This window comes from Centruroides vittatus, unplaced genomic scaffold (assembly GCF_030686945.1).
Source record: "Centruroides vittatus isolate TY-2023 unplaced genomic scaffold, ASM3068694v2 contig_1381, whole genome shotgun sequence".
Classification (NCBI taxonomy): Eukaryota; Metazoa; Arthropoda; class Arachnida; order Scorpiones; family Buthidae; genus Centruroides; species Centruroides vittatus.
In genome coordinates, this window is record NW_027120867.1 from 11,606 (window position 1) to 133,710 (window position 122,105).

At 30.5% G+C, this 122,105-nt stretch overlaps 2 protein-coding genes and 1 long non-coding RNA gene across 3 annotated transcripts; 1 reads left to right on the forward strand and 2 right to left on the reverse strand.

Moving 5' to 3' along the window:
• Positions 1-12,282: 12,282 nt before the first annotated feature.
• Positions 12,283-33,685, forward strand: LOC136990900 (microtubule-associated proteins 1A/1B light chain 3B-like). Its single transcript, XM_067289350.1, has 4 exons — positions 12,283-12,428; positions 22,683-22,738; positions 33,198-33,304; positions 33,403-33,685. The coding sequence occupies exons 1-4, from the start codon at positions 12,389-12,391 to the stop codon at positions 33,560-33,562; spliced, it is 363 nt and encodes a 120-aa protein (XP_067145451.1). The 5' UTR covers positions 12,283-12,388; the 3' UTR covers positions 33,563-33,685.
• A 1,020-nt stretch (positions 33,686-34,705) lies between these two features.
• Positions 34,706-88,568, reverse strand: LOC136990899 (pikachurin-like). The gene is given in 15 exon segments (XM_067289349.1): positions 34,706-36,331; positions 36,404-36,507; positions 36,756-36,986; positions 38,385-38,463; positions 38,791-38,971; positions 39,531-39,655; positions 39,658-39,758; positions 40,978-41,215; positions 42,800-42,925; positions 44,246-44,435; positions 47,878-48,022; positions 50,218-50,419; positions 50,506-50,871; positions 65,932-66,048; positions 88,252-88,568. Coding segments are annotated over 15 exon segments (2,505 nt in total). The 5' UTR covers positions 88,403-88,568; the 3' UTR covers positions 34,706-36,182.
• Positions 88,569-115,627: 27,059 nt separating this feature from the next.
• Positions 115,628-116,113, reverse strand: LOC136990951 (uncharacterized). The gene is made up of 2 exons (XR_010883128.1): positions 115,885-116,113; positions 115,628-115,812 (listed from the first exon to the last, which is right to left on the reverse strand). It is a non-coding gene; the product is annotated as an uncharacterized lncRNA (long non-coding RNA).
• Positions 116,114-122,105: the final 5,992 nt, after the last annotated feature.

Consider the following 122,105-nt stretch of genomic DNA (forward strand, 5'->3'; position numbering starts at 1 on the left):
TTTTTTCCACAACAGCATTCTGCATTTTTTGCTATTTCGGACCTCGTCTGGGTCCTTACAAACTGCATTATGTATCTTTTACAAATTTCTATACTACGTGTGAAAAAAACGATAAAATTGCTATTGTATATTCGAATAATTCAGTGGCGGAAGGAGTGTCGAAACCGAGTCAATTTCCAATCAGCCAGATTATATAGGCATTGGCACACGCGGTTTACAGAGCACCAACGTCACCCGGTTTAGGTGGTAGAAGCAACACACGCATAAAGCATCTAATTTTATATCCCGGACCGGTTGTGGGCTGTTAGCCGCCCGCCTGCTAGATGTTCGGCCGCCTTCGCCCGATTATGCGAATCACGAGCAGACTAGATCAACGGCGGGCAACCCCCGGCCCGCGGGCCAGCTACGGCTCGCGAAAAGTTTCTATCCGGCCCGCGAGATCTTTAATAGATTATTAAATTGCAAAAATAACTAATTAATAGTTATTTTTCCAATTCTTTGTAATTTTCGAAAACGATAAGAGAAATAAATGTAGTAATTAACTTTTTATTTATTTATTTCGTATTTGCAGACTAAAAAAATTACGAGTCACAAGAAAGCGTCAATTAACTACTACGGCCCGCGGAAATAACGTAAAATTTATTCTGGTCCATGTTATAAAAAAGGTTGCTCACCCTAGACTAGATTTATAACTTAACCCAACCGATAGGAATTTACTGGTATGTTTTTATGATTTTATGATAGTTCTGTATAGTTGACGGGAGTTTTAAAAAAATCCATTAAAATATTTGATATATTTATTCCGCGTTTATTCCGCTCTCCCATTTTATATTACTTACGGATTTCGATGTTAAACCGGTGATATTACGATTTAGTACAGTGTTTCCCAACGTGGGGCCCACGCCCCACAAGGGGGCAATTTGATTGTTAAGGGGGGCAATTTGAAACTCATTCAGAGTTTAAGTTAACCGTATAGCTGCTGTATGCCATATTTATTGTAAATATTGATTTAAGTTAGTTTTAATTTTCTTTGTTTCCCTTTCTTTCTAGAACTTTCCTTTATAACTCTTTTCCCTTGGGGTGGGATTAACAATTCTGGGAACCACTGAGAACAAAGGGAAAACAAGGCCCTGAGGCCGGTGAAAGAGGAGAAAGAACATTCTTTGCCCATACCTCGAGGTGGGCAGACGTGAGTTGTGGTGTTCCAGGTCGCGTTTGGCAATGACTGGAAAGTGCAAGAGACTTTGATGAAGGAATTGGGTTTTATCGTGGTTACAATAAAACAGTGTGACAATTAAGTGCAAGAAAAAACTTCAACAAACACGGCAACGAGAGACCTTCCAAAAGAGTTCAACATATATGTTGGGAGGCATAAGAATTTTAGAAAGGCTTAGGTGGGGCATAGCACAAAAAAGGTTGGGAAACACTGATTTAGTACGTCCCATCTGTAAGGGGATGCAGAAAAAACGTGTACAATTCTAGTACAGTGTTAAAAAATTAATTGTTACTTTGGCAGCATCATTTACGACCAAATTTAATGAACGAGACGTACAAGGTACAGAAAAAGCTCTAGAATTTATTTTCCTTAAATTTACGATTTATGTATCGGTTGTGATAAAAATTTCTTTCCACTTCTTTCCCGAGACTACAGATATTCGAGTACAAAGTAACCGGTTTTGACTTATTTCTACTTAAGAAGTAATTAAATAATTAAGCGATTAGGGAATTAGAAACATAAATAAAACCCCGATGAAAGAGCCGAAATTTTACTTAAACAGAAGCTTAACCGAACCGATCTCTTGCCGAGTACAGTGGGGTCTGTTCTCTTCGTAATATTAGATGTAATAAAGACAGAAATTTTTCCAGTTCAACGAGAGTGACCGAAAAGTTGTAAATTTTGGAAATTTCCGTGAACACTCGGTCCTAAAACGAATTAGTTAGAAAACGAACGACAAACAATCTGTTAAGTTTAACATATTTAGAGTTTTACAGCTACGGTGAGAAACGTTTAAAATTTACAACAACCCCGTCGCGTCCTTCGAGATATACTAGTGATGCGACAAAAGAGGCATTCGACATCGACCGGTATCGGCACCCTCGGGATTTGGCACGCACACACCTACCTGGACCGTCTCCGATTCCATTCATTAGCCACTCGTAGAGAGCTATTTCACTAAGTGGATTGTTTTAAGATTTAAAAAGTAAAGAATATTTTGTTATTTTTATGTACGTTTCTTCACAAAGTTATATTTGATTATTAGTTTCTTTAAAAGTATATTCGTACAATTGAAGAATTTTTTGTACTAGGCATGTATATTCGTCACACATTTTGTTTTACCGAGTAAGTTTTTCTGATAATTTTAATTTTAGCCCTTGTATCGTGGCTAGTGATTAAAAAATTTACTTTAAACAAGTTTTGGCTGAAGACCGTATAATGAAAAAAAAAACATTATTAAAAGAGAAAGACCGATGCCTAAATTAAATATAAATTCCTCGACAAATATAAATTCTTACAGAAACACAGCTTCCCTATCGTCAAATGTCACGGCACGCCACTGCTACATAAAGTGGCTGAGACTACGGTTACAATGCTCTTGGTAGCAACGATAGGTGCTATCGGTTGGAATATTCTAGCTCCTTGCCTTTACGCAACACAAATGCCACGTACCCTTGACTAAAAAGAAAATGGCGGACGCGTATTCAATTTTCCTCAAACACCGCGTCGCATCTTGCTTTAAATTTGATACAGTGTAAGAATACATATTGCCGTCTGCATACTACATTTACTGCAAATTCTCTCTGGATCTATTATTAGTCTACTGTTATACGTCAAAATATAATTTTCACCGCATCTCGGTTGCAGAATGGATCGTTTTATGTGATAATTTATGTCCACGAAGAAATAATCCTCACATATAAAAGTCGTTTTAAAAATACGATATAATTGAAAACACTTGTTTTTTTTCCAACAAAGACCACAATCTTTTTGTACGCTGTGTTCACAACACACTTAGAATTAATGTTTGATACGTTCGATAAAATGAGGATCTCGAGCAATGAAAGAAATGCGTATAATAAAACACAATGATTAAAATTTAAGAAAATTCTAGCTTTATATTTTGGAACTTTCTGGATATTTTCTTTAATATTTTCCATTTGCAGTCGGTTGAATCTATAAATGCAAAACTTGCATCCAACAGAAGTTTTCAATAAGAGAACAAACGTTTTTTAAACTTTCTTTTTACGTGCCGAGATACAATTAGAAATTAATCTAAAATTACGCAACTTTCGATAAATATCAAATCTTTAAACACTTAGTCTAATATGAAATGTAATAAGTTCTATTAAATATAAAAATTTATGTACAATCAAGAAAATTTCCATGTACAAATTTAATTGTTGAAGTAATTATAATTCAAATCTAAACACATATCGACTGCAATGTGTGTTTTTTGATTAAAGTTCAACATTTAGTGCATTCACCAATATCCGTTATTTCGTAGTAAAACATTATACCAGTAGAACATCGGTCGAAATACAGTCGTATAGGCCTATTATAAGTTGCAATCGACCAGTTATAGTCGTTTAAACACAGTTTTTAATTAAACACGAGAACACTGCTTAATGTTTCGTTGTCACTTTGCCACAGTACACGTCCCAGTCGTTGTTCTATACACTTTAATAGAAATGGAAGAACCAATCTCGAATGCTGTCCAACTATCCGTCAGTAAATTGTGATGGAAAGACAAACCCAGTTGATTAAGTCATAGCCGGGTGAATGGTCAATTCCTGGTGAAAATGTCATATTCGGATCAAAAGTCACTTCCGGGTGGCTGTGTTACATTCGGTGGAAAGTCGAAATCCGTGCAAGAGAGTCTCGGCAGATAAACGATTTATGTTTTCCAGCAACAAAACAACTTTTTCCACTAAGGCCTTTTAAGCTCGACGGATTCCTCCATGATTTGTTCGGACTCCTTTCTGTCCTCTCTCAACAACAACAGAATTTTATTTTTGCGTAGCGGTTTAATTTAATGTTAAAAAAAATTAGGATTTTAGGGTGAATTTCGTGACCTCTATCTGTAAAGAGTGGGATTTCGACAGATCATTGCACGAGCCTTTTACTCGTCCTCACAGACACTGGCTGATATAATCAATTCGCATAAAGTTATGCTCGAACACTATCTTAAAATAAGGATATGGTACGAAAAAAGAGAAAACGGAGTTGGATTTAGACAGAACGACGGTAGAATCTTGCAATACAAAATTACAGTTTACATTTTTTTTACAGTTCTTAAAACTTTATACAAAAAAACATGTTATAAAATTAATATTTGTTTTAAATCAATTTATGTTCCCTGTTTGATGTTTTATTTGAAAGATTCTTAAGAATATAACGTGGGTCATAATGAGAATTCTGCTGACAATCTCTGTAACAGTAGCAACAGCTGAAAGAAATTTTAGCAGATTAAAACTTATCAAAACGTATTTGTGATGGACAATGGAGAGTGGGAGATTAAATTCCTTAGCTTTGTTATCTATTGGAAATGCTGTTGCTCAGGAAATAGACACGAGGGAAAAAATAAAAGCTTTTGCAGACTTAAAATCAATTAAAAAATATATCTAAATTATACCTGATTAAGTTCAAATTACAGTTTAAAATCAATAATTTTTGTTTGTTAAGTTATGGCAACGCAACACTTGGCGATCTGCTTAAGGGGGATGCCTTCCGGGAGGTATTTTTAAGGGAAACTGGTCTCTATTTAGGCATTACAGACGTGGAGAAAACCCGAAAAACTCCACGTGGCCAGCCCGTTCAAGCGTTGCGCAAACCCACGACCAAACTCTCACGGCCGATTGCAGAGAGAGAGTTTACGTTAAAGGACGTTTTACAACAGAACGGCCTCCAGACATCGGATGGCTGAATCGCGGCTGAATCGATGGCTGAATCGCGATTCAGCCATCGATGGCTGAATCGCGTTGCAAAGACGACAATCGTCTATTTCTGAACGCCCTTTAAATAAACTTTTGGTAAATTTTGTTATTTTTGCTCTAAGCAATAAATTAATGAATAATTTTGTCGATTCGTACCGTTTACAACATTTATCAAAGGAACGATATCCATTTTTATCTAAACTTTTCCACCAACAAAACTACGACTCGAATTAAAAAGCCCTCTAAACCTGCTGTTGAGTGAGTCTAGAAAGTAGGTCACATAACTTGTTTCTAATCGTTGTCTACATTGTGGCAAGCAAGAAACGCCGTCTCTGCAATGAAATTTTTTTGAATCGCGGTCTACCCGATCTATAAACCGCCGTCGGCCTCAAAACGTTGTCTCTGCAATCGGCTGCCGGTAGGCCGGATGGCCGAGCGGTCAAGGTGGCAGCCTACCGCTCTGGGGACCCGCGTTCGAATCCCGACGGGTCAAAAAATCCCCAGGAATTTTTCGGGGGGTGGTCCGTCCGGATATGTCGGGCCCCGTCCCTCACCACCCGGTCGCCCCATTGTGGGCCCGGCCGAACCCATAACGGATTGCAAAAAGAGACCCTCTTAGTGCCCACAGGGCGGAAAGAGTTTTAAAAAAAAAAAATCGGCTGCCGGTGTTCAGGGTACGAAGACCGCTTGGCCACTGGTGAGCCAATTTTTGTTTGTAAACATTTTCATGATGAAGTCCTTGAAAATTGTTAAGTTATCGGTAGTGCCGGATTTACCTTTGAAGCGATCACAAACAATTCTTCGGGGCTCGTTGCAACTGAGAGAAAAAAGAAACCGGTTTGGCATCTGATGTTCAGAAACTGGTTTTGTAAAGCGAAATTTTTCGGCATAACGGCAAATTCTAAATCATACTTAAAACGCATTCCAATAGGTATTTAATTTTTATGCAAAGTTATCTGGTTTGGTTCAAAGTTTGGTTATTATGCACAGTTTCTGTGCAGCGCTTAGTCTACACCAAGGGTCGCCAAACTTTTTTGATCGTCGACCCTTTACAAGTTTTCGAAACCTCACATCGACCCCATCAAAAATTTTGTGTTACAAGCAAAAAAAGCACTTACTATTTTAATTCATTTTTTCAATTTTGCATTTCTTTCATTTATTGTATATTTGTTAATAATAATTCTTGTAACTGACAATCAGTGAGACGGATAAGCTTGATCTTTAGCTTAAACTTGATAATCGATCCCCAATAGACCAGGGGTCGACACTTTGGCGACCCCTGGTCTACACGTTTTGCTACTCGTTATAAACTACTCGCAAAAATACTTATTATAAATTACAGTAGAATTTCACAAATTCGGCACTTCGCTTTTCTGGCACTTCCACTAATCCGGCACCAAGACATGTTAGACTACGAGGCTTAGCAGGTGACCATTTTCTTAGTGTTATGAAATGCTTGGGGAAGAAGCCATGCTTTTGCAATGATTACGAGAGGAAATGCAAAGTGAAACGTATATATTGAAAAATACTTTTTAAACAATAACTTTTTTGATACGAAATGGCCCACTAGTGGCCAAGCGGTTCCGTTCCCTGCACAGTGGAGTTCGTTCGTGGGTTCGCGCTTCGTCCAGATGGGCTGGTCACGTGAAGTTTTCCGGGTTTTCTTCACGTCTGTAACGCCTGAATAAGGGCCAGTTACCCTTAAAAAGATCTCCCGAAAGGCATTCCCCTAGGCAAATCTCCCAAGTGTTGCGTTGTCGTAACTTAACTAAACAGTTACGAAACATAATTGCATGCAAGAGTGCGAGGTAACATTATAAAACTGTATATCTGTAATCTATTACTGTACAGTATATTTATAGGTTTAATAATACAGGTTATATAGATTAAGTTTTTAATAAACGTTAAAGTACAACTGCGTGTATTAAGTTTCGTTTATTTGTTTACAGCAAGGCCACACGAGGGGTTGCCTCCCGGGAGGAATTTGTATGGAAAAATGGCTCCTATTTAAATGTTACTAACGTGAAGAAAACCCGGAAACTCCATGTGGCTAGCTCGAACCCACTGCTACTAGTATTCGGAGGTTTTATCCACTCAGTCAATGGCATGCATTAAGTATACTACATGTTTTATTCACCTACCTTCATACATTCCGGTAATCCGACACTAGTTGGGTTTTAATAGTTGCCAAATTAGTGAGATTCTATTATATTTAAATCAATTATAGTTATATATTGAGAAATAAGGTATTTGTTGTATTTCAAAAAGTTTTATAATATTATACAACTTTTTAACGCTGTTTTGTTTCTTTAAACATGCTGGAGACATCGAAAATGTAAATGGCCGCGCATCTCTCGACACGACTACCAATGGCAGAATGGTAAGCCATCGATCACTGATAGAAGGCTGGCCTCATAGAGATTTCTGGGTTTTATTAAAGTTTCTAACGTCTAAATTGGAAACATCCGGTTTCCCTTAGAAAGTCCTCATGGGAGGCACCCCCTTAGGGACCGTCTATTTACGGATATATTTCATGGGAGGGAATCGCAAAAAGTGCATACAATACACCATTGTACACGAAGAGGTCGAAGTATTGTCTACGTAAACGTTTTCTAGTGGTATTAGTGGCTTACAAATTTGTTCTTATAAACCCAAGTACAAATTGTGTGAATAAACTATCAGTATATATATGATATACATGCAAATATTTTTGTCATTTCTTCAATGTTACTTTTTTCTGACTAGTGGGCATTAAGAGGGCCTTTTTTTGGCAAGTCCATTATGAGTTCGGTAAAATTCACAATAGAGCTGCCGTGTGATGGACGGGACTCGACATATTCGGATAGACCACCCCCGAAAAACTCCTGGGGCTTTTCGACTCTCCCGGATCCTAACCCGAGTGCCCCAGAATGGTAAGATGCCACCTTGACATGATTTGCATTTTTTGTTTTCGAATTTAATTTTGCAAGTTAAAATAAAAGGATACGAACTTCCTTCTTTTGAAACTTGCTTATTCCAAGGTAATACAGGTTTCTATCAAGGACACAATTCTTGATATTTTTAAAAATATAAACATTAAATATCGACTAATAGGTAACCTTATATGATCTATGAAACTTAATACGATTCACGATGTGTCATTCATTTACATATTTTAAGAATATCATCTGTTTTCAATGACAAATATAACTGAATTGAATACTGTAATTACCATCTTTTTATTTTCAAAAATTTTAGCTATTTTATTTACTTTTTATGCAAATTTATATCAGTTTAATGTAATTATATTTGACTGAAATCATATTTTTTTTCTTTACTAAACGGTAAAATTTAAGGAATTTTTTAAAAATTTCTTTTTATGAATTAATGTAAAACCTTCTAGTTAATTAAAAAAATCACTTTTAGATTAATAAAAATGTTTTTTATTTTCTTATTTTTAATTGTGTTATACTTATTTAATAACACTAAGAAGTGGGAGAACTCTACTAGTCTGTACCGGATACATCGGGTCCCGTCCTTCACCACTGTGATGGCTCCGTAGGCTTGAAAAAGCCCTTTTAATGCCCACAGTCCAGAAAGAGTGAAGAAAACAGTACATTAATATTTATATATTTATAAACGTTCTTGAAAATACATATAAATTAATGTATCTTACTCGTTTATTTATTTTAACCTGCTTTGTATTGTGTCCTCAAACCTTGCAATTCAAATTTCATCTACTTCTAATTAAGAACACGCGACATTGTATTTTGATGTTTTAAGAGTGGCCCTGTTTCCACTATTGTCTCCATTACAAAGCCCGATAAACACCATATAAATGTATGTATAAAAGCATTGTAGTCATGTATATAGTGGTTTGCTGAAATCTCCGCCATCACTCACATTCGAACGTGTTTTTTAATTTATAACACTACGGTTTGATACCTCTTCAATCCAATTCTGTGGGTGCATGTGTTGGTGTCTATTTAGTTTAATATCTCAGGATAGAGTAAAGATTAAAGAACGAAAATTGTTATGGTAACTGGTATATAACGGGCATTGATGCTACTAAATTTTACTTGTGTAAGTTCAAGGGGTGGAAAGATAGATGGTGGTCACCTATCATATCTCGCGTGAGGTTGGGCTTAATGAAGATTTTACTTGTTGTTAGCATTTACAGTGTTTTACAAAACTCACCTCTACTCAAAATTAATCTTTTTGCCATTTTATAATAAGTAATAATATTAAAATAAAAATCTTGTAACACATGGCGCCGCAGAAAATTTTAACTTTTGCCGAGAAAGTTATGCAACTCGTTGCTAGATTTTTATAAATGGATATACCTTATCGTGCGTGCTCTAATAATGGGACTAATATATAATTAAAACAATGATTAATTATTTAAATCGAATGATGAAATTGTTACATTTAATAGTGATTTCGTCTTATTGGGAATAAAAATACGTGAATTAACTGATGAAAGAGAGACCACGAGATTGCATTTATTGCGTCATAGCTGAGAGATCTGCATTAGTACAATCAGTTTTTTCAGATGTTTGAGTTGTGCCAATTATATTTTTGGTCCATTGAAAAGGGATTGACTATACTGCAAGCATTCATTAACTTTTTTAACGTATTATACAGGTTTATGGTCTGTCTCAAGTTTAGCTTGTAGTTTGCGTGTTGAGTTTACGAGTTAAATGTCATGGTTCGTAAACCAGTATAACTGCGTTTCTGTCGTAGGTTCAAAGTACCATTACCAGTATTGTTCACTTGCTCGGAAGATTTTTATCTTAAAGGAATTTTATAAGCAAAAAAAAAAAAAAAAATTATAAATGATAATGAGTATAATTTTCGTTTATTTCAAGTCTGATCTCAATCGAAGTATGACATGTAATAGTTAATAGATTAAAAGTAATTGCAAAATGTAGTTACGTGATGGCTAATTGACTAATAATATGTTAAAATATAAAAAATGGGCTATTATTTGATAAATACTCAATATTTTTAAATAAAACTTTTAAAGGGTCACACAAGCGATCGGCTCTCAAAGCAATTACTAAAACACATGCAGACTACTTCTAGATTGTTTTTGTAGCTTGGGTGTCGCTATTATCTCTCGTAAATCTAAGAGACAAAATGCCGATTGCGTGAGTCCAAAACGATCCAACGAATTTATTCAAAATTGAAAAGGTCCATAGTACTCATCATGGACACTAAATATGTTAAATTTCATCCAAATGGGTTCATTGCTTTTTGAGATATTAAGAGTCAAAGTTGGTACTTTAAAACATTAGGTGTATGGCTTAGGAAAATAAAAGTCCATAACATCGTTTTCGATATAAAGAGGTAAAGTGATAGTGTCCGTACTCTCTGATTCTTCTGAGCGCGAGTCACGAAATTTAGGCGTAGTGGTCGAAAAACAAAAACAGTATTTCTTGTGCCTAACAAATAATAGGCACGAAAAACGAACAAAACACAAAAAACAAAGCAACCGATGGCGCTTGCTTTCTTCTTAGATCGTCTATCCGTACCCGACAGTGCAAGGATCGTCTTTCCCATGATCAGTTACGAGGATAGCCTCTTTTGTGGCAGCAAGTGAAAAGTTCAGTTGTCCAGGTCCGTCGAGTACAAGAATCGCCTCTTCTGTGCCTAACAAGTGCAGGGATTCTTTTTTTTCCGGTTCCGCCTGAATTCTATCGCGAATGTTGCGCGATGTCCTAGTAAATAAATCAATATTTATCGGACTGCAGCACTGTTTGTCTCATATTATTCATAATGGCCTATAACATATACAAGCAAGAATCCCGTTTTCTATCTTTTCTCATACTATCTCTTTATTTTACGATAGTGTTCGAGCATATCCTAACTCTATGTGAATTGATTATAGCTCGTGTTGTCTGTGAGGACGAGTAAAAGGCTCGAGACAAACTCGTGCAATGATCAGTCAAAATCATTCGTTTAAAAAATACAAAGGCACGGAAATCACGAAATTTTCCACAAGTAATATTTGTAAAGATAATTTTTAATTTGTACTTTATAACAGTCCACACTTTTTTATTCACAACAAATAAGGTGCTAGAGATAGGCCTATTATTCTTATTACAACTTTTAGCATGCCCAAAAATTTTGGTCAGAATTCGCCCTTGTTAACACAGTCTTTTATTAAACACGAGAACACAGCTTAATGTTTCGTTGTCACTTTGGCCACGATAAACGTCACTGTCGTTGTTCTATGCACTTAAACGAAGCGGAAGAACCAATCTCGAATGCTGTCCAAGTATCCGTCCGTAAATTGGGATGGAAAGACTAGTGCAGTCGATTAAGTCGTAGCCGAGTGAAAGGTCAATTCCGGGTGAAAGTGTCATACTCGGGTAAAAGGTCACTTCCGGATGGCTGTGTCACATTTGGTGGAAAGTCGAAATCCGCGTAAGAAGGCCTCGGCAGATAAAGGGTTTATGTTTTTCAGTAGCAAAACAACCTTTTACATCAAGGCCTTTTACACTCGACGGATTCTTTCACCACTTCTTTAGACTCTTTTCTGTCCAGTTCAGTCTCACGTGTCTCCATCGTCCATTCCGCAACTTACGGGTACCACCGCTCCAAATAACGGACAAGAGACGAGGCGTTGTCGTCCTCAGTTATCACACGGATCGTTGCACGAGTTCGTCTCCAGCCTTTTACTCATCCTGACAAAGATATTGGGTTTTCTGGCATTTATGGCGTTATTATCAGCTTTGTGGTGGCTTACGTGTAATTTTTTTAAAATAAATTATTAAGTGAAAATAAGCAAAAATGTTGGGAAAATTACAGCTACTTGATAACTACAAAGCAGACAAATCCCTATCGATTTTTATTATCTCTATATTAATTTTTATTAGTACAGGGCAAGCCATACTACTTTGAAATGGAGAGCATATATTTTAAAAATTCAAAATTGCAGCCCGGCAAGCGCCACGGTGCGGAAGAAATTGACGTTAATGCTAAATCGGGTCTACTTTTCTTAATTTGCTTTCTACCGAAAACTTGTAAAAGCAAATTTTACGTTCAATAAAATAATCTCCCCGTTTATATTTTCACTGGTGAACAGAGCAATATCGATCGACTGTTTAATATAAAATTTAAAAGACATTCGTTCCATCCATAGCCATATTGTTTACATTTCACTAGCGCCACCACAAAACGCGATGACAGTCGAAGGAGAGAATATAGTATATATAAATAAATAAATTATTTAAGATTAAAAATAATTTATAATATTTATAATATATATGTATTATTTATTTTATAAATAAAATTACTAATTATAATCAAAAGTAAACACTTTAAAAACATTTTTTAATTTCATAAAAAAATATAAATGTTGTAGATGTCGCTCCCATGATATCCAATGACGACGTTTGTTTGGCTCAGCTGTTATCTTCATTGCAAATAACGCCATTCGTGTGTTTATTTTGTTTGAGATTTAATTAAAAAAATGTCGCAGCAAAGATCCTTTAAAGAAAGACGAACTTTTGGTAAGTTTACGTATGATTATGTTTACGAAATTCGAACGAAATTAACTTAAGAACAAAGCTGGATTTTAAAAATCAAATTCTTTTGTGTCGTCTTACGTATTAAACGAAAGAAAATAAAAATAAAAAAAATAAAGTTCACGCTTAAGAATCGAAGTATTTATTTACTTTTAAAAGTCAATTAAATGAATATTTTATTAATTTAATTATAATTAACTAATTACATTATATCGAATCTATAAATACGCAATACAAAAATGGCATCACGTCATTGTTTTTTCAATGTTTACTTCAATAAAATAATGCAAATTATGTATTTTACATCGACCATTTCTTCTGTTAATGTACCATGAAATAAGTCCCTGTACACAACATTTGACAAAAGATTTTAACAATAACCAGGTTACAAATCCTTTGTTTTCAAACAGTTCAAATCTAACATGTTGAACTTCTTTTCTGTTATATTTCATAATATTTTTCTTCTGTTAACAATGATTAAAATATTCTGTTATTGTAAGGTTTATAAATCTTTTTAGATGAATTTTGTATGGTTGGGATGGATGTTTATCTATAAACATCCTTTCCAGCTAATCATCCAATTAATCTCCATATGAACCCAAACCAAAGAAAGAATTCATCCAAGTGATAACTGTATTCAATTTATACCGTAGGGTGATCGGACGTTCCCGTTTTTAATATTTGATTGTAGAATCGATCTCGGACTAGAGGAATTTTATTAACGCGTCAATATAATATCACCAATTTGTAGATTGATAAATAAATAAATTTTAAAAAATAACTCTGTTTTAGACTATTTTTGCCGATTCTGAAATGTTTCCCTCGATCGGATTGTAAAGGTTATGGTCGGCCTACCGTACTACTACTACTACTACTTTTCTGCCTTTGTCCCTTTGCAGGGGTAGGCCTCCTGGATCTTGCGTTGCCACTTTCCTCTATCCAAAGCGTCCCCTTTCTCCGATAATGGTTTCGAAAACGGCTGAAAAAGTTTGATTTTCACAATAAGTGTTGTCGGTAAAGGTTAGGGGATAAAATGTGTGTTTGTTATTATGAATAACCAGTTAAGAGTACGTTGTTTTTTTTCAAAAATATCTATTGTTATGTTAATTATAAAATATCTTTTGTTAAGTTTTTGTTTTTAGAATTCTTTTCCAATAATTAACATAGGTGAAATAACTTCAGACAAATTAAAATACACAAAACTAGTTTTTGTGTATTTTAATTTGTTAACAATTGAATAATTTTTAATGTTTATAAATATTTATATATATATATTAGGTTATATCTTTAGATTTTAAGTTGTTTAGATTATTTCAAAATTCTTTATCATTATCTACAAGAATAAAAACAAGTAAATATAAATTGTATGTCATATCTATTAGTATTTAAAAAACTTTTGATACTGATATTTAAACCTGATTATTTATCTCATCAAACACATCATATATTGAGAAATCTGCCTCCATATTAATTTCTCATTTAATAGTTTAATGTAATTTATTCTAGCTTAAAACAACTTTATATGAAACTAGGATATCTTTACTCACTTGTTGAAAAATTTCATGACTATTCACTAATTCCCAGTGCTGCCTTTCTATTTTTTGTTTTTCCTTTCTTTTCTTTTAGATGGGAAAATGTTCACAATGACTGAGCTTAAAGTATTTTATATATATATCGGATATATGTATCCAGTGGTGATATTCAGCAGGTTCGCACAGGTTCGGCCGAACCCGTTGGTAAAATTTTCAGTTTTCCGAATTTTGTTAAACACACGTAACATTTCTCAGTGGTTTTGTTTCTTTTAAAAAATATATTAAAATATACGTATTATACTCTGTAACACTACTAAACTAGAGCTTATACCCCGTTCGCACCGAGCATTTCAATCTAGATTGTGAGCAAGGTCGGGGACTATGCCTTGGTGCCATCTCTCCCAACCGAAATGAGGTTTAATCACGATTGATTCAAGAGAGTTCTTGAAACTAGATCCATTCATAAGAGAGATCCCACAATCTCACGCGTGTGAGATAATACAAGATGGCTGTGGAACACGTGTCGGGCTATGGACAGCGAAATAAAAAGGATATTGTATTTCAAGAGATGATGACATCTGTCTATTATCAGCAGGGCCATTCAGGGTGAAAAATTTCTCTGCGTAAAAAGAAAAAAAAAAAAGGTTGACAGCACTAATATACTATTGTTACCTGGGTTCGCCCAGGGCACCTTACGTTCCAAATATGCCACTGATTATTAGATATTTCGCAAGAAAAGGCATTGTATTTATTTCTAGCCAAAACTTCCATTTTGTTTGTTGGTGATTGTTAGGGAAAAATTTTCTGCTAGCAAACCCTTTGTTAAATATTTCAAATATCACCACTGTATGTATTGTTGGAACTAACTTCAAGTGAATGTGAATGGATTGAAATTGAAAGTAGATCTTAATAGATAATTCTCTCAGTTTTATCAAAACTTTTGGACTCTAGGTGTTATAGGATATTTGTTAATGAATCTGTTAACTATATAATATTTTTTTAAATATTAGATTTTAACACCTCACTTATCTAGTCATTATTATTATTTTTTAAGTTTTAATCTAAATAATTTTATCATTTATTAAAGCCCATTTAATATTTTAGTATTTGTCAGATGTTCAATTGCAAAATAATCCATATATCAGTTAGAATTGAAAATTTTTGTTATCTTTTTATTGAATTGAAACCAATTTCCAGCACAAAATTATGAGAAAGTGCATGTTTTCTATCATGTTAAACAGGCATCTTCAGGCCAACTGACCTTTGCAGCTGTTAACACAAGGGGATTGCTGTCCCCATGTTAAGAGGGGTGATGTGAGGGAGAGGATTATTAAGATTAAAGATCAGATTGACTTCCACATCAGAAGGAATCTACATCTCAAATGTTTGCCTTATTTATTAAGTATTTCAATTTTGTGTTGTTGTTTATTAAATTGATCATTATATCGCTTTTTCTTTTTTGTTTGTGGACACTAAGAGGACTTTTTCATTATAGTCTTTGTGAGTTCAATCAGATCCATAATGGGAGTGGCAAGTGGTGAGAGATGGGGTTCAACATATCTGGAATATACTACCCAGAAAAGATTTGTGGGATTGCTTGTCCAGATTAAATTCAGAGTTTTCCAGAGCAGTAGACTGATTCCTTAACTGCCTCAGCCTGCTAGTTATTACTATCTTGCATTGTAATATAATATATGTTTTGGATGATTTGGTAAATGATTATAGGAATATATATTTTTCAGGAAGCACTGAATAATAATTGTTTTCTTATGAAGGATGCCATATATTTTAATGAATATTTTCTTAATGTAAACATTATTAATCTTAACAAGTATTCATTAACTAACTGTTAAATTTGTCATTATTTTATTGATATATTAGACCAGGGTCACCAAACTTATTTCATAGTGGGTCACATGAAAAAGAGAATGACAAGCACAGACAAATAACCATTTTGTTCAATACAGTAAGTACACTGAATACAAAAAATAAAGACAACCGATATATTTATTTATCAATACACAAACACGTTGGCTGCAGCAAGCTCATAATGGCTTTTCTTAGAAACTTCATTGCAGGTACTTATACAAAATGCGCTCCGACATCCAAAGTTGCTGAATTTTTTATTTTACCGATTTTCCTAAAAATTATATTACTCTCTGATGCAAAAATCAGATTAGACTAATTTTGTCATTTTTACTTATACTTATTTTAATTTTTTCTACAAAGTAAGTTTATCTACAAACTATGACATTTTTATATAAATGATTATATTTTAGCTCATTTGTGGCAGTGTGGCAGCGGGCTGGATGAGATGACCTGGTGGGCCATAGTTTGGTGACTCCTGTATTATACAATAATGTAATAATGCTCATACATAATCTAAAATTTATTTAGTTTTTACTTATATATATTTTTTATCCTTGCTCTTGCATCACTTGTTTCCTGATCTCAGGATTTAGCCCTTTCATGAAACATTTCTTTATTGAGTTGTCTCTAAGAATTTCTAAATTAGGGTTACTGGTTATGGCTCTAGATAGTAATGACTTGACCCTAATGACATATTCAAAAACCCTTTTGCCATGCTTTTGGGCTACCTTAAGGACTAAACTAAAGATGTCCTGTTCACATTTGTTGCGGCTGAAGCTTTTTATGAGAGCTTCCTTCAACTTGCTATAACTATTAACGCCCTGTTCCTTTAAGTCAAAGAAAACCGATAACGGCTCACCTTTTAATCTTGCCTGGATCACCATTATCTTCAATGATAGTAACATTATTAATAATGTTACTATCTTCACCGGTTCTTCCCAATTTGCCGAGCTTTCCACATTCTCCACTGTCTTGAAAAAATGGCTGATATCCAGCATGTCCCTAGAAATATTTGGAAAACAAGATCATCCCCATGAACCCCGTCACAATTGGACATTATTGGCTTCCGTTAACCCAGATTGCTGAGAACTGCAGGTGACTTGTTCTTCCATCATAATGACTTCAATTCGGACAGTCAATCGACACAGCTAACCAACATGTGCACACCTTAACCTATCAAATTTACAATGGAAATACAGCACCAATAATAATCCAATATTGATTCTTTTACAAAATAAAATCACCCTTGCCTTGAATGATCCTGTCGTGGACACCAACGTAGTGTCGAAGATCAAATTAAATGTTCCCAATGTTGTGTTAAGGCAAGAGTGTAAAGGATCTTACAAATAAGCACACTTCAAAATCTTGTCAATATCTGTATTATCTTTTATAATAATTAAGACCATTGATACACAATATCTACGCTTGTAACAACTACAATTAACCCGTCTCGCGACATGAAATATGCCAATGTGGCTTTATAACATGTATATAACCGACAATTATATCAGACTAAAACTACAAATCTAACATGTTATAAAGCCTCATTGGCATATATGTATACACAAGTACGTACATATTACATAAATTACACAATACTCATATGCGGGCGATCATTAAGTATACCACAAGGTCATTCCCACACTGGCCTTCCTTTCCAAACCATGTGTAGTTTGTAGAAACAAGAAAGGAATTATCTTTACTTTCGTCGCGGTGAACTAATAGTTACTATACATTAATCTTAACAATAACCATTCCTTGGTAAGGGAACTTAGACGAAAATCTGATCTTCCGTGCAGATGCAACTGGATTCCTTTTTTTTTTTAATTTGTTGTCTCCTTCTTAACGATGAGTGACAGTGTTCACCTCTTACTTGGAAGTCCAACAATTCTCCTATCCAGGTGGTGATCCGGCCAACAGAAAAAAAAAGTTCTCCCGTAGTACTGTGCAATGCATCAATGTTTTTGGTTGTCAATGCATCAACCTTCCAATGTTTTTGAAACATTGATCCTGAATCGATGTTAGCAATATCTGAATTTTGATTCATCAATGCATGCAGTTCATTCTTCGTTCCACCTTGTTCAACGTGCGTTATATTCAGTATCATGGCTAGTTCAAGTGCTTGTGTGAAGCGTTTTTCTGAGGTTTGGAAATATTTTAAGAAAAACAAGGAAGGTGACAAGGCTGTGTTTGGTTTGTCTTAAATGGCTTAAAGTTATTGGCAACAACACAAATTTCATGCAACATTTGAATCGCCATGGAAAACTACTCTGACATAAAAGAAGTTGCGAGGAAATAGACAAATTGGAAGACCACCAGAATGGTGGTCTTCCAATTCCACCAATTCCAATTCCTGAAGTTGACAACCACCAGAATGGCCTAAGTAGGCCTAGCAGCGCATGTTTGTCAATGTCATCATCTACACAGTGAACAATCAACAAATGCTTTAACTGATTGTCTGATTTTACTGCTGGTAAGTGTAATTATATTACATTTAATGAGTGAATTTATCAACTCCGTGACCACTGTTCATAATTTTTAGATAATTTATAATCTAAATATATCTATATGCCTTTGCTTAGGAGGACGTAAGTAAGGCTGAAGCAGTCACGAAGACACTAACTTTATGGTTAGTAATGGGTAATCGTCCTGTAGATATTGTGAACAGAGAAGGGTTTAAGAAGTTCTTGGCAACGGTAGCACCAAGATATCAAGTTCCACATCAGACAATGATTAAAAAGCACATAGACAGTTATTGTGAAGCTGCAGTTAAATACATGTGGAATGAATTTGCCAATATAAAATTTTATGCACTGACTTGTGTTGAGTGGACAGACACCCTGAACCACCAAAGTTACATAGACACAACTGTACACTTCATCAAGGATTTCAAACATACATCATACATGCTAGGAATGACTTATTTAACTCAGTCACACACAGCTGAATACTTGTGTTCTGTGCTAAACGAGTTAATTGTTTTGTGGGAAATAGACAAATCTAATATTGTAGCTTGTGTTACAGATAATGCTGAAAATGTTAAGAAATCTATCGAGCTGTTTATTGGTGAGGAAAAGCATGTTTCTTGCTTTGTACATACATTAAATCTGATGGTGCAAGATTCCTTAAGACAAGTACAGTACCTGAACTGAAAATAATACTAGACAAGGTAAAGTCAATAATCACATTCTTTAATCAAAATAACACACAATGCAACACAGGAGCTTGAAAAGGAACAGCTAAGAACAAACTCATCACAGAATGAAAAAAGTTCTGTGACATTAAAATTAATTCAGCACATAGAGACTCAATGGAATTTGTATTTCTTGATGATTGAGAGATTTGTACTACTAAAAAATTTTGTTACACTAACATTGCAAAAGTTACATGCTCTCTGGTAGAGAATTAAGTGCTTTGAATGATGCGCTTAACGTACCAAAACCTTTTTATAAAGTAACTAATGAGATTTCAGCAGAAACTCACACTACCATCAGTAAAATTATCCCATTTTTAGGGTTAATGTTTAATGCACTTTGCAAGGTTTCTACAGAAACAAATGTGGGAAAGAAGTTACTGGAAAAATGTTTCAGTAATCTTGATTTCCGTTTTAAATCCACTGAGACGAAGTTAGTATATAGTGTTTCCACATTACTAGACCCAAGTTTTAAAAAGCTAGATTTTAAAAGTCCAGCATGTTGTGCAAATGCAATTAAACATGTAAATGCAGAACTTTGTAAATTTCCCTCTGCTGAGGCTCAAATAAGTTTTCACAACAATGCAGAAAATCAACTTGAAGATGATGACCTTTGGTCATCTAGAAAAATTGATATTAAGATAGAAAATGTTAACACAAATGCAACTTTAAATTCAAATTTTAAAACTTTTTTAGATGCTCCTATTGTGCCTCACAATAGTAATGCTTTGGATGTGTGGAAATCCATGAAATTTTTTAACTATAATTTATGTGAACTTGCCATGAAGTGGCTTTGCATTCCTGCCACTTCACTTCCAGCAGGAAGATTATTTTCCAAAGCTGGAAATACTATCAACAAAAAGCGGAGTTCTTTAAAGCCAAAGAATGTACAGAAACTTCTAGTTTTAAATTCATTATCAATTGAAGAACTGTATGCATTGGAAATGTAATTGAACTATACAAATTGAAAATAAAATTAATTTTTGTTTTTTTTAAATTGTTTGAGTTTATCTTGATTGAACATCGATGTTCCACTGGGCATCGACCAAACATCGTTGTGAAATCCAACATCAGAATTTAGCATCGATGCTTAGGAATCAAACATTGATGTTAAAATTATGGACATCACACAGCACTAGTCTCTTGTAACATGTAGCACTGTATTTTATATTGCCTGCCAACCGGGGCTACGGCTGCGTCCACGTGGTACAGAGTCGACCAATCCTCTGTCTGCTTACAAGCACCTGTCAAAAGGTGATACGGTACCACGAAACAAATAACCCTCACGATAATAATTTGAATTTGGACGCAGACAAAATGGAATGCATATATGTATATACAAAAAACATAAAAATAATAAAAGTGACTGATCACTACAGATGACACGATGGGATAGTGGGGGGTTTGGGGTAAAAGGGAATCAGCTGTAATTTGTTTGGGGTAGTGTTGCAATAGTAACTATCTGCAATGAGATTATAAATTTATTTTCTATTACAAAATAAAAGTATGCGTATTTACATATAAATGGAGTATTTTCGGGTTTCTTTCGAAAGATTGATTCTGGATTTTCCAATCACTTTCCATTCTTAATGCTTGATGTTTATTAACTAACAAATTTATCTTACTCTTAATGTAAACTGTTAATTTTTCTAAACTAAAATAAACTTTAGAAAGTATTCAAAAGAATTTGAATCCCATCACTAGTTAAACCACTTGAAAAATGTTAAGTTTTTTAGCGAAATGTGCCAAGAAAGTTGTCGCTAAATCTAAATTCTTGTAGCATTTTAGCGAAAAAACTATCGACAGCTTAAACCCTGTAATATAATAGAAGGGTTAGAAGTACAAAGTAATCTAATAATCTTAATGTATGTTCTTATTTTTTGCTTGGGCAACGTTGGACTTACCTGCTAGTTTATTTATAAATGTTAATTATATGACGAAATAACGTAAAATGATATAAAATACATTCTGCATTATTTTGTATCAATTAGGATGTTAATGTGCTGTACATCTCTACTACTATATGAAATTCAGTTGTAGTTATCTCAATGTTTTCATTATTTAAATTAAATATAATTATAATTTTCATGATATTAGATAAAAGCATTTGGAAAAATTTTTATTATATTACTAGAAAGCAGCATTTATATACTATACAGGGGTCACTCTGAAAAATTTTTAAAAATTGCTAACCATTCTTGCCAGTTTTTAATTTTTTTTTGTCACTTCAAGTTATTTATTATCACCAGTTTTACATACTGACTAATGCAGGTAGAGAGAGCTTTGTTGCTTTAGAATCTGGAAAGCAAAGTAACATGTTAAGTTGTCATTTAGTAATAGGAATCATTTTTACTTTCCCTGCTGTTATATATAACAGAGGAAAAGTATGGTGCTAGGTCAAAAAATAACTCTCCACAAATTTTTATATCTTTGGACTTGGGACCTTGAAACATTTCAAAATGCAAAAATATTCAGGGGTTTTTTCTGTATGTGTAGATGTTAGCATGTGTGGGGGGCACAATTTTGTTCACCCACTTTGAAGCTTATTAACTCCTGTGCTTTTTATTGAGAATTTCTGAAATTTTGCAGAAAGATTGGTTTATTAAGGGTATTGATGCTATTCGATTTTGGTGATTAAAGTCAAGTGGGTGGGGAGACAGAGGGGGAGTTGTGTGTCAGATCTTCAGTGGGATTGGACTTAATGAAGATATTCATTATTAGCATTCACAATTTTTTATAAAACTTGTCTCCACTTTCAAAATTGAAGTTTTTGCCATTTTATAACAATTAATAATAATAAAAAATTTTAATAAAATGTTGTAACAGATGTCATCACTTGCAGTTTTAAACGTTGCTTGATTTTTGAATAACTTTTTAATGACTAATTCTGAATCACATTTGATCATAATGCTTAAACAGTATCCCAAATGTATGTGTATGTGTCAAAATTTTTATGCTTTAGTCTATGAAAAAAAGATCAAAGTGAAAAAATGTCATTCCAAAAATTTCCCAAATTTTCTATTGGTTGATAAAAAATCACTAATATGGAAATGCTGGGTAGCATTGTATGGAAACTGCCTTTAGTTTTCAGTCACTTCTTGATTTCCTGTTCAAACTTGCTGCATAATGTTACGATGCTGTTAGGTGTGCATGGGACTCTCATCTCACTAACATGTAAGTGTACTTTTTGATTCAATTTATGCGAGATGACAAGGGTTTTTGTCACCACTTTAATAAAATTATTGTCAAGTGGAGATTATACTGCTATACAGCATGACCCTACTATGTAAATACTATCATTTTCTGTTATGTGCTACATTGATATTTTTTAAAATATATAATTGTTGTGATTATATATTTAATAAAAATGTTGAATTTAATTGAAAATGTTATGTTCTTCAAAATACGAAGTATAAATAAATAAATCCGAATTGGTCCTCTAAAAATATTAAAGTTTTTTAACTCGAATTCCTGAAAGAATTTACATTAAAAACATTGAAAAAATGGATATAATTGCAGTTTTAGTTACTTAAGTTAAAAGTTATGCTGTACTGTACATTCAATTCAATTATATAATTACATTTTATAGAATATTAAAAGACTTAAAATAATTAAATATTTTATTTTTATTTTCAAAATATTTAGCTCAGAGAAAACAAGATGTAGAACTAATAAGACAACAGCATCCAAATAAAATACCTGTAAGTAAACAGTTTAATTAAATAATAAATTATATAATTGTTTAATTAAAATTTTATATGAAAATAAAGACTTATCAAATTCTGTTGATTCAATGTGTATTTGTGTTAGTAATTAAACAAATATTAAAAATCTTTACTTAATAAACAAATCACATAATGCTCTTTATAGAAACCTGTGAATACTGATGGGACTGATTATATTGATCGAATAAAGGATAAAGGATTTCTCTCATAAAATTCAATTTCATTTTTAACTTTCAAGATCTAATTTAATAAATCTAAGTATTTTGAATGCTTTGTCTATTGAAATAACATCAAAGAAAGAATTTAGCAATTTCTAGTGTATATCGGTCTGTTTAAGATGACAGTATTTTTAATTAGAAATGATAATGAAATATGGAAAGAAATAGAAATATCAGTTTAGGTAAAAATAACAAGTTTCTAATTGGATTTTTTTTTCAATAAAATTTTAATAATTTATAATTCGTATAAAATGCTTTATTCTGAGTACAAGAATAATAATATTTAGAGTGATTTCGGACGTTAGTTAATAAAGAAGGGGTTTAGAGAATTTGTTTTTATTATATTTACACTTATAAAATTTTCGTCAAAAATTTCTATTGTCGAGAAACTTTTTTAAAATAAAATTTAATTTTATAATTTTATTAGATCCAATTTTTAAATGTTCAATTTTACATATATTTAGACCAATATTTTCAAATTACAGAAAATCTGTAGTAAGATATATTTATAAAAAAATTAGGTTAAGAATAAAATGAAAACGAACGACATTAATCTTAATAATCATAATAAAAGATTCACTTTATTATTACAATAAAATTGAAATTATAATAAATGAGTATTTTCATATTTTTCATTATTTTACTCAAAAATTATTAGAATTCTGTAATATATAGCATAAATTTTAAGATGAGATCAGCTTCCGCTAATAGTTATAATGTTTTAGCAACTTAACACTTACTATAATATCCTAAGATAACCCGAATGTTTTACGGTTAAAAAAAAATAATAAGACATTTATTTAAAAATTTTTAAAAAATCTTTAAAGTATTTTTATTACAGCTACATTAAAAAATAATTTCTGACTGAAAAAGTTTGTTAATATATAACTATATACATTTTTCGATGTCAAAGGCTTTAGTTCCGTATTTACGAATATATCTATGAATTGCTTTATTAATGGAAAATTGTTATAGGAAAAACAAATGTCAACACAATGTTAACATCTGCATAGTGCTTGAAAGAGATAATAAAAGTATGGTGTTGATAAAAAAAGTCAATGTTACGTATGAAAAACATCATTTGTATATACCAAATGATTGTATTTAAAGTAGTCCTATCCAACATTGTCTAAAGCAGAGGTCCCCAACCCTATGCCTGCAGGCACCATAGCGCCCGTCGATCGTTTTATGTGTGCCCGCCGCTGTGCGACCACGATAAAAATAAAATTATTTCAGTTTTCAGTAAAATGCTATGTAAAAGTTTTCTCATTTTTAATGATTAACCACACAAAAGTAGAAATGGCATCCAGCACAGATAAAAGCACAAAGTGAAACACGACCGATCTCTTTTTCCCCTCGCGCCAAATCTTCGCCAACCAAATTTCCCATACCTAAAATGAAATGAATCGGTCCATTTCTATGGTTGCCATGACAACGCAGACATTTGTCTAGAGCTCATCCAGCGTTGCCATATTTGGTCACTTTGCGCCAAATTTGGCTACCCTTTTTTAGTTTGGCGTAAAAAATATCATTTGGCGCATTGGCTACTTTTTGGGTTACATAAATTTGACTTGGCTACATTTTTGGCTACGTATTATTTATAAATATATTATTTGAATAAAAATCACTTTAAAATGGTATTTTGTCGTTTTTGATTAATTACAGACCCAAATAAAACAAATACCGTATTTTACAGACTATAAGACGCACTTGAATTTTGGAGGCAATTTTTCAAAGAAAAAAGTGCGTCTTATAGTCCGTAAAATACTGTATTTGTTTTATTATGTTTTTCAAATTATGCTTTTTTCAAATACATTTTTGTTTGTGTCCTTTATAATAAATGAATATATCTATATCAGGTGATGAGGGACGGAGCCCGACATATCTGCTTGGACCATCCCAAAAAATTCCTGGGGATTTTTCGACCCGATCGGATTCGATCCCGGGTCTCTCCAGAGGGGGTAGGCTGGTGGGGTAGAGATAGAAATTTTGGATCTTCAGAACAACATTATCCTAAAATCCATTGTATCAGATGAGAAATATAGTTGAAAGAAACAAATTTCCATTCTTGAAAAAAGCAGCATATAAAATAAAATAGTTTTTCGGTTCCACATACTTGTGTGAATCATTGATTTTATAATGTTCATTGTCGAAAACAAAGTACAGATCACGACTTACAGATGAACACCTTGATGACTGCTTACAAGCAGGAATAACATCATACTCTTCTAATTATGAAGCAATGGCCAATGAAATGCAATGCCAAAAATCACATTAACTTTGAGATTTATATTTTTTTATAAAGAATTTTTACACTTTGTAGATTTTGTATGCATTGTTTAGTAATTACTTGTTTTATAAAAATTATTGTTAATATTCTTGTGTATGTTAAATTACATTTTTGGAATTAGATATAATATACAGAAAACATTTATGTATTATTAACCATGTCCAATTCTAAATTCACCGTGAAAAAATAAATGGTGCCCGCCGTCCGACCGGTATTCTAAAATGTGCTCTTAGGTACAAAAAGGTTGGGGACCCCTGGTCTAAAGATTAGTTTAGTTTATAAGTTTAGTATAGTGTGATAAGTCCTCAACAGAGCCAACTTTAGTGCTCACATATTCAATTACTGTCTAAAGATATATTTAGCAGTCCAAATTCCACCAAATTTGATAAAATGACATTTCGGGACAGGACAAGCAGTCCTAAAGCACCACTGTATTAAATCTGTACAAAGTGCACAAGTGTCTTGTACAAATACAGTAAAATATTTATTTACAGCACTGGAAGTGCCAAAGTGGTAAATTTTCGTATTAATTTTTTTTACAGAATGTCTTCTGCATCTCTCGAAATATTAATTAATACCAAAACTCGCCAATTTTTTTTTTTTTTAACCAGAACTGGATTTTACCTTTTTATAATAGCGACAAAAGGAAAAGTTTAATGTTTATGTAAAATCAATGCAAAATTAATTGGTGATAATTTGTAATAATAAGATTATGGTGCAAACTGGATGTGGTTTAAATTGTTTAAATTAGATATTATTTACAAATGCATGTATATCAGAGATGATTGACAATGTGTTTAATTACATTTGGTATTCTGCCAAATTTTCTAATAATAAAGTAGTTAGAGTGCAGTTAGTTAGACTGTTTATAATAAAGTCACTATTTGTAATATAAATGTTTTAATCTTATTATAGGCAAATAAATCTTTACCACTAAGCTACCACAGTTTTTGCAGTTAAATATCTTGATTATTAATTAAATATAACAAAAATTTCAGATATTTTAAATTGATTTCTAGGACTATTTTAATGTAATTAAAAGAGACCTAAAAAGTCTGGATATTTTTAATTCTTCATAAAAAATTCAAACCGTAATTGGCTTATATATTAAAAAAATAATAAATTTTTAGCACTTTTAAAAGTTATAAACATATTTTCTTTTATATTTAAATATTTTCATTTTTGGATCAAATAAGTACTGAATTTTTTCATGTATTTAAATATCAGTAATCAATAGATTTAGATAACTGGTTAAATTTTGGATTGCAAAGAATTATTTTATTTGTAAGACAGGATCCTATTCTGAGAGAGTGAAAAGAAGCAAAAATGCACCTGAAAAGAGCTTGGTGCACAACATATTTTGTACATTAATTACGACATATGCAATGTATTAATTTTCTGTGTGGACTCTAGTAATGCCATCTGTTGTTAAATGGTATCGTTGTTCAGCTCCACGGCTAAATTTTCGTGGCACTGTGGCATTTGTCATGAGATTTGCTGTCAAAAGTTACAGTAGGTTTTGTATCACGATCAAAATATTATAAAGCAGTAGGTTAACATTAAATTCTATTTTACACTGGGCAAAACAGCCATTGAATATTTGAAGTGATAAAAACTGTGTGTAATAGTGAGATATGGATTGTAGAAATGTATTCTGGTGGTTTAAATGTTTTCATGAAAGCAGAGTTGACTCGGGTGATGACTTAGTTGATTCAGTCAAAAACCAACACTAGAGAACATCAAAATAATTATGAAATTATTTGTGCTGACTGCTAACAGCAGTGGCCAAAAGTAGAGCTACCCTTGACATATTTTTTAAAAATGTGTCATAATTAATATTGTGATAGCTGAAAAGAGCACAAAAAAAAAAAAAAGAGTCAAAATACTCAATTGAATCAAACAGATTTTATTTTAAATCTGATTTATGAAAGAAAAAACAAAGTTTTTATATTTTACACTGTGACAAAAGTAGAGCTACCAAAGGAAGTATGCAGATTTGTCCAGTATTTTTAGGACAAAGTATTAGTATTTTGTGGCATAACCGGAGCTTATGATCACTGCATCACATCTACGTTCCATTGAATCAACAAATTGTCAAACGCTGATTGGGGAATCCCGTACCATGCTTTTTGGATGGCAAACCACAATTTATCTGGATTCAAATATGAATGCTGGCATATACAGTACTCAACTTCATCTCAAAGATTCTCTACAGGGTTTAGGTCTGATGATTGGGATGTCAAGATTCACCTTTTTCTGTTGAAACCATTGCTTTACCAAATTTGCTATGTTTTGGGTCATGCTGTTGGAAGATACATCCCCTTGTCATTGAATGGCCTGCATGAGGAAGCATTTGATTCTTCAATGTAGCCTGATAAACAGTTTTAACCATCCATTATTCCATTAGTTCTATGAATTGGACCAATTCCCTTTGCAGCCACCAGCATGCTTTACTGTAGGAACTGTGTATTTTGGCTCATATCTCATGTTCTCTGGTCATGCAAACAAATCGTACTTCCTTTGGTAGCTCTACTTTTGTCACAGTGTAAAATATAAAAACTTTGTTTTTTCTTTCATAAATCAGATGTAAAATAAAATCTGTTTGATTCAATTGAGTATTTTGACTCTTTTTTTGTGTTCTTTTCAGCTATCACAATATTAATTATGTAGTAGGTGGTAAACAAAATAGAGGTCACATTTTTAAAAAAATATGTGAAGGGTAGCTCTACTTTACTAGAGATTTTTAACTGAAGATTTGAGCAAATAGGTTTGTATGGGCTTATACCTGATTTGCATTTGGAGAAGTCATACACTGTCATGACGTGATTTTGGAGCATCTGGCCAGGAATACTGATTTAGGCATTTTGGAACAATAGCTACTCCTAATGACAATATGCAGTTTTCAATGTGAACCATTCATAAACAGGGTGTTTACTGATACTTAAAATACTTAAATTCTGAAGATGATACTTAAATACTTAAAAATCTACTGAAGAGTTGAAATATTAAAAATGGATTGCGTACATGTTTTATAGTGTAATCAACAGAAAAAGTTGTTAGTGTCAGTGAGAGAGAAATTAATATACTATCAGACCTCAGAGCAAGTAGCTATTTTAATGACTAAGATCCTTTTTGAACATTTTGACTTTTCTGCCTATGAAAACCTGGAAAGAATGTCAGCTCCAACAAAACATGCCATCCAAATTTGAGAATGCCAACTTCTTACTTTATAGAGCCACTACTAGGAAGAGCTGCAGAAATTGTTTTTCCTCTTAAAAAATATTGTGACATGTTAGTAATAAACTACCATCATCAATAAACTTCAGTAATGTGAAAGTAACTTGAAGAATGAATTACTTATAGCAAACTAGTTGCAATCCATCAGCATGGAAATACAACCATTTTTAGAAATGTACCAGACAAGCAAACCATTACTTATATTTTTTTCCAAGGATCTCTTCAAGTTAGTTATTCTAGTGAAGCAATTCTTAAAAAATGTAAGTTTTTAACTGCACTTTGCTCAAAGATTATGGAGAAATGCCTATTCTCTAACAAAATTATGAAAAATACTTCCTGCTTGTCTCCTGAAGTTATGACAAGTCCTATATTATGAGTGTTACGTGTATTACACTTCAGAGGATTTTATTGCAAAAAATCAAGTTTCAGCAGTAACAACTGATCTATAAAAAAGACTATGAAGAACTTTGTGAGTCCAATGTGGTGAAGAAATTATTGACTGAATTCAATAGAAAAATGGACAGATTAGATGTCTACTCAATAATGATTCTAGAAAGAACCCAAGCAAGTTGGCTGGTGGAATTTGTCAGAAAAATGCTCTCTCATTGAAATTCTGACATGTTCATGACTCACTTGTAGTGATCAGAAAAAAAACTTACTTGTATACATTTAGCAATTGCTGAAGCAGGTTATGTTGAAAAAATATCTAACTAAAGGAATAATTCTGGCAGCTAGGAATGCATCTTTGTGACCAAAAAAAGCTCTTGTGGCATATCAGAGAAAAAAAGGATGATGAAGCTCAAGAGGAAAAAAGCAGCTGTTAGGACAGGCAGATGAAGAATTTGAAAACCATTGATAGAGGTCAAGAACTTAAGTAAAAAAATAGAAAATTATAAAAGACTCAAAATGTTACACATAACTGTGCACAATATACATGTTACATATAGAATGATTAAATTTATCTTAGATAAAAGATAATTTACATTAAACATATCTTTACAAAATAGCTGGTTTGTTTGTAATGTTTATTTTTTAAATAATGATTTAATAATGGCTTACTTATCAGTGATTCTCTGTAAGAGATAGCTAAATTCTTATTGTGCCATGCTATAAAAATATATTTTAGAAATGAAAATAAACTGATCTATACAAAGATTTACGCTGATGTACCAAAAGTCATAGAATTACAGCATGCAAATTAATTATGAAGCATTTCCCATGATATCTTTGGAATGCCCATACCTATGTTAGTTGTGAGGTGTTATCTTGTAAGTCAGGTTGAACACCAGCAAGTGTGCTAATGGTGATGTACGCATGAATTATTATAATTTGAATGGGCCAGATGGATGGAACATTCCATTTCCAAAATTGTGCAGCCATTTAACATTCCAGAATCCATGATGATGTCTACTGGGAATATGTCATGGAAGTTATTGTCTCTCATAGTGGACAGCACAATGGCCAACCACAGCTGCTTAATGATCATGATCAGCAGTATCTGGTTATAATTATCTGTGCAGACAAGTGACACTGACTGAAATCACATTCACACTCAGTGTAGGTCCCATACATGTATCCTGCAAGTCAGAGCATTCTTTAGCTTCCATGGGCTATGGGAGCAGAGGACCACTAGAGTGCTTTTGTTAACACAACAACACCAGACATAGTAGGCATTAGACATCCTCACCTGAGCTCTTGAAGTCACTGACTTGTTCCTGATAGACTGGCAACATGTGGCATGGTCGAATGAGTTATGATACCAGTTGTTTTGTGCTTATGGTAGGGTTTGTGTTGCAGACCCATTCAGCAATGGACCCTAATTGTCAACAAGGCACTGTGCAAGCTGATGGTTGTTCCATACTTGTTTGGGATGTCTTCTCATAGGTTGTGAGGGTTTACCTAAACACATGCCCACTACATTGCACCGCTTTGTGACCATTTGCAGCCCTTCGTGGATTTCATGTATCCGCATAATGATGGGATATTCCAGCAGGATAATGCACTATGCTTTTGGGCCCAAGTTACCTAGAATTGATTCTAGGAACATTCTATATTCACAAGTAAAGAGAGTTCCAATGAATGGTGTGGCCAGCACATTCTTCTAACATGAGCCTAAGCAAGCATTTATGGGACATGCTGGAGAGTGTTCTGTTCATATCCAAGATCCTGGATCTATGAATACCACAGAGTTGTGGGTAGTTATCCAGACAGCATAACTCAACAATGTTCCAGAACTCTCATCCACTTGTGGAATCAATGCCAAGTTCAGTTGCTGTACTTTGTTGGGCTAGAGGAGTCCTACATTATACTAGATACTAGTCTATGACTTTTATTATGTCCACAATGATACCTGTAGTCCTAGATTAGCTATTAGTTTAGCAGGGTAATGGTTATTATAGTATATAGCTATTTATAATTTAAAATATATTAATGTATTTTTAATTTTGTACATGAGGTGTGCCAGAAAAGTTTTTCTCATTTTACAGTATGCCAAGAGCCAAAAAAGTTTGTGGACATTAGGTTAGAGTCACAACTTTTTGTTTATCGTTAACATATGAGGTTCTGCAGCAAATTACATTCAGCAAAACATTAGTTATTATTTCAAATATTTACTTTAAAAACTAGAAATTCACTTATAAATGGAAATAGTTGGAAAAATAGCAAAATACCAATTATTTGAATTAAAATATTACAATCTGTCACTTATTTCAGGTAATATGTTGCTAACCCATAAAGTTTAAACATTAAAGTTTTAACTGTAAGGATATGTGAATCAGCTCCAATGATATCCAAATACTTCTAATAAATTATATTGAAAATGTATTTAAATTTCTATTATGCTCATTGGTGTGAAAAACAGAAATTTTAGTACATTTTTAGTATATTTTAAGTATTTATTTGGGTATCATTGGAGCATATTCACTAATCCTAACACCCTGATGATGCACCAGAGTTCTAAATCAGATTGCCAAAACTGAAAAAAGTGGGCATACAGAAGAATTGAATCAAGCCAATGCTTAGTATTTTCTTTGATTCAACAAGGAATTCTGTCTTGAGGGTCAGATAATGAAATTAGTATTTGAGTGTTTTAACATGTTTGCTGGTCAGATTCAGCTACAATACTGCAAAAAAAGCTCTTGGACAGCAATCTACAATAATGCTCCAGTATACAGATTATTCTGTTGTACAATACCTCTTATTCTTTATTTACGACATATTGATGCAAATAAATTATGACGACGGAAGCGTCATCAGTGCTTCTAAATAAATGTTAAAAAAATGTTAAACTTTTATATAGTTTTAAATCAAAAGTGCTCTTTTATTCTCTTAATTACTGTCTTTATATCATAGAGAACAGAAAATTCAAATACTTTCAAGTATTGTTTAAAAAATGTAAACATGTGAGTTTATTCTCCAAAAGTTAATAAAATATTAGAATTTTAGTTTGATTAAAACTAGTTAGCCATCACAACAATTTTCAGACATTTGGAATTATATATTTTTAAAATGTATTTTATTAAATTCTGTAATAAACAAAGATAAAAGAGATTTTTAAATTTTTGTTGTTTTAGTTAAATGTATCATGACACTGCATTCAAATATATTTTATTTTTGATAAGGTGATGCCTTAAATAGTAATTAAAAATAGAAGCACGTTCTTATTTTTTTAAAACTTCTTTTAGTTTTATGTTTATTTGAAAAGTATAGTATGATCTTGCTCCATGTGGGGATTGTGTCAGCAGGTACACTATGTAAAATTGTGCTCTGTGGAACCAACCATACGTGGAAATGGTTGAATAAGATGCTTATAGTTATGCAACTAATTCCAATTTGAAACCATTCCAAAGTGAAAAATGTTAAATGAAATGTAAACAAATTTTTAGTTTTTACTGTAATGAATAACAATTTAGTGTGATATTTCTAAATATATGGAGCAAAATTTTATTATACTGTATTGAGTACACAACTTGAGAAAAGTACAAAAGTATATATAACCCAAAGTATTCACATAATGAGATAAAATATATACAGTCAGTTGATAATTACTAAGAGTCAGATTCAGTGGCATAGGAGTGGAATAATCTAATTATTTGCATATGCAAAAACATGAATTTACATATATAGTTGAATCCCAATTATCTAAGCCCCGATTAACTAAGATTATACGTCATTCAAGGCAAATCTGTAAGTGAATAAGCTTACACTACTTTTCTTATACATAAAAGAAAACTTAAAACAGTAACATGTATTACAGAATGATTTGTTTCTTTTATCATTTAACTTCAATGTGAGAGACAAACCATTCATTAAAATGTAACTACAATAATACACATTTTTACTCTTAAACTATTGTACGTATCAGCTGTATAACAAAGAATATAAAAAATGTATGATTAAATTTACTAAGGTACAAAAAGAGAACTAAGTAATATATAAATCTTTTATATTGTAAAATGGCTACGGCTGTCCATTTTATTGCATTGTTGCCAGTGGGGGGATTGATTTTTGTGTTATGCATTTCTGAAAATTACAAAATTAATATAATTACTATTATTTCAATCATCATCAAATGACTAACATTCAGAATAATTATTTTCATTTTTTAAATTGTAAATGTATTAAAAGTATTTTTATATTTGAATGTTTTATGTAATTTTTATGAACTTTTTTTTTTTTTTTATTTATTTAGGTCATTATTGAACGATATCATGGAGAGAAACAGTTGCCACTTCTTGATAGAACAAAATTTCTTGTTCCAGATCATGTTACTGTTGGAGAATTAGTTAAAATCATTAGGTATTATATTAAAAAATATATAATTTGTATCTTACTTCCTTAGTGAAAGTTTTGACAGTTTTATTTTTTTACTATTTTTTTTTCCTTTAAATTTACAGAAGACGACTCCAGCTGCATCCAAATCAAGCTTTTTTCCTTCTTGTTAATCAGCACAGCTTGGCACCAGTATCGATGACAATGGGTGAACTTTTTGAAAGAGAACGTGATCAGGATGGCTTTCTGTATACCGTATATGCATCGCAGGAAGTTTTCGGTTGACTTTCCGAGCTCTTCGGATCTAAGAGACTCCAGGATGACTTTAGAAATATTAAATTTGTGGTTTATCTCAAGTCATCTTGTAAATTTGGACCAAAATAAAAAGTAGCTTGCATCAGTGAAGAACTGTGATGTAGATGTCCAATAATTCGAAAAGTTTTCATTTACTTTTTGTATGTAAAGGAAAGGACTTTTTGAAATATATGATTAAAAAAACAATGCTTTCATTAGGTAGGATTAAGATTTTTTACAATTTTATTTTGCAATTTATATATTATTTTATTGTTAATAATTTAATCAATAATTTTGTAATATTAATTTATATTCTAAATACTAGATATAAATTTCAGAAACAAGTAGCTACTTTTTTTTTAATAGAACAGTATCAAGAAATCAATTTTTAATATAAATGCTTCACCACAATACAAACATCTTAACAGACTTTTACTAGTGAAAATCAAGAATGTTTTTGTGTGTAGAGTTAATTAAGTTTGTACAGTATAGTGACTAATTTTGATGTCTCCCTACCCGTTTAAATATAGAAAATCATATCAGTTGTAAAATTATCATCTGCAATCATTTAACACATTGATTCTTGGTTGATTATAGTAACACACTATAAAAATAAAAAAGATTTTATAAATGCCGAGAGAATATTTTCCTTGTATTTTTATGGTTATGATAATAAAGTGCAATGTTTAGTTAAAATGTATATATAAATTAAAATCATTATACATTTAATAACTTGTGTTGAGGTTAATATAAAATGTATATATATGTGTGTATACGACATTTATCACCACGATGTTGTTCATGCTCTTCTTAACTTAATATAGTCTTTAAATTTTTAACCTAAAACATGGTAACTTTAACACACCTAATGCTCTGTTACAATTTTACTAAACTATATCAATTAAAATTACACAAATTATATTTTAAAAAAATTATAAAAAATTTGATCACTTTAATGTGTGTATATATTATATATTGTAAAATTTTTGGTTTGTCCCTTTCTAGAAATGTTTGAAAAAATTTCACTTTTGGATATTTGTTTAGATTAGAATTAAATGCTTAAATGAAAGAAAAATATGCTTTAATGCTTAAAGATGTTTGTATTATTTGAAAATAAATGATGAGAAGCAGATATCAAAATGTACAATGATTTTTATTTTCCTGATGCAACAATTCCAACAGTTATTTTCCTATGCTGCATGAACAATTTTCAATGTCTTATGCTATCACAAAGGCTGCATACATATCTGGCAATATTACTAAACTTTTATATATATATATATTTATATCACAAACTTATCGCACACTTCTTAGATTAGTAACATGTTCCTTATGATGTCATTATCACTATCACATAAACAGATAATGTGCAAATATGGGAACAGAATTATAGATTGTGCTTCCGATTCACAATACATTTTTCGCTACAAATTATACTTTGGGACAATCGTAAACAGGATTGTCATTGGAATTAATATACAACATTAGCTTTTATTGTTAGCAATTTTTTTTATTTATATAAACCTGTTTTTATTTGAATTATTTTTTTTTATTGATTTGCATATTTTTATAACAAGTTATATGTCTAAACATAAGAATTTATTATTTTTATAACATGTTTTCATATTGATTTGATTACAAATATATTCTGCATCTTGAGGGAAATTATATTTAATAAAAATAATATTGAACTATATTACAAAACTTTTTTGGTATATATTGATGATTTTTTGATTTTTATTTATTTTATTTTTTAATTATAGGAAAAATTATTATTACTTATTTATTTAGATATTTTAACTGCATAACTTTTATAATAAACAGGCAAAGTAAATCTTATTTACAAATTCAAAATTTTGGATCCTGCTTTTTTGTTTTTTATAGCGTAGCTCTTCTAAATAGTAAAGTTGAAAAAATGACATATTTATCCATTGCAAGAGGTTAATTAAAGTTTGTTGGAAAGATATCATTTATGCAAAATTCTCTTCTCTCATCATATTTTATGAAATTTCTTAAAATGACTAGTTTTATCTAATTTTAAATAAAATTTTAGTAATTATCACACACAAACGTTATGCTATCAAAAGTGTATTCAAACTCTTTTATGTTAGAAATGTGTTTATAATGAATATTGCATAAATCGTACAGAAAACTTCCGTCGACATTTATACGGGATATTGTTAGAGAATGGGGAAATGAGACATAGTACTTCTAACCTTACTTTTTTTCTGATAGAAGCATAAAAAAGGCACTAAACACAATGCACAGGAACAACAAACCAAAACGTAAGCTTATCAAATGTTTCGTAGCACGAACATACTTTGCGACACTTCGTTTAAAAACGTTTGCAGGAAGTGTTCTCCGCCATCCTCGTAACGAACGACACGACGTGTCAAGTGGAATGTTGTTCTCGGACATTCTTTCAGTGCTGACATCCGGAGAAAAAGACGGTTCGACGTTTACGTTCGCCAAGACTCTTCTGCGATAACATCAATTTCAAAAAAAGCATACATAGTAATGTGCAGTATGCAGGATGCTTCTGTCTTGGCACAGATAATTGTATTTCTGTTGTGCAAAATACAGGGTTTTTGGTTTTATTTCCTGTCTGTCTTTACAGGCATTGCTGAATGTTGATCCCACTTGTTGCATGGATGATTAAATGGACGTGATAGTCTGTGGACAGGGTAAAGTTAGCCAAACATCCAACCATTCCAATTTTATAATGATTTTGGCTCAGGTGTACAATATCCTCCATCCCTCCTAAATTAACAGACACAGTTTTAGTTTTGTATGTAAAAAATTATAAGATGTAAATTAAAAATCATAAATTACCCAAATATAAACCATTGTTGACATTAAGTTGATGTAAAGGACCAGGAGATTTTCCTATTATTGCAGGACTGTTATCAATGATTAACGAACCTTCTTGATTATGCCTAAAAAAAAAAAAAAAAAAAATACAATTATTAGAATAAAATTTAAATTGATACGTATTCTTTTAATGTAATAAATGAATTTTACGACTCATTTAAGCTTGTGGAGCATATTATGCATTATAATTTTGAGAGAATATAAAAGTTTGCCTTTTTTAAAAGCGTAAATTATGTACCAACATTCAAAACATGCAGTTTGATATAGAGTATAAGTTTAATGTATAAATGTAAATGAATAAATAAATTCAGACCTGACAGCATGTAAACTGTGCCATTTTCCATCATCCACTTTGGTGGAATTTTGCACGATGGTGACTTCTCCCGAACCCAAATTGTACTGGAAGTACAAATAACTGTCTCTTATACCCAGAGTAAGAAAATCACTGGAAGCAGTCATGTGATTTTTTCCAGCCCATAAAATGAGACCAGTCTGTGCAAAACTTCTAAATTTTAATTTGATGTCCACTTTATTACCACGAATTCTATAAAAATTGAGAATTTAATCATTATAAAATTTAATAGACACGTTACTTTTACTCATTTATTATTAATTAAATTTAATTCAATAGCTCTTAGCAATAGCATTTAGTTTTTTATTTTGTACAGACAAAAAATATTACTATAATTATATCTATGGTAAACAAGTAGATAAAATTGTCAAGGTTAATATACCGAATAGCAGAATACCGTGCTTTGAGATCAGCTGTAATAAGATGTTACTGCATAATTCAAGATGTTTTGGATATACACACACATTCTAGTCTACAGTCAAGAAAACTTGATTGATGAGTCATTCCACTTATCTATATTTATTATTCTTTTTAAAGTAATGCACTTAAGCAATGACGAAATATTTGATCTTAACGCAATTTTGAACAAAGATAAAAAAGAAGTATAATAGATCTCCACTTTTACAATGTAACTGGTTCCTGAAACTGCTGAGAGAGCAGTCAAAAAGCAAATTAATTTCCAAATGGGTTGATGTCGTAAGTTGAGACTATTTTGAAATATAGTTTGGACTATTTTATTCAGAATTTTAGTGTAGCATTATAAATTTATGATGATAAATATGGATTGCATACAGTTATAATAGACGACTTATAAGCTGGAAAAGTGGAAGTCACACAGGAGTACTCGATTAGAAGGAGCAGCATCTATTTCAAACAAGAATTGAATCTAGAGATGGAACTTTCACAATGTTATTCAGACAACCATCGACGATGTTTAAAAAGCTACGTAGCGAGATAAAGCCACAAATAGTCGATACATTTTTCTGTTGCCACAATACAGGTATACTTCACCTTTAAAGTACACCATGATGTGTGTAGGCTACATGTTACAATTTTACATAAGTGATTTAGGCATCCATGGGTACTGAGGGACAACTATATATATAAAACATTCATAATTAGTAAAAAATAAACACATTAAAATGTTTTGGCACATTAAAGTGGCATTCAACAAGAGACAACTGTCACAGTTGAGAATCTTATTTCAGATGCTAGAAAAGAATTGCAATGGCTTATATGAATACAAAGAGAAAACAGGTTATAAAAGAAGCTTTAATAATTATAATTACCTGATAGGTATTAGAATGTATGGGAAAACATTTTCTTTTGATAAGAAATGTGCAAAATAATAAAATATGTTTCAGATGAACAAATTAACAGCTGATAAATCAATGTTATGAGAGCAGCTGAATGTTTTTGGTCTAATAAATGCACTCACAGTGCATTTGTGTTAGGACCTGGACCATTCAGAATTGTTGCCATTTTTGGATTTAGGTTCATAAATACTGACAATTCTGAATAGTTTGAAATGATTGACAATGGTGAGGACAGTTCAAATTATATAAATTTATTTTTTGAAGTTAATCTCACCTCTTCATGATGCCGTCATCAATGTAATGTAGATAACTAGCTCCTGTAAACATTGGTTCTGCAATAATTTCAGTTCCTTCTATTTAAAATAAAAGATAAAAGGAAAATAAATGTAAATTTTTTATTGAAAATTTTCTAATATTTACTTCATAATCATATTTTGTTTAATGCATTTTTATCAGTTTGAAACACATATTTTTTCTGCTGTCAATTTGGTGACAGCTTATTAATATTCCATTCCTAGTTTGCTGGATAGTAGATTAAAGTCTGTTACACTAACATATGTATGAGCTATGAATGTTAATAGGATTGTCATGTAGAAGGAAATGATTAATTTTGTTTCTTCTAAAACATATAGCATAAATATTATAAAATTAATGGATTTAGTTTCAAATTATAAATGTACCTTTTTCACAATTAATTCCTGTATATCCTAGCAGACAATGACAAGTGTAAAAGTCATGTTTTGGCTCACAGCTTCCACCATTGTGACAAGGACTGTTGACGCAGGAATGTTCACAATTTCCAATATTCACACCAGAAAGAGCTTCTTCTAAAAGTTTGAGTGGTTTACTATTTATCACCAACTAGAATAAAAATACTACATTATTAAGAACTTTAATAAATAACTAAGAAAATAATCGTCTGGTATTTTTGAACTATTCCTCATTGTGCTGCAATGGCTTAATTTAGAGAATATTTATTCAATAAAAATGTTTAGGACATACATCAATGACAAGTGGTGAGAAAGCCAACTAATTGGTGCAGATGGGATCAAAATTAGCATTGCATAAACATCCAGTGTTAGATTATAAATTATACTAACGTAGTGTAAAAGTGCATTTTATCTTGTGTCAGTATGCAGCAGTTCCATTAATGAGTATAAATTAGTCATAATCATAACAGAACCTAAACTTCTACAGAAGTTTTAGGCAACCAATTTAAATATACAAAAAGAGAGAAATAAACTTATCCCGAAAAATGAGACAAACTTGCTTTTGGCTCAAATTAAACAAATTGGAAATTGTCAAAAAGATATTTTAGCTTGAATATTAGCCCTAATTTGAATACTTAATAATAATTAGTTATAGATATTATAGAAACAAACTGGTGAGTATTTATATAAATTTGAGAATAAATTCTTACTTTCTGAATGCATCCGTTAAACGAAGTAGAAATAGCAGCTTTCCGAGCAGTGTCCTGAAAATCGGGAACGCCACCCACGTAAAGATTAAGTGGTAAAGATAATTGGGTAAAAGCACCGGGAACATTCCTTCCACGTGAGCTTGTTTGTCGACTTCTAAAATTCCGTCTCGGCCTGTTCTCGATATGAAAACTGTGTGCCACTCATTCATTGAAATTGGTTCTGAACTTCTATAATAAATATTAATAAATATTAAAATTTATAAAAAAAATGCATCAAATTGTAAATTTGATAGTTTAAAACAGGTTTTGTGATTCTCCATAGTAGTAGATAGTATCTGAGACTTCTATATTATCTTGACATTATTTTATAATAATATCAATTTTTATCCCATTTCAGCAACATGCTAATGAGATAAAAAATGAGTTGCATCTCCTTGTAAATGTAATGTTAATCAGAAACTGAAAAGGCAGACTAAAAATGTTCTTCCATTATTAGAAAAAACTCAACTAAAGCCTATTCGTACTTCATGAGAATGGAAAAGAGAAGTGCCTTCTCTTTTCTATTATTCTCATAAACATTTATACTTGGAAACAATGAAAGAGAAACATACACGCATCTTTGGTACCTGCAGTTTAAAATATACCTCATAACTACAACCAAAGCATGCCCAATTCAAAAATCTTAACTGCATTTACTCTTGTTTTTTTAATTCAAGAAGAAGAGGGAATAGAAAATGTTATAACCTTATAAAAGAAATTAAGGATTGTGAAGTTGCATCCATTATATTTGAAATGATAAGAAATTTCTGTTCTAATGTAAATGACAAATTACAACTTATCAATTTTATCAGGTTCTGTTTTAAAGGAAATAAAAGACACGCTACTTTCGGTAGCCACAATTTATCAACTTTTTTTTTACCAAGCAAAAGAGCAAGGAAGTAAGATACTTTTAGTGTGCAACACTTTGCAAATTACATCTATTTCGTGTTATTCTCTTTTCCATTCTCAAAGTATGAACCTAAAATGAGAAAACTATAATTTGTTTTGGTAAAGAAACAATATTTTGCTATTTCTGTGACCGAAAAGAATTCTTTTAATGTCTTTTTAGTTCTCTTACGTAGCCCTCCGAGAAGAAAACCAATTAAAGAATTCGTTTTAATTCATTTAGTTTCGGCGCACATTTTACAGTTAATAAAATGCTCTTTTTTCATAAATATACTATACATTTCAAGCATTTTAAGTACATTTATCTTCAAAAATCCCTCTGATAATAAGTGTATGTACAGTACTTTAAATGCTTGACAATGTCTTTATTAATTCTTGAATATGTACTTTATTCTGCTTTTTTGTTTAAAAAAAATATAGTTATTTTTTATATTTTAGGATTAAAGAAAGCTTTAAAAAGATTTTATTAATATTTTTAATAATTTATATATAAAAAAATTACCTTATAATGGCAACTCCCGTACCCAAATCGAATCTCAATTCGACAAATCCGTTCACTAGATTGATCGAGATGAAATCGCCCGATCCGTCCATCTTGTATCCGTTGTAAAAGAGAACACCATTTGGAACGTACGGTTTAAATACGACGAGTACTTCAATAAACGACAAGACGGTATTTGCGAGTCCCGGATACTGAAGGTAAGACGATCCATTGAACGAAGGAATGACGACGTCGACGGCTAAAAAATTTATTAATAAAAGATATTTATTTACTTTTTATTTCTGGAATATATAAACCGATAAATGTCATATTTATACGAAATTCTCTGTCGATACTTCTAATAGTGGAAACGACATACGATAGCAAATACAGTTCTGGTTATCACTAGAACCAACAGAAACAGATTGATGAAATTTTGCTGTACTTTTATGTATTCTGATAAGAATATTCTTAACTGTTCCAAACAGATGATTATTATAAAAGAACTTTCGATAGTCTGAGGAAATTATTAATGACATTTAAAGATGTTCTGAAGATTTTCAACTTTGTTAAGATATGCAAGATTTAATTTATGACATGCACTTTTTCTTTTTGGGCAGCGTAGTTCTCAATCCCGTAAAAACTGAAAATCGAATTGCACACTTATCGGTGCTTAATCGGTATCATTTATCAGTTTCCAAATATTCTGTAATAAGTACAGATCATTTTTTACACAGAATGTAGGTGAGTATCAATAAAAGACATTGATTAAGCATGTTAACAAGTACACAACTTGATTTTCAATTTTTATGGAGATAAATAGTTACAGGCAAAAGGCTTTAAGATATGAGATGTACAGTACAGTACACTCCCACTTTCAACTTGGATTTAACAACAAGTCTTTTTAATTTATTAAATTTCCATGAAAAATAATAAATTTTTTTACTATTATACAGTATTGTATTTTTTACTTATTGAAAATACGGTATAAATGGTGATTAAATTACAGTATAAATTAAATATATATTAACTTTATCTCATGTGAAGTTGTTCTGTAATGACCTGTGACAAAGTTGTATTAAGATGTTACTAGTTTGCTAGATTATAGCTTCAAATCTTACTCTGAACACAAATCTGGCAAATACAAACATCAAACTGGAGATTGTTATTTGTGAATGTGGTCCTAAAGCTCTTGGATGTCATGCATAAAAATACAATAATCAAATAATCAAACAAACAATTTTTTTAATTCTCTCACTTCATCAAAATCATTTTAATCTACGAAAAATAATGAAAAATATTTGCACTTATCCAGAGCCGTCGAGAGGGGAGAGCCGGAAATTTTCCCCTAGTCCCGGAGAAAATTTAGGGGACTGTAGTGGGGTTCCTACTCCTATAAAATTAATGTTATTTTTACTACTAGAAAACAAAATCTTTAAGACTGCTTTTTATTAATAAAGAAACATTCTATGCAATTCATTTGTTCAAAAAAATGGACTAAAAGGCCCACTCTATCCCATGCTCCATATGAGCTATTCTTATGCCGTCGGTAAAAGAAACCTTTTGACTATCGAAAAATATTTTGTAAAAGTAAATCTAACGTTTACGGGTACGTAACGATCTGATCTGCCAGTTGATGGAAGAAAAACTTATAAAAAAATGTTCCTTGTTATTTTGGCAATTCAAAAGAAGTGGATCGTATATAATAATAATATATGAATAGAAAATAAACGATAAAGATTTTTTAAGGTTTAGGAATTATTAAATATTTTGAATGACCATTCAAGAAGTAATTCTGATTTTTAGTTTATAATTCACACTAGAAGGTAAAAATATCACTTACGTGTTTCGCATTTTTCTCCGACGAAACCGATGGGACATAAACAGATTCCGTGATCCGGACTAGCAGCAACACACTGTCCACCATTGTGACAAATAATTTGGCTACAGACATCAGCATTGCATTCCTCTGAAATACATACCATAATTGAAATTATTGAATAGTAAACTATATATACTTCAAATTTCAGGTAATTTAATTCTTTTATATTTCGAGTATTTCTTTTTTTATTAAGTTTATTTAAGGAGGAATTACTTCATGATCGTTAAAACTTTAAGTGAAAGTCAATTATTTTGAGTGTTCTAGTGAATTACAGGAAATAATGACCAATACAAAGAACAACAAATTTAACTAACTTATTATCCAAATAAGGAGCTAAGCAGAAGGCTATTGATACATTTAATTTTTGGGTTAACGTTACCTATGGTTCCAAGATGGCGGCTCGTCTCCGATTCCAGCAAGGAAACGGTGGGGACGCACGTTCTAACCTAACTTAACCTAACCTATTCTAATAATTTCATTGGTAATTTATTAGAATAGGTTAGGTTAGGTTAGAATGTGTCCCTCCACTGTTTCCTTGCTGGAATCAAGAGACGAGCCGCCATCTTGGAACCGCATTAACCAATTTTGGAACCTAATGGATTTTCATCATTGTGTCTTATTCAGATTAAAATTCAAAGTGGAAATCATTAACAATGACAGAAAAATTAAACAAGTATAAATGAACATTTTGAAGAAAGATGTCCTCAAACTTTGCTTCAATAGTCATTTCTAATTTAGCTCCTCAATTAACTTGGAATATTATAATATAAATCTATACTGTGACTAAAAAAAATTCAAATAGGTTCTGTGATTTATTTTTTTATATATTAAAAACCAGAGACATGTTAGGCATTCTGTTAATTGTATTTTATGCATTGTTTTTGAAGTTACCATTGAAAGAGGAGGGGCAACAAGTTTCATTACTCTATCACCAAGTGCTAGGTGAATTGTGGTATATAAGAAACCTGTTCTACAATAATTCATGCTTTCTCTTTGTGTAATGAGGTAAGATATACATGTATTACTTAAGTTGGTTCTTGTAATAAATTATTAAATATGAACTCTTGCATGCCATTCTTTCTCTATTCTTCATACACAAATATATAATACTGGAAATAATATACTATTCAAATTTAAGCTGTTACATATTTCAAATATGTGACAGCTTAAATGAAATAATAGGTAATAAGATATCATAAATCCTTTTTAACTGTCATCCTCTAATAAATAAGTCAACCACTACAATTTGTTATTTATCATCAATACAATGTGTAAATGATTCTATTATTAAATTTACAATGATTATTTGTAGTTATGCCGCTGCATTCAGACTCAAAGTTTCACACGAAATGCATTTTATAAATTAAAAATACAAAAAATAAAAAAAAAACTAGAAATAAAACTAACCTATATCAACTCCTTGAAGAGAATCGCCTCTTTTAACTGGTCTAAAATCATAAATATGACTATTAATTTCCAAATTTCTTATGCAGCCTATGAAATTAGACGACGTAAGCAGTCGATCTTTCACTAAAGATATATTTGGCGATCCGCCGAGATATAAATTCTGACGGAACGTTATTCTTGAAAAAAGCCCCTAAAACACGTCATTAAAAAGTTTTTAAACATCTGCACATATTCAAAAATTATTTTTTATACAATTATTATATATTTTAATTTAAAATATTAACTTAGTTATATTAAAGTAGTTACTTTTTAAAGTTAATAATTCAGTTTAAACTACTAACAATGTACTAATTCTGATAATTTGTTAAACCATAAATTTACATTTTATTTCAATTTGTTTACATATGCTTTTTAATCAGTCTGAAGATAAAATAATATAGTCACGAACTGTGTATTATTAAGATTGATTAACGAACACTTTATTGCACAAAATCAACATTCACAATGATTCATTTGCACACAACATTTATTTTCCAGATATGTACTGTATTTCCATCTGGTACGGGTCATTAGTATGTACACCATATTTAAAAACAAATAGTAATTCACAAAATATTAGCTACTTTTAACAGGGTACTGGGTTACCAGACATTCTGGATTATTGGGTGCTGGATTGACAAACTGGATACTTGTAAAATCTTATTAGTTTACCTTAACTAATTTGTGAATCTTGGATTGTACCTTAAATTATATATATTAAAGGAATTTATATAATTTGTAAGTTTATGGATTACTTTTATAATATCCATATTAAAAAATTGAGTGAACAATTGAAACAGAAAATGAAACTTACAATTTTTTAAAGAGAAGATTCTAATTATAAGTACTACTAAAACTGGATAAATTACAGTTCTTAAATAGTGTGTTGAAAGGATTCTATCTTATACTAAAAGTCTAATGGCCATTAATTATGCTGCCGGCAGATTAACACATCTAGTGATGCGTTAATATGCCGGCAGCATAATTAATGACCGTCGTACGACCTGCCGGCGACTCTCGGTACTAATTATCGGGGACTCCCGAACTCGTATACGAAATTATTTCTATTTGGGGATAACTTAAGCCTTTATAATTCTTCCACGTGCTTATTTTGCTATCAGTGGGAGGAATAATTGTGAAATATCTTCATATTAATCTATAAGGGCTTATTAACTTAAAAGATTATTTGTGAGAGGTATGCAAAAACGCAAAGAATCCTTCGCTCGTGCATATAGGACGACCTAGGTTTTTGAAGCAGTGAAAAATGAATAAAAACCTCATCTTATATGCGAGTAAATACAGTAGCTTCTTTACGAGTGCATATCGACAAATTATGATCGGCATTTTTATCAATTATCTCATAATTCAACTATTTTAAAACTAAATTATTATTTTTAGTATTATTTAACAATAAAAAGTTGTAAAAAATGACTTAAAAAAGTATATAATAAAATACTTAATCAAATATCGCATCGAAGAAAATAGTTTTTATCAAGCGACGGCATTATTGATAATTTTATAGACACGTTATCGACAAAAACAAATTAAATTAAGTGCAATTTAGCTTATTAAATTGATCTATAATTAAAAACAATAATGATATTTTATATTTGTTTCAATAAAAACTTCCATAACTCAAAACATTCAATATTCATTTTCAAAATGTAAAACACGATTCTAATAAATTCAGCATTTCTTTGAAAATTTATTCAAATCAAATAGAATTTAAATTATAAAACAGAATTGAATGTTTGAATTTACCAGAAAATTCTGCAAATGAAAGCTTTAATTTCAAAAGTGTCAATTAGAAAGCAATAAAAATTTGCGTTAATTTAATTCCAAATATAAATTAGATTTATTGTTCATTTTAAAAAATTTTACAATGTTTAATTTAGCTTTCTTAATACAATTTATCATGTCTACACGAAGAATTTTGATTATTTTTTTCTTTACTCTTTCTGCCTCGTGGGCACTACGAGGCCCTTTTTTAAGCCCGTCAAAGGTTCGGCCGGGCCGACAATGCCGGGTGGCGAGAACGAGATTCGACGTATCCGGAACAGACCGTCCTACAAAAAATTTCTGGGGTTTTTCAACTGGATTCAATTCTGTGTTCCCAGAGTGACAGCCCGATGCCTTAACCACTTTACCATTCAGCAGGCAACATTCTATTTGAACTAACTAAATAAAGAGATGAATAATATGCCAAGTGTTTTGAAAAAAGTCACTCCATTGTGTCAACATAAAACAAATGATCTTACAATTATTTTTGTGAATCTATGATAAAGACAATTTAATATAATATTAAATATATTATATTAAACAATTTTGACTTTGTAATTTACAGTTGATTATTTCATTAATAGACTTTGCATTGTGTTTAGGTTATTTAAAATGGTCAACTTCATTTTTATTATTTCTGTAAAGAGAGAAAAGCATAGTAATTGAGTATCGGCAACATTAGAATGTTGATATTCTATTAATTAGAATGTTTACAAAATTTGGCACGACTAATTGGATTTGCAATTTTTTCGGTTAATTAACTCCACGGAGTTGTGTCGTAAGCTTTATCCCGAGAACGGAATTAGATAGACGAAATCCAAGACCAGATATGGAAACTTCAGGGGCAGGAGGCCCAACTGACTATATATACGAACTTCCGGTTTGCACTAGAAATCGCGTTATTTTAATTCAAAAGTTTTCCCCCGAAAGCAGTTAATAGACGATCGGCACGACTCTATCGTAAAAGGAAAAGTATGACGTACGGGGGCGAGATACTACTAATTTGGGACGGAGAGCATATATTTTAAATAAACTAAATTAAAAATATGATTAAAATTTGCAGTCCGGCATTGTGATGATCTCGCAATAAATAATTGCTTGTTTAATTCGTTAAAAATCTACGCATTCAAACTCGTATACAAATTTTACAAGTCTATATAATTTTATACAGACTTTTTACATATTTATAATCATTTTGTACAAAATGATTATAAATCTATAACAACTCCAAACAAGTAATTAGTTACAGATTAAACATCATTTATTGTTTTATTTAATTAAGCATTTGATTGGAACATCTAACAGACATTTCAATCAAATGCTTAATTAAATAAAACAATGAATGATGTTTAATCTCTGACTATTTAATCCTTATATAATATAATTCTTGGATTAGCATGTATAAAAATTTGCAATTTATATATATGATATGATAATTTAGTTCTGTCTCCGTATTAAGAATTTTAACTATTTGATATAAACTAGAACCAGATGGCCGAGGCAGCAAAAGCGTCTGCATGCCAGTCCGAGGTATTCAGATTTGAATCCGTATCTAGCTCGCAGGTATTTTTAATGGATGATATAACCTGGTTATGTCAAGTCCCATCTCTCACCATCTATCCAGCTCTTTTGCAAGCGTAGCCAAACTTATAAAGGATAAGAAATAAATATCCTCTTAATGCTTTTTTCGATAGAGTTTAAAAAATGACTATGCCTTAATGTAATATATTCCAAATTAATTTATCGGTTATAATTATTAAATATTCATAAACAAAATGAAAATTAAGTTATTGCCATTTAAAAAGTTTTCTTACCCTTGATCGCCCCTGAATCTGCTTTCCATTATTTAACTGCATCCAAGCATCCCATCCATCTCTAAATATAGAAAGCATATTCCAAGAATGAAGTACAACTGGTTGGTCACTTTTTAAATTACCTTCACCCATACCGCAGTCAAATCTGAGTAAAATAAATTTATAGATTTAATAATTCGATTTTACTATATACCAATTAATGAAATAATCAACAGTAAATTTAATTGAACAATAGAGCAATAGAACTACATCTTTTGTAGATGATTAATATATAAAGATAGTAATTGCTATATATAATTTCTGATGTATACGATCAACTGCTTTTACTGCGTCCACAATATTTTGATTCCAATGGAATTTTGTTTTGGCAAATTGTGGCTAACACAATTAATAGAACAAAATTATACAACTTTAACCAACAATTAAGATATTAAATCTTAATCACTATCTTTAATATCTTGGTGAATGACCATCATTGCAATCTACACAATTTAGGTGACGTTTCATGAAAATCTTTAACAATATACAAACTGTTTATTGTACCAATATAATTTCACTCACTGAACATTCTATCAATGAAGCGGAACTGATGATTAAATAAATCCAGGCATGAATGAATCCAAACAAGAAAAAACATTCTATAGTTTCTGATGTACAGGTGCTTCTCTAAAGCATCTAACATCCAGTGCCGTAACTAGCCTTTTATGCGCCCGGTGCGGGCATCTGTAACTACGCCCCAAAACTCGGTCCGGGTCATTTCTGTGCCCCAAGGTCTACGCCCCGTGCCCGGGCACCGCCCTAGTTACAGCACTGCTAACATCTCAGATGCTTTAGGAAAGTGGAACATTATTTTTGAAGTCCATTAAAAGATTGATAGCGAGAGAGAATAAATAGATTTTATTTAGGTCTACAATGTTACGAACATTTTAAACATAGAAACAGGAAGTAAAACATGTAGTAAAATAACGAAAAGATTTACAATAAATTGGAAAATTCAATAGTGTACAGAAATTCACCAACAAAACTGTTCTGCTTTCAGCAGTATTAGGTTCATCAATTAGAAAAAAGTCCAGTTCTGTAGCAAATATCTCTTTCAATGGACAAGATCAAAAGTGAAGAAAGTCTCGACACGTCGATCGGAAGTAGTTCTCGAACAATTTTAACTTTGAAAATGATCATTCTGCAGATGCAACAGATACTAATACAATTACATTTTCAATAATTATCATTTTGATGATTTAAATACCGAAATATACTACCAAATTTGGGAGGTCTTTGAAAATACGAGCTTCTAGGCATAATTTTTTTTTGGCAACTGCAGGACCGGCTCTGCATTGGATGACCGATACAATGGACTTCACAATTTGAATGATTGTATTATGTTTCTCTACAAGACTCAACCCACAATGGATTAGCCCGAATGCGCGAGATAGGAATATGGCACTCCAACTTCATTTAATTGCGAACGACCGTCAGAAATCGGAATAAAATTCCTCGCCTAAATCCCCGGCGGAAGTAAGGAATACTTCATCGTGCACCATCGACTACGAAGCCATTCATTGGCCAATTAGGAACCGGAATAAAAACATTATAGACTTATATTAAAGGGATCGATGACGTTAGCTCGTCTCGTCATACACAGACAGGAAATGGCAACGTTCTTTTAGTTTTTTAATTTAAAAATGAATTTGGTTATTACTGCATTGATTTCATATTATTCTTATTAAAATGTTCAATTATGTGTACTGATTATTGGTCGATGATATACCAAAATGCATCTGATATTTTAAAAATACTGAAACATTGTACAGATATAGACAATTTTATGTTTTTCATTGAAGCAATAATATTCAAGCAATTTCATAAAAACAAATGATTTTTTTAATTAGAATGCATCAGACAGTTTAAGAACAATGAAAGTAGATCCTTAGTAGGTAGTGAGATTTCACCATCCTTCATAGAATCAATGAAGGAAGTTAAGCATGACCAAGTTATATTACTTCCATATATAACTATAGTATTTAATATAGTATTCTTCAATAATAATAAAAATATAGACTAAGCAAAATCCATGCAATTTACTTATATTGAAACTGGGCAGTGTATCCTTTATTGATTGATGATTATTAATGAAATTGACTAAGAAAAAGAAATGCAACTGTGTCTGACAATGGCTACTTTTACAAAAAAGTTTGAGAAATAGAGATCATGTGATACAATCGAACAACTTAAGACAGAGGTCCAAGTTCCTTCTGAAATGGGTCGATTTTTTTGAAAGATCAATACTTTTAGAGATTTTTTTATTGTATAATTGAACGCTAAGGATAAAAATAAACTCACCTGAATTCCACAAAACCTTTATTTAGTACAACTGCTATATAATCTCCCTGCAAATTTGATTTTTCTCCACTGTACATAAGAATACCTTCGTAACTTTCCGGACGAAACTCGATTGTAACTTGCATGGATTTATAAGCTTCCCTCAATACTGGTAAAATCAAGTAGGAGCCGTTTTTAAATCTTGGATAACGAGGTTCTAGCGCTAAAATAATAAATACATTTTATGTTATTCCCATAAATTAATATTTAAATTGCAATCTGTACCTGTGGATATCGTATTAAACTCACGTTGTTCGCAATACGTTCCACCTCTCCCCAACGGACATCTACATCTTCCGGTACCTTGAACTTCATCTTGAATGCATATACCTCCCGATTCACATAGAAGAATGTCACAAGAACGTCTCGTGCTGGGAGTAGTCACTGACAAAGTATTCATGGGTTGATAAGGGTCTTCGATTCGATGCCCATTTCTCTTTTTTCCATCCAGATGATTCACATCAAAAAATATGTGAACATCATTGCTATCATCAATGTCCTCATTTTGATATGGACGGTAATATATATCTTTTTCATCAGATAAAGGTTTTTCATTCTGTAGTTGGTCAGCACTGGATGTTGTCAATTTTCTACCTCCTCTTGAATTTCCAATTTCTACAATATATATATATATATATATATATATATTTTCTTATGCAATAATTAAATGGATAAACAAATATTCAAAGTGTAAATTACATATTCATCCAAACGGAAAACGTGTTCGGAAACCGAAACCCATGACTTCAATAGCAAAGAATTTGGATTCTGCTCTCATCTGGAGCCAAAAGCTTTCTTTTTTATCTGAGTCAATTTGAGATTTATGCACTAATTTACACTTTGATATTTATTAATCTGTAAGAAATATTTAAAATAATTACGTAGAGACAATTGAAAAACTATGAAATTTAAAGAATTTAAAGACAAAACTTAATAGTCTTTGGTTGTATATCAATAATTTTCAATGAAATCGTTGAATGATCCCGCCAGGATACAAAATTTTCATAAAATTACCAAATTTTTATCACTTGTAATCAATTCTTCTCGTTAATCATTCGATTTCCATAAAATACTACTAATTTCTTAAACTTTTTCGAGGATACAGCGCCAATTTTTACCTGGTGTCATTTTCAGAAACTGATTTACTTCTCTACCGAACTTAACCAAATTTTAAAGCATTTTCAATAAATATTTATTTAGTAAAAAAAACTGGAATTGTCAAATTTCGATAAAACGTGAATTAGAGAATTAGGTAAAGGCTCCGTAATAAATCCTAATAATTATTATAATTTATGTAAATTATTATTGAGTTTATGCTTAAGTAACTACAGTATTTACCGTAATTAACTTATTAGATTAATATACATATTTATATAGTTACTTAACTATGATATAAGACCCATATAAGCTAACAATGTCGGATACATTTACTAATGGCAGCGTAATGTCAATTTGATAAATTTTCAGCAGATTTTAATACTGTTTTAATGACTTTTCTATGTTAAAGTAGCTGAAATTTTAACATCGAAATAAGGTAACGCTATTTTTGGTTAATGTTACCTATGCTTCCAAGATGGCGGCTCGTCTCTGATTCCAGCAAATAGAAGAAGGGAAACAGTGGAGACACACGTTCTAACCTAACCTCTTCTATTACCATAATTATTACCAACAAAATTATTAGAATAGGTTAGGTTAGAACGTGCGTCCCCACTGTTTCCTTGCCGGAATCAGACGAGCCGCCATCTTGGAACCATAGGTAACTTTAACCCTATTTTTATACTCTTCGATTAACATCACACCTTCGTTACACTCCGTAACGCGATAGCACATACCCAATCCCTAAATTACGTAACGCAAATCCTAGATCCTTAATTGTACTAAGGAATAATAGACAGCGCTGGTAACAAACGTTACATTATCTTAATGAAATTCATACGAACGAAACTGCGTTTAAATGGAATTCTCTATTTACCTTCGTTTCACAGTTAAAAAATTCAATTTCATTTTTACAACTTTAAGAATGACTTTTTAAAATTTTAAACTAAATATTTTCAATCACAAACACATTTTTCACGCAGAAAACAATTTAAAATCGCCATTTCGTAGGACGTATCCTCGAACAACTTCCGTGTACACAGAAGAAAATCATGATGTATGGAAATTGTAGTATTTGCACAGAGTGGCTACTAGCGATGGTCTTAATCAATAAGAACGATTCTTCGATTTTCTTTCTTTTTCCTCTTTGGATCTGATGTTACAAGATCAGACTTCCTTATATCGATCGAGTGATGACAATCGATTCAAATAAAAGCTCAAATTAGGCACATTGTTTCTCTTTGTCTTTGCAAGTTGTTTCATTAAATCGGATTAGAATCACCCATTCGATTGTTTTAGACGAAAATAATTTACTTGAATGGAGATCATCTAATAAATTGCAACGAAAACAACCATCGAAACTAACAATTATTGATGATACGGCAGAGTCTTCACAATTTGCAAATTGGCTAATATTTTATTTAGATTTTAGTAATTATTCTTCCAACAATACTCGATGTATTTGGTACTAAAATCGCTCTATTAATGACTAAGATGAATATTTTTGAAGTGACGATAAGCAATAGTTAAACACGCGGCATTACACCGATTCGTTATAGATTGCAATTTTAAAATAATTTTTGTCTTTTTCCATCTCTTTTATTGAGAATTCGAACCTAGTTCATATTGTGTATAGAACAGGTTCTGTGTTATACACGTGTAAAGAACAAACTCTATGCTGAAGATACATACAGAACCGACTATATTAAATATATATATATATAAAGCGCTTTGTAATAATGAACTCTCAAGAAAGTATACATTGTGACAAAGGATTTTGTCAAGTTGTCATCGAAAGAAATCCTTAAGACATTTTATGAAAGATTTTGATCACATTTATCACGCTTTATCTCCTTGTCACTCGAGAGTAGTGTCTAGCTATTCTTCGATAACCAAGATATATAATTTCTTTTTTTATTCCTCCCTTCTCGAAACGATAACTATCCGGAATCACTCGTCTCGCTAATGGTTACTTAATGGGTTGGAATATCGGCTCGAAGGACAAGACAATTAGCTGTGGCCATAATTGACAATTAACAGCTGTAAGCATTCTGGATATCGAAGGAAACCGATATTGATAGTTACCATTCGGTCGGAAGAAAGGAAAAAAGAACGACTAAGCTGCAATTCTTCGAAGCACTTAGTCATTATCATCAATATAAAGAAGTTATAGATTTTGCCTTTGGTTTACATTAATCATAATTCTAAAAAGTTTTCTTCTTCGTATTTCATTTCTAAAGAATTTTTTTCAATAGAATTTTCTGGCATTCAATATTGTATCTTTTTTGAAGTTTCAAATGCCTTTTTACTACAAAATAGTTGAAAAGTAGACAAATCGTGACTTCGGGAAACTTTTTCAACAAGAAAAACACTCGTTTTCTTTGAAGAAAATATTTAAAAAAACCATAATAAACAAGAATAATTCAAGTAAATCCACAGCTATTCCTAGTTAGCATCTATAATTATTTCCAAGGAGGATTAATTGATAAATGAACTATAGCTATTCTTAATTAATGCTTAAATATTTCTAGTAGCGATAGCGTAGTACAACCGAAACTATTCTTGTAGCGAAGAATAGCAGTATGTAGCTGTAGCGAATACAGCTATTTCTAACTAGTGTTAGAAGAAAAATAGAATTCTCTCTCTCTCTTGTTAGCATGCAGAAAAAAAGTACATTATTTCTTTTTTCTTCGAATGACCTTACATTCTTAAAAGATTTTGTGGTTATTATGTAGAAAAAAACTGCCTCGGTATCTCTCGTGCAAATGACAAGAGATGAGTCAATACTTAACGAGTTGTGATAATCGTTTTATTCAGTCAAAGAGGAAGTGTGACCTTTGACATAAGCCACAGATTCCGTTTTGGATGACGAAACTGTAAGCTTATTCTATCATAAAAATATGCGCGCCAAGTGACTTTTTCACTCAAATATCCGTTATAAATGCCATTTTTATACATTTTAATAATTAAAAATAAGCAATTTCGATTTTTAACGAAAAAATAAAAGAAATTTTATAACCGCAATCGTCGCCATTTTGTACAAATTAATTCGTTTTAACGAGACGACGTAGGCGAATCTGCGGAAAATGCTCGGTATTATGTTATAAAATATCCTTTTGTAATTAGTTTCGTTAACTAAATTTACAAATATATTGTCTCTGTTTGGAATTTAATCCAACCGTACTAAATATATTGAATTACTGTAGCTTCGTAATCCAACAATTATGTTGTGCAATTAGTTATAAGCTAATCTCTCGACTGTAACTAGTCGATTCGAAATGGTCACTTCTGCATTTCGTACTCTATTCTACAGCAAAATCTACCCACTTTAAATATGCTCTTTATGAAATTAATAGCCTAAGTAATAATTTCTCTCGGATATTATACACTAATTTATTATTTATAGAATTTGTTTTAATTTTTTCCACTAATTGCATTCTACCAATACGAAAGAATTGTTCCGAAGTTAAGACCTAACATTACAATTAATAATGGCAATACTGTAAATATTATGTAGTACAGTATGTAATATTTACAGGGGAATGGAAGATATCGCTGTATTATATATGGTAGACTATTATAGATAATGTTTAGTACTGTATTGTTATAAACACTTATAAGACAATAGAAAGCATTGGTATGTTGCTTAACTGTATACAACAGAAGTCATCGATGCGATATAGATCGAGTAATTAAAGACGATGATCGATCGATGCGATATGCACGATTTAATAGAAGATATTGATGCGATATATGCTATAATAGAAGGCTATTGTACCGTAAAATGGATTATATTTGTTAAAATATAAGATATTGATGTGACATTTTCATTATTGGATAGATATTGAAGCGATCCGTAACGAAAAATGCCGAAGTGATGCGTATATATAGTAGGCTACAGTGAAAATATCGAAGAGGTATGCGAGGAAATTGCTGTTTTTTGTTTATAACTGCAAATCTTATTTTCTGTAAGATATAATTCTGGTAGTTTATTTCTCATCATATTAAATTGAACATTATTTTTATAACGTTTTTATGTTGCGAAAGTATTTTTATAAAAAGAATCTTTGATTACGTATCGCATTACTTTTTTAAATCTTTTTTTTCTGAAGAAAATATCGAATAAAAATATAAAAATACTTTACTTTCAAATAAAAAGTATAGCGGAGATTTGAATATTTTCATTACTAATAAATTCATACAAATTTTAACTAAGATATGCTTAATAATCAATCAGAAAAAATTTATTTTTATAAATTTATATAAGTGGAATGTACAATCATTTACGAATTTCATCAATTTACAGTTACCCGAGAAAGCTTACAGATAGACACACAAACAGACACAGAACAAAGAATAGAACGAACAAAAGAAATATTGCTCGCTTTCGAAGCTATACATTTTTTTTTTTTTTTTAGTTCACAAGATATTTGCCCAACAGACAAACAAACGTACGAACAAAACGAATACACAAAGCTTTACGAACGTTAAACATTTCAATAGTTTCGTTTGTCTTCAAATTTATTATTTTTAAAGATTTAAAGACCAAATTCTGGATTCGGATCGATCGGATAAAACACGGTCGAGTGACTTTAAACGATGGCAATTCATTTTGACATCCGAAAAAACGGAAACATCTTTATCTCGTCATCCATCAAAAAGAAGTATAAATTTAGCGAATAAAGTAAAAAAAAGAGAGGGAAATACACGATAAAATATTAATAAACGCGATCATCGCATAAACGAATCTTTATTTAATCCCCGATCTGACGTACAGACACACTAACGTGCCAAAAATTGATAACGTGACGTTTTCCTGATGGAAGAGAAGATAACAAAATTCGTTTCTCGGATGAATGAATGCGAGTGTTGCTTTTCTCACCGCTCGTCTACGAAAAGATTAAGACTTTTTCTTCCTTCACGCGAGATTCACGAGGGATGCAATTTTTGAAATAAATAAATAACGGTTGAATTATACACAATTAAAACTTTGAAATTCTTTTCTTCTCGGTAAATTACAAATAGGAATTAACAATAGAAAAATAAAGTATTGTTAAAGCATCTATTGTCGATTTGACGCTTTAGGTTTTTTACATCGCTAGAATTTCTGTATATTATAAAATACCTATTTCTAAATATCAATAGGTATTTTATAATATACAGAAATTCTTCTTTCCTAGTAATTTTACTTGTAAATTCTACAAGACGAAGATAAATGCCAAATGGTAATATCATCTGATAATTTCCTTCTACAAAGAAAAAACAGATACTAAACTCGATTAATTAAAAATAAACTTGTAAAAAATACATTTTTATTTATTGGAATTTTATTAAAATTGTATTCCTCTTACAATAATTATAATTAAATGAAATATTTTCCTCCGAAAATACTTTAAAAAAAGTATTAATAATAATAAATAAGTTATTCGATGATAACTTATTTAATCATTTTTTTTAAATTTCTTCTGATTATAAAAATATTCATACTTTTCCATTATTATTTTTTTTAATTTAAAAAAAATATGATAGATTAACTGACGTATTTTTGAGGTAAGAAGTACGTCAGTTAATCTATCGGTTTTAAATACAATACGGCGCACCCCTAAATAACGCCACCCTCGCAAAGCGCCAACGAATAGGCTTCGATTTAGCGCCGAACAATGGTGGCGCTAAATCGAAGTCTGACTGTAATAATTTTCTATGGTTTTAAATAACTTCAATAATCCTATAAGATGCGAGACTCTTAAATGCTTAAGATACATTTTGCCTATCTCTCGTTCGTCTTTTACCTATATTTGTTCCCGAAATTCATGAATACAGATTAAAAATTCTGTAAATTCTCTGATGCAGAAATGACAATAGTGAATTCTTTTCGGAATGATTCTGTGAGAGAAGAACTTTTATTTCTTTAATCTAAGAAACTCGATTAAAAGTTAAACAAAAGTTGAACAATTTCAATAATCTCGTTTAAATCAGGCGCATTCATTTACTTCTTTAGTCTAGAAGACACGAATGGCCTCCCTAATTTTCGCAAGAAAACATTAACCGGCTTACGATTGCATTCTTATTTCGTAGAGAAGCGTTAAATGTTACGTTTCCAGACAGTTTCATTCAAAATTATTAAAATCCTCTAAGGAAATATACTGCACTTCCACCGACAAATGTAGATATAAATAGTAAAGCCAGCTCGATAACGAAAATTTTCGCTGCGAGAAAGTTAAATGCGCGATATAAAGTTTTACTCGGTCTACATTAAATTATTCATTAGAATAACCACAGAATAATTCGTATTTATTCCGAATGAAGCGCTCGTTTGTTCATCGCGTGTAGAAAAACTATTAAAACTTTTTAACATTAAAAACAAAAAAAACCACACACACACATACACACCACCCGAGTTAATAATTGTTTTTTACTTCGTAATACCCTCTAATAAAGAATAATAATTAAAAAAAATAAAAAAATACGTAATTCCTCGGAACTGCCAGGAGATCGCGACCCACCGGTTGATAAATGACGATTTATATGACACATCGAATTTCGCGATTTAAAAATTTAATTACTTTATAAATTTATTAATTATTATTTCACGGTATAGTATAATGCCTTCTAATCTAGATTTTATTTTATTTACTAGCTATTTATTCCGGTTTCGCCAAGTATTTTTGATTGATGATTTTGTAGTAAACCATTCAACTTTTCAAACACCGTCGAGCTTCTACGAGAGTTACGATCTCGAAATTAATATTCGAGTTTTCTTCTTATCGTAGGAAATTAATCATTCCGGTGCATTAACTGATAATTTATACTTTTAAAAGCTTTCGACTTAAATTCTCGCCGAAAAATTCAGACAACCATCCACGTATTATACTTTTAAATTTAATAAACTATTTAAGCGTAAAAAAACAGCTTCGCAAATTATTGCCGACATTTTTAATTTTAAAAATAAATAAATATTTTACACGTTTTTCAATTATATATTCAACCGGGCACGAGCATTTATTTAAAATAGCGTATATTTCTTCCGAAGTAATCGCGTTAAATTTGGTAATATGCAAATTGTAGCGGAAGAGAAAAATAAAATCATTAGATTTATTACATAATGTATATATACTTTTTTAAATAAAAATAAGACTTAAATCTGTTCTTATCTAAATTGTTCCGGGTAAAAAGATGGATGAGTCGAAGAGGGATTCGGGGTATTCTTTTCGAATCCCTGTTTTTCATCATTAAAATTCAAATCTCGGAGAAAGAAGCAGATAACGAAAGGAAAAAAAAAAACAATTATTTATTTTTATCCTTTATCTGCATATTTTCTCTAAAGTAATAATTTAACACTCGTATTGGACCAGCTTCTGGAATATCGAATAGTTATCACTGCTCTTTTTTTTTGTTCTGTTCTAATTTACCACGCTTCTTAATTAAAACGACAGAACTTATAATTTAACGTTGAAAACTACAAAAAACGAATCTTTAACAATACTTGGGGCTTATAAATTTTACTTTTTTTTTTCCTTCATTTTCGACCTTTTTAAATATACCCATTATGGGTTTGGCCGGGACCACAATGCGGAACGAGTCCACGAAAATTTTCTAAGATTTTTCGCCCGCTCGGATTCGATCCCGGACTCTCCCGAGAAACGGTGTGTCGCCGTTGCCGGCTATTAATTTTAATAATTCTTTACATTTATTGCCTAGCAAAAATTGATAATAATTTTACAAGCTCTTATCCCTCCGAAAAAGATAATAAAAATCCTTCAAAATTTAGAATATTTCGTAAATTTCGATAACGTATATCGAATTCTTGCATATACTCGTATATATTACTTAGAATGCCGGATTGTCGAGAAGATTATCCTAACGCTCCGGAGGATCCGAGATCGAATCCGAGCGAGCAACCGTAGGATTTTTCGGGATGGTCCGTACCTCCCACGGGACGGGAAGTCAAAATTGAAAATATATAACGCGGTATATCCCGCTATATGTAATAACAGGGGGAATAAGATCCGTTAATATGTTTAAAATAAATATTTTCGAACTTATTATTATTATTATTTTGGAGTTTTGTCGCGGCACTTAGATCCCGAGGTTTGATTTTTGTAGCGAAGTCCCGGTTGTTGCAATTCCGAAAAATGTTTGCCAGGATGGAACGTGTTTGCCTACAAGTTTTTCAATTACGTGTCAAATCCTTCTAAAGCCGAAGGAATGACTCTGGGCAACTGATAACTCCCAAAAAAATAGGTACACGTTTGTATATTTTTATCAGTATATAATTCACTTTCCGCCGATATATAGAAATAAGCCGACAAAATAGTGTATTTTTATATCTAACTCGTAGAATATTCTATTAGTCGGGTTTTATATTAATATTTATCAACTGGCAGCTCGCGAACGATCCTCTGATACATTCCTTCGATAAAGTCGCTAAGTAAAAGGAAAAGAGATGGAAGAGTTTCGAGTGAAATTTATAATTAATGACGTTTTAATGGAAGAATCGTAACATATTTATATCTTAATTATTTTAAATAAAAAAAAACAGTAAAAAATACATTTATTTGCATTAGAATTTTAAAAATAATGCTAATGCCGCGATAATTCGGCACTCCTCAACCGGTATCTCGCGAACCATTTAAAGCACAATAGTACAATGAGAGTATGTTATACAAAAAAGAAAAAAAGAAAACAGGTTGAAAAGTCGTGAATGAAATTATAATTAATGACTTTTTAGTGGAATAAATCATTAAATATTTAGACCTTAATTATACACACAACTGTTTTTTTGTTGTAATTTAAGAATAATTTATTCTGTTCGACTTATAATAAAACATAATAAAGTTCGGATTTAGATTAATTATTTAAAATAATAATAAAATATAAATCAGGAATATTTAAAAATTGATATTCTTTCGTTCATATTTTAAAAAAATAAAATAAAATAAAATTTAAGTTTATTCAAATAGTCAAATGGCCGAATTACATTTAAATTTAATGCGCTCGTTCCTAGACGATCAAATGCGATTCTCTAGAATTAAAAATAAAATAAATTAAAATCATTACCGAAAGAGCTTTTAGTCAAAATTTTATACACGATTATTTTCTTTTAAATTTCGAAATTCTAACCGTTAAACAACTCGATGCGCTGTCAAATTAATTACTCGGCCATACCTGTTCTTTTTTTTTCTTAACTTTAACATATTTTTTAACACATCTAAAACATTTCGTACTAATTTTATTTTATTTTTTTAATCGAGAAATAAATTTCCAACAAGCTAAAACTCGTGTTTATCTAACCGAAATTAGCCAGAAATTTTTTCATTTTAATAAAACTCGGTTGATTAGCGAGTATTTTTTTTTTAAAAAAAGTAAATAAAGAATTTATTATTAAAATATTAACGTATTGTTTTAACACACCGGGCATTTTTTGGCCGAATATATTATAAAAATTTCATTTTATTTTCTGTTACAAAAGCATAAATTTTATTATTTTTTTATAAAGATATTATCGCTATATATTTTGATATATTGTAAAATCAATTTTGTTTTTTCTCTTCTTTTTTTCACACCTTTTTTTGAAATTCCCGTTAAGTGACAAATGTTTATATAACGAAAAAGCTTTTACTTATTGTTTACAACAACGTACGTTTAATGCTAGAATTTATATATATAACATCATATATTTGAAATTCTACACACGAAAATTGTTTAGAGAGTGAATTTTATTTTTGATTTTTTTTAAATTTAAAAAAAAATTGCTGTATTTTCTGCACTTTGCTAAAAGAAAGAAATGAAAACAAGCAATCGCTACATCGATTCGATTTTTGTTCTATTTCCTTTAAGGATCCGTTTACGTAATATTAAAGCCGTTACTTTTTAAATTTTATATTCTAAAAAAAGGAAAATAGGCCTACTTTTTACTAAAAATTTAAATTATAAATATATATAAATATTTTTTAAATTATAACGATTTATCCCTTGTAATTAACTGGCAAATTTAACTTCCCGAAAAAGAAATCTTGTATCAATTATATTGATTTTTCTTTTAAATAGGTAATTTTTAACTCGAAAATTTATCACAAATATGTAAAATGTTTTTATTTTAAATATATTTAAGTGTTTTTTTTTTATTTTTTCCACCTAGAAACACGCTTTTTTCGGGTTAATTTCGTCGAAATCTTTGTTTTAACGTTCGACGTTTCTCGTGGAAGTGTTCAAAAATAACATTGCCAACTATATTAAATTGACTTTAAATCTAATTGAAAGCATAAATATTTGCTATCCAATTTCGGACTGTAGTCGATTTACTTCATTCTTCTAGTAATTGCCGAGAAAATCGGATGAGAAACGACTCTGATAGACAGAGACGTTACCGAAAACAATTTAAAAAACGTTTGAATTATGGCATAATTTCCCTTCTATTTTCCATTATTTACTTTCAAAGAAATAAGCAATTTCTTACTTTTAAAATTATTAATTCTAAACATAAAAAAAAAAAAATTCGAACAAACACTGCGAGTAATTTCATTTATATGCGAATTCAAAATATTAATCTGTGTAAATTTTATTTTTTTCGGAAATAATACGCGTTATAATTCAAAAATATTGATTGTTAACTTAATAAAAACAGTATCATTTCCTTTGTTAAAGAAGAAATTCTTCGTCTTGTTTACGAGAAACCGTACAAAAACAATTACAAGGATAATGGAACTATAAGCATCGGATGTCGAGGAAACGTTATCGGAATGACATCCTAACAGGTGGTGAACTTAACTTATATTCCGCTAAATCGAATTACTATAAGAAATATATTTAAATCGCGGGATTTTATCCGAAAATAAAGATGCTCGGGAGTTTCGTATTTTTGTATACGGTAAGTGTATACAAACACCGATAACAATTGAGTTTGGGCACATCTTCCGTTAATTGTTCATTTCATTAAAAATTTCTAATTTTATTCTTAATTTTTTCTCCATTTTCAGATTTTCATTAACATTTAAACGAAGCAGTTTTCTCTTCAATTTTCTCCCTTCTCACTCGTCAAAATGGCTGCCTTGTTTTACTTAACTTACACGCAGATAATATCTGCCTATAATTAGACAACACTTTTTTCGTTTTTTAAAACTGTGGGAACGTTCTGACTCACGAATATACTCGAGCCAATAAACAGGTTTAGTTATCTCTAGTTAAACTCGATTAATCAACCCTTCGGGGTCGTCTTACTAATGGCGAATGTAGGGTAAGAGTTTTATGAATCTACACTTATATATTACTACTAAAGACGTAGATGTGCGTGACCCATTTTTAAAAATAGAAACTTAAATAACTCTTTAATATTCTATTATATAATCGAGTCTGGGGTTAAACACGAAGAGAAATGAAATCCATAAATTTAACATAAAAATTTGATTATTGAATTTCTCTCCTTCTTTCTCTAAAATAGAATTTTAAACATTCCTTTTTATCCCATTTATTATTTATAGTTTTCGCTCGATAAACTGCTAAACTAAACTATCCTCCGTTGGGCATATTTTAAGGATACACCATTTAAAACCTAAATGTAGTTCGTGATAAGGCTTTACTTCTAATATTTTCCTAACCTAATCACGTGTTAGGAGTGCATTCCTGGAACGAAACACGTGACCGAACGGTATTTTCCTTTTTTTTTTTTTTTTTAATGGCAGTCGATCATACACGTGAGCTTCTAGAAAATCTTCAATTTATTGAAGATGCTCTAGAAGCTCGCGCGTATGATTGACAATTTTCGAAGCGATATTCTTAAGTGTATCTTCGCATTTTTGACAAATTATCCCATTATTTAGACAGAATAAAGTATAGAAATCTGTCACATTTAGAAGTAAAATTTTATTTAAAATTTGACTTTTCGTTTAAAAATCCAGCCATATCGAGTGTATTTTCATGTGAAATATTTATATTGTAACTAGGATAAATTAAGGATTAAACATAGATTTATCCTATTTAGAATTATAACTTAAAATGAATTATAACACTTTAGTAACCAAAAACTTTCGTAAATAGCTTTAAAATTGATTATTTAATTGAGTTTCTCGGCATTAATGTACCAATTAAGTGTACCCATCTTCATCCTCTATCTAATTCAAAATTGAAACCTGTTAAAACATTAATATTTTTGGATTATCACCATCAAATACGAAGCGCGAAGTTTGGCCCATATTTTAACAAATTTAAGCAAAATTTTGATAGATTTATTACAGAAGGAGTCGCAGAGATGAAAGCAATGTATTGAGCATTAATCATCCTTCCGCTCGGTAGCCGAACTGAAATATAAAAGGGGGGAGAAACGACTGTCTTAAATGCATATTCATTCGTCATTTATTAATATCAAGTGGAAACCCGATATTTGCGTTACGTACTTTAAATTTCTAGTCGAATTGCCATTTGAAATGCAAATGTCTTCAAGATAAGAAGTAAACGAACCCACGAGATGATCCGAGAAATAATCGTCATTAATTCCATCGTTAAGATAATTAATTAATTATAGAACAAATCAACAGAAATTTAAATATATTTCATTCGATAAAATGCAAATTCTTGTTTTTATTATTTATTTTTATTTAAGAAATTAAAGAAGTTATCTTCATCTTCTCTTTTTTTCCTCTCTCTATTCGAAAAGGCTTCTCTAAATGTAGTTTAATGTGTAAACAAACTAATAATTTATTAAATGACAGAGAAAAAGTGTATAAAAGCATTTTTATTAAATAAAACTATAATTTTTTCCGATATAAATGTCATAAATGATATATTTGTAACGTAAAATTAATATTTCGTTTGATAATTATATTTAGATAAATGTAAAAGTTGTGTTGTAAATCACTTTTTCTCGTTTAAGATTAAAATTAATTATTCATTAAATTTACTACTGGTATGCCTTAACGCTATCCGTTGTGAAGGACGAACGTTGAAAAGTAAAAATTATTAATAAAAACCGATTAAAATTTTGATTTTGAAAGTTGCATACAAATTCTGGAAATTCCGTGAAAAACTAATTGCTTTTTCTAGCATTTTTCTCGCTCGACGAGTTCGTGTATATCGAAAGCGGAGAAAGGAATCCATTAAGAATATCAACGCGTTATTTATTACATTTCACTGGCGAATTTTCGGACGATATTATCTTTAAATCAAGAAATATCTTTAAATTATACCATCGAAAACTCTTCAACTTTTCATTGGGTCGAACGTTGAAAAATTACTCACTTTCGAGCGTAAGAAGTTGGGCGTATAAATTGATCGATTTAATGACTTCCACACGCTAAATTTAAATTAATCATAATGGAAATAAGTTTAAAAATATGAATTTCTTTAAAAGATAAAATAATTTTCAGAAATAAATGCCTTTTAATTCGAATGAATTTAGAAATGGTTCGATAATATGATAAACGTTTAAAGTAATGAGAGTGGATAGTTTACATTTTAAAAGGCGATTTTACAGGAAACAAAATCAATTTTCCATCTAAGAAAATCGCATTTTAATAGGTAAAAGGGCTATTCTTTCAAACAATAAAAAGGAGATTAAGAAACAATCGCATTTATACATATTAAAGCCGCTGGTTAAATCGTTAATGTAAACGATTCGTTCCAAGAAAAATGATCCATTCTCGAAAGATCGTTGGCATTTAGACGGAAATTACGATATTAATTTCGTAATCCGAATAAATTCTCTCTTATTAAACGTGTTTAAAAGCATTTTGACATTCTATAAATTCTTCCGAAGTCCCTCCGTGTATCGTAAAGAAAAAAGTTTTATTAGAAATGAACATTCCTAAGGATCCTAACATTCTTACTTCCTAATTATGTAGTTCTCGAGTCTAGCATCGTCATCATCTTAGTAATTGCATAAAGGAAAATATTGATTTTTACCTAAATACACTCGGTATCTTCTAAGTAAAATTTCAATTATTTCCAATAAAACATATAATTAAATGTTTAAAAAGTACATTTACCTCTAAAGAAAAAAAATGTCAGTAGAAATAAAACTTTACGGAAAATAAATCATCAAAGGCAAAGATATGATGATGATGATGATAATATAAAAAGTGTTTATTTGAGGGAAACATTTTATAGTTTTTTTATATCAAAATATTTCAATAAAACTTAAAAAAAACACTTATTTAGTTTGGCATTTTATGTTCTAATACTTGTTTTTTTATTGCTAGAAATATTGTTTAAGAGAAAGCCTCGAGAGAATTTTGTGTTAGGGTCAAAGTTTCATCGTTCTTAGAAAAATCAAATAAAGTGTTTCAAGTTTTCATTCGGATCATAAAAAGCAAAGGATCCATCTTTCAATTTTTTTCCTTTTTTTCACCCTCTTTCTTTGACGCTTGTCTAATAGACTCATCAAGTTCAGCTGTTCCAGTTGAGATAATTGAGGTAGTGTCTACTTTCTTTGATACACCAAAAAAACAAGATAATGCTTCTATTTTTGAAGCGATCGAAATGTATCTTAAAAATAATATTCTAAACATCGACCGTATACAAAAAAATTCATTTAAATTAATAGAAATAAGCCGCACTCGAATATATCTACTCATTAGTAAATGAACTTACCTACACAACTGTAACCATCTTCTGATAGATTGTATCCGTCTCTACACGAGCACTCGTAGGTTCCATCGTGCAGATCGTAACAGAAGTGTTGACACGGACTCTCTTCTCCGCAATGACCTGCCAAAGATTAGGAAAATATCAAAATTGACCCTCGGTAATGGTTAATTAATCAATAAGGTGTATAGGGGTGATCGGGAATTACGGTTACTATAGCACGTGATACGAATTACCCAATTATCATCGACTGAGAATTGCTTCGGGTGCGGGGGGTCAAAGTTGAGTAACTTTGTATCGATTTATATAATGCTTCGCTAACAAAACGTGTACGAGTGGTGCAATTCTATGCTCCGTATGCTATTCGTAGCTATTTTAGCCGTCGGCTATTTGCACACTATATCGAGGAATTCGATAAATAGATCCTTGTAAGAGGTGCCAGCTTGACTGACTTGTCTTTACAGTTTATTCAATACCTCAACAATTTTCCAATTCTATTTCTCGACTCAAAATCGATTTCTGTACTTAGACATTTGCGTCATTTTCCTCTAAATAAACTTTCTTCCACTCGTGACTGTTATTCAATTTCGAGAAAAAATGGTTTATATCTTCTAAACGACATAATTTTCGATCAAAATTCCTTTCCATAATATTAAAATCAATTGATTTATGTACCTGACATCTATAAAAACGGATTAAATAAAGAAAACCACTGTAAAAAATTTCATAATCCCTTACAAATTTCTTCTTTTTTATTAAAGTAATCCTTATTCGAAGTAATTTATTATAAATAATATATATTTAATGATTAAAAATTAAAAAAAGTAGACATTTTGATCGATCTGCAAAACGTTTCACGTTTTCGGGCATATAATTGAAACCTTCCAAAAAGACAAAATATATTCCCAAAAGTCGGGCCAAAATCTCGATTTACGCATTGCTCCGATGATGAATAAGATATTTAGTACAAAAAATAACGTAAAATATATTTTACAAAATTTTTATATGAACGACTTTAACCTTCAAAAAAATGTTAAGCAAGGAGGCCTTACACTACACGAAAGAAAAGCTGCTAACTGAAAGAAAAATAAGCTAGAAAGCGCAAAATTTTTTTATAATATGACTTATTTTTATGTCGATATAATCATTTTTGGAATGACTCAACTTCCTCTAATACTTTTTACAGTTATAACTTCAGTATAGATTACTTAATGCTCCTTCGCCTCCACAACATATAATTTTTTTTTGGACGAATTTCGTGAAATTTTAAATATTTACGATATTATAAGAAATATCTTACTCTTAAAATACTTCGAGGCATTTTATTGTAATCTCTATCACGTAATATCTTACATTATTTAAAGTCGATAAATATGGAATCAATCGGTTGGGAGAATATTCCTGCGAAACTAAATCTGTCGTCTCGAGAATTTTAGAATTTTAAGATCGATTGCATTCGAGAATCAAATTTCGATAATGTGCTCGAATTTTATATAAAGAAACTCATTGTAAATAACTGCTTAATGTTATCCGGATAAATGATTAAAAACTTTTGCTGGAAATTGGATCTTCCTCCTCCTCCTATTTGTCATTTTTCGTCTTTCTAATTACCTCTTATCGTAGAATTTTTTTGAAGGATCTTCTTAAAATTACGTTTTTATCCCCCCTTGCTTTTGAATGAACTCGATATTTTATAGAAATTATAAGAAGATTACGTGTTTCCATCTTAAGAAAGTCATCTTAAGAATAGTACGATCTTCTACTTCGAGAAGTTTATGGGCTTCCATCTTAAGAATGGTACGATCTTCTATTTTAAGAAGGTTATGAGCTTAAATCTTAAGAAAGTTAAGAATTTAAGAAGATGTGCATCCATCTTAAGACGTTTCTATCTTTAGAATGTCTCTTAAGAAGATTATTATAATCTTCATTCTTAAGAAGATTATGAGCCTCCAGCTTAAAAAGGTTATGAGCTTCGGTTTGAGCGGGTTATGAGCTTCGATCCTAAGAAGATTATGAGCTCCCGTCTTAAGAAGGTTATGAGCTAGCTTAAGAAGATTATAAGGTTATACCTTAAGACGTTGTATGTTTTTTCCATTTGTTATAAAATTATACAATACTGTGTCTTAAAAATGATCTTATAAAAATTAAATACGTATATAATGTGTCATTTATTTACTGATATTGTCCAGCATTGAAAGTCAAACAATGTCGAGAACAATTAAATATATTGTATCTCGAGTACCGTTATAAATAGATTTCCGCTAAAGAAAAAAGAGAGAGAGAGAGAACAATTGCATTAATTCCAGTTTATTTATTGTCAAAATGTTGTTAATCTGATTAGAATTTGTTGTAAATCAATTCAGGATTGTTAAATCTCATAATTCATTTATGAAACGCAGAGAGGAAGTTAAATATTTTGAAACATTTCGATCAAACATCGTATAAGAGTCTTTTGTGAAAGTCGCTATTTAAACTATTAATTAATCACGATTAAAATGTTTAAATTTAAAATAATCACGGCATTTAATTTAATTCGAAAATTTAATTAAGGATAATTATTATCCTCTTTCCTCCGCTTATTTTCATAAATTCTATGTTAATGCTACGCTTCAAATCTGATCTTTAATCTATGAAAGAAATCCTCCAGATGCTCGTTTATTTTTATTTTCTAAGAAAACTTCAATAATTTGCTCTTTAAGGGAAATAAAATGAAAATAAATGAATGCCTCTTGTAATGAACAAATTCTTATTAATGGCAGCGAGAGTTAAACCATAAAGATTTAATAAAATTTATTTATTTTCTAGAATTTTACTCGTGTATTTAAAAAAATACTCGATAAATTACACATTTTTTAATATACTAAATTAGAATGGTTTAAACTCTCGATTATCCGGCTTAATGGAGTTTTTTTCGGTTCTATACAGACGAGGGCCTTTATTCGTCTCTACAGAGCGGTTTTGTTGGCCTAATCATCGTGGATTTGATTAGGCCAACAATAAGGCAGCGATGAACAGAACCCAACATATCCGGAACAGACCACCCACGAAAAATTCATTAAGGGCTTGCCCAAATTCTATCTCGGGCCCCAGAACGGTCGGCTGGTTGCCTTAATCCCTAATTAATTAAATATTTAAACATTTAATTCATAAACGTGTGCATTTTTACATTAGACAGCGGGTTCGAATCCCATTTTCAACAGGTTTTTTTTTATTGGACGATTCAAAAAGATATTTGAATTTACTTGTATAAATTGCAATTAAATAATTTATACAGATTAACTCTTTTGAAATTTTATACATTTAATTTTTGCTTGTTTACTTAAATTGTTTTTAATAATAGAAAAGTATTATATTTTTAAATCAACAATTACGAAGAGATTTATGGATTTATTGATCACGAATTTTATCAATAACGATCGAAGATAAAATCTCATTTAATTAATAAATGTCACGATTACAAATTTTAATTATATTAATTATTAATTAAAAATTCACTTTATTATCGGGTAATTTAACAAAATCGGAAAGTATTTCAAACTCTAGAATTTTATAATAATTTACTTAATAATTATTACATTTTAGAACTATTTTATAGTTCTATAATTCTAGAAAACTCTAGAATCTAGAAATGAAGATTTTCTAGAATTCTAACTCACAAAAATATAAGCATTATTCCAAATTTACTATGCAGTAGGCTATACCTTTTTAGGTTAACGTTACCTATGGTTCCAAAATGGCGGCTCGTCTCTGATTCCAGCAAATAGAAGAAAGGAAACAGTGGGACGCACGTTCTAACCTAACCTAACCTATTCTAATAAATTACCATAATTAATTACCAACAGAATTATTAGAATAGGTTAGGTTAGGTTAGAACGTGCGTCCCACTGTTTCCTTTCTTCTATTTGCTGGAATCAGAGACGAGCCGCCATTTTGGAACCATAGGTAACATTTACCCTTTTTTATTACATGTAGCCGTAAATTCTGAAAACTTATAGATATAAAAGTGTTTTGTAAGGTATACAATAGACTTATACAACTTTCTGTATACATCAATAAGCTAATAAATTAAATAGGTTACTATATAATCTAATTCCTTTGGCTAGGGAAGTGTTAATATTGGATCAGTAGCTTACTATTTACTCAATAATCTGTTTAGTTTCGACACGATAGAACTTATCTTCGCCATTTTTTTTTTTTTTTTTTTTATGTCCGTTTCTTAACGCGAAATTAATAAATAAATAAATTATTCGTTAAGTTACAACGGTCAAAAAATGATTTAAAAATTCAAAATTTAATTTAGATAACACGTTAAAAGCGATGCCAAGAGAAATATTCTAAAGATTTCTACAACTTCTAGAGATTGGAAATGAATAAATAACGGGGGAAATGGATTTGTTTGTCTTGTTATATTTTAAAAATTGATTTTTTTCCGATAGAAAAATATTGCTAGAGCAAGCATTTTCTAGATAAAAGCATCTATTGTAAAGGAAACTCGGATCGTGGCCTCGGAATAAATTATATAATCCATAAAGTCAGAAATTCCATCGAGTTAATTAACACGGGATCCATTTTTCAAAGCTAGTTTATTATGAGAAAAGATTTACTACACTCGACAATAAAGAAGTGAATTGATTTCGTTATTAATAACAATAAATCGAGTTATATAAAGTATTTTAAATAAAAATTCACCAACGGTTCCTCTGGAAAGCAATTCGAGAAAACAATCGGAATATTTTAATATTCAACAATTGTATCCGACCTTATTCTAGATCTTATCTATCGATTTATGTAAGAAAGTAACTTTATCTATAATTAATGACGTCTGTTCATTGTTTTATTCTAAATCTAAGCATGAATGTTTGTAGATAAAAGATGTAATTACAGACAATTGCATTGGCATAAATGACAATTCGGTGTTCTTTGATAAGAATCTACTTCAAAAAGCGCCTACTGTATTTGCTGTATTTGAAGAAGAATGGAAAATATGCAAAGAAAATTAAGATTTAATCTATCGGAAAGGAAATATTACCACTTTATTTATAAATTATTCTATACTTTTAAGTAATTTTCCTAACATGGCTGCAATTTGTAAGCAATGTGATTTCTCTGGAGAGAGAGGGAGAGAGACTTACATTTAAGTGTTTGTGTGTATATCCCCTCCCGTTTTCTTATTTATTTATATATAAAAAATGAAATTAAATTAAGAATTAAAATATTAATATCCTAATACTAAAATAAAAATTCGAATATCTTTCGGATGGCTCTAATTAATTTTTCACTGATTCACTTCTTTGATAAGATTGATTGCGGTTAAGGAATAACGTGAAAAATATTTAGGAAATTTTAAAATATTCGTGTCGGAATTTATTAGAAATTGAAGAAAAAAAAAGTCTTCTTTCACGTAATTGCCTTACACTCATCGGTTATCAACGAATGTATTTTCGTCGTATCAAAAAAAGAAATCAGCTGTCAAGTGGGTTATTATATTATCTACTGAATTATTTTTTTAACTTACAAAATTTTGATTTAAAAAATAATATAGATTAACTGATATTTTTATAACTTAAATTAGAAATTCGGCCTGTTGGATAGGAAAAAAAGAAATTGAATTTGATATAGATACGTTCTAGGAATATTTTTCTGTAATTTCAAAAGAAAAAGACATGAATGTAATGTCTATTTTCTCGTATAGAATATAAAAAATAGATATTTAATATAAAAATAGAATAGAATCGATTATTCTGTCTGAAACGAGTAGATGAATAAGTTTGCCGCTATCTTCATTTTGAGTATGATAATGGAAAAGTTCTTAAGAAAATCTCTAGTACCATATTGTGAAATGAGATTCTACGAAAGATTATTGTTTTTTTAACGAATAAAAATTTAAAAATTAAATAGAAGAAACTTATATAAATACAATTTATAAATAATTGGTAATAAATTTAACAAATTAATAGCAGAAACTTAAGAGGAACATCAAAGAAATTCTCTCTTTTCTTTTTGAGTTTTAAGCTCTTATTAATGAAATTGCAAATAAAATAAACACTTAAAAAATCCCAAAATCCGATTAAAACTCTTAAAAATTAACCTTATAACGAATTAAACGTAATTAATTATGTAAGCACGAAAAACTTTTCTTTTTATAACCATTAAAAACTTCAAAACGAAAACATTTTTTGACGTTAGATCCAAGCGTGAAATTTACTCTGACGTACGATTAAATTAAATAACGTTTTACGAAAGAAAAAAAAGAATAATTTTAAGAGAAATCGTGCTGTTAATTCCAAAAAAGAAAGAGAACGAAATATATTTATTAAATGGTCATCAATTAGAGGAATTCTTTTGGAATCATCTCAATAAAACCAGAATCTTTTTAAGTAAGTGAAACTGTTGGGAATTCACGTCCAATTCTTGGAAGCTTGTCACGTTTTGGTATGGCAGCTCTAGCAATCGACACGAGTTCTTTCCTCTTATTCTAACACCCCTAGAGACGAAAATGTTTTCAATGCGTTTCATTGATCCTTCGATGAAGGACTAAACTGGATCGAAACAAATTGTCTAGTGTTTTTTAGAGGTAGAATGTACAGAAACGAAACCGGTATTCTGCGAAGAAAAACTGTTTATACGATCATTAAATGTCGTCTATTAAATATTCCGGGCACGAACTGTTACTTCTACGGTAACACGACGTATAATATACAGTCGAATATGAATACAAACCCACTGGAATGTCAAGTGGATTGAAAATGAACTCGTGTTATACATTCAACAGTAGGGCATATGCTGTATTTAATTTAATTTCCTCCAAAACATACAACAGATCTCTCTATTGCCGAAAATAAACGTAATTATTAATTGTAATAAAGGATTTTACGAAGATTCCCGCAACATGGTGGACAACATCCGGAGGAGAGACAAGATATAATAAATGCAAAGGGATTAAAAACTTGATAAACCGCTGTAAAAATAACAAGAATTATTGTTTTAATTCTTCGTACGATTGATATTTTCTTTTTTCTGGTTTATAATAAATGATATAAAATGATTCCTGGATGAAATCAATTGCGTATTGCTTCATTGATCTTTCCATCAATGTTAAAGAACAGATGTCATAACAGATAAAAAAGAATTTTTTTTCGAAAATTATAGAAATATATCTTGATAAAAATCTGTACAAAGCAGACAATTATCTGTTTGTCTTTATTAAAAATAAAATTAATGGAAGAAGAATGAGAACGGCGCCGATTTAATTCTTTCTCTCTTAAGAAATGAGTGATGATGATACTAATCTCTCGAGTTGGAAAGGATTCTAAGAGGAGAGAAATTAGAAAAAATAATAATAATAAAATCAAATCATTTAATTTCGATCGAAAATTAAACAAAATTACAATTAAATCCGATTGTTTCCGAATTAAATTTCGAAAATTTCCTGAACTTTCGACGTAAATAAGGAGACGAAAGGAAAAATTTAAGCTATTAATAATCAAAAGATTTAAAGTACTAGTTCTATATTTAACTTTTCATAATTAAAAATTGGAAGAATTAATTACTAAATTTAATTATATATATATAAAGTTTCAAAATTAAATTGTGTGTTTTTTTTTAATTTTATTTTTAATAAATTTAAATCTGTTTATTCGACAGGATAACATGAACTGATGTAATTAATATAACAGATTATCCTGTTAATTACTAAAAGAAAGAGAAGAAAAAAAAACGTTGAATATATTTTCATATATGAGATCTAAATTAAATTTATATAATTTTCGCTCGATTTTTCTTAATTTAGTTTACTAATGTATAATGTCAAAAGACCATTCTAATTACAGTAATTATACTAATTAATGAGTAAAAGGATTCACCTTTTGCTTGGAGAAACTTGACTCGTTTGATATTTTTTAATTAAGTTTTTTTATGAAATGAAATTTTCAACCAAAAAACACATTTATATCGTCAAAAAGTACAATTTGTGCATTAATTTCTTCCTTTTATTTTGATAATTAGACGATTTCTCGAGTGTCTTTCTAGCTAAAAAAACCCCTTCTCAGATAATTAATGAATGAAATTTTTTGTTTTACAAACTTTTTTAAATATTTATTCTTTTAAAAAATTGTAATATGTTAAAGTCTAATGTAAATTAAATGAATTCCAAGAATAGAGTAAATTTTTATAGAAATATCAGTCTTTTTCCAGAATCTAGTCGATCGCGATCTACGTGTTGATATATAAAAGATTATTAACCAGTACGTTACGTAAACTCTAACCATTTATTAATTAGTATCTCGTATACTACTGATTGAGAAACATTTAATCTTCAATCTGTACCCAGTTTAATGATTAAATTAACTTAAATACGCTTTAAAATTAGCTATAGTTCCGAATTAAATTTTTCAACCCGTATATCTCTAACTAATGGATAAGATAACTATATTTACTTATCATTCTACAAACGAATACGAGTTATTAAAGAAATTTTAAGTGTTATTTTCTTATTTTGAATGTGTTCCAGACGACTTTTAATATTAAACGATTCACTCGAATTGTTCTCCAATTCGCCTACGAAATCGTGAAATGTTTAAAGTGAATATTCATTTATCACGTGCATTTATCAGCAATGGAGAAGCTTATCGCATTTGTGATCGAATCTAGTTAAGCTTCTGTGATTTCAAACCAATTCCATTCAATATAACAGACAATGCTGCACATTCTACGCTTACATTTTTAGTACAGATATTATACAGAGGTACTGTACGGTACATACAGATATAATTTGGATGTACCATCCTCTTGAAATTCCGTAAAGAAATTAATTGCCGAATTGCAAGAGAACATTAATTTTTAATTAAAAATATTTACAAAAAATGTCTTAAACTATTAATAAACTAGGAAAAACGATCTCGCATCTTCGCACAACGAAGGATATTTAAAATTTATATAATCGAAAATTGGTATCTTCCATCGATTGTAACACGTCAATGATCCGAAGATCAAGTTAATTGCTGTTACAATAGGGTATTACGATAGAATTAAATTTACTCCCAAGGTATAAATATTAATGACAAAGTTAAAATTACGAGACGAAACTAAAAAAAAGCACTAAATAAAATTATCTTTAGTATAATGTAATGCAACGTTCCGCAATTATAAAAATTGTAGATAGTATCAGTGGTTAGACGTGACAAGAATATACAAAAAAAATCAGGTTATAAGTTTAGAAAAATAAATATATATATATATATTTTTTTTTTCAATTTTACTTATTCCGGAATATCTTATATATAGGCCTAATTATAATATAAACAAATAGTTTGTTTATACGAAAAAATAGGAAAATTTATTTACATTTTACATACGTCATTTAAACATTTATCAATATTGATCAATCGAATTGGGAGATTCGGTTTCGTATTATATTTATTCAACCGCCCATATAATTCTTTTTTTTTTCGTTTAAGATAGTAAGAAAATTTGCATGAGAAACACGGAACCGAAGAAAAGAAAATGAAAAGGATATTCGGTTGCTCTTCGTTCTTGTTCCTTCTTCCTATATCATAAACAGGTTCCCGGAACGAATCGTGACTGAAATATCAAATACAAAAATCTACTTCTATGTTCTTTCGGTTGAAGAAACAAAACCGAATTTATCGAGAATAAATTTAGAGTTCATCTTACCGAAAATATTATTCATCCGAAAAGAACACACACGAGCTCAAAATTTCGATATCGTAGAATTTGTTTACACATATTTATCGAAGACAACCGAAGCTCAAACGTGATCCCGACTTAAAAAATTATATTGTTAAATTGATAAATTCTCTTTAAAAAGTCACATAAATGCGATTTATTCGATTTTCCATTACTTTCCGAAAGAAATAAAAGGGGGAGGGAAAACACTATTTATAATGATATAAAATTCGACCGAATTTTCATTATTTTAAGAAATAAATGGCATTAACATATATACATATTCCCTCCCCTTTTAGAGCCAGAAATTATTTATATTCAATCGTTTTTTTTTAAATAATAAATTCGAATATTCTTAATTTTCTATAAAAGAAAAATTGAAGAAAAACTCTACTTCATTTTTAATAAGAATTTATATTTATAGAAATATAATTTTGTATTTTTACAATGTAAAAAAAAAATATTTCAGAAATTAAGTTAACAAAAATTTCGATTTACTTTTGGTGTCGTCTACAAAATTGATAATATTTACTTCAATCTTAATCCATGTACCGAAAAAAGACAGCAGCTTAAAGTATTGAAAGATAATAAATAATCCATTATTTGTTATACTTTAATCAATTATAGTCTGGTACTCTTCGATATCTGGATTAAGTTCTTTGTTAAAGAAGAGAACCAACTCTTTCTATAAAACAGATTACAAAGTCAACTAAGTTTATTTTTATGAAAGTATTAACGAATACATTCTCTGTTTGGCAATAACTGTTTTCGTCTCTACAACACTAAAAAATATTCTTTAATAAGCGCGACTGTGTTAAGAAAATTCGGTACCTTGATGCCAAAAAAACACGTGCATTATTGTAAATTTTGGATTTTCACGTCACCGTGACGTCAGTGGGTCACGATCCACTGACACGATCTGTTTGCCTCATCTAGCACTAAAAATCTAGCACTAAAAATTGCAGCATCTAGCACTAAAAATCAACAACAATAAGAGCACAACCGTGATAAGAATTTGGTATTTTGAAATTCTTCAAAATGGCGTCAACGAGACAAAATCTACTTTTTCTCGTTGACAAAAACTGCCGTTTCTTCAGAATCCGACATTAAAAAATTTCCGCCAATAAGCTATGTGGACCGTGTTAAGAATTTAGTACTTCACCAAAGAAAACGCGTGAATTATTACTATTACTTTCGGAATCTAACATCGAAAAAACATCGTCGGCATGACGTCAGTGAGTCCAAAATTCAATTAAACGTTAGAGGTGGCCATTCATCGTGGTCATTAATGGTCTGGAAGCAACTGCACTTCTTTCACGGCGCGGCAAGAAACATCGATGAAGAATTAAGTTGCCACGAACGGTCCTTAAAGAATTTTAATGTGGGTATTTTTTAAGGATTATTAACGTAATCAACATTAATATTGATGATTTTAAATTGGGTTGTAACCTACTCAAAATCCCGGATTTAGAGTTCATTAAATGTCTTCCGTGCACGGGAATGTATTTAGAGGGTGATAAATAATTCGGTGTATTTATGTATGCCATATATAAAACTATAAAATGACAGCAATATATATAAATAATAATAAATTGTTTATGTTTTATGACGTGTGAAGGATAAACACAGTTTCAATAAATCAACTAAACTACCACTAAACTACGTAACAAAAATTAGTTCAATCAATCAATACGGCATTAAATGCTACATTGACTGATTACATTTTATTATCAATTAAATTTTTATCAGTTATTTATTTATTTACTTTAAATCGTTTCGTAATTAATTTAAAATAGTTTTTAAATGATCATCTGTACTACTTTTAGTATAATTTCCTGTAAATAAAAATTCCGTTAGCAACTTCTTGTAAAAGAGGAATTTAATCCCCAACCGATAGACCGCGAACCACTAGTTGAGAAATATATTCGATTCGTTAATACTATTTGACGTGTTTTTTTATATATGCACTTTCCAAGTTTTAGATCGCGAGCTACCGTTTGAGGAACACTAAACTACTTCGAATTAGAAATATCAAGTAAATTAAATTTTAAAATATAAATGATTTAATATATTTTTAACTTAAATTCTTTTTAATAATAATTATTATTATTATTATTTCATTGCAGTAATGCCGAATAGTAGTAATAATTTAAAATATAAAAGAAAATAGAGAAAATATTTTTGGCTTTTCTATTTGAAAAATATACCAAGTACTATTTTAAGCAAAAGAAATTTATATTATTGATTTTTCAGAACTCAAACCCATATTTTTGGAGCTATAAAAATAATGATGCACTCTCCATACTCTTATAAGAATAGAAAAAATACATATATACATAAATAAAAATTTTAATAAGTTCTACTTTAATATTTGAAGTTATAACGTATAAAATCTGAAGAATTTTATAGCTTATTTAAATGTTATTTTAACAATTTAAATATAAATAAACTTTGAAATTTGTTGAGACAATATCTGTTATATTTTATCATATTAATTATCAGAATTTCGACATAAATGCAGGATGTGAATCATCAAAAAATCTGTATGAAGTTTTATAACTTCTATAACATTAAAGTTATTGAATTTCTATTTTCTTAGATTCTAATATTAAAATTTAATAATAATAATTATTATTATTTCTGTTATAACAGTTATAACGAATTATATCAGTTAATTAAATGGTTACAGAAAGCGGTAATTATTATACTGTATATGAAAAGTTACATGTATACTATACATATATGCATAAATAATAGATATGTATAAGGTACTATATATATACTAATTACCGTTCAAATAATTAGTCATTATGTACAGTACACATATTTAGTAACTGGTAAACATTATGCATATAATTAATAACTGTTAAGTACTCTTCAGACAATTAGTAACTGGTAAGTAGTATACGCATTTAATATTTGATGATAATTATACACATTTAGTAACTGAAAAGATCTTTGTGCATAATTAACCGACAAGCACTGTGTACCCAATTAGTAACTGCTAAGCATTGTACAGTTACTAATCGAGTGTAATTCAAAAAATACTCTCTCTTAAAATAAAAATTGTGTGAAAACTGCCTTATTTTGAAAATTGCTTCCATTCCTGTTTGAACAATTTAAATTGTATTCAATGGTTTAACAAGCTTATCGGCTTAATTTAAGTTTTAAAAATATCATATTACACAGTAAAATTATATTTAATTTTATAAGTGAAAATGGAAGAACATCAATTTATATTCTATAAATGACACGATTTATACATTTTGAAATAAATTTGAAAATTTATTACAGTAACAAATTGTTTTTTTTTTTAAATTTTACCTTCTTAAAATTTAATAATTATATTACTTAAAATTTAAATTTTTTCAAGGAGAAGACGTGTAAAAAATATCTGAAATTCTAGGAAATTGTTGATAGTATAATCAGCATTCATATGATTACATTTCTTATCTACATTTAGAAAGTTTCGATTACGTTCCAAAGTTCCTTTCTCTATATTTATTTTGTTCGTTTAGTCGATATTTTTTCGATTGATTCATCTGTTTTTAGATATAGTAAGGGAGAAAATTCAAAAAATATTTTCAAAAAACGTCTTAAGATTTTTCAATAAACGTAAAAGGAAAATAAAAATAGCAAGTTTGCTTAGGAATAAGCGTGCTACTTGTGCAATTAACTCAAAAAATATTAGTTGCACTTTTAATAAATTTACAACTAATTGGAATTTTTTTACAATAAAAAAACTGCATTTTTTTCTAAATTATCTTATTGATAATGCGCATTGAATTAGCGAATGTTTTTTTGAAGATTAAGCATCTTCTATCACGATAAAAGACACTAAATTTATTCCGAAATGTCTTTCTTAATCGTCTCTCATAACGTTTAAAGTAATTTTTAATATATTATTTTCTTACTAAAATATAAATGATCTTATTTTATTTTGAATCAGAAATTTCGTATAAAAAATAAATTTGAAGTTTTCTTTTCGAGAACGAAGTCCATTTTTCTGTCCATTCATTGTCAAATTAGCAACATCCAGAAAAGCAAATCGATTTATCATAAATCACAATTCGAATTTACGTCTTTCAAAAAAATAAAAATCTAGATTATTTGATTTTTTCGCCTCTTTTCATCTTGAAGAATTTTTTGGATGAAAGCTTTGTGTCGATGGAACACTCGATTGAAATGGGGATGAAGAAGAAATCCAACCTTTTCCCTATCGGCAAACGGTGAAACTGAAGTCGACATTCGGATCAGAGATCGATGATGAGTAAATTTCTCAAGAGACAAACCTGCTGGCATCCTCCAGGGACAAAATGCCAGCTTGTGGCTATGCACCGCTTTCTCCAATTATAACAATGATCATGTTTACTTTCAACATTCGCAATTTTGAATAGTAGAACGTTAGATAACTCCCTTCCTTGCAGGCAAATACTAACTTTCCTTCTTGAATACTTAAAATTAAAACTTAAATTTTACTATCTACGTGATAAAAATCGATTACTCCAAACTATTTTTATATAATTTTTCGTAATTTCGGATAAAAAATTTATTAAAACATTCAAAAAATGATATTGAAATTTTGTAAAGTGTACATTTCTAACGGTTTTAACGTTATAGACAAAAAAAACTGACCGTTATTTCACGATTTAAATTTAAATAAATTCCTTATATTTTTTGGATTTTAAACTTTTTTTTTTCTTTTTTATCGAGTACAATGGACACGCAACATGCCACGGATAGGAACTACATTATTAATTGCCATACTTCGACATTCTTACCATAACAATGGATTGTACGCATTGGGATCGTAAAAATAGGAGTAATTTGCTGTTAGGAGCAAATTTCCATATCCATTCTTTCGGGACATACAGACCAAACATGTGTTACAGTAAGTTGTTAAACGTGTGCAGTTTCTATCGATTATCGACTGCTCCGAGATATGCAGTCCGCAGAATGAAGTCTCGAAAAGATTTCGAACGTCTTAGAAGTCTCTAGACTTTATAAAAAAAAAAAAAAAATAGAAAAAATAGTTTTTAACAAGTAAAATAATATAAAAAATTCAATTAAAGCATGCCATTATCCTACTACAACGAAGTATCGTAGTAAGAGTAATTAATTCAAAATATTTAGAGTATTATCTAAGATAAAAGAGCACAAATTAAAGAAAGAAGAGTGGCATAAAAAATTTTCTTTTCTTGCATAATTTATATTAAATTGGAAAGGAATTATGCAAAGCCCATTTTTTTAACTCTAAAATATGCAAAAAAAGGACTTTGCATAATTTGGTGGAAAAATTTGAATAGAAAGCATAAAATATGTCTACTTTGAGAGAAAATAAAATAAATAAAAAGTTATGAAAAGAAACTATGTTGAAACAGGTACAAAAAAATAGGAATTTTATATAATTTAGAAAGAAGTTGTGCAAAAAACATGAATTTTGGTTTGAAATTTGGAATGAAAATTAAGAATTATGTAGATTTTGTAGAGAATATATATATATATATACAGTAATCTACTACATATAATTCGGGAGAAATGAAAAATAATGAAAAGAATAAAGTGAAAAAAAAACGAAATTAAAGTCATGAACTGTTCATAATTTGGAGAAAAGAGAAATAATCAACAGGAATTATGCAAATTCTGAGGGAAAGTAAAATAAAAATATAAAAAAAAAAGACTCTGTTCTGAAGGGGGGAAAAGATTAAGAAACTAAATTATGTATAATTTAGAAGAAAATTAGAATTAAAAATTAATCCTCTTCTCTTGAAATTATACATAAAAGGCAAGAATTATTCATAATTCTAGTTTCATTCCTCTTCTCTTCACTTTGTACATAATTTAGTTATTAATCCGTATACGTAAATATAAATATACAAATACAGTCGAACCCCATCTCTAAACAATGGCCATTTTTATTTATGTTCCTGTCAGTGGCCGTCGTTCGGAGGTTTGATTCTGTACACAAATGTATGTATATTTAAAATTGTAATGCTTAAAAATTAAAATTTATTATTGTAATTTCTCTCAGAAACTCTAATAAGATGAAAAATGGAAAATAATGGCAACGATAGAAAGAAAAAAAAAGTGGAATTTAAACCACGAAACGTTCGTAATGATCCTACGAATTGTTCTTCTGATACACGTTTTCGCATCATTAAATTTAAGTTTTTTTCAAGAAAAAGCTGTAAAATATCGTAAAAAACATTTTAAATTGCATAAAACTTAACTTTAATTATAATAATAACTACATTTCTCTTTAAAACTCGTACTTTTACAGAGTTCGGCAGTGTTTAGATACATCTAAAACACACTTTTAAATTAAAATTATACTTTAAATTTCCTTTAAAATGAAGCTGAAAATATATACTTTGCTCAATAATGAGTCGAATTAGTTAAAAATAAAAGTTATTATTAATTTTTTAAACAAGCTTTTATTCATTTAAATTTCCAAAGAGAGGAGGATAAACTTTTAGCGAAAAGTAGATTAAATTTGAATTATCTAATTTAAAATATATATATATATATATATAATTAATTCAATTAATATTTGCATCTTGTTTTTTTGTTAATCAGAAAATTGAAGTTCGATCGAAAGTAATCCATGCACGATGAAAGGTGAATATAGTAGAAGAATCGATTGGTTCTATTGCGCACACTCTCTTGTAACGTGAGCGAATCCCGACAGGTGTTGTGCTTTTGTGCAGGTGAGAGAAAGAGCTTATCTTCGTTTGAAAGCTGATACCATATCGCTAGCGTTGTAGCCTCGGGTCCATCAAAAGAATCAGCAGTTTGTTACTTGTTTAGACACTTTTTCAATTGAAACTTATTCTAAGAGTTCAAACAAGATCCTCCTTTCCTCGCTGCAGGAATTTTCTTCCTCGTCGTAGGCTCTATCCTTATCACCGAGGCATTTTCTTCTCATCAAAGAATTCACCTTTCCTCTTCGTAGAATCTCTTCTGTTAGTCGCAGGATCCTTCCTTTTCATCGCAAGATTCCGGCTTCCCTCATCACAATATTCTTTCTCTCATCACAGGATCCGCCTACTTTTATCCGAAAATTTCTGACTAACCTCGTCGTAATATCTTCCTTTTATCATCGTAGGATCTTTTCTACTCATTGAAAAAAAAATTAATCAAATTTCAAATTAAATCTCATTAAATTCTCCTCCTTTCACGACAAGATTCTGACTTCCTTCGCGCAATATTCTTCTTTACGTAAGGGAAAATCTTTTTCCACCCATCGCAGGATACCTTCCTGCTTATCAAAGAACCTAATTTTTATTCAATCAGAAATTCTTTTCTATTTTAATCAAAGGATTCTCTCCTTCATTACAACAGAATGACTCCATTCTCTTAATTTTTTCTCCACATTTTCTCCAAAAAATCCTTTTATATTTATAGTAGAATCCTTATCATTTTCAAATTTGTCATTTCTTTATTTTTATTATACAGAGAACGGTTAGAAAATAATAATAATAATAATTTTTAGGTCATTTACTTGATGTATTACATTTCTACATTTTATTAAATTGTTCCTATTTTTAAACATTAACAAAAAATAAAACTATGAAGTGGCCATCGATTTAGACTACAATAATTCAATGTTCTTAACTCTCTTATCTAAAATCTGATTTTAAAACAGAAAAAAGAAAATGGCGAGTTTAAAAATATGTTTATTCGACGTTCTACTGATTTAAAAAAGAAAAAAGAAAGGAATTACAAAATTTGTATATTTATCTTTTCTAGAAGAGCCATTTTCTATGATAAAATGTTTGGCAAGATGAAGCAGTGATGATGCTGATACGGTCGCATCGATGTGTGGAAAGTACATACATAAAATAAAATTATTCTGCATGAATTTTAAGTCAGAAATATTTTATTTATATAATAAAACCTTTAAAATGATTACATCGATATAAAAAAAATCTTATCGCTTATAGTGTAAAATGTATATTTAAAACAATGATTTAATTTAGTACATTCCTTCAGTTTTAAATGACTTCACGCGGATTTTTTTCTAGAGTGAAATATTTCAAATTTCGTTAATCTGGAAATGTCAAAACATTGTTATTTCTTTGACAATTGCGAAAATATTAATGGTGTTCGCGCGAATTTGCAGCATCTCCCCCTTATCTTCTACACCAATTTAGAACATTTATAGGATAAACATGTCTTGTTTATCCTATAAGTTCTAGAGATAAAATAAATAAGCTAACAATTGATTACAGAAAATGTGATTTTAATGGCCACAGAATACTTGTTGAACCAATTTTTAAAGTGTAATGCTTCCTAGACGTTTTCATTAATGAAAAATCTTCAATGTTTCTCATATTCTAATGCTCTCCAAGTACAAGAAAAGTGCAGATTTTTAATATTTCAGACGTAATTTATAAGCTAAACGTAGACTAGACGATGTCTAAATGGATAAGACGGAGAAAACTGCAGATTTATGAATGCGAGAAATATTCTAAAACCGGGATTTTTTTGGAAATTTTTGGTCGATACGTATATATATTTTCCAAGGCGAGACCGATTATAATGTGTACTCTTCTTTAATGCCGGTTTCCTGGGAAAAAAGTACATTACAACTTTCTAAAAAACTCCAGAAAAACCTCTTAAAGTATAGAGAAAATTAAAAAATATTGTTGGAAACCTAGAAAAAGCGGCTGTTTTTAAATAATTTAGAACGTCTCCGAACAAAATCTAGAATATTTTAAAAGCATTATTAGAGGATTTAGAAACTTTTTGGGAGGGTTTAAACAGAAAACAATGAGAAGGGAAATCGTTATTTCATTAATTCGAACACAAAATCCCATTTCGAAAAAAGCCAATCCATTTCTTTTCGGTCTGGAAAGCATCGAAGAGTCGAATTTACTTACATTGTTTTTAATAATGGAACGAGATCTTATTATAAAATTCAACAACAAAAAATATATTCAAAATTATTCTAGAATTTGTAAACGTACCGTACAATATTAGTGTATGAAAATCACTAAACTATAATAACTAAATAAAGTATTCTAGTATACAATCACACGTAAATGTAAATCTGTAACTTTTCTAGAATAAAGTATTACAGAACAATTACACTAGAAAAGAATGGAGCCGATGTGCCGAATCTTCAACATATATATCACTCCGCCGCCGTAACTAAAAACTTCGAAAATTCAAACATCACGTCATACGATGTTGTATGACGTTTTTATTATTATTATTTTCTTTATAATCTCAAATTTCTTGCCAAAAAAAAAATAATAATAATGCCGGCATTTCGTATAGATTTTAACAGTTTAAACACATGATTTTACGTTCTACTTCAAACACGGAACTTTTTCCTTCGCTTATGTAGACTAATAAACATATAACACGTTGTTATTCTAGAAAAAAGTTTTCTAGAATAAGAAAATTATTAAAATACATTAACTGAATAAACAATCATTTATATAATCTAGAATAATTGTTCTAGAGAAATCTGTAAGCGATTACTTTTTTTCTCAGTAATGATTCACGGTATTTACGTCATTAATTCTTAATATTAGGCTTTAAATCTAAATTCAAAATCTCTAGTATCGAGTATAATAATAATAATACGAATAATTTTTTGGCTTTCTTTTTAATAAGGAAAAACAGAAATAGTTTATCTTCGTATAATAAAACTATTTATAAGTTAAAATGCCATGAAAAACGAATTAAAGACAGAATATCTGTCAGGTAAAGTAATTAACAGAGACCGATTTAACCACAAAAGTTGCTTTGGACTTTCGAGATTTATAACTGTGACTCTGACACGTCCTAATGAAGTTACATTCATTGTAACTTCATTTACTCGTTCCATCGATACAAATGAAGATTTCGATCCACAAAATTCCGGAAAAGATAACGTTTTAAAAGTTTTATTGCCTCATTTTTCCATAAATGGTTTAACCGTAACGGAAATTATCATTTCCTTCCATATAACGCTAACTTTCATTTTTTCCTTCTTCTTCTATACTTAATTATTTTAAGTGATTAAAAAATTAGTTTCTCTCCCCTCTTATTAGTTCTTTTTAAATACTCTTCTATCGTCGGTTGGATTGTCTGTCCGCAGGAATTATTTAAATCTTAAAAATTGTGACGGGTATAGATTCCTTCCTATATAAGCAAAATTCTAGCCGCTAACAACCCAATTAAATAAAATAATGCAAGATTGATTTTTTGGCTCGTCCGTCTGTATATCTGTCCGTAAGATTTCTCTCGAACTAAGAGTTAGAGAGTTGATCTTAGAAACTGTAATGGATTCCTCGTTATATAGCCTATATAGGCCTATAAAATTCTAGTTTTTATCGAAATTAAATAAGCTACACGTTTGAAATCTTTTATTTTATTCGTCTGTTAATCTGTCCAAAATATATGTTAAAAAGTAGAATAATTAAAGCTGAAATTGTGGATGTGCAATATGCAAAAGTCTTTTCTCTACAATTAAAAACACTAGGAAATTAATATATTTTGTATCGTCTGTACGTAAACCTGTCCGTAGAATTTCTTTAAAACAAAATTAAAGTTTATAACCAGAAATTTTCAAAATTACGAATTCCTCTCCCGTCCGTTCGTAAAACTTCACACAAACTGGAGGAATTTCATTGAAGTTAATGGACGATAGTAGTGTAAGTTAAATCACTTCAACTTTGTATTGTATAAAAGATTATAAAATTAATATTTAAAGATATTGATAAAACTATAGAAAAACATTTCTCTTAAGAGAGAATAAAAGAAAAAAGGCAGCAGGAAATGTATGAGGTCTTCTTTTTCTTTTTTAAAGAAAATAGGTCACAAAACTGAACTATAGACTTAACGCCAACTGAACTTTCACTATTCGAAATAAACATTTTACGTCTAAAAAGTTTATTTCAACGTTTTCTTATCGATTCCAAGGTGTTAATTCTGAACAAAAGTGTTCTTTTGTTCTTTCAATTTGTTTTTCTTTTTTGATTGCTTTCCAAATATAGAAGTGGGCAAACTCGTCTCTCCATAAGTTCGGGTTATCAACATCATTAAGTCTGCAAATGATCTGCAAATAATTTACAACTCTACGTTTGGAAACGTTGAAAAATTCGAAAAAATACCGCATGTTCGACTGCTAAAATTGACTATTTTATATCACTTTTATGGCACAATTTTTCGCTGTTACAGTTCCACACTTTCAATTCTTAAACTGTGCTTTATCTTCAATATATATATATATTTAAAATTTGACAAGTAAATGGATAAAAAACGAATCAAAAATATTATTTTTTTTCGATTTAGCATGGATTAATGCCATAAAAATCCTCGATTAATACGAACTTCATCCTTCCCTTCTCGTATTACGAGTAAGAAAATATGCCACTAACATTATTTATATCAATAAATAATTGTGAAAAGAAAAAAAAAATGATATAAATAATTGATTGTAAACAGGAACTTATCATACAAAAATGGGTCAATCAATTATATTTTATCGAGGCGCGTGACTATCGGGAGGATCCTCCAAAAATTTTGCATCTGCATATTCCATCTATCACGTTATAGAGTTTGAAGAAATGCCAAGAGAGCATAACACATCAGTGGATATGTCTAGCGGGAATTGTGCCAGTACTTTTCTTATTCGCAAATATGTTTTGATAAATACATTTTCACACGAGCTGTCACTGACCTTCCCTTAAGAAACCTGTCTTGCATATCCGTTGTAATCTTTCTCCGAGAAACAAGCGAAAAAAAAAGAGCTGTATCATCGATAAAAAATATATATATACATAAAAAACACCAATTTTCGATTGAAAACTTACAAAAAACACGGAGAAACATACACACAAAAACACTACGTTGCACTGTTAAGAGTTGGCGTAATTGACATTTCTATATAACTAAGTGGTGTAAAGAGATTACGATTTTGTCCACGATAAAGGAAAAAAGTCGAAATTTTCTTCCGAAAATACGTCACACTCGAATAATAACGTCACACGATACTTTCGAGAATACTGACTCATAACAGGGACGGATGTAAGAAAGGACAATGGGTATATACTTTGAACGAGTTATCAGTTATTCAACTATATTACGTTATCAACTGATTTCTTAGTTTAAATACCGGTTAAAAGTCGTTTACTTTCTATCTTATCTCTCTCTTTTTTTTAATAGAATATTTAATTTTTCGGGAGAAATTATTAAAATAAGAATATTTACAGTCACTCCTCTCGTAAAGAATATTCAATTATTTTAAGATCTCTCTGCGAAAAAAGAAAATCTGTTCAGTAACTCGAGATTGGTTACGCGATACTCGCTTAATATCATTTTTTAAATTTAATAAATGAAGATATTTATTTAGAAATTTAAATATTTACATTGTAGAAAAAGAAAATTAGTAAATTTCTTCGAGTTTTATTACGTCTTTAAATTATTTTTTTTCTTTTTTACGTAATGAAAGGGTGTGTTTACTATTGTAGAACGTGAATAAACGTATTTCGAGAACGTTTTTTGATTCGTAATGATGACTCTTTTTATAGAAAAGGATCGTAAATAGGTCCTACAAGGATTTCGTGAAGTAAAATTATATATATATATTTTAAGTGGGTGCCATAATGAAACACACCGATTATCTATACGAAAATTCTCGTGTCTTACCTTGAAAAGCAGCTTCGAAAGATGTATCTTTCGCACTTCCAACCAAGATTGTAATAAACAGTATCACCAACGAACCCATTGCCAAGGGTGCCATGTTGCTCTGATCGATATTCACCTGCTCGGAGGGTGGCACGATCCACGCGATGTGCATAAGTGGATGCGAATTACACGTGTGGTTTACCTATATCACAAGCTAAATCCTCGAAAAATGCACGCACGACTTCTCAAAACTGTCATACAACAAGACATCAATCTGCCATCCCGACTACCCGACTGATTCACCTCCCGAACACTAACCGATTGTGCAATGGACTGATCGTTGGCGCAGACGCGTTGCCGTCTGGCACTACTAGGATCGTACTAATTCAAATGAGGGGGTGATGCACGGTTTGCACGCTTTGCACGACATCACTCCCGCTATACGGGTGCCACACTCGATTGAAACTCGATTTTGCCGGCTAATTGATGTCTTAGCATAACTTCAATTAAAACACTTTTAAAAAAAAAGTGTTAATTTTTATTTTCTTATAGTTTTATTACGTGTCTTCCTTTAATTTTTCTTTAAAATAAACACTAATAATACCTCGAAAAATTGGAAATTAAACATGTAATGTTGTAATGTGAATAAATGAGATCGTAAAAGTTACCTTGTTTTTTTTATGAGGAAGTTAATTTAATTTAATTTTTTTTAACTGGTTTGTTTCTTGATTTTATCGTTCTTTTTTTTTAATTTTTAGTCTCTTGCTTTAAAATTTATTTAAAAATAATAATTTAAATCCGCAAAATATCCTTTAAAGTCTGGATATAGTCACACGCTTATTACACAAAAAATAATAAATTGTTGTGAAATTTTAAAGAGTAAATAATAATTGTATTTTTATAAATAAAAATACAATTATTATTTACTCTTATACTATTATTACTATTATTATACTCTTTTACTATTATTATAATAAAAATACAATCATTTTTTTTATTATAAAAAAACTCAAATTAATTTTTATTTTTTAAAATTGGAGTGAATATGCTTGCAAATATAATTAATTATAATTAGCAAAAAAGGGGGTTGTACAATTTTAATTTACACAAATATCTCGATAATAAGATGTTCAATAACACTATAACATTCAGAGATTTATATACAATAGATTTGATATTAGTTCATTATTAACATAATTAATAATAATCGCATTATATCCAAACATTTTTACAGGTATACTTGCAAATATTAATCATTAAATACCAATAGAAATAATATTAAATTCAAAAATACACAAGAGAATATTATAAACGAATAATTAATAAATATTTTCTCGGTGGAATATTAATTATTTATACTAAAAATATAATATATAGAATTGTTCGATTGAAATTAAGAAAATTAACATTAAAATAGTAAATATATCTATTAAAACATCATTAAAAATTCCAACTGTTTTTAATAATGTTCAATACTCCCCCCATTAATAATTGTATAATTTTATAGAAGAATTTCTTATAAATATAAATATAATAATAAAAAATCTAATCGTTTTTTATAGTATTTTAAAAGTTTATGTGTAATTTATAAGCTCTTAATGAAGGTATTTCTAGGTAAAAATGTCAGAATACTTATTATAAAATATATATATATATTTTAATTAAAATTGTGTTAAAATATTATAATTAAATAATTATAATTTTATAAATATTATCTATAAATCTTCCTATATTTTATTTTTATTTCTAACAGCTTAAATATTACTGAATAAATAATGAAATCAGCACATACAACACATATATTCGTTACATTAATTATATTAAGATGAGTATTTTCTAATAAAAATATTAAATTATTTCGTATTAAATGAATCTATAAAAATATTAAATAAAATTAAAATTTTTATCAATTTATTTAGGTATTAAATATCAAAAAAATATATTGATCTTTACTCTTAATTATATTATTTAATATTAATGATTAAATTAACCTTTAGAAACTTTTATATTTTTTATCTAATTGAATAAAAAGGAAAAAAAATTAATAAAAATTGGAAATTTGTTACAAAAAATCTATTTATTTGCTATAATAAAAGCAATTTTATAAACATTTAAGAGTCATAGAATTAAAAGTAAATTAAATATTTAATATATAAAAAAAAAAACATTATAATTTACTATTTAAATAACAGAGATTTAATAAATAAACAAAAGGTTAAAAAATAATAATTGTGTATAATGAATTATAGCTAAATTTTTAACATTAACAAAGCAGAAGTTCTTTAGGGACTTGTATAAGTAAATTAATAATAGAAAAGTGTAGCTGCTCTTAAGCCAATTACAGTAAGGTGTATTTAATTCGAGTTATTTTATTCGTTATCGACAAACGGAAATTCGTGTGTATCTTGTTTCTTTTATACAAAGAGGTTCGCTGCTTTGCCATTCTTTCCAGTTTCGTTGAAATTGCATCCGTTAAAACGGTCATTTCGCTACGGTAAAACATGTATTATTGTATAATATATGCCTATTGTTTTCTGTATAATCTACTATACAAGATATACAGATATAACTACTGTATATATTATAGTAGATTACAAAGTTAGTATAGATTTATTGATTAGTTTTATTACTATTATAGTTATAAATACGGTTATACAGTTATAATCGCGTAATTTCATTGCTGTAATAAATAATTTCCTATAAGGAAGTATTAGATTAAATGATATAATGGGTAGATTCATCAAAATTTACTTTGATTTGCGACAAATGACATATACGTATGTAAATAATAAAAAAATAGCGATAAATACACATAAATGGGCGTTTAATTCTGCAAGGAATGCCTATATAAACCTTTTTTAAAGAAAAATATCAAACTTCTTAGAAATTCTTGCGAATTACTTAAAACGAACGATATTTGAACATCCAAACAGTAAAATAACTTCTTAATACATAACTTCTTATTCTCAAAAATATTAGGGTTACTATGATGAAACTTTTGCGTACGTAGATAATTTAATACATACCTGTAAATATTTATATATTTTTTATGAACGTAGCTTCCATATAATTTCCAAAATTAAAGAACAAAGGTAATGAATTAAAAATGCAATCTCTGATGCGTATATAAAAGTATATCAGAAAATAGCGAGAGACGATGATAGGAGCGAATAAAATTCGATGTAAATTGTTTGGAAAATCACTCGTAACAGACGATACTCAATAAAAATCATGGAATATATATATATATTTTTTCTTGGTAAGAGTTTATGTGCTGCATGTAGAAAACTATCGACATTGTATCACGCACTGTCCAAATAACTTCACATCGTCATCGCATTCCCCGTTGTCGGTTAGTTCACCATTATGACATTACTTCCTGACATTTTCTGCTAATGACAAAACCGATACTTACTTTTTCTAAATGGAATAACCCCAAAAAACTTTTTAATTTACATATTATCTATAAAATGGCATTAATAAAAATATGCGAATTGCATTTCTTTGAAAGAAAACAAAACACGAATTATCAAAAATGAATCAATTAGGATATTTATTACCATTTTTTAACCGAGATAATCAGCATAATTTTTATATATTTCTTTTAAATAAAAATTTTGGTTTAGAGATCCATTACCAATCCGCCATTTTATGGTACACTGATAATTTTCGTGTCGTAAACGACGTGTTGAGTAAATGACGTAAATGTACGTTAAGTACCGATGAAATTTGGAAATTCATAAATATCATGGCCATCTTTTAAAATTCTTTTCGAGAATTCCTTCCGGCATTTTCATAATCTTATACGATATCGTTATTCAACGTTTCAATAGCAACTCTTCTCATCATAATTGCCATCGGGTTTCGCTTGTCAAATATGTCTGTAGCTTATAATAGGCAAATGTCTTACTTAAGGCAATTTTTGGACATCATAAATCTTAGATTTTCTCAATTAATTCTTAATAGTACCATAACTTAAGAATGTTGATTTTAGGTAAATTTCCAAGAATTTATTTACCGCATTGTATTAAATGTTTTGAATTGAAGTTAAGTGTTAACTAGTTAAGTATAAAAAAGCAAAATTAATTTAAATAATAATTTTTTTGGTTAATGTTACCTTTGGTTCCAAGATGGCGGCTCGTCGCTGATTCCAGCAAATAGAAGAAGGGAAACAGTGGGGATGCACGTTCTAACCTAACCTAACCTATTCAAATAAATTACCATAATTATTTGAATCGCTGGAATCGGATAAGCCGCCATCTTGGAACCATAGGTAACATTAACCTTTTTTTTTCTTAATTTCTTCAGAATTTTAAGTGTCAAGATTGATACAAGAGCCATGGGTTTTCTATACGAAAGCCCTGATCTTAATCCCTAAATATCTTGAGAATTTCAAGTCATTATATTTAATATTTTATTGACTAATTAAAATAGTTATACTATACACGCAAAGAATATCGACTGGATAATTCTTATATGAACTATTTACATGGATTTTGTAGAAAAACATAATTGAATCGATAAATAACTTACATCATTAGTAGTTTATTTGCATATTTTCCGCAGAATTTCTTCGCTAATCAGTTTTGAATATTAGATTTCAAAATACAGTGATTCTAATCATTACTATACTTCACAAATTACCTTCATATAGGCTAGTGTATATTGAAATTAATGGAAATTGATATAAGAGAATTTACATTTAAAAGCAATTTCGGATAAGTTTAGCAATTTACGTAGATCAAATAGTCCTTATATATAATTTAATAACAGTTATTTTTGCACATATTCACGAATTCTTTGTATCGTCTACATAAATATATGCATATTCCAATTATAGTTTTCTAAATTTAAGGTTCTTATTATAGACAATCATAAATTTGCAATTTATGTTACGCAATTTCAGTAGCTTTAATGAGCAAAAATGCTGTATAAACGGAAAAATCTATGGAGAAAAAGCGTAATTAATTGTTCGAATGCCAAATTTGAGAAAGAAATTAGATCAGAAACCAAATTACTTCTTAAAATGAAAAAATTTTTATTAAAAATTCCATACAATTATCGAATTTTTCTCACTTTTTCAAAGCTTATGGTAATTTAAACTTTAAAAATTTGGTTAATATTACCTTAGGTAGCCAAGATGGCGGCTCGTCTCTAATTCCAGCAAGGAAACAGCGGGACGCACGTTCTAACCTAACCTATTCTAATAGATTGGTTGCTAATAATTATGATAATTTATTAGAATAGGTTAGTTAGGTTAGGTTAGAACGAGCGTCCCACTGTTTTCTTGCTGGAATCAGCGACGAGCCGCCATCTTGGCTACCTAAGGTAACATTAACCAAAAATTTTAACTTACCATATTAAATTACTTGAATCATACGTACAGACAAAGAGCAAATTCCTCATAAATTAACCAAGTTAAGTACGTTGAATCCAATAATACGTTACGAACCCGTACAATTGTTCGACAATCTACCAAATTAATAACATTTTTTAAATATTAAGTTAATAATTTATTAGTACTTTTATCGAAAAGTATTACTGCAATTTAGAAAATATAAGTAGTTGTTAAGTGCCGTTGTAACTCTATAGATAATCAAACCATTAAAGCTTAATAATTTTCCTTTATATGTTTATTTAATCAGTAATTTATATAATAAATAAATAATTTGTCCCAGCTGTTTGTTTACTGCAAATTTACGGTATATACATCTACAGTAAATTACGTAAAATTCGTTAATTCCTCATTTATTCCCGTAATTTTGTAAAATAAATAATAGTATTTAGTTTTGTGTATGGTAATAAGTAATTATATTAAATCTTTGACTTAATTTTACTTAAATTAAATTCGTTTAGTATATATTTCATGGATATAATTAAGTATTTTGTTTTGATTTCATAACAGTGCTAAATGAATTGTAAATATTCATTGATGCATTAAATGCTTATTAATGTAAATTTTAAGTAACTAATTAGTTCCGTTGTCTTTTTAATATGAAAATATACAGAGTGCTGATAAAAAAAAAAATAAATAAGGCGTGGGTTCGGTTCTCATTCGAGGTCAAACAAGTTTTTGTGTATTGATTTTTTCATTCCCTTCTACTTAATAGCCTACATCAACACGCATTAATACATTATTTTGGTATTTTTAAATACTATTAAATGTTAAAGATGACAAAAATATTGAGCTGCAATTCTATTGTTAAAGGAACGGGGGCGAGACACTAGTAATACGAAGGTGGGAGGCGCGATCAAATTTTGCTTACAGTGTATATTATACATGTACTGTCAAACCGGCTATTGACTGAGCCGTTGTTTAAAGGTTATTTTGATGCACTTCGTGGATCGTGGTTGTTGGGAGTTGCCCGTTACTTGGAGGTACCATTGTGGGGCTGCCCATAAATTATGTGGCGGGTGGGTGTGCGGATAATAGTCGAAAAGTAAAATGTAGCGTTACGTAACCTATAGAAGATTCCCGTATATGTAAATGAAATAATTAAGATATGCAGAAAATAGAAAATTAAAACTAAGTAACCCAATAAGGGAATAATTGAATATATGCATCATAACGTGATAGAAGAGGTGAAATTCAATTAATCATTTCATTATAGAGCATGCTTTATCATTTGATATCATCATCAGGAAGCGTGTTAAATATTAGACAGCAATCAAGGATGTATGCAGTAATTAATGGCATTCAGTATTATGTAATTAATAATAGAATATCCTATAAATTATAATTGAGGTTTATATGAATACAATTTTATGAATTCTACCTAAAATATTTTAGTAAATAAATTCAAAAAAAAACTAAAAATTGATAATTTGCTTCAAATTAACTTACTGATAAAATGATGTTTATTTTTATCTGTATGAAGTGGATCATAAATTATATATATATATATATAAGGAAATAAATAAATAATTAAATTTTATTTTATTTTATTATTTTTATTTATTCCTTTCCTAAGGAAAAAAATTTAAAGAAGTTATAATTGAATCACTTATGTAAAAGGGTTGCTGCAACCCAATTACTTGATATCTGTGTGTTTAGATTTCGAGGCGATTTACTGTTCATGAATATCAATAAATTATGTTTAAAGTCAAAATTACTTTTCATTTTTTTCTTCAAAACTTTCCTTATTTTATGAGTTTTAAATTAAATTATATTATAAATTTAATAAACTTTTATAAGAATGACAACAACTCACTCATATCATACATATACATATTTATATATACACAATTATGAATGTATTTTATAAAATATACAATAAAAAACAATAAGAAAATTTACATTTTTTTTTAAAAATGATTTTTAGTGAATTAAAAATAAATCTAAACTGTTTTAAAATTCTGTAATTTATTAAATTTAAGTTATATTTTGTCTCGTTTATTTAAGAAATAAATTTAAATAAAACTGATTAAAACTAATATATAACAGCGTTAATAAAATGAATAATAATTTCAAATATTCAGAATAAAAATGAAAATATATCAAATTACTTTTAAGAAAAATAATTAAATTTATTTTTTATTTTATTTTTTTTAAATAGAAATTTAATTTTATAAAAAATTTAAATAATTTCCTTTTTTTATACAAATTTTTATTAACGTAAAATCTGTTTTTGTACATTTATTTATCTTGTGTGAATTATTTTATCAAAATAAGTTTAAATTTTAATTATTCTTAATTTTTGGGAGAGAAATTATTGATAATAAAGATAATTAAAATATATCTGTAAATTATTTTTTTAAATAATAAAATAAAAATAACTAAATTAATTAAATTCTTATTAGAACATCATTAAAAATGAGTTTTTTTTAAATTAAAATTAATTATAAAAATAAAAATTTTATAAAATTTCATGCAGTAATTAATAAAACAACCCTTTTTTCGTCATTGATGTTATTTTTAAACGATTATTACATTAATTATAAAAATCTTTTCAACCTTTATTAATGGTTATATTCTTTAACATTGTGAATGGAGTTCGCGAACTACCAGTTGAGAATTGCACATCCTCATTTTTAAAAAAGCTTAATTTTTTTAATGCAATTAAAGTAATCGTAAGGATGATATAGTTATAGAAAATATATTAATGATTATATCTCTTAAGATAAACACGATAGAAAATTAATTCTCTTTAAATGACGAAGGTAAAAGAGCTATTAGAGTATAGTAAATTTTCATGTCTAAATTCAAGTAAATTCCTCATTAAATCGCATTTTACATGCAACTAGGGAATGATAGCATTATATGGATTTAAGCTTTCTATACTTAATAGATCAAGAAGCCATTTCTTGCTCGTTATATCATTAATTGTAACATGCAAAACAAATTGCAAAATATAATGATCCAATTAAAAGATTAAGTAATGTAAAATAAATATAAAATTAAGAGAAAATTTATTTTTAATTTAATTATTATTATTATGAAAAATTTAATTACAATTTCATAAGCCAAGTTAAAACATTACTGCAGAAATTAAAATAATAAATGATAATTATTAAATGATTAACTTATTACATTCATAACGCATTAAAATGATGGAATAAATAAATATTTATTCCATCATATTATATATTATATTGTCCCGAAATAATGAATAATAATCAGTTGTAAATAAAAATATTATGTATTATTTGGTATAATTTAATTAATTTATATACATTTTAAAGGATATTTTTAATTATAAATTAAACACAAATTATACTTATAAATCGGTTAAAAATTTAATGTTTTCTTCAGTAATTAGAAAAATTTGTTAATGATTTATTTGTTTACACGTCTGCATACACATGAAGAATTTATATAAAAGCGTTTGAGACAGACATTTTAAAATTTTTAGGTAAATTTTAACTTCTTAAAGGTTGAAAAGTTTAAAAAATGAGGTTTAAGATTTGTCATATCGAATCTAGAAAAATATTAATATATATATAAATTTTTGTAATGACTAATCAAACATTTATATTATTTAATATGAAAGATATAATTAAAATATTACAGCTGTTTATATTTTTAAGAATTTATTTCAATAAATTTAATAGTTGTATTTGCACACTTCAACCGGTAGATCGCGAGCTACTCTTATAAAAACGAAAAGACAATAAAAATAATTCATAATTTTAGTCGAAAATTTAAATCTTAGACGAATTTGAAATATATTTTGCATTAACAAATTCTTAGATCGACGAGTTTCCATTGTCTAGTAATTGGCAATTAATTACTCGTTTATCCTTCAAGAAGTAATTATTCTTATTAAAATCTTATTATAAAAATATAATCGGATCATTCTGTATTCGATATTATCTTAATTAAATAAGTAAATTATATATTTTTATTTCGAAAAAATATTAAAAATTCAGTATCTAATATTGGCATTAAATACGTGTAAAAGTGATTAAAATTGTAAATCTCAGATTTTATAATTAAAATTTGAATTTTCGCGATAAATTTTAATTATTTAATGTATATGTTTTACATTTTAGTGTTTTAAAACAGTTTTAAAATAAGGGAAAGTGCTTTATATATAAAAAATTATGCAATACTTTTGTATTATTTTTGCACAATAGTGATCGTGATCTACAGGTTGAAAATCCTTAAATAGGAGCGTAAAAATGGAGTAAAAAAAAAAAATCTTATTTTTGAGCCATTTTTAAATGCTTCCACTCAATTTTAATCAGAAAATTAATCCAATGCGATAATAAATATATACATATAACGTTTTTACCGAAAATCTTCTTATAAATACGTAGAAAAACTAAAGAAATTAGCATAAAAAGCAATGATTAAATTACGTTATTTTATTCTGTATACGAATTTCTACGTTATCAACTTTCATTTCTTTGCATGTAAATGCTATCATTACCATTACAACTAAATTTCATTTGGAGAAAACAAAAAATACATATAGGCTATATAAAAAGAAAGAAAACTACCTGCGATGATTGTAATCGAAAAAGTTGAGGAAATTGAGAAATACCTATTATCTAATATAGAGAAGAATCAAATTAGACGAAACTATTTCCGAATATCCTCATCTGTATTCACGCAACTAAAGCCAATATCCAAGAGATTTACTTTGATATATAACAATTTTCTATCGCATATAGAAAATCATTTCACGCTTGGAATTAATGGAATATTTTATTTTGATTAAAAATTTTATTATATAATCTGAATTTTTAATTTCAATTATATTAATATTTGAAATTCGGATGGTTAAAGCGGTAGTTTCCGCTCTGAATTTTAATTTTAATTTAATTTTATTTATTTATTTATAATTTCTATAAAGAACTATTCCAGTTCATAATTTTGTATTTGAAATTTGAAAATTCAAAATATGTTTCCAATTTCAGCCACCAGGAGTACTAATTAAAATATTACCGGATTCATTAGAATATAATTAACTGAATAGCCCAAATTTAGCACGAAATTATTTAAAATTTCAAAAATATTGATACGTTGTAGAGAAATATTCGAATAATTAATTTTTATTTAATTAAGAATATTTATGTAATAATAAAAGTAATTTATTATGTAAAATATTTTTAAGATTGTTACAATTATTTTTCTTTTTTTTTCAATTTAAATTTAAAATATATATATATATATATATTAAAAGTGTAAAGGAACGGGAAAAGTTACAAAAATTTTTATTTTAATAACTGTAGAAGTTCTTTTTGCAATTCGAAACATTAATGATGTAGAAATCGGTTCATATACCATCATTAAAATGGGAGATGTAACTTTTAATAATCTCTCAATTTATTATAACTTGGCAGATTTCGAGAAAGATTTCTACGTTTATCCTTCGCTGTATCGAATTACATCGAGTTGATAAACTTTGTATTGGAAATCAGTCGCATATGATCTAAGCCGCATCGTGTATATTTCTACAAATTAAATTATCCGTGATCAATAATTGGCATTAATTACAAATTGCAACTTATTCTTAATAGGAATAATGCGTGGATTTAATCTATAAATCCACACGTTATTCCTATTAATAAAATTATAGCCAAGAGTCGAATTGTGTCAAATGGGGGTGACACGGCGGGATCTCCAATCTTCAGTCTTCCAGATTAAAAGCTGAGCCGATGTTCATTAGTCTTCGTGCACAAAGAAATATACATAAAGGAAGAAAAAATACAAAAAAGTCACACGACGTCACACGATACGATGTTTGAATTTTCCAGATTTTTATTCGTTGCTCAGCTAAAGCGGCGGAGTAATACAGATTCAAGATTCGGCGCATCGATTCCATTCTTATTCCGGAAAGTGTCAAAAATCCTCCAGAAATTTGATAAATAAATAAACAGAATAAAAATATAATACTTATACGGTGCAATCATTACTCACAAGTAAATTTACATACATCCATATATTATATTTAATATTTATCAATATTTATATTTTATAGAATATATTTACTTATTTATTCTTGACTCTATGTATATACAAAAGGATCTTACATTCGTTTGCATCCGGGGCCCTAGTACCTCCGCAAGACCGTACCAAGCTTAAGTATTAATAATAGTCTCGATTAAAGCATTAAACGATTAAAAATAGCTAAGAATTAATTATAATAGAAATAGAATTAAGAATCAATAGTTAATTAATTGAAGAAGATTAAGAAAACAAGCATAAAAATTGGAATTAATAATATAGAAAAATCGAGAGAAAATTTGAATTTTAAAACGAATAAAATTAATTGGAACGAATTTAAAACAATGTACAACAAATAAAAATACCAGACTGATTTTAAAACGATAAATCTTTCGACCATTGTTTTATTTATATCCAATTCTGTTTACACATAATCGGATTATGTGATTCCATTCTTCATTCTCGTACATCTTGGAAAAATCAATTATATTCAAAACAGAAAAGTTAAAAGTTTATATTTTGTAAATATGTACTAACTATACAGAAACGGTGCTTACAAAAAGTTAAATTTAATCCTATAAACAACCGGGTTAAATTTAAATAAGTTAAGAAGATAAAAAAAATTTTTCAATTGTAACATAAATAGTTAAAACGTGATCGTGGATCTTTCTAACGGTTTTAACTTTATGTGATTTTTCCAGACGAAATTCCTCGTCTTGAAGCGAGATTCACGATATTTTAAAGGTTGAAGAATGTATTGTCTTCTTCTTATACAAAAGCTTCGAAGACAGATAAGAAGAAATAATTCATCTAAAAAAAAGCAGCCATTTGTCTAAGCAGAATTTTTTTATAATAATAACAACAACAATAATAATATATAACTTATTCCTGCAATATGAAATGACATTCGTCTTCAGATTATCAAAATCAAAGCTGAATCCGTCAAAGGAAATTTTTTGATATCTCTTTGAATATATTTTTTGAAAAGTTAGAAAACGTAGCGAGCAGTTTTTATCCCTATAAATAAAAACATGTAATAATTTGTTGCAAATGTCATCCTGCCATTTTATATTAAGTGTATGACGAGATGAAGTTTAAGTTCTTTAAAAAAAAAAAAAAAGACCAAGATAAAAGTAAACAATTTGGCATTTGTAGAAAATAGAGTTAAGGTTTGTTGTTTAGAATATATCTGTAATTTAGTTTGATTGTTGTACCTGATTGAATTTTCAAAAGATGAGTCCTTTAATGTTTTTTTAGAATGATTACATCAGCATGATTGATATTCTTTTTAGGATCGTAACATCTCCGAAAGAATGCTAATGATATTGATTAAAATAATACAACGTATACTACCGAAAATAAAACACAAAAAAACACATATTACGTATTTCATACAAGCAAGAAAATTACTAAATGAGATTAAAAATATTTATTTTTTATATAAAAACTAAACGATGTAAAGTGTACGACACACATATGAGAAAAATAAATAAAATCTTTGTTTTCTTATTGAAATGATTTTAAAAGTGTGTAACTTTCTTTACTTTATCAGTTATTCTGATAAATCAGACTCGAGAGAGGAATTTATCATAGTAAAGTCGTTTTATAGAAAAATTCTATAGAAAGAGTCGTTTGAATGAAGTAAATGAATAAAGAAAATCTATAATAACAAATGTTGAAGTTCAGGTGGATGGCATCTTTCTAGAAAACTGCATCATCATTTGTTTAAAATGTCATTGACAAAAAGCAAAGTGTAGCGACGTGACGGGTAAATTTATAACAACGCTTCGTGTCACTTCACGTTCTAAACTTTTCATTCTTAAATTCTTCTAGAGAAAGACGGCGCCTGAAAGTGGAATCGTTTCAAAAATAAATGAAGCATTTACTAATTTTTTTCTTTTTAATTTGTCGACAGAATATCTTTCGACGTCTTCGTGTCTCGTCACGTTTATTTATTCATTTATCTATTGTGTCACGTTCCGATGTAACCGAAGAAGATAATGCTACATCGAATAGGATTTATGCAAATTCTGATTTACAACTTGTATACTTTCAGAGTCGTGTCGTAAATAGCCACTAGCCTATATTCAATATATAGAAATAATGCAACGAATGTAAGAAGAATTCCGTTAATTGATCGTACGTTTAATTAATCTTATCGACATTTAACGGCATTGATTTATTTGATAACGATGAACTAAGTTTATATCGAATGCTTAGAAGCTATTTAAAGAATGTAAAGGGTTCATTACGCATTTGACTCTTGTATGTTCGACATCTTTGATTCGGTTCTTCGGCATTAAACTCTATTAATTTATTAAGGTAAATTACATAAAATATACTTTTCACCTGCCCTTAATCCGTGTGCAAATTTTATTTCTAGGCTTCTTAATTTTTGGGGAATAATAATAATCATACAACAAACATAAAGCAAATGTTAACTTTTACGTGTACAAGAAACACGAGAATTACTTCGTCTTACGAACATCAAAAATATTGAACACGGTAGAGTTTACATAATGAATTAAACGTGTAAACGTTAGATTTATTACGTACGTTTTGTTCGAGCCATTACAAAGGGTTCTGTGTACTCGTAACACTTGTAATTCGTTACGTTACGTGTTCGATACAAACAAATGGATGATATTTGATAAACACGAATGTCATGCAAAGCATCCATCTGCTAATTATTCGTCCGTAACAGAAGTATAGTCATTTCTATTGAAGTCATTCAGCCAACTGATTAATCATTAGAACTGGAGTGACTCATCGATCGCTACAAAAGGAAATGCCAACAATCGTTATGTTAGCGGATAATAGAAATATAAAACTCGAGTGGAAATTATAAAAAAGTCAAATTGACAATTGTATTAGCGTAACAATCATTTACGCACGGGTTTTTTTTATTTATTTATATAAAATGTAACTTTATCGCGTTATTTGTGATAAATAAATTAAATCAAACGGGAAAACATACAGGCGCTAACACGCGGAGACATTTGATCAAAGTCTCACATTTACGGGGCCTCAAAGATATTTGTTATAACAGCTTTTCTATTAAGGAAAAATTTAAAATATATGCTCTTCGCCTCAAATTAGTAGTGTCTTGCCCCTTGTACAAAACCTATCTATATCTGGTCTTGACTTTCGTGTATCTAACTCCGTTACAGACAGACAGCCTGACAGTGGGAATTTATAGGTCTACAATTTTTTTCAAATTGTAGCCCAATAACGGTGCCAATTTTCTACGAAGTAATTTTGTAGAAAGATAAAAAAAGCAATATTTTATTTTTAAAAAATGAACAAAATACATTTCTAATTTGTATTCAAGAGTCGAAAATAAAAAAATAAATAAAAAAAAACTTTTTTTTAATTTACTTCAGTACAAGAAAGTAAAAAGTACTGATGTTGTTTTGGCATTTCTTGTAATTTTAAAACGAGAGTCGATTTTTTAGTAGATTTTACCAAATAATAATAATAATAAATCAATATAAAACATTTTAAAATAAACTTATCCCATAAAATCCTAACGATTTTCGTTATATTGCCAATTAATTTTCTGTGATTTTTACGTAAATGATATCAATATCGATAGTGATTTTCATAAATGGGATTTAAGTTCGCAGAATATTAAAGATTATTCATTATGATATTTATTTTATGGAGCTCGAATAAGCCATTTCTAAGTACAAGTCATTTTCTAAAAATTGACGACTATTTTCTCTGTTTTTTTCTTTTGTATATTCGAAGGAGAAATTTTAGAAGTACGAATTATCGACGAATAATATAATGAATGCGCTGTTCATAAGCATAAAAACGTCAAAGCAAGGGATGAACAATGGAAATGATAATCGGCTTAGCGACTAAAGATGGAACCCCGCTATTTTCATTCGATAAGAAGCAGTAATTCTTTATTTTTACTTGAAATGAATAAAATTTTATTACAATTTATTTCAGTACATTAAAAAGAGTATTAGAGGATAACATTAAGAAAAAAGATTCGAATTTATCATCTATTTTTAAAAAAACTGGACTTTACTAAAACTCAGTTTTTAAATACAGTATACACTTTTTACTAAAGTCTACGTATCTTAGCTTCAGTAATCAATTGTGGATTGGGTGGAATTTACTAAACTAACTGGACTGATTGTTCGGTTAATGTTACCCTTGGTGCCAAGATGGCGGCTCGTCTCTGATTCCAGCGAGGAAACAGTGGAAAGCACGCTCTAACCTAACCTAACCTATTCTAATAAATTACCATAATTATTACTAACAAAATTATTAGAATAGGTTAGATTAGGTTAGAGCGTGCTTTCCACTGTTTCCTCGCTGGAATCAGAGACGCGCCGCCATCTTGGCACCGAGGGTAACATTAACCGAATAATCAGTCCAGTTTGTTTAGTAAATTTCATTCAATTTGTTACAGGTAAATAAAGTATTAGCGAAACGTTTCAATTATGAAACCGAATTTAGTCATGACTGCTTGTTATTAAAGTTTAATTCCATAATCATTTTAGTAGTATCTTAATTTTTATTTAATTATTTTAATTAATTAAATGTTTTTGATGATTTGGGAGAGTAATTTTTATTTTGTTGCAATTTTAAACCCTGAAAGAATGATCTCTTCCAAATGGGCTTTTCGACTAATTTGGACTTTTAATTAAGTATTCTTCACCCTTTAACTTGATCTATCGGTTAGAACGTTAACGGATTTCCTTCAATTTGCTAGAATTTAATTAATTAGAGAATAAAAAATGGTGGTACTTAGAAACATCTGTTGATGAATAAATCAAATAGCCTTCCTCAATATTCATAAAATGGAGATTTTTTGTTTTAAACTAGAATACTTAATACTAATTTTAGCGCCCCGGAGACCGGGCCTGTAGGTATGCCTAGCGAGTAATTCGGCACTGAATGCAACGTATCGAATAAACTATTAGTAAAATAACTTAGTAAATCAGTGGTTTAATAGTTTAGGTAACTGATAAATTAAACCATTAGTTATTAACGGTTTAATTTGTTAGTCAAAGTAACCACTCAATGATTTAATAGTTTACGTAACCGATAAAGTCATTAATAAGTGATTCGACTAACGGTTAAAATAACTGATTAGTGGTTTAATTAGAAAATATTAAAATAAAATTAATTTAATTTGGCATTTCTTTTTAAATTTTGAAACATATTAAAAACTCTATTAAGGAATGGAATAAAATATTTGGTTAATGTTACCTTAGGTAGCCAAGATGGCGGCTCGTCTCTGATTCCAGCAAGGAAACAGTGGAAGGCACGTTCTAACCTAACCTATTCTAATAAATTACCACAATTATTAGCAACCAAATTATTAGAATAGGTTAGGTTAGAACGTGCCTTCCACTGTTTCCTTGCTGGAATCAGAGACGAGCCGCCATCTTGGCTACCTAAGGTAACATTAACCAAATATTTGATCCCTCACTCCTCCGATTCCAATAAAAGGAATGATTCATTTATATTAAAATACTTCTTTTAATAAATATTTTAATATAGATAAAAAATAGAGAATCTTATTTTCTTTACTAATTTAAATTCTATAATTATTTTTTAAATATTTCTAGTTTATTTTTCTATGTCAATAATTGCTTAGCTAAATGGATTTATTTTTTATTAGAATTTTTTGCAAATTAAAAAATTATTCATTGAAAAATAAATTATTTGGAATTACAAATGTAAAATTTCAAAATGAGTATCAACCAGTAAAAAAGATAAAGTGGATAAATTGATTGGTAGAGGAGAGAGAAACTTGAAACTTGTTCATTTAGTCTCTTACAACGTTATTTCATTTAAATTATACTTTTATAATTATATTTATTAATCATTAAGGTTTATTTAATTAAAGTAATACAGAAAATTAAATTATGTAATATTCATTTTGATTGAAAAATAATTTTCAGAACAGTAGAGTTGACATTTTTCACTCCACTCCTGTTATATATATTTTTTTATTTATATGTTATTTGTTATTTTGATTAATTTATTACAGAAAAATTGATAGAAATTTTTAAAATAAATTAAGTATTTAATATCAGTTTTAATTATATTACTATTTAAATAATTTTGTTCTACATAGAAATGAATTAATGTTTTATAAATGCTGTTATACTGAATTTTACGCAGAGAAAATCATTTTAATTTTAATTATTATTAAATATTTAGTTCAAATGATATATTACTGAATACTTATTAACATATTTATTAAATAATACATTAATAATACAGTGTTTATAAAATTAAAGAATTTAATATAAATATACGATTGAAATATTTCAAATTTGTAAAATAAAATTTTATTTTTAATATTAGTTATTAAAAAATCATTAAAAAAATATTGTTTCTCGTGTAGTTTGATAAGCTTTCTTGTGGACCGTCCCTCGAGTTTCCTCGAATCTGGTCCCATTTAGTGGAAACACGACACGTTTTCTATTCATCAACACTGTTTTCTTTTTAGAAATTAATTAAAAATATCTTTATTGTTGAAAAATTACAACAAAACATTCAATAAAAAAATAAATAATTGCAAAACTACGTTTAAAAATTCGTTTATTTTAACATATTCTAATTAAAATATTAAAATTATCAATAAGTATTATTCTATTAAAAAGTTGTACAATTATTTGCTTTGTTTAGAAGTATCATTAACCCCTCTATCAAGTGGAGTGAGCATCTATATATATATGTGTACTCTATATATAGCTCTATCGATCATTATTTCGAATTATCAAAGTGCTAAGAGATGAATTTACGTTCGTTTTAATATCTGACAATCATTCAAAATTTCATTTCTGCTTGGAATTCTATTAGAAAAGATATGGTGATATTTTAATAACCAAAACAAATTCGTTTTTGTTTTATTTAGTGTATATAATCGAAATTTTTATAAGTGATGGGGTATATTTTGATTCTCCATCCGCTGGCTCTAAGACGGGCCGGTTAAGCATCCTTCGTGATTGAAACAATTAAGGCATCGATACTAACGTTGAAAGACACAATCGTTATAAGTTTTAAAAATTTATCACCCCGATGTAAAAAGCTCTATCTCAAAAAAACACTGAAAATCCAGCTGCGCAGACGGAACATTACCAAATCTTTATCAATACAGTCCAATGTCTAGCGTGAAAAGGGTTCTGTAATTATTATAAAACGTTTTTTACGCTATATATTGAGTGGTATCGATAAAGATTACTATCATGTGAGGAATGGGTCCAACATTTCTGGGACTCACCGCCCATGAAAAATTCTGGGTTGCTCGCTTGGATTCAATCTCTAGTTTCCTACAGCCTTAACCCATCGAATAAAACTGGCGAATATATATATATATAATCATAAAAGTATTGCGCTCGCCAGTGGCCAAGTGATAAAACCACTGAACATTGTGTCCATTGGCAAGGTGCAAACGGTTAATGTTACCCTAGGTATACAAAATGGTGGCTCGTCTCTGACTCCAGCATACCGAAGCGAGGAAACAGTAGGGATGCACGTTTTCTAAAACCTAACCTATTCTAATAATTTAGTTGCTAATAATTATGATAATTTATTAGAATAGGTTAGGTTTAGAAAACGTGCGTCCCCACTGTTTCCTCGCTTCTGTATGCTGGAATCAGAGACGAGCCGCCATTTTGTATACGTAGGGTAACATTAACCGTGCGAACTAGTGGATCGTGGGTTCGCGCATCGCCAACGAGCTGGCCACGTGAAATATTTCGGGTTTCTATTATGTTTGTAACACCTACGGTAAATAGAGAACAGTTTACCATAAAAAGTCCTCCTGGGAAGCATTCCTCTCGGAAGATCACCCACGTGTCGTGTTGTCATACACAAATAAACCAAATCGTAAAAGTATTTATATATCCTCTGATATTCCTTGATAAATATTATCGATGCGATTACTGATGATATTACAACAAAAGTATTTGGTGTAATAGGAAATTCCACTTAAGAAAACATTTAAATTTTGTTTGTAACGTGATTCAGCTAACCGAATTCTTCACATTTAGTAGATTGATAACGTATCCGACAATAATATAAAAATCCAAGTAATGACGTCATATTTGTGCAAGAATGAGACATTCTTCCTGTCAAACAGACCTTCAAACTGACAAGAAAGGCGTAGACTTTAACGAGGCAGCAACGTGAGCTCATTCTAACGGTATTTGGAGTGTTATATCATGTAAAGCACGAAAGGAACGTATTTGTATTAAAAAAAAACCCGGAGTGTAAAATCACGTGTCAATCCTAGTTTCTCAAGTTATCAAGTATAATTTAAGTTATTCGTATTGAGTGGATATTTTCAAATAAATTTCATCTTATATTATCTATTAAAAATTAAGTATTTTCTTTTTATCGGTTTCGTATCAATAGACTAACATAGGTTTTTCGTCTCTTTCTTCTGTGACACTAGGAGAGCCTTTTCTCGTGCCCATTGTAAGTTCTGCGGGTTCATAGTGGGGAGGAACGAATTGTGAAGAACGGGGCCAGACATATCCAGGATCTACCGCCCATGAAAATTCATGGGGGAGTTGCTCGTACAGATTCGATTCGGGAGCGGTAGATTGACGTTTTAACCGCTTTGACCATGCGGCCTTATGGTTAAAACGTAGATGCTATTGTTAAAATTGTTATGATTAGCACTCGATTAGAAGTGTGTAATATTCTAGTTTAATATTAAACAAATCATTAAGAATCAGCTAAAGATGTTATTTTCTGAATGTTATTGGGATTTGTATTGTGTTTAAAGGATCTCATTCTTTATTTTGCATGAAGCAAACTCAAAATCTGCGCTCAGAGGCGAAGCTACTGGGAGGATCGACGGTATCTCGTTTCCCCAATGTCGGCTAAAAGTGACGACACCAAAAAATAAATAAATAACCATAATATTATTTTTGTAATTAAAAGAAATACGGCAGTACAAAGAAAAGGCACGAGGGATGGTGAGAATAGGAGGAAAACCAGCCTTCTTGATTGGCACTTTGTATTAAATATCGGTATCAGCCGGTAAATCGAGACATTAAAAAATTATTTCATTATCAAAAAGTTTTAAAATTAAAACATTTATAATGATCATATGATATGTTTAATAATTATTACGTAATTCCCGATCATGTCATATTAAAACGAAACGTTTTTAAGGCTGAAATCTTACTCCTAAACAAACATTTTTTGTAGACTTATCGGAATTGTTATAAGATATGATCTCTAACAGCTGTTTTCCTACATAAATAATTGTTACTATAAAGAATTTGAGTACATAACACCTTATATAAGAATTTACTATTAACTTTTTTCGTTTCACAATTATATACAGACCTATCACTTTTCTGTACTATAATATGACCATATCTTTTTCTATTACGGTAATTGAGTGGTAAATCACTGAACCAGTTGATCGCGGGTTCGCGCCTCACAAACGGGCTGGCTACGTGGAGTTTTCTTCACGTGTTTAACACGTAAATAGGGTGCGTAATCTCGAAAAAGATGTTCCTTCCTTGGCAGATCGACCAAATATTGTGTTGCTAAACCATCAATCTAATTCTTATTATTCATCTGCCTATTAATTCTTTCCATGTCGATAATGGGGTGGAAAGTGAGGGATGGAGCCTGAAAAATCTGGTGCATGAAATGTTCCTGGTGTCGTTTGCGGAATTCTATCCTAGATCTCCAGAGTGGTAGGTTATTGCCTTAAAACTGTAGCAAGTACTGCACAATATATACCTGTTTTAGGTATAAATAAAGCATTTTTGACATACCTTAACAGAAATAGTTTCTGATGCCCTAATTTTTTCAAACAATAAGACGCAAGCCAAACTCGTAGTCAATAAGTTCAACCGTATTAAAGTGCATACTTTTGATATTACACACAACTATTTACGTATTTATTAATGTTTATAAAAACATGGCAGCGTTGCTATTTACTAAGTTCAAGTGGAATCTATCATACTTTAAAGATTGTCTATGGTCCCTCTATGGCATAAATCCTACATATATAGTATAGTAGAACTCAGTATATAAGCTCTATTATGCTATAAAACGGCTGGTTACGTAGAGTTTTTCGGGTTTTTCTTCACATTTGTAACGCCTAAATAGGGGCTAGTTTCCCATAGACAGTCCTCCCGGGAGGTATCCCCCTTTGCAAATCGCCCACGCTTCGCAAAGAGTCTCTATTTACATCATCTTATAAAGGATCTCTTTGCTCTCTACCATAGATAAAACCGTAATATAAAAATCCTTGAAATTCTCATTATTTAATTGATAGTTTTTACTGTTCTTATATCATTTCTATTTTAGCTCAGTTACGTGTTATTCTACGATATCAAATTACCCGTAAACTATAATTAAAAATAAAATTTAAAAAAATGTAAATATCGTGTTATATAAAACTTATATTTAACTATGATCTTTTTTAATTGAAAGATAATCTTGAAGGAATGTCATATTTATAGCGTTGTTTACAGGGGCCTTGACAATGGGCCGCAATTTTTGGCCCGAAATTTTTATTTTCGAATTTGGCATAGTTTGAATATTAAACACATCATTATTACACAGATAAATATATATATTATATACAAATAAAACAATACCAATCAGTTAGGATCGTCCGTCAATGAAGTACATACTTTTTGAGTCACTTTTAAATCCCTCCCTCCGTTGCGTATAACTACTGTATTATAACTATTGTAATGAGATTAATCAAATATTATTATTAAAACTATTTGTTAAAGTATCAATTTTAAATTGCATTTGTCCTTTTTCAAATCTTAATTTTATTTCTGTTTTCATATTATTACTTTCATCAATTACCGTTTGTAATTGAGTTTTGTCGTAATGTATTATATTTAATTCGTCTTTAATTGAAGAAATTTGATTGGCAAACAAATTACTATTCTAGTCCATAAGAGTGCAGTTGAGATGTTTGCATTGTCTTCGGTCGTTAAATCTCGAGAAAAATTTAAATGATTGTCTCACCTGATGCAGAATTACAGTCAACCCAGTTATCAATTTCGTATTCAAATTAGAAGAAGTTTCTTTTGAAGAATGTAATTTTGAACGACTTGACGATGGTCTTCCTCTTTTAGACCGAGATCTTTGTAAAGGACTTGGATTTAACACCTGTTACAGAAATAATTCGTAACAACATTAAGTCATTTTACTTAAGATAACTTTAAAGAATAAGCTTCTAAACGAAACACGCCAATTTATCTGCTCAAACAATTTACTTAATTTTTGAGCAGATAAATTGCAGTAAGTTTGAGTGGTTAAGGCTTCATTCTATTTAATATATTCTTGAATATATTTAACTCTAGAATATATTCTTTTCAATTACTACAATATTTATGCACATTTAAGTATGTATTTAAATTACTAACCTTGTCTGTCTTTACTTATTTCTCTCCGTATTAGGCTACTTCGAAATTCGTAAAAGCATTTCTCTTATGTTTTTTGAAACTATTTAGAATTACAAAAAAATGGCACTAAGCCTTTGCGAGTTAGACCCAGTGTAAACCTATACAGACAATCATTTTCCGTCTAAATTCCGTGCATTTTAACCTATTTTGTATCCAAACAACAGCGCTTTGGATTGTCGCCGTGTCTAAAATTCTAGATATAAAAGTAATTGTTTTTCTGACAACTGCTATCTACGATTAGTCGAGAGAATAGCACATGATAATAGGACGCCATTTTCTGTTTTTGATGATAAATGTCATTGTCGTTTGTGTATGGTATTTATTGTTAAATAAATAAAGCATGGTGGAAAAAACAATGTTTACCATTAACCCGAATTGTCGCGTCAGGCCCATCCTAGTCTCGTGTAATGATTAATTAATTTTCGTAACTCTCACCTGACCGTCTTGTTCGTACGCCAGGTTCCCTGTCGTATGTCCAATCAAGCAAAAAGTCCACTAAATCTATCTTTAGATTTTATTCACACAAAACAAAAATCAACTATTTACATTAATTCGGTTATAAGAGCATTCCACTATGTTCCCGCGCCTTTTGGAACTTAACAACTTTTTCTTGATGTTGCCAACTCTCGACAAAAACCAAAATTCCCGCCATCTAGTGGGATGAACGGGTCACGAATAGTATCAATTAATCGATTGGTCATAAGAATTGTTAGCCTTTCAGGACCAATTTGATTTCAAAATTACTTCTTTAAAATCAGAAACATTATTAAATTATTTTTTATTAGCACAAAAGACTCTTACTAAATCACCCCAAAGGTATTTCTATTGGGTTTAAATCCGGGCTACACGGCGGCCGTGGCAAAACATTGATATTATTGTCAGACAATCGTGTCGTTGTTGAGGCAACATTACGAATAGGAGCATTATCTTGTTTGAAAATCAAATGTTCGTCCATTACTTCATAATTTAATATAGAACATAATTTCCTATCACATCTTGATAATCAACTGCCTTTCAACTAGGTGAAATGAAAGCAATAGTTGATTTTAATTGGTGAGTGAAAGCTGCCCACATCATCACGGATCCTCCAACTTGTACACGACGTGATAAAAAATGAAGTTGGTAACATATATGTCAATGGTATCACACATCATCAGGGTCATCCAGATTAAATTTCTTCTCGTCACTAAAAGCTGTGTGATTCCATAAATCTGAATGGCCGACATAACGCATTGCAAAGTCCAGCCGCCTCTCTATATGGGAGGTTATCAATGTTGGTTGTGTCTGCATTTTAATGTAAGCACGATTTGCGATCTCGTTGTCCTTGGTGTTACAAGTAGATATAGTGAAGCTGTAATCTGATTAGATGACATTACAGGATGTAGCTCAATATTTTCCTACAGAGAGGTTCTGGGCCTACCACAACGTATAGCTTTGCCAGTCTTTTAAGTAATTGTGAATTACCGTCTTTGATCTTTCTAGTAGGCCTGCAATAACAAGTTTAGATTTCCCACAGTTTCCGAATGCACCTATAATACCTTGTCTTTTTCTTCATCTGTTAATGTTTTACCACCAGGGCCGGATTTACATAAGGGCATTTGGGGCCTGTGTCCAGGGCCCCCACAAAACTGAAAAAAAAATTATGTTTAAACATAATTTTTTTTTTCTATTACCGCGACAGCCTAGTGTGGCCTAATCATGAGGGCAACAGGCAAGAAAACCAAACCCGGGAAAACCCCTACGAAACATCGGAAAATTTCGGGAAAAAATTTCACATAGGTATTTTTCAGTTAAATTAAAATAATTAGTTTTACACAATAAAATATATGTATGTTTACAATAACCTTATTTTTAAATGAAATTTACAACTTCCTAGTTCAAATCTAATTGAAAGTACAGTATTTTGTGTAAATTTTCTAAATCATCAAATTTGCCTACTCTTAAAGGGGGGACCCCTCACCGAATTTGTTCCCAGGGCCCCTGGATTGGTAAATCCGGCCCTGTTTACCACATTCCATTTTTACTGAAGGTTGAAAACACACAACATAGATTTATGCAAATGAAGTAACAATGTTGTAAAATATGAAGTTTTTTATTTTGGTCTCAAACGTTTTCCTAGTTAATCGGGGCCTTCTGCTCCTAAGGTTTCCAGACCTGGTCTCGACTTTCATCTATTTAACTCTATTCTCGAGATTAAGGAAAGACAGACGGACGGACGGACGAAGTGGGAATTTATTGGCCTACATTTTTTTGAATTTCATCACTACATTATTTTATATCAGTTCTAATTAATCAATTAAATTTTACATATATATTTTTTTTTAAATTGAGTAGCATCCATGTGTAATACAAGTTTCTTTTTGTATTAGTTGAGCGTTATTGTGTTGTAATTTTCTATATTTAAATTGCATTGTGCTCTATTTCATTTGATTAAATATATTTTAGGGTTAATGCTACCTATGGTTCCAAAATGGCGGCTCGTCTCTGATTCAAGGAAACAGAAGAAAGAAAGAAAACAGTGGGGACGCACGTTCTAACCTAACCTAACCTATTCTAATAATTTGGTTGGTAATAATTACGGTAATTTATTAGAAGTTAGGTTAGAACGTGCGTCCCCACTGTTTTCTTTCTTCTGTTTTCTTAAATCAGAGACGAGCCGCCATTTTGGAACCATAGGTAGCATTAACCTATTTTAAAATATTAATAGAATGGACAATGTAGTTATTATAAATAAAACTTGCAAAAATATTAATAAAAGCTGTATTTCTAAAGTGTTGCTATAATTAAAGTTTCATTATATTTGAAAGAGTTTAATTATGTTGAGGTAACACGCTGTATTTCAATTTACGTGTTTACTGCGCGATGCTGTCGTCCCCGAATTATACTGAAGAAAATATTTAAGTTAATAAAATGTTAACAATTTAAATTTTCAGTTTTCATTAAATTAAAAAGGATATTAAATTTTATTCTATTTACATTTATTTCTTTTGCCAAAAGTGGAAACGTGAGGTAATTTAAACCGGAAGTCTTATTAAGATTAACACCGCGCTTTTAAATAATTTTCAGTAATGAAATTTTAATTGATTTTTGGCGTTAAAATTGATTTATAGTGGTATCTCGTAATTCGAACGCTTCAGAGATCAAACGCAAAATTCGCCTCGGAGTTCGAACGATGCTTCGAAATTCGAACTGCGCGCTCAGTGGAAAAATGTCTTCGAAGCTTAAGCGCAATCTATTGTGGGTTCAAGTCAGCTCTTGTATGTTTTCAGTGCTTTTTTTTCGATTTACTCTTGGTGTGTTTGGTTATATATACTCTACACCAAACACAGCAAAAATGTATTATGTAAAAACCGCTGTATTGTGCGTTATTCATCTCTTCCTCATACACATTACGAATCTTATTTACTGTTTATAGCGACTTTATGTCCTTTACGAAACTCATAAAGCACATACGCAATAAGTATCTTGAGTATATTTTACGTGAAGACAATTCAACTTGATTCTATTCAAACAAAATATGAAATATTTTGTTAGGGAAGGGTTAACGTGTAATTCAGAAATAAGCCAGCGCCATCTGTGTTTAAGATCTGAAAACACTCTTGATAAATAAATATATGCGGGCAATGGCTATTTTCACTACTATAATTTATTGGCGCTATAAAACGACTAAAATTGAACATAATGCTGCGAATAAAATGTCTTTATTTCCACAGCTCTTGGTCATTATAAATTATTAAAGTATCTGTTTGTATATCTCTTCTCCCTCAATAAACACGAAAAATGTAGACTTGTATACAGGGTAAAGAGAAGGTATTCAGAGCTTTCTTTATAAAACTACGTACTGCTCTAAATGTGTGATTACCAGTGGCGTGCCATCATTGGAAGCGGTGGAAGCGGTGCTTCCAATGATAGCACGCCACTGAATGAATTTTCTAAAATATAAATTTTCATATTTTAACGTAGTTTGAAATAATTAAAATTAATATTTTATTATAATTGCATTATGTATTTTTTTACAAATTTCTATACTACACGTGAAATAAATGATAAGATTCAGTGGCGTGCCATGACATTTGATGACAGGGAAGCTGTGTTTCTGTAAGAAGCCGACTTCCAGAGGCAATCAGTTAATTGCGCGTCAGTGATGGTCTACGGCAGGGATGGGCAACCTGCGGTCCTCGGGCCGCATTCCTATATTTTGCGGCCCGCGACGCATCAAATGTGAATAAATATATCAATTTCCCAGCTTAAGACAGTTCTCGATGAACAAAACCAGCTGCCATGATGCTTGCAAGTATGATGAAATATACGATAAGCACGAAGATCTTTAACGAGTTAGCAATACTGAAATACGAGCGAGATTTGTGCGCAGATAATTTCTTACCACACTAAATTTAACAGAAAAATTTATCACAAAACGATTATTGATGCTAATGTGTGAAATTCCATTTAATCCATGCAAGACGTGTGATTACCAGAGCCCCTTCGGCCGCCAATTTAAAGTATTTTAATCTTTAAAATTGGCGTTTCCACTTCCCGGGACGAGGACCCAGGGGTTGGATTTGTGGGAAGCGAGTGTTCGGGTTGTTTCATTGTGTCGAATTACATACACAGAACGAGGCGCTTGACGTGTAAGTGCGTGAGTGCGAGAATTCGAGTAAAGGTTAAACGGTGTATATCTTCGTGTAAAGTGATGTTATGTCCGTGCGCGCGCGCGCGCGCGCGTGTGTGTGTGATCGAAGAACATCTTCGGCATGTCTAAAAACAGAAAAACAGTAAATTACGATACGAGAATAAGACGTGTTGAAAAGGAAACGAAAGAGTTCTTACCATCGGAGACTTCGGAAAATATTCACTTGTACGATAAATGGCCACTTCGTCCTCTTCGTGGTAAAGTTGGGGAGGGAGAAGTATCTCCCTCCCAAATGTTCCTACAAAACACAAAGACAGTGAGAAAACAAGAAGTTCATTCATTTATTATCTAAGGTCAACATTATTACCTTTATCAGCTAGTCTTTCTTCCCGAACAGAGTCACGAGGAGAGCGAAGGACCTGACCTAGCCTAATACTACGTTCGCACACAATCCACGACTCACTTCGATCTCGATTTGCCTACAATCTGGATTGTGACTGTCGCCAGTCGAACGTCGTGCCGTTCGCTCAGGTAACTCGCTTGAGAATAACCCGGCTATTGTAAGCGATGATAAAACTGGCATAACTACTCGGTAAGTCACAAACACCAACACACAAAATGGAAGTTTTGATTAGAAATAAATACTTTTTCTTGCCATATATCTAATAATAGACAGATGTCATCGTCTCTCCCAACATCTTTTTTATTTCTTTGCCGATAGCCCGACACGTGTTCTATAGCCATCTTGTATTTTCTTGCGCGCGTGGATTGTGGGATTGTGGGATCTCTCTTATGACTGGATCTAGTTTCAAGAACTCTCTCCAGTCAATCGCGATTGAACGTCGTTTCAGTCGAGATTGAAACGGTCGAGGGTGTTCGCACCAAGGCATAGTCGCTGACCTTGGTCACAATCTAGATTGAAATGCTCGATGCGAACGGGGTATAACCTAACCGGAAGCTCAATCCTCGTAACAGCTGTTTGGGAAGAAAGGTCAGCCAACTGTCGCGTCCGGTGAGTAAACGTGTCACGTCCGGGTGGTCAGAATCGGGAGTCTAATCCGTTGTCGTCTATCGAGTGTCACGTTCGGGAGACAAGTCCGTAAGTCACGTCCGGGAAAAGGTGTCGAGTCCGGGTGAAAAGTGTCGAATCCGGTCAGAATGTCGCATCCGGATGCAAAGGACGAGTTGGGGAAAATCGAAGAAGATCACCGCCTAGGCCAAGGGAAACGCAGCCACCCGCAGCAACAAAACCGCGGTCCCTCGACTTCGGCGGCGCTCTCTTCCGATTCTTCCCCGTTCCGACTTCCGAAAGACGATGGCGACGACGTCGCGAGCGTGGACGAAGAGGCAGACATCGCGAAAATACGAAGTAACAACGAAACCAGAGAATAGGACTCGGAGGTGTTGTCACTCCCTGCTTCTTCCACAACAAGGCCTGTGGCTGGCTGATCCCCGACGACCTTGGCCAAGTGGAATGGACTCAGAACTCTCCCGCCTCCGGGAGAGTACCACGCCACACGCACTGGGGGAAGGTCGTCACCACCCGCTGCCTCTCGCTCGACGGTCTCCAACGACACCGAACATTCGGCAGAGACCAAGTCCACCACCGGGTCCTCGAACGTCTCATCGGAGCCGTCCGAGGAACTCCCTCCCTCCGGTGCCACCGCCTTTTTCCGTCGGAACCTCCGGCGAAACCACTCCAACATCTTCATTCTGAAAAAAAAAGTTTGCAATTAATCGATTAAACCAAAGCTTAAATTAATGTGTAAATTCTTCCGAGAAAAGCAGAATGCTCACCGCAACTGCCTTTTTAAATCTAAAATATTCGAATCCGACCATCGAACGACGTGCCGAGATGTCTTCTGAGATCGATTAACGCAGAAAAAGTCCAAGATTATACTCACGACGAATCGGAATTCGGATAGTTCGCGTTAGATCCTACCGGAAATTGCTAGAACGTTCCAACTGTATTTGCAGTAGAGACGACCGACCCGGAACGAAGAAACTCTCTTACGTGTAATTTGTATTTGTACGACAGTAAATTAAAGACACGCCGCACGTAGCCACGAGGAAAAGGCACTCGAGCCCGAGTCGTAACAAGTGTTTCCTTCTAGAGCAATTTACCCTAACGTGTACGTCACATAAACGCGACGACGGAATTTAAAAGAGTTTCGTGCAAAGAAATTGCGGGTGTACTATAGATTACTCCCTATGGAATTTCAGGACTTTGATTATATATTTGAACTCAGGGGATCGAGACGAGTTCAACGGTACCCTATTTTTGGACCGGAGACGAAAAATAAAAAAAGTTATCACACTTTTTAAGTTACCATACTTTTTTAATGCTCTCACGCAGACGGCACCGTAGTTGCTAGTATTGCCATCTTGCGGTAAAATCTGCAAACCGCGACGTCGGACTACGGTCATCTCCCGGAGCGTTAAACACGCGATACGAGAGCGGAGAGAGTGACGCGACTTCCGATCATCGCGCGATCGCCATTTCGGTTAATGTTACTTATGGCAGCAAACATGGCGGCCCGACTGACCTCTCGTATGGGCGCCACCACGTGCTAAACTAGTGATCGATTCACGGTAGTTCTTGAACAAAGTAAAAAAAGAGGGAAAACGTCTACTAAAGGTAATTTTAACGGCAAGCACGAGACTCCCGATCGCGATAGCGAGGCCGACTTAGCGGAGAGCGACGCGACTCTCTATCATCGCGCGATCGCCGGAAAAAGTATGATAACTTTTTTATTTTTCGTCTCCGGTCCAAAAGTAGAGTATCGTTGAACTCGTCTCGGTCCCCTCAGTTCAGATATATACCCAAACACACGAAATTCCATAGGGAGTAATCTATAGTATACCCGAAATGGCCAACGAGTCGACCAAAACACAAGACAACCGTACGAAGAAGCGAAACGTGCCCACAGCCAAACTCGACATTCGGGACACGAACGTTTATGTGGCACGAAGAATTGGCAGAGGGTTACGTAAGTGTGGAAGGTCGACTGCACTCGGAAAAGACTACCTTGTGGAAAGACCCAAAGAGCCCAAGGAAAAGAATTGGAGCTTGCCATTGTTTAATGGAAGTTTTTTTCTGTGTATTTAAAACAAAGGAAAAGAACGAATTCGAGAAACACGCGACGAGAGAGGAATCAAGTTCTGTCGCGACGATGACCTCTCCCGCGCCCTCCATCGGGTTTCGAATTGGCACCAGGTGACAATGAGAGACCAATGAAGAGGCGATTTGGGGGAGAAAGATTATAAAATCGTCGTTTCAAGGACATTCGGGGTTCTTGGTCTTCGGTGCAGGGTGCTCCGCTACTGGGTTCCGGATAAAGTTTAACAACGAAGTCTGGATCGTCGCTTCGACCTGGTCTCCGACCTCCGCTCCCGACGAGTTGCGACCAGGTACATCCCGCCGCCGAAAGCGTCACAACAAGTCGTGCAGTGTGCCCCGGGGCCGACACCACCCTCCTCACCTTCATCGGAAGTTTAAACGATCGACGGGACTATTGAACTGTTACACGGACTGATCCGCCCGTTGGATTGGTGTTACGCCGAATTTATAGAGTTGTTGTGAGCTCCATTTTTATGTTTATTAAACGGTTTTAGATGGTAACCTGTCTCAGTGATGTCAGTCCATTCCCACAAGTCAGTCTGACCGCTCGACCGCCGTAACTTTCTTTCTCTCCCATCGGCTGGCCTTTACACTCGGAAAAGACTACCTTGTGGAAAGACCCAAAGAGCCCAAGGAAAAGAATTCTTTGTGTCCATCCTGTATAGATAAGTGTTAAGTGTATTAGTATTAGTGCAGACAATTTAATTCTGGCAAAATAAGCCATTGAAAAGCGTTGTAACTAATGCATAAATTGCATGGAGAAGTCTGAGATCAAAGGGCGAAATTTTTGACCTGTCCAAAGAACATCCCACGCTTCGGAATACGGTCTCCGTCCATCAATGTTACCAGAGTATATTTTAGTTAAAATTCGTATTTAAAGTTAGCATTAAATAATTTTTAATTGAATTTCTATAAATAATCCTTATTCTTTGACCGTGTTAATAAAATATAAATGAATTAATTACGAAAATAAACCAATGAGCAAATTGGCCTACTTAATCCGTTTTCGGCGCTTCGGTCGCTTTCCAATGTGGCGGCTGGTTTAAAAGTCGTTTCGGATGTTAATTCACAAGCGACGGCAGATTTAAACGCAAATACGCCGGCCGATGTCGTCTCCGAAAGTTGGACTAAACGAAGCGAAAATAAAATCTTACAGTTAGCTAAATTCTAATTAAAATTTTACTTGGCGTAATGTCGGCGTCCAAAAGTCTTCTTAAAACCACGCTCCGGTAGCAAAGAACACTGACAAAAGGCAAAAAACACAGCGAAAACAAGAGCACAGAGCGCACACGTCCTTTCTGCAAGCGAAAAACGTGCAAAGTGACGCAAAATCGTGTTGCAACAATACGCGTTTCCATAGAAACAGCAATTGTTGCCGTTTCCATGGAGATTAGAAAGCGCCTAACGAATTCGAATGCCATTGACGTAACGGATTCTTTTTGAATTTTAAGGCGAAATATCTGCATTTTTTTACGTTTCTATCCCCCGAGTGACGACGGATTGGGATCGAGAGACTCCCTACCACCTTCCGCCTTCGGTTTCCATTCCCCACAAGGGGTTAGAAGCAAAATTTTCTATAATCGAACGTCATCTTCACCTCGCCACCCCCAAAACTAGAACAAATCATTCCTCTCGTTCGTCCAGTATTCTCCGATCGACCGACAGCGCTATTGTTACGAAATTTCCTAATATTTCGTTTGTCCAACGCCATTTTAAAAGCACATAGGGAAGAACATATAAAATTAATACGAAATAAACTTGAAAATAAAAAATATCATAAATCTTCCAATAAACTAATTCGAGCTTAAATTAATCCTTAAATTCTTCCGAGAAAAGCAAAATGCTCACCGCAGCTGCCTTTTTAAATCTAAAAGATTCGAATCCCGACCATCGAACGATGTGCCGAGATGTCTTCTGGGACCGATTCTCCAAGTAATATTAAATAAATTCTTACGTCAATGGTCAATATGGACTAAGACTTACCTGAAAAATCTTCAGTCTTCTCCGCAAAAGTCCGCAAACCGCAAAAAACCAATGCAATCCAAGAGCACGAGAAAAGCACGTCCGACCACAACCAGAAACACAATCGAACTGCGAATCGTCATATGTGACGTTTTTCGAACAAACGTTAAAAGACGCGTCAACAATGTTCGAATTACGTAAAAATTCGAATTTAAAAAATCAATTTTATTTTTTTTAATTAATTTATATATTTTTTTTTCTTTTTAAATTTTGCTTCAGTCATTTTCTTGTGTTCGGAATTTGATAAATAAATTATCTTCTGCATTTACATGGTGCAGAATGTCCGACGTGGAGATCTTTTTCAATTCTGTCTCGAGGCTCGACCATCTCCGAAAATCGCCCGAAATTCATTTGAATAAACATCTTTTTCGTCCATTTTCGGCCATGGCGCGAAATAAATCAAATTCTTAGGATTTCGCCTAATATTATTTCGCTTTTCGGAAAGATTCCTGGGTTGCCGTCGGGGTTGCGGGTTTCGCGTATTAATGCAACATCAAACTGGATAAAGTTAATATTAAAAATACCGAAAAACCTTTATAATACGGCCGAACAAAAATGAAGTCCGACACAGAGGATTTTTTCAAGCCAGAAATTCGAGGAGAAAGAATGGTGGCTTCTCCCCTTGCTCAATCTCTTTATCCTCTGTGTCGGACTTCATTTTTGTTCGGCCGTATTATAAAGGTTTTTGACATTCCACATGACATTCAACTCGCATTTTATAGCTGAATCTATTTCCAATTAAAAATTGTGTACAAAGTTAGTTTTTGTGAATTCTGTACTGTTTACTTATGCAAATAACTTGACGTTTTTCCTTTAATTAAAAGCCGAAATTTTTGAAATTCCCTCTCTTTTACACCGTTTAGGCACTTTTGGCCAGCGAATTAACCCCTTAAATATTTCAAACAATGAGCGTTTAATTAATGTATCCCGAATCAAAATAATTACTACAGATATGCGTATAAAGAAGTTTTATTTCACGAATAAAATAATAACAACAATGAATGTGGAGAAACACATTTAAAAATTTAAATACGTAGATACCAATATTACCATTTACATTCCTGGAAACTAATTCTTAAATTCTAATTACTATTTATTTTATCATCATATTCTTATTTTTAGCATTTATCAAAAAATAAAGTAAACTCTTATTATAAATAACATTAATTTTCAACTATCTAGTTAAAATGTAATTTAAATATAATACAAATAATGTTTCCATTTATAACAATCTATATTCTGATAAGTTATGATACACTTTCGTCTTTTCGGATT

Coding starts and splice junctions, on each gene's coding strand:
- LOC136990900 (XM_067289350.1), top strand. CDS start 12,389: ATGTCGCAGCAAAGATCCTTTAAAGAAAGACGAACTTTTG. Junction 12,429..22,682: donor TAAAGAAAGACGAACTTTTG/GTAAGTTTACGT, acceptor CAAAATATTTAG/CTCAGAGAAAACAAGATGTA. Junction 22,739..33,197: donor AGCATCCAAATAAAATACCT/GTAAGTAAACAG, acceptor TTATTTATTTAG/GTCATTATTGAACGATATCA.